At 39.6% G+C, this 116,789-nt stretch overlaps 3 protein-coding genes across 4 annotated transcripts; 2 read left to right on the top strand and 1 right to left on the bottom strand.

Annotated features, from left to right (window-relative positions):
- The first annotated feature begins 7,492 nt into the window (after positions 1-7,492).
- Positions 7,493-9,216, top strand: LOC125103219 (uncharacterized protein C6orf141-like). Its single transcript, XM_047735123.1, has 2 exons — positions 7,493-8,541; positions 8,836-9,216. Exon 1 carries the CDS (start codon positions 7,568-7,570, stop codon positions 8,171-8,173), a length of 606 nt encoding a protein of 201 aa, XP_047591079.1. The 5' UTR covers positions 7,493-7,567; the 3' UTR covers positions 8,174-8,541; positions 8,836-9,216.
- Positions 9,217-17,292: 8,076 nt separating this feature from the next.
- Positions 17,293-44,310, bottom strand: LOC125101603 (cytochrome P450 2K6-like). The gene is given in 10 exon segments (XM_047731993.1): positions 17,293-17,483; positions 21,730-21,868; positions 24,140-24,231; positions 24,234-24,323; positions 24,702-24,836; positions 25,488-25,668; positions 28,232-28,392; positions 29,894-30,043; positions 34,260-34,422; positions 44,203-44,310. Coding segments are annotated over 10 exon segments (1,410 nt in total).
- A 34,454-nt stretch (positions 44,311-78,764) lies between these two features.
- LOC125102487 (glycine N-acyltransferase-like protein 3) lies at positions 78,765-93,366 on the top strand. Of its 2 annotated transcripts, none has more exons than XM_047733784.1 (6): positions 78,765-78,771; positions 79,843-79,948; positions 84,561-84,668; positions 86,048-86,174; positions 88,734-88,860; positions 92,211-93,366. In XM_047733784.1, the coding sequence occupies exons 2-6, from the start codon at positions 79,871-79,873 to the stop codon at positions 92,623-92,625; spliced, it is 855 nt and encodes a 284-aa protein (XP_047589740.1). In that variant the 5' UTR covers positions 78,765-78,771; positions 79,843-79,870; the 3' UTR covers positions 92,626-93,366. The 2 variants fall into 2 exon arrangements, with proteins under 2 accessions (XP_047589740.1, XP_047589741.1); XM_047733785.1 differs by lacking the exon at positions 78,765-78,771 and adding an exon at positions 78,921-78,939.
- The last annotated feature ends 23,423 nt before the right edge of the window (positions 93,367-116,789 follow it).

Raw genomic sequence — 116,789 nt, 5'->3', positions numbered from 1 at the left:
TAGACGGCTTTGATAATATTGAGGTATGTGCCCTCTATCCCTACACTTTGAAGAGTTTTGATCAGGAAGGGATGCTGTACTTTGTCAAATCCTTTTTCAGCAGCTATTGAGAGTATCATATTGTTCTTGTTCTTTCTTTTATTAATGTGTTGTATCACATTGATTGACTTGAACCAACCTTGAAGCCCTAGAATAAATCCCACTTGGTCGTGGTGAATAATCCTTTTAATGTACTGTTGGATCGAATTGGCTAAGATTTTGGTGAGATTTTTGCATCTCTGTTCAAGGATATTGGTCTGTAATTCTCTTTTTTGATGGGATCCTTGTCTTGTTTTGGGATCAAGGTGATGCTGGCCTCATAAGATAAGTTAAGAAGTTTTCCTCCCATTTCTATTTTTTAGAACAGTTTCAGGAGAATGGGAACTAATTCTTCTTTAAATGTTTGGTACAATTCCCCTGGGAAGCCGTCTGGCCCTGGGCTCTTGTTTGTTGTGAGATTTTTGATGACTGTTTCAATCTCCTTACTGGTTATGGGTCTGTTCGGGTTTTCTATTTCTTCCTGGTTCAGTTGTGGTAGTTCATATGTCCCTAGGAATGCATCCATTTCTTCCAGATTGTCAAATTTGTTGGCGTAGAGTTGCTCATAGGAAGTTCTTATAATTGTTTGTATTTCTTTGGTGTTGGTTGTGATCTCTCCTCTTTCATTCATGATTTTATTTATTTGGGTCCTTTCTCTTTTCTTTTTGATAAGTCTGGCCAGGGGTTTATCAATCTTATTAATTCTTTCAAAGAACCAGCTCCTAGTTTCTTTGATTTGTTGTATTGTTTTTTTGGATTCTATTTCATTGATTTCTGCTCTGATCTTTATGATTTCTCTTCTCCTGCTGGGTTTAGGGTTTCTTTCTTGTTCTTTCTCCAGCTCCTTTAGGTATGGGGTTAGGTTGTGTATTTGAGACCTTTCTTGATTCTTGAGAAAGGCTTGTACCACTATATATTTTCCTCTCAGGACTGTCTTTGCTGTGTCCCACAGATTTTGAACCATTGTGTTTTCATTATCATTTGTTTCCATGAATTTTTTCAATTCTTAATTACCTGATTGACCCATTCATTCTTTAGAAGGATGCTGTTTATTCTCCATGTATTTGGGTTCTTTCCAAATTTCCTCTTGTGATTGAGTTCTAGCTTCAGAGCATTGTGGTCTGAAAACATGCAGGAAATGATCCCAATCTTTTGATACCAGTTGAGATATGATTTATGACCCAGGATGTGATCTATTCTGGAGAATGTTCCTTGTGCACTAGAGAAGAATGTGTACTCTGTTGTTTTGGGATGGAATTTTCTGAATATATCTGTGATGTCCATCTAGTCCAGTCCATCATTTAAGGCCTTTATTTCCTTCTTGATCTTTTGCTTGGATGATCCTTCTGTTTCAGTGAGGGTGGTTGTTAAAGTCCCTTACTATAATTGTATTATTGTCAATGAGATTCTTTGATTTTGTTATTAATTGGTTTATATAGTTGGCTGCTTCCATGTTAAGGGCATAGATATTTAAAATTTTAGATCTTCTTGTTGGTCAGACCCTTTGAGTATGATAGCGTGTCCTTCCTCATCTCTTATTACAGTCTTTGGCTTAAAATCTAATTGATCTGATATAAGGATCGTCACCTCAGCTTTCTTTTGATATCCATTAGCATGGTAAATTATTTTCCACTCCCTTACTTTAAATCTGGAGGTGTCTTTGGGTCTAAAATGAGTGTCTTGTAGACAGCATATTAATGGTTTTTTTTTTTTTTTTTTAAATCCATTCTGATACCCTGTGTCTTTTGATTGGGGCATTTAGCCCATTTACATTCAGGGTAACCATTGAGAGATATGAATTTAGTGCCATTGTATTGCCTGTATGATGAGTGTTACTGTATATTCTCTCTGTTCCTTTCTGATCTACTACTTTAAGGGTCTCTCTTTGCTTAGAGGACCCCTTTCAATATTTCATGTAGAATTGGTTTGGTGTTTGCAAATTCTTTCAGTTTTTGTTTGTTCTGGAAGCTTTTTATCTCTCCTTCTATTTTCAATGATAGCCTAGCTGGATATAGTATTCTTGGCTGCATGTTTTTCTCATTTAGTGCTCTGAATATATCATGCCAGTTCTTTCTGGCCTGCCAGGTCTCTGTGGATAAGTCTGCTGCCAATCTAGTATTTTTACCATTATATGTTATAGACTTCTGTTCCCAGGCTGCTTTCAGCATTTTCTCTTTGTCGCTAAGACTTGTAAATTTTACTATTAGGTGATGGGGTGTGGACCTATTCTTATTGATTTTGAGGGGGATTCTTTGCATATCTTAGATTTTGATGCTTGTTCCCTTTGCCATATTAGGGAAATTCTCTACAATAATTCTCTCCAATATACCTTCTGCTTCCCTCTCTCTTTCTTCTTTCTCTGGAATGCCAATTATTCTAATGTTGTTTTTCTTATGGTGTCACTTATCTCTCGAATTCTCCCCTGGTGTGGTCCACTAGCTGTTTGTCTCTCTTTTGCTCAGCTTCTTTAGTCTCTGTCATTTGGTCTTCTATATCACTAATTCTTTCTTCTGCCTCATTAGTCCTAGCAGTAAGAGCCTCCATTTTTTATTGCACCTCATTAATAGCTTTTTTTAAAATTTCAACTTGGTTAGATTTTAGTTCTTTTGTTTCTCCAGAGAGGGCTTTTATATCTCCAGAGAGGTTTCTCCAATATCTTCCATGCCTTTTTTGAGCCTGGCTAGAACCTTGAGAATCTTTATTCTGAATTCTAGATCTGACATATTACCAATGTCCGTATTGATTAGGTCTCTAGCCTTTGGTACTGCCTCTTGTTCTCTTTTTTGTGGTGAGTTTTCCGCCTTGTCATTTTGTCCAGTTAAGAATACATGAAGGAGCAAATAAAATACCATAAGGGTGGCAAAGACCCCCGGAAAGTGCACTTTAACCAAATCAGAAGAGACCCCAAATGGTGGGGGGTGGAGAAAGGGGATAAAAAGAAGTTCAGAAAAAGAAAATAATAAAAGAAAACAAATAAGGAAAAAATATAAAAAATAAAAAATATTTATATATATATTTGACTGGTGAGGAGAACAGGGTCACCCACTTAATTTTGGGAATATTTTGGTCTCTTAGAAAAAACTACCTCCCAAAATTTTAAAGAATGAAAAACGTATATAAGGGTAAACAGAATGAAGGGATGGAATATGCCTATAAAGATGAAAAAAAAAATTTTTTTTTTGATTTCTAAAAAAGGAGTTGATAAAGTAAGTTGGTTGGGAGAATAAAGAAAAAGAAAGTGGAGAGATTTTTCTTGAGCTGGAGACTAGTACAAGCCCGGAGCTAGATTTAGGGTATATTTTGATCTATTAGAAGAAGTTGTACCCCAAATTTTTTAGAAGAAAAAACCCTCTGTGTATACAAAAAATAAAGTTAGATACAATGAGGGATAAAATATGACTATAATAATGAAGGTTCAAAAAGGATTATTATTATTTTTTTATGAAAGGTATTGTCAAGATAAACTAGTTAAAGAATGTTTTAAAAGGAAAGGGCAAAAGTTAAAAAAAATAGCAGAGGAAAAAAATAAAATTAAAAAAATATTAAATTAACTGCAAGACGAAAGAATCATGGGGAGAAAGCCATGAGTTCCATTCTTTGCTTTCTCCTCCTCTGGAATTCGGCTGTTCTCCTTGGTAAGTGAACTTGGTTTTGGCTGGATTTCTTGTTGATCTTCTGGGGGAAGGGCCTGGTGTAGTGATTCTCAAGTGTCTTTGCCCGAGGCGGAATTGCAATGCCCTTACCAGGGGCCAGGCTAAGTAATCCTCTCGGGTTCGATTTCGGGAGCTTTTGTTCCCTAAATGCTCTCCGTAGAGTTCCGGAGGCCGGGAATGAAAATGGCAGCCTCCCAATTTCCGGCCTAGAGGAGGTGAGAGCTCAGGGCCCCACTCTGCAGTGCGTCCTGAGAGAAAAGCGCTCAATCACTCCCGTCTCCCTGACCTCTGGCCGCACTCTGAGCTCACCCAGCCTGTGCCCGGTTCAAGGTAACCTGGAGCTGAGAGCTCACTCCTCGGCTCTGTCTCTGTAGCCTGTTTCCCCGCTGTAATACCTGCGAGCTCTGCGACACTCAGACATCCCGATCCTTCTGTGACCCCGTGGGACCTTAGGCCACACTATCCCCGCATGGGCTTCACCCTGGTTTAGCCTCTGGAGCGATGTCCCTCAGTGGAGCAGACTTTTAAAAGTCCTGATTTAGTGCTCCGTTGTTCCGCTGCTTGCCGGGAGCCGGCTCCTCCCCCACCCAGTCTACCTTCCCTTCACTTTTCTATGAGCTCTTCTTCTTAACAATATCCTTATGATAAAACCTATTTTCTTTAAATCATTTCAAGTTGGTACACTAGTCTGTTTAGGTTTCTATAACCAAATGCCATGGACTGAGTGGCTCAATGACAGATTTTTATTTTCCCACAGTTCTGGAGGGCAAAAGTCCAAGATTGGGGTGCCAGCAATCTGGACCCTATCTGTCCAGATAGGGTTCTGGCAAGAGTTCCCTTCATGACTTGCAGGTGGCCACTGTCTTGCTGTGTCCTCACATGGGATGTGGGAAGTGGGGGGAGATCTCTGTTCTTAAGAGGCTGGAGTCCTATCAGACCCCACGCTTATGACTTCACTTAACCTTAATTACTTCCAAAAGACCCTATGACACAAACATTAGGGGTTAGGCCTGCCAGTGGAGGGTATACCTTTTAAAGGCCAAGATACTAGAATAATGGAGAGTGATACTATATTATTAGGATTAAAAATTATTTATGAATCTAATAAGCAACATGAGAGGGGCTGGTCCCTGGGAGATTGGGCTATTAATATTAATAACAAGCTTCTTTTGATCTTACTAGGATATAGAGTCAGTCATTCATCACTTTTTAGATCCCAGGTTTAGAAATTGTTTTACTACCTGCCAGTGGCTGGAATTTGCAAATGTTGGAGGCAATTTAGAGAGAAAGTAAACAGGGTAAAAAGGTTCACTTTAGCCTTTTAGGCACTTTAAGATATTAAGCAGAGCAGACACCGCTATCCCAGACACACACTGCCGGTTTTTCTGCTTTATATTCTTTTTAGACTTTATCTCTTTGAAGATTAACTTATTCTGCATTTCCTGTGATAATTCTTTTATGCATCATTAAAAAATTCTTGACAGCTAGAGATTCAGGTGCCACATGATAGGTGAATGTTTCGTTTCTCAGCAAATAGATTTTCCCTGTTCCACATCCCTACTCTAATCCCTCACCCAATCTCCAAAGGCCAAAAAAAAACAAAAAAAAAAAGTAATAAATTTTGTGGTTTACATTACGTTTCTCTCAAAATAAATATACCTCCATTGAAATTCTATCAATATTCCTTCAAGGAAGGAAAATGCAGTGTTATTGTCACTTGAAAGCAGCAAAAAAAAAAAAAAAAAAGGCTTAGAGTTTATCTATGCAGATTTTTGGTGATGCTTCTCTGAATGCTGTTCATGGAGAACTAGCCTCAGAATAACTGGGAGGCTTGCTCAAAATCCATACTCTGACTGCTACCCCCGCTCTACAAGAACAGGCTCTTTCAGAGGAGAGTAAGGTATTCATCCTCAGGGGATATTTGTGTACACTAAAGTTAAGGTATTATATCCTACTTTTGGACAAGAGTTTGAAGAATGAAAACTTCAAGAGTTTTTGTCCCATATTTGTCCCATACTCCCAGAAGTCTCCAACATCTAGAATATTTGTTGACATTTATCACACATTCAGGAATTACTGGTTGAGTAAAGGAACAGAAAAGAACATGAAGTCATAGGGTTAAAGTGGGACCGACTGGAAATAGGAGGAAGCATTTAAGCATGCTAGAATCCTGGCTGCATTGTTCATTGGTGCTTGAACTTGGACAAATACTTAGCCTCCCTGTTCCTCAAAATTCTCAAGGAGATTATAATAATAGTACTACTTGCTTAGTTTGTTGTGAGAAATAAATGAATTTAAATATATAGAGTGCTTAGAACAATGCCAATCTAAAACACTTAAAAATTTTGTCATTTAGCAATAACCAGCTCAAGGTCAGCCAGATCTGACCTAGATTCTCTCACTCCTTCAACACTTTTGTATGTATGTACGTATGTATGTATGTATGTATGCATGTATATACATACATATGACTTGGCAAACATCAGAAGGTCCTCTCTTTCCCAAATATCTCCCCACACTACTTGGTCTTTCATATAGGGGTAGAAATGTCCACCATAGCAGTCATTTTTCTAAAGTAGATATGAAAACAGTGAGCGTTTTCTAGTAAAACAAACACTTGCTACTAAGGATGGAACCCGCAATCCCAAAAAAGGCTCCATTATTTTCCCTTAGCTAGTTTCCCCCATTAACCCCAAAGGTTAGTGTGTCAGTGTGCTCGCCAATGAACAGATTCCAAAAGTCTGCCCAGAGATGCACACTTTTTATTTTTTTCCAGAAATTGAGAGACATAGTTTTTTAACCACTTGGGTTAAAGAGAAAGGGAGTGGAGGAATGAAGGGGTTAAAAAAAAAAAAAAAAGATGTAGGGGCACCTGGGTGGCTCAGTGGGTTAAGCATCTGCCTCTGGCTTCAGTGGGTTAAGCATCTGCCTCTGGCTCAGGTCATGATTTCAGGGTCCTGGGATCCAGCCTTGCATCAGACTTTCTGCTCAGCGGGAAGCCTGCTCCTGCACCCCCACAACCTCCCATCCTGGTCTGCTGCTCTGCCTACTTGTGATCTCTCTGTCAAATAAAGTCTTTTAAAAAAAATAATAAACGACAGAATTTTAAATCCTGGAGACGTTCATTTAGCTATTTGGTTTTCTGTTTCCGTTTGATCCAAAGCACTAAATCCCTTCCTGGAGTAAACATTGATTATAACCAATATGAAGACAGAAGCAACCACTGTCCCACAGGTCCTGGCAAGCCGAAGGAAGAACAAAACAAACCAAAAGCCATTTTCTCAAAAAGTCGGCTCCCTGGCTCTACACTCGCTAATCTTGGCTGCACGATGGGGATGTATTTGGACTGGACATGAAATCTTTTTTACAAGAATTTGATTAAATCAGATAATAAAACAAAACCAGAACACTTCCTTGTTCCTCCACCTGGGAGGCGCGTCCTGGGAAAAGAGCGCACAGAGTCGTGGGCATTTCAGGGGGCGCTGTGCGAGGATGTCTTCTGCGCCTCTGCCCCGAGAAGAACAGACGGTGGAAACTAAACCAGAGCTAAGGCGCAAGAGGGCACACAATGAGCCATACCACAGCAGCAGAGCTGGGGTCAAGGGTGAGAAGGAAAAAGAGGAGGGACTGCGGGAAGGTCAGACTCTTTTGTCTTTAAAAGGCGAGCAAGGCCGGGGCGGAGCAGAATGGGCGGTGCAGGAGGCGGGGTCTGCACGGAGCGGGCGGGCGTGCCTTAAAAAAAAAAAAAAAAAAAAAAAAAAAAAAAAGCCGTGCCGGACCAGGGTCTGAGGAGCTCAGGGGGAGTTTGCTCCGTGAACCGCTTAAAGGATCCACGAATGAATGAGCCTCCTGTCCTGTTGGGGGTCTCTGGGCCCCCCGGGACTGCGAATCTCGCGGACGCTCCGGGCATCCTGGGGCGTGCCGGGTCCTCTTCGCGCAAGCTGGGGCGCGGGGCGGTCCTGGCTCCCGGTGGTGGGAATCCCGCGGTGGCGGGGGCGGCAGCGGAGGTGAGGGCGAGCGGAAGCCCAGGCGGGGCACCGGTCAACCGCCCACCGGCTGAGAACCTGGTCTGTGAGCCCTGGGTCAGAGAGAAAGTGCTCTTCCTTCTGCACCCAGAGAGGTGGTTGGGGACTCAAGGGGACCCTGCGCGGGAAGAAGTGGCCGGTGGGGACGATCTTTTTCAGGCGGCGGGAGACGACTGGGAACCCGACTGCCCGTCTCTCTTTCCGCGAGAAAAGCGAGTTTTGGGCAGCCGTGTAGACGCTCCCTTCAGAGCTCTGCCGCGGGACCCTGCATCCCCACCCAGGTCGGTGCTCGTGCGGATTGTGGACTATCAGGCGACAGAAGAAGTCCTGTGGACCGCATGGAGGAAGGGGCAGATGACCGCACGGACCGAGGAGCACTCCATGAGCGCGATCACTTTTCGCACCAACAGGGAGTGAAGCGCCGGGCTGTGGGCGCCAGGACTCCGGAGAACCTCGGGCTCTCCCGCATGGGGAGAGACGCCCCGAGTCCACCTGCGGGGAGATCACCTCGCGGTCCCCAGGGACTGGATATAAAACAGGAAAGAGGAGCCTGAGGAATGCTGCGGGATGGTGGATGAGAGATAATCCTTAAGAAAATGCTCTTCCCGGAACGCCAGCCTGTAATTAACCGACAGCGAGGACGTTTTAAGAGGCCTGTCAGCGCCGCTGGGAGGCAGATGACACCCCAGACAGAATGAAGAACTGTGAGCAACATAGTACCTCCTTTGTGTCTTAAATACTGTGACGGTCTGGGGACCTAAGTCATCGGAAGAGGGGAAGGAAAGGTATTTTCAAATTGGTAAAATGTGGGCCTGTTGAAATAAAATTCTCACTTTGCAATACAGCTTCACTGATCTCTTTCCCTCCCTCCCCGCTCTTTCGGACCTAAATTAGAAGTGAGGGTTGAAGTCCGCTCTCTGCAGAGAGAGTGGGAGGAGATGGGGAGAGAGGCTTGTTTTAAAGCTGAAAAAGAAAGTAAAAAGGAATGGGAAAATCAAAATAAAGCAGCAAGAAAATCTTTCCTTTTTTAAACTTTTTTCTGATGTGCACATTTTTTTCTTTTTTTCATTAAATGTTAGGGGGAAAGAATACTAGGAGAAGAAGAGGGGGAGAACAGAAGACCTAACTTTGAACGTTAAGTGCCATTTAAAGGGGCTTTAGAACCCCCAAAATATCCAGTCGAATAAAAATGATTTTTATCTGGTTTTTATTTATTTTTACTATTTTAAATTTGGCAGATAAGTGTTATTTAAAGGTAGATAATGTGTAGTTTGCCCTAAAATAATTGTATATCTTATTCCTGTCCATTGTTTCTTATTAATAACATTTGCATTCAAAACTGGATTGAAAATACATCGCTCTTGATGCTGTTGGGGGAAAAAAAGTCTCTTCTGGTGCTACTGAAATGTCTTTTTATTTGTTCCTCTTTTTTATTAAACACCATTTTTATTACCTCTGTAGTACTGTGGTCTGGTTTGGAGATCTGTGAAGAGCAAGCTTTCCCTCTAGAGATGAACTCCTGACTTGAGCAGGCTGGAGGAGTATTTGGTTACTGCAAGAACTAACAAAATAAGTGGGACGCTGGCTTTTGAAGAGTCATCTGTTGAACTGTACCCCCTACCTCACTCATCGCTCTGTGCTCTTTACTTTCAGTTTTGAAATGCCCTCAAATCTATATCCCTGTTTTACAGTGAGCCGACCTAGCTGTCGAGGTCATGTGGCTTAGGTAAGTCACAACGTAGTAATTGCATAGGCTTACTAAGTAGGTAAGAATATGATCTTCTCCCTTCTAAAGGTTTGAGAATGGCCTTCAGGGGAACTTACCTGTAAGGAGTCAAAAGAAGACAGGGCATCCTGGGTTTTCTGACTCATGTTTATGGGAAGTGCTAGAAATACCTTAATGCTCACGAGTCCCACCAGAACTTTTGACTGGAGGACTATAAGACCCACACTTGAGGGAGGAATGCAGCACCTGACCTCATTTGTGTTCAAAGCTATTTGGTGTAGAACAGGTAATATAGGCCCCATAAAGTGAATTATTTTTTCCTGCAACAACTTTTGCCTGGCCCTTGTGTGAGGTTAAACTTCTTGGCAGACAGTTTTCAGGCCTGGCTTGATAAATTTGGTTGTGAGTCATTATATGGCCCCAGGTGACTGAGCATTGAATATGCAGTCAGTAAGAAAAGCCTCCTTAACATGGACCCAAACATCATTGGTTGCCTTCTCTCTGGAGGCTAACCCGGAAGTTCAGCTTCTTGGGTTCAAAACTGTCCCACTGCTTACTGTGACTTTGGGCAAGTGCTTAATCTCTGTGTGCCTCTGTGTCCTTATTCATCAAGTAGGGGTAATATATAGTATTAACCTCATAAGGTTTTTTCCCTAGGATTATGGTAAACGAAAAATACATAAAATAGTACTTCGCATATAATGAATGCTCAAAGTTAGCTGTTACTAGTTCTGTGTTGTAATTGTTTAATTCACTTTCATCCCAAGTAGGCATTAGTCTTTTATTTAATTAAGGAAAACAGCCAAAGGCATACAACACAAGGAATTCTGTACAACCCAAACTGGTGATTTTTGACTCTTTTGTGGATTCCTATAAGAAAAAAACTTCTCTCTAGCTTTTCCCAGCATTTAATGGATCAGTAAATACATCCTTAAATCTCTTAGAAATGACCTCCACGTCTTGTGATTATTTATCGTATGATTCTAAGGCCTAAGGTATACATTGCTTGACAGGGTCTTTGAGGAGGTTTTAAGTCTGCTTAGCTACCCGTGGGCAGTAGGAGTTTTAAATACTTTCTTTAGGTGTCAGGTTTGTTCTCCCTCTGGGATTTTAAATCTGATGCCCTGTTGTCTCAGAAAAACAGAATACAAGGAGTTTTCATTTTATCTCCTTTCTCTCAAAAATGTATTTGTTCAAGTCAGCTTAACTCTTTTTTTTTCCATCTTAACTCTTAGTCCAAATATATTTAGGTTAATTTTATCTCAAGTAAAAATCATTTTTATTATTATTTATTAAAGGTTTTACTTATTTATTTGTCAGAGAGAGGGTGCAGAAGCAGAGGGAGCAGCAGGCAGAGGGAGAAGCAGGTTCCCCACTGAGCAAGGAGCAGGATGTGGGGATGTGGACTCAGTGTCTGGACTTTGGGATCATGGCCTGAGCTGGAGGCAGACGCTTAAAGGACTAAGCCAACCAGGTGTCCCTAAAAGGTATTTTTAAAACACTCCCCAACCTCCTTGTTAACTGCCTGTAACGCACTGAACAGATTTCCTTCAAACCGATGTCTCCCTGGTAGGAAGTAATATGTTGAAGCCCTGTAGAATTTGCTTCACAGGTTTTCGGGATCCAAGGAGAACCTGGTTGTGTGAGGAGGCTGAGGATTCTTTCCCCTTTCACAGTGTCCTGAGAGTGAACCCAAAGTGATACCCCAGTGTTCCCAATATGAATAAATCTCTGAGAATGTCTGGGTCTTTGCTCTTTGGTCTTACCTCCACTTTGTGGAAAAATATGACCATCTAAAACTGCCTTAGGTGGATGAATCATAGCAAGGACTGCCAGAAGCCACGTGGCCACTCAAGGGACCATAAGGTAAATATCACACAACTGCCATTAGGCAAGTGTTGACCTCTCTGAAGACCTTTGTCCACAACCTCCAAGGCCTTTGAGATTCATTACATTTGACTTGCTGTTCTTATTCTTGTTAATACCTGATGTGCTTTTTTGCCTATGAAAAAGGAGAAGGACTAATCTTCCTGTTAAAAGAAAAAGTTGTATTCACTGCAGAAAAGTTTGAGGAAATATTTAGCTAGGAAGAAAGACAATTGGGAGTAAAATAAAAATTCACCCTTGCCCCCAAATCTCTTAATATTTGGTATGTTTCCCGTCTTGTTTTACGTATTTTACTCTATTTTAATGTGTATTTTATTCTATTTTTTATGTGTGTATATATACATTTTCTTGGCATAAGCTATATATAAAATCTGAGTATTATAAACTAAGGTATATGGATACTATTCAGGGGGAACCAGGAGCATGAACATCTCTAAGAATGTTTTTTTTTTAAAAATGTAGAATCTCAGACCCCAGACCAGATCTACTGAATCAGAATTTGCATTCTGACAAGATCTCTGGGTGTTCTCATTAAAGTTTGAGAAGCATTGATATATATATGCTATATTTAGTTCTGTATCCTACTTTGTCACTTACAAAAACTAGAAAGTTTTCATTTCCTCCCTGTTCCCCATTCATTAACAATCTTTAACAAGGCCATGGAAATTATACTTTGTAGAATTCGGAAAGCATTTAGAGATTACAGAAGAGTGAAATCGATACTGATTTCTGAATCAGCAAGGAGATCTCTAAAAATATAATTTTTTCGAGAGAGTCTTAATATTCTAAAGTATCGTAATGAAACACTGATTATTGGAATTCAAATTGTTTCTGAAATGTGTACAGAATTACTGTCTCAGAATGGGAGACAATACTTATTTAAAAACGCCTTGAGGGAAGAAGGGCAGGAAGTCCTGAAAGAAAGCACAGTTGCCACACTTTTGCAGGCTGAGTCAGGACAGCCAGCCTTGTGCACTCTCTGCTAATGAGTGGGGAGGGGGTGGGGAGAAAGGCGGAGCCTGAATGTGAATAAACTGCTTCAGGGGAGAAAACAAAGGCTGTGACTCTTGGACACCCTGACAGGCTTACAGCTCTAGATAGTACTTGGCTCTTTAATTAGGGAGGGCAAATCTTTATAAACTTGCTAGATGAAGAGAAGAGAAGACAACAGTGCAGTTTACTTTGCAAAGAGGAAGAAATCACAATCAGTTCTTATTCACTGTGCTGCCAATATTAGCCACAAAATGGTAGACTTGGTCAGCTTCAAGGCATGGAATTAACTTTAGATTCAAATTCAGATTCTAAGTGTAAGATAGAATGAATACTTTTCGGGGAAACTGCAACCTTCACAAACTTGGACGGACAGAGGCTCCGGTTTGGTATTGGAAGGGAGTCAGGCAACATCACTTGGCACTTGGTAGGGGAGCAAGGCAGGCAGCGTGGTGAGAAAGCTTGACAGAGACCAAGATGACCTTAAGGCTATCCTCAGCTTGACTTAACAGGACAAGTTTCTTTCTGACTGCTTCCCCTCCCTTTTCTTGCAGTGGTTTCTTTAGAAACATGGAATTGCAAATTCATTCTTTGCCTTATTGACATGTAAATCTTTCAACTTCTTGTCTGTTGCTCATCAAAGGAATGTCTTTCTCAAGGATCTGGGAGCTATCTCTTGGAAATGTAATCAAGAAAGACAGGGTCCCTAACTTCCAGTCTCTGGGAGATGGTAAGAGCCTACCTTAATAAGTATCAATTAACCAATAAGATGGATTAATTGAATTGACCAGCCTCCTCCACAATGTCCTCCAGTACTTTTCCACTAAGCTGCCCTAGTACTTAAAAAGAAACCCACATTTTGTTTCAAGGGCGCTAAGTTCAGTCTCTGTCTCCTATTGCCATAATTGCTTAAATTTATTTATAATAAGTCTTGAATAAATTCTTCCTTGCCTGTTCAATTCTGTCTGGTAGAATGTTTCTTTCACAGTAGTGAAAAAAGGGAGGGTTCATATCTGCTCTGATGGGAAGCTGATACCATGGAGAAGCTGGCGGTAGGCTAGCAAGAGAAGCTTTTTATGTGATCTACCTAGGCATGGGTATTACCCAGTGGTCACTGAGGCTGTTGGGTGCATAAGCCTAATCTTAAGGCTGGTTTGTTGGACAATGTGCCCCAGACCCCAAACCCTGAGTGTTAAAGCTGATTCAATACCCACTGGATTATCCTTAGTCATATGTCCATCTTCCAAAAAAATTCTTGTGACTTTGAGGTTATTTTGGAGGTTTTTTTGTTTTGCTTTTAATGATTTTTATTTATTATTTTAGAGAGAGAGGGAGAAATGAGCAGGGAGAGGGGCAGAGGGAGAGAATCTCCAGCAGACTCCCTGCAGAGTGCAGAGCTCAAGACCCTGAGATCATGACCTGAGCTGAAAGCAAGAGTCTGTTGCTCAGCCGACTAAGCCACTCAGGAACCGCAACTCTGAGGTAATTTTGAAAGCTGACTAGGTCAGTGGAAATATGGGTATAATTAAATTCCCAAATTCAACTTACATGGGAGAAGGGTTGGAGGGTACAATGGGCATGAAATAATTTTCATGAGAACTTTCCAAGTTCTTTTCTTCTTCCAAGTTCTTCTTCTCCAAGAGAACTTTCAGGGAGGACACCTTTACATAGTCGACTTGGGTAGAGATTGATTGTCTCAGACAGCTGGTCTCCATGTCTCAGAGAAAAGCCATAGCAATGCCTTTGGCCTTCCCATGCCAGCCTCAATATTAATCCAGTTCCCTGGGTTTATAAGGTTCAGGCTACTCAGTCCTTCTTTTTTCTTTTCTTTCTTTCTTTTTTTTTTTTAATTAAAGTATAATTAGCATACAGTATGACATCAGGTTATACAGTCTTTCTATCCCCATATAACTGAGTGGGAAAATGTGCAAAGGTTTAAGTGAAATAAGTCTATGATCAAAATGTTGGAGCGGAAGAAAGGAGATTCTGTGACCTGTATTGAATGGCATGCCAAGAACTAGGCAATGGTCAGGGTTTGTCCCAGGAGCAATACATAAGCCATATGTCATCTTTGGAGATCGTAAAACTGTGATAAAGCTGGACTAAAAGTCTGCTTTTGTCAACAAGTACTCCTTTCTGAAAAAAATCTCTTGTTGATCTAAATACATTTTTTTTTGGTTGATTTAAATTCTTAAAACTTCCTGATTACTGTTCGAATTTTAATAGTAGAGATGTAAGCTTGAAAGTAACATGTTAAAATTTTTCTTTTCCTTTTTTTTAAATGGGGAAGATAATTTTATTATTATTTTTTGAATTTTGGGGTTGGGGGGGGTAGAGGCAGAGGGAGAGTGAGAAAGAGAAACCCAAGCAGGTTTCAAACCCAGTGTGGAGTCCAAAAGGGGACTTGATAGCTCTCACAACACTGAGATCATGACCTGAGCCCGAACGAAGAGTTGGATGCTCAACCAGCTGAGCCACCCAGGCACCCCTATAGGGAAGATAATTTAAAAATCTCTTCCCTGTTTTCCCTCTAATATCTCTCTCACATACATGCGGAATCAACTACATCTGTTCATTTTGAGAATAAATTCCTAAGGGTTCCGAATCTCCTGAACTCACTCAGAGTGCACTTTGTATTTCCAACCTGTGCATATTCTTGCATTTCAAGATTCAGTATAAACATTAATACAGCCGTTACATAGGATTACATACAGCAATTGATTAGAAACATGACATTCAGTTACTTCAATTCTGACATTGTATGTGACATTATATATAAAATTTTAAAAGGAAGTATTAAGTTGAATATTAATTGAATATAAATTAAATTTAAATAAAGCTTAAAATAAGGAAACTATTTTCTGTTTGACAAGTGCAGATTTAGTTCAGACATAAACTGGATTCAGATAACATAGTTAACATTAAATTCACTTTTTCTTCATTATTTTAAAACTAAAGGGTGAATCAAGAAAACAAAACACTACATGGGTGGTATAATTTAGTAGTTGTTTCTGTTGAAGACACTTCAATTTTATTAAAATTTACTTATTAGTTACTTGACAGGTTTTTACATAAATGATTATTATATCAGAGTAACCAAAGGATCAGTTATTTGTTTTACTTTATGATTATTGCCGAACATTCTTGTCTCATACTGGTTTTAAAGATTATCTTCCTTTTAGTGACAGATTCACCATGTATGCCACTGCTGACATGTGGTCATAAAGTCTCAAACATGGGGGACGAAACGGGTTGGAATTAAAATTCAAGATTTCCTGCTCTCTAATCCCATCTGTTTCTGTGTCCCTCAAGAGAGAAAGCAGTCTACCAATTCATGTTGACTTTGGATAGCAAATTCACTGATATGTTATTGAACACCAGTTAGGTACTGAGGGCAACTCAGAAGGTGCAGCTACCTGCATTTGAATGTGATCAAACAATAAATTAAAATTAGCAGGTCCCATTTCTTTGTCACTGACGGTTTTGCCTATTAGATAAACAAAGTCAGGGAAGCTGAGTATCCCCCATCTGACTCATTGTAAAAAGGTTCTGTGGAAAATGCTGCTATGGGAATGACCAGAAAGGACTTTACATTCCTCTCAGGTTGACTAAATTTTACAGGAGCTTCTTCCTGGCTCCAGGCTCCGACTTCATTTTCTTAGGGCATTCAGTTGAGAAAACTTCACTTGTAAATTATTTCTCTGCCCCTCTGACTTGTAAATCTTAACCAACCAACCAACCAAAAAAAACAAAAACAAAAAACAAACAACAAACCCTTAGCAGTTTTATACACCAGGAAGGTCTTTCTCAAGGACACCTGGACCCATCCCTTTGCAATGGGGTCATCAAGGAAGTCAGCTACCCTATCTCCTTGTCTCTGTTGGAAGGGTAGGATCCCAGCTTCAGTGGAGGCTAAGTAGCAAACATCAATGGCCTAATCCTAGAGAAAAACATGTGCCAATTAAGGAGTAACTCAGTGTAGGGGTCACAGGCCTTTGAGCAACCTCTCCACTAACATCTTTTCTAACTCACCACAACATTTAAAAACTCTTCCCCTCACCCCGTGTTCCAGTGGATTTGAGTTCAGATGAAGTTCTGGTGTCTTTCCTTTATGACAATAGCCTCAAAGTCTTGCTTGGTGGATTAATTTTATCCAGTGCCAGTTTTGCTTTGACAGGGATCAGATAAGAGCAGGAGAGAAACACGTTGATGATGTGGAGAAACATTTGACTTCATAAAGGCTGAAGATGCTTTGTGTCTCAGGGGAACTGACAATGATTTTGTTACTCTGCAGCCCATGTGCCTTGCATATGCCCTCGCTGGGACTTTAGGGCATTGGGTGCTGGCAAGTGGGGTCTGCAAATCCCAGTTAAGTGAGGAATGGGAGCACTCACTTGCCGACCTCAGCAAACTGGCAGGACTCATAAGCAATTCTCCGTTGTTAACCACCCTTGTTTGGTGAGTCACAGAATGAAACCGATGTCTTCTATACCTTATGTTTAGTGTGATCCTCACTTAAAAGCTGAATTTTCTTCATTGCAGTTTTGAAGTTGCTCTTGGGCATATTGGGACAAAGCATTCCGTAATCATCCTGCCTGAACCAACTAAAACTACCAATTGGTGATACTTAGATGTCTCATATGCCTTGGAGGAAATGACAGTTTTGGTTGGAAAGAAAGACCGTACAGAAGGAAGTGAAGGTTCTAGTTGTCACATGTTCTGTCTTAAAGAATGACTATACGGAGGCTCTACTGTGTTGATTAGTCCAGGAACCCAGTCTGACCTAACACTAGAACACTTAGCAATGATGCGGCTAACTGTTTAAATAAAGCTGAAGTGCTTGGCAGAATATCACGTCTGGCGAAATGTAGCAAAGGGGAGTTGGTGTGAAGGACCCCATTAAGAACAGGGGCTGCTGCTTGCAATGCAGAGCCTAGGCCCGGGGCAGGGCACATAACTTGTGAGGCACTGGTTGAGTGGTGAAGCCAATGTCTGGGGTTAGGTCCAGGTCCAGATGGGAGACCCCGGGGGGTGGCTGGAAGGTGAACTTCTGCATGAGGCTGGTAAAGAACAGGAAAAGCTCCATCTTGGCCAGTGACTCACCGGCACACATCCGGCGCCCTGGAGAGAGACGCAGTGCAGGGTTATGAGACATAGGAGCACAAAAAACAAACACAATCTGGTCAGAGACAAAAGCTGTCCACGTGTGAGTTCTCCTACTGTAGAATGTGTGGATTAGTGCTGTAGCCTCTTCTGGGCCTCATGGGCTCTGCTGAAGCCCTGGAAAAACAAAATCAAGTATATATGCCCCCCGTAAGTGCCCCCCATGAGGGAAACAAGCAGCTAAACAAACATTAACATTTCAGTGTGAAAAATGTGAGGGTAAAGCCTAGTGTGTCATGAGAACAGATAGTGAAGGTACCCAATGTAATTTGAAGGGTCAGGGAGGCCTCCTGCTTTGTATGAGAGCTTTGTATCTCGGCTCTTGTGCCCAGGGTGAGAAGTCATTCAGCAAAGACGTGGTGGGATGTGGAAGGGTCATGATGTATATCAGGGCTAAAATTATTTGGCTCTGACATGAGCATAGAACATGAGTTATGGAGCCTAAGACCTGAGGCCAGAGTCTACATAGACCCAAGTCTTCATAGACTTGGGTCTACATAGCCTCTGAAGACACATAAAGCATTTTAAGACAAGAGACTTGGTTCGTATTACTTTTTTTTTTCTTTTAAGATTTTATTTATTTATTTGACTGACAGAGATCACAGGTAGGCAGAGAGAGAGGGGGAAGCAGGCTCCCCACTGAGCAGAGAGCCTGATGCGGGGCTCGATCCCAGGACCCTGAGATCATGACCTGAGCCGAAGGCAGTGGCTTTAACCCACTGAGCTACCCAGGCGCCTGGTTCGTATTACTTTTGAAACATGACTTATTGGGGAAAATGTCAAGATATCTGAAAAGTGGAGTCAGTAAAATTGAGGAAGGAAGTCTTCTAGGTAAGTTTTTATGGAACAAGAGGGTCCAGTTTTATTTCCTTTGTTGTTGGTTTATGTAATATGGAAGATAACTCTTAAAGGTACTGAGTCACAAAAGACTTCAAGGTTCTAAAAAATACTGGAATGTAGATATTTTACATCTCAAGGAAAGTAGCACTTTGGTTTAAATGGGACTTCCAGGAGACGATGAACACCATAAAGGATAGTGGGGGGCAGTTTTTCACGATGCCTACTACCAAGGCAGGATTTTTAGGGGTGAAAGGCAATGTATACTACATCTGTCTGTTGGAAAATGTTTATTAAATAAAAGCTAACAATTCAGTCCATCGATGTATGTGCAATGTCAACGAGATACAGGTGTTTAATTTAGCTTGGCTCTGAAACTATTGCTTAGGAAGGGTTCACTGCCCAGTAGGTGAGCCCAACATGAACTAGGTGAATATTATACAGTGTCACAAGCAATGACAGGGTGTTGAGGGAGCCCATGGAAGGAACACCTAATTTAGCTTTTGGGATCAGATCTCCCACTTGCCAAGAACAACATGTATGATTGAGTCGTGTCATCTAATGGATGATAAATAATGCAACTTAGGATGTGAATATCTACCCTATATTTAGGTTTATTCAGTTAAGGTAAGAGTCTAGCTACCCAACAAAACAAAGCATGCATTGTTTTAGTTTACTGTTAAGGATATATAAGTGAAAACATAGCAACTGATCTTGTTGATCTTAAAAAGAAATGCTGTGTGCAAAATTAGTTGAGTGATTGTGATCAAAGATCAAATAAGCTCACCAGAGAGCAAGGTGTCTATCTTAATGCAGTAAGTAAGGATGAATGTGAGGACTTTGCACTCCACATTGGTTTTATGATATTTTTTCTTATTGTGATGATTTTGTGGTTGTTATATTTTAAATACGTTCCCATTTGTCTGTTTATGATAAAACAGAGTATCACTATTCCTAGATTTACTAAAGCAGGAAACACACACACACACACAGTATATCTGGAGATGTTTGGAATTCCTGAGGTATACTTTGCCAAACTTGTTTGAAGATGGGCCACTCTGCAAGAATCTGGACTATTTGCTGCTTGTCTCGGAGTCCAAAGAAGCCTCTAAGCCCTGGTGTGTGAGAAACCAGGAAGGACCTGGAGTTGGTCAGAAAAAAACAGTAATTGTTGTGCATGGAGACAAGGAGGTGTCAAGGGGAACATTGTTTCATCTCTCTAAACATCAGTAAAATCCAAGATTTGATAAATGAGTCTAGGGGAGAAAAACAACATTATGGATGATAGATTAATTACTCCCTCTCTTCACTTGTAAAATGAGGGTTTGGAATTAGATGTAGCTGAAGTGCCCATCAGAGATCATTTTTTATGTTTCCATGGCTTTCTTTTTTCAAAATCTAATGCAAGGAAACATGAGAAAAATTGAATTTATAACACTGTGAATTACATGTGGATTATTCTTCTTTTCCTTTAACTCCAGTTCTGGATGTGATATTATGTTTTTATTTAAAGTAGAAGTCATTAATACATGTACTGTTTTCTCGTATATCATCCTACGTCTGTTTGTGTGTAAAAATTAGAAGAATGCATTGTACTTTGTATCTCTCTGTATCCCTTAGTTTTCAGTAGGTAAGAAAAGTCTATCCTTTGGGTGACCGCTGTTTACCTATCCCTGAATGGATATATGGAGTGAATGCTAACCTATTGTTTGTGTAAGTGGAAAGGCACAAGGTGACAAACTGCTTATGCTGTAGTTTTGCTAAGATTCTTTTCTAGGAATGGAGAATTCATTTCAGGTTCTTAAGAAGCCAGAAAATTATAGAGTAAATTCGTTTAGTTCCCTGGATTCCAAAATGTACTCTAGTGGAAAGCTCTTCTCTCTTCCCTTATCCTAAGCCCCCTCCCTCCCTCCCCTACCCAAGAAATTCTAAGAGTAACACTGGCATTTATACATATTAAAGCAAAGTTTTTCAGGGGTGCGTGGTTGGCTTAGTCAGGCCACCAACGCTTGGTCCTCGGGGAGCTGAGTTCAAACCCTGCAGTGGGCTTCGCACTCTGCATGGAGTCAAATCAATCAATCAGTCAATCAATCAGTCAAGCAAAGCTTTTCTGGTTGGAGTGAAGTGGGCAATCCACTGTCCCCATGCTTAACGTTCTCCTCAAATTCTCAAGGCTCTACCTTAGCCTCAGCTACAAGGAATCTTCAGGGACTCCCTAAGAAAATGCCATTCCAATGCCTAATGTCTTACAGCCAATTTAACGCCTGGGGAGCAAAGGCCCTTTCTACTCTCCCATATTTTGACGTTTAGTGCCACATGGAAAAAAAATACAAAACCTAAGTACAGTTATCAGACAACGCCAAATCTCTCCAGATTTCTCAAACCACCTGTTTCAAAGGCGAGACCTTAACTGCTGAAAAAGGCATGAAACTCAACACACACAAAACAGACAATCATACAAAAAAAAATGGGCAGAAGATATGAACAGACACTTCTCCAATGAAGACATACAAATGGCTATCAGACACATGAAAAAATGTTCATCATCACTAGCCATCAGGGAGATTCAAATTAAAACCACATTGAGATACCACCTTACACCAGTTAGAATGGCCAAAATTAGCAAGATAGGAAACAACATGTGTTGGAGAGGATGTGGAGAGAGGGGAACCCTCTTATACTGTTGGTGGAAATGCAAGTTTGTGCAGCCACGTTGGAGAACAGTGTGGAGATTCCTCAAAAAATTAAAAATAGAGCTTCCCTATGACCCTGCCATTGCACTACTGGGTATTAACCCCAACGATACAGATGTAGTGAAAAGAAGGTCCATCTGTACCCCAATGTTTATAGCAGCAATGGTCACGGTCGCCAAACTGTGGAAAGAACCAAGATGTCCTTCAACAGACGAATGGATAAGGAAGATGTGGTCCATATACACTATTGAGTATTATGCCTCCATCAGAAAGGATGAATACCCAACTTTTGTGTCAACATGGACGGGACTGGAAGACATTATGCTGAGTGAAATAAGTCAAGCAGAGAGAGTCAATTATCATATGGTTTCACTTATTTGTGGGAGCATAACAAATAGCATGGAGGACAAGGGGAGATGGAGAGGAGAAGGGAGTTGAGGGAAATTGGAAGGGGAGGTGAACCATGAGAGACTATGGACTCTGAAAAACAATCTGAGGGTTTTGAAGGGCAGGGAGGTGGGAGGTTGGGGGAACCAGGTGGTGTGTATTGGAGAGGGCACGGATTGCATGGAGCACTGGGTGTGGTGCAAAAACAATCAATACTGTTACGCTGAAAAATTAAAAACAAACAAATAAATAAAAACAAAAACAAAAAACAGAACAAAACAAAACAAAAAAAGAAAAAGGCATGAAAGCATCTTTCTTGACAAACTTTCCAGTGGAAGTCAGGAAATGCTCGGGATTAAATGTGTCTGGCTTTTCCCACTGTGTTTGGTCCCGAAGTACAGAGGTCAGCAAAGTGATGACCTTGGTGCCCTAGAAACAGAAGTGCTATTAATGACAGGGATTATATTCCTTCTTTAAAGATTTTATTTATTTATTTGACAGAGAGAGATCACAAGTAGACAGAGAGGCAAGCAGAGAGAGAGAGAGGGAAGCAGGCTTCTTGCTGAGCAGAGAGCCCGATGCGGGACTCGATCCAAGGACCCTGAGATCATGACCTGAGCCGAAGGCAGCGGCTTAACCCACTGAGCCACCCAGGCGCCCCTATATTCCTTCTTTAAAAAGTGACTCTTGAAAAATGTGTGAAAGTCCCGTTGGTAATTTTTCAGAAGCGGTGTGTTCTGGAAGAATCTGGAAGGAGGGGAAGAGGAGGGGCTTGGGATTGGTGTAGAACATTTACTTACTCAAACACCTTTTCATTCAGTACCTCCTAAAAAACACAAGTTTTGGACTCAGAACCGGAAACATTCTTTACTTAGTCCTATGTTTGCTATGAGATAATGACACATGATTTAACTCTTGCTATATCCCAGTTTCTACATTTATATGAAGGGAATTAAATAACCCTCATGGGGTGGCTGGTGAGCCTCAGACGCAGCAGTATGTAGGACAGACCCTGGTGCAGGCTCAGTGAGGTTTTGCTCTTTTACCTCCAGGGACTGTGACAGGGGACAAGCTAGACTAAACAAGCCCATCAAAGCAAATTCTCAAAAATCAGTTGCCCCCCCGTTCCACAGTTCACCATGTGCTCTTAGACAACCAAGACAATCAAGGAAAGGAATTGTAACTATGATATAGGAAAGAGGACTCTGAAAACTCAAACTAGAATAATGGGAAGAAAAGCCTGCCCCTACATTAAGGACAGTGTTCACTACTTCAATGTAGTTAATCAGAGCCTCATCCTCTAGAAAGCTTCGCAGTACTGTCATTGCGGTTAGCTGTTTCAGTGCATGAATCTGTACAGCTGTTGAGTCACCAAAAGCAAACAACAGCTTTAAAGTGTTTTATTCTATAACTTCCTTTGTTGTTATCTTTTTTTTTAAGATTTTATTTATTTATTTGATAGACACAGCAAGAGAAGGAACCACAAGCAGGGGGAGAGGGAGAGGGAGAAGGAGAAGCAGGCTTCCCGCTGAGCAGGAAGCCTGATTCAGGGCTCTATCCTAGGACCCTGGGATCATGACCTGAGGGGAAGGCAGACGCTTAAGGACTGAGCCACCCAGACACCCTGTTTCTTTCTTTTTTATTTACATGTACTTGGGCATTGTGGATTTTTCCTCCTCAGAACAGCTGTGCTAGATTATTTCCACTGGAGCTCAGTGAAAGCGAGGGACCTAGCTGCCAGAAGCATGGTGGGCATGTGAGACCCCCTGTACCTGCAAAGCTCTGGTAACAGTGCTCTCCCTAGCTTGCAGCCAGATAGAGAACTAGAACCCAAATCCTGCCATTATTATAGTTTCCTTGGGTGGGGGGGGGTCTCTTTTTCTTCTTTTTGATATCGGTTGTATTTGTTTTCATCAGCTACTAATCTGATTAATTCAATCCAACAGTGTGTTTAATGCATGCTGGGGAGAGAAACTCCAAAGATGAATGTTGCCCCCTGTTTGTAGGGTACGCACAGGGTAGCCAGTGATGGTGTGGGGAGGGCAGCCACGTAACCAGTGGTCCCTGCGGATTCACGCAGAGATGGGCCCAGAAGCACTGACCGGACGAAGGTTTAAGGAATAGAATCAGCACTATGGGCATGCTCTGATCCTAGGCCAATTTCTGCCTTCGGTGTACTTCTAGCAAAGATCTATGCATACTTCAGTCTGCCAGGGGGAAGCACAGGAATGCCTCTAGAGGTCTCAAGATTGAGAAGCAGAGGGCCTGGGCATATTTCTGTGTGAGGAGGGACATGAGGCTGGGGGTGATGCTGTCAGGGGCCATGCGTGGGTAAAACCAGCTTGAAGAGGCAGCGCACCTTTCCCGAGATCTGGGCCTCTTACCCACCCACCTCGCTTAAACTCTCTGAACCTCAATTTCCTCAGATAACACATGGAAATAATAATACCTTGTAATACCTTGTGCAGAGTAATTACCACCTATTCTGTGCACACATATGCTGACACACTCAGTTACCTTTCATTGGACGGTAGGGAGGGAGAAGAGGAGGAAAAAGGGAAGGGGGGGAGAGAGAAGCGGGGGAGGACGGGAAGAAAGGCAGGTGAGATCGCCTTCAGTGGTTCATTTCAGTGCTTCTGTGATTTTGAGCAGCTGACATCCTTTCCCTCTCCCCTCATCTCCCCCTTTTAAAACCATTACCTTAGGAATATAGTAATTTTTAAACATCACATCTGTGGTTGTTGCATGAGGTAAGCTTGTGGGCAGGATATTAGCAAATTTCGGTACTTCAGAATGACAGGATCTGTGTATGGCATTTGAGTTCGATGTGCAATTCGAGGCTGGGCTGACCCCACAACTTTGGTGATCTCATCACAGACCTTTTCTGGATAAAATGCACTGATTAGAGGTGGGGGGAGAGATATTGGAACAATCTCTCATTTTTCCTTCCATGTGAAAATCAAACCTATATCCTGAGTTCTGACCCATTTTTTTCCGCACTGTTTGCATTCCTAGAACTCTATTCCTGAGGCCCCTCTGGGGACCTGCATGGAGTGACACCTGCAAAGAGTGACACCTGTAAACCATCTCAGGAAACTTGGAGAGCAAAATCTACTTATGTCCAAAGGAAACTGAAGGTACATGCTGTCCTCAAGGGTATAAATTAAAGGTATCCAGGGTGGCCACAGAATTCTGCTTTTTCCATCCGAAGAGATTTTTGAATCCTTCCTTCAGGCAATGCCCTGAATCTTAAAAGACTTACTCTGGACTTCAGGATATCGCAACATGAGCAGTAGTGCCCAGTGTAGTGTGGAGGCTGTGGTCTGTGTACCAGCCGCAAACAGGTTACTAACGAGTGCCACCAAATTTTCATCACTGAGATAGGCAGTAGATGTATCTTTCTCCTGAAAGGGGTAAAGGAATCATGAGTGATGAAAAAATGTTATACTTGACAATCATAGCAGATAACGTAACATGAATTTAAAAGCAAAGAGCTTGCCATTCTTTCCTCAATAGAGTGAATTTTTAAAAAATTTTTATTTATTTATTTATTTTTATTATGAGGATGTTGTGCAGAATTTTCAAATAAAGCACATCCTGCATGCTAATGATGATAAATAATTCTAACAATGGGAAAAGCTGTTTGCCATTTTGGAAATTAGTTTTTGACTGAGTGATTAGAATGTGCCCAACATTGTTTCTTTAAGAAAAATGGCATTAAATAATCTTTCTTGGGTTAGTCTTGGGTTAGTCAACTGAAACACATTTTCAAGATTACAATAAAAGGAATGCTGTACTAATTCTAAAAGCTAACATTCAAAGTCTTCTATATATCTTGTTGTTTTTTTTTTATTTTTTAAGAGAGTGATGTGAAAAGCAGTGGAAAATATTCGAGAATGGAAAATGTAGTAAATAGCATTCTTGGTAGGGTACAAACCTACCATTACTAACTTAATTGAATCCAATGATTTTTCTTCTTTGCAAGAAATATTTTTCCTCCAGATGCTATTAATTAAACTAAATAATAAACAATACGATAAGGTAATACCATTACATTCCTGCTGTCTGACCAAAAAGGCATCAGTGAAACTTCTTGGATCATTTTTGTCAATGTTATGCTGATGATCTAGGAAGGTCATCCTTATAAAAGCGAATAATTCATCTCTATTCCTGAGTACTGTCTTCTGACTTTTTAGGAGGAACCCCCAAACTGGAAACATATTGAAAAACTGAAGAATAAAAAAACACAAAAGTAAGTTAAATACACATGTCATGCATGCAGTAGTGGGAATGACACCATTATTTCTGGAAGGATTATAGAATAGCACCCCATTTAGACTTCAATTTTATCTCAACTAGCTGGCAGACTGGCCTGGACAACATGATATCCTCACTTAGTGGAGTTAGGTAACTTACAATGGATATTGGTATGGTTTATAGTAAGTTCTATGTACCCAGAGTATTTTGTATATTATGCCAGTAGTAACACATCTACTCAGAGGTTAGGCGAGACATGAAAACAATATTGGCTTTTTGGTTAAGGCTATAAATCTAAATGTTTTTCCTGCAAACTCTTAGGTGATTCCAGATCAAACCATTTTAGTGCTATGTAGCACACTCACCTTACCACTGACGTTTCTTTGTAGGATCGGAATAATTATTTTTGTTATTTAGATCTAGCTTACTGTGTCTAGGGTCCCTAGAGAAGCACCATATAATCTAATATTCCCTAACCCTTAGAAAGTTCAGCAAGAAATTCACTGTTGGCTAAATTTGGTGTGTTTCTCGGTATATTCATGTATGTGAGAGATAAGCTCTTTATATATTTTATCAGATTCTCAAAGGGGTCCCTAACCACCCAAGTGACCTACTAAATACTGAAGATAAAAGGCCACACCTAAAGTTAGACATAGTTGGGCACCTGGGTGGCTCAGTCGGTTGAGTGTCAGACTCTTGGTTTTAGCTCAGGATATGATCTCTAGGTCCTGGGTTCAAGCCCTGCGTCAGGCTCCCTGCTCAGCAAGGAGTCGGCTTGAGATTCCTTCCCCCCCCCACCCCCACTTGCATACTTGCTCGCACTCTCTATATTTCAAATGAGTAAATAAATAAAATTATTTTAAAAATCCTGTTTTAGGGGCACCTGGGTGGCTCAGTGGGTTAAAGCCTCTGCCTTCAGCTCAGGTCATGATCCCAGAGTCCTGGGATCGAGCCCCACATCGGGCTCTCTGCTCCGCAGGGAGCTTGCTTCCTCCTTTCTCTCTCTGCCTGCCTCTCTGCCTACTTGTGATCTCTGTCTGTCAAATAAATAAATAAAAAAAAATCTTAAAAAAAAAAATTCTGTTTTAAGGATTGAGCTATTTATGTACTTATTTTTAATTTATTTAAATTCACTTAATTAACATATAACGTATTATAGGTTTTAAAGGTAGAGGTCAGTGATCCATCATCAGTCTTACATAACACCCAGTGCTCATTACATCACATACCCTCCTTAATGCCCATCACCCGGTTACCCCAACCCCTAACCTCTGTCTCCTCCAGCAACTCTCTGTTTCCTAAGATTAGAATCTCTTATGGTTTGTTTCCCTCTCTGGTTTCATCTTATTTTTCTCTCCCTTCCTCTATGCTCCTCTGTTTTGTTTCTTAAATTCCACATGAGTGAAATCATATGATAATTGCCTTTCTCTAATTGACTTAAAAAAAATAGACATAGTTCCCTGTTCCAGGGTTCCCCCGCACCTATACTTAGAGTAAACCTGTACTTGTAGTAACAGGACCTAAATTATTCCAAAGTGAAATAATATTGTCCGTTGTCAGTTGTGCTACTGAAAAGGGGAACTGGGGCCCCTGGGTGGCTCAGTTTGTTAAGCATCTGCCTTCAGCTCAGGATGATCCCAGGATCCTGGGATTGAGCCCTGCACTGGGCAGGGGAGCCTGTTTCTCCCTCTCCCTCTGCTGCTCCCCCTGCTTGTGCTCTCTCGCTTTTTCTGTCAAATAAATAAATAAAATCTTAAAAAAGAAAGAAAGAAAGTAAGTAAGAAAAGAAAGAGAGAAAATGGGAACTATATGACAAGGCACTTAGTCCCTACATTCTAGAAGATAGCAACTTTATTGCTCACAAATATAAAAAATTGGTATGTAGCACTGTTTTGAACTTAAATGATGCAGAATAAATATTAACATTTTATTTAGTATTGTTTTTACTACTTGATAGTTTTCCTTTGTTTAAATTCCCTCTTCTAAGTGAATTCTACTGAGTTTTCCTTATTCATTCATGGCTTATCCCACAGTTGATGCATAACCAGTGGTTTGGGTAAAAGTTGAATGGCCAAAATTGTGAAAATTTACTGAAGTCACAAACTGAACTATATATTGGTGTGATTCACAATCCATACATCATAAAACATTTGATGCAGTAATTTTTTTTTAAAGATTTTTGTTTATTTACGAGAGAGAGAGAGAGAGATCATGAGCAGGGGGGGAAAGGTAAAGAGAGAAGCAGACTCCCCGCTGAGCAAGGACTCCATCCCAGGACTCTGGGATCATGACCTGAGCCCAAGGCAGATGCATAATTGACTGAGCCACTCAGGCAAGCTGATGCAATAATTTGTGATGGGAGAATTATCAGATGTGTTAATCAAACAGGCTTGTCACATCTCTGTACTCAGTATGTTCCAGAAAGTGTACATTTTTGAAATGGTAAGTCTCTGACAAACACTTTTTCATGGTCTCTTGAACAACCTAATGTGCGTTAGAAGAAGTTAAGATGATTGAATGGGAAGATATAGTTACTGCAATCCTAGGACGTCCAACGAGCTTAACAATTTCAACAATCAAGGTTGAGAGTCTCAGGAATTGGGTGTCTTGGTAATCAAACCGTCTTCCAAACAACACTGACACAATAACATTAGCAACAGAAGCATTCATTACTGTTTTGACCTCAAAGGGCTTTCCTACAAGAGAATTCATTAATCAGATTAGGAATACTCACATAAACAGTATTAAACCAGTTCTGGAACGATGGGGACAGACTATCCACTAAAGATTTCATAGAGGAGCAAGATTATTGGTGACCATGACTATTAAGGAAAGGTGAGACTAGATGAACCTTGAAAAATATCCAGAATTTGGTTAAATGATTGCCAGAAGGCAAACTAAAAGTATAGGTGTCAAAGAAAATCTACATTTGGCTCAGTTAAAGAAATTAAAATGTGCCAGGTTAGGGCCATTTCAGTGTGCGTATGTATGTGTGTAGCAAGTGTTAACGCATAACATCTGAGAAAATATCAACCTAGAAGGCTACCATCAAGTGCATAAATTTAAAAGAGGATATCTAGATGATTAAATTGATTCTACTTAAAAGACCCTCATCTAGAGCCTCTTATTTTAGCCTCTTCTGTTACTGGGACCTGTTTTCCTCAGCATCATTGAAAACTATTTAGATCATTAAACAGACATTAGTGGATGTACACTTATTTTTGGCAACCAGAATGCTAAGATTTACTTTTAACATGAGCACCTACCTTAATGTGGAGGCTGAAGGCTTGGGGGAATTTCTGTAGGGAATATATTTCCTTTTTAGCATATAAATGTAAGGGTGTTTCAGATACTGTGTACACAAATACTAGAGAAATTAATGTTTGTTAGGAGCTTAACACTGCAGAGGGAAAAGATATTTTCCTCTAAGTACTTTTCTCCAAACTGCTGATGGGCTCTCTCTCTGTGTACAGCGATGGCTAACTTAGCACATGGGTCCCCGAGCTTTCTGTTTCTTGTCTGTATTCATCTCAGGTTTGCCTGCCTTTGACCATTTCTCTTCATGTTGCTACCTGCATGAAGATAATAGTCACATGGACATTTTTTAGTTAGGAATGAGCTCAATTTATTAAGGAAAATAGAAATTAAAATATTAGATATATAAAATATTAAAATAATATGGAATTAACTGTATATCATTTAGGAGATCAGAAATACACCTGTTACTGAAGAACTGTTCCAGATGAAAGGAAGCAAAAGAGACATGACAAGTGAACGTGATGCATGGGTCAGGATTTTCTTTTGCTATTCAGGACATTAATGGGACAATGGCAAAATCCGGCCAAATAAGTTTAGGCGTTTACTGAGTCAATACTAATTTCCTGAGTTTCGACAATCGTACCTTTGGAATGTGAGAGAATGTGTTAGTTTATTTCAAGGGAACTCATTGAAGTGTTTAGGAATAAAGAGAGAGCATGTCTCCAAAGCACTTTCAAATAGTTTAGAAAAAGAGAGCAAGAAAGAAGGCAAACGTAAAATGCTGACATTTGGGAAATCTTACAGAAGAGCATGATTTGGGGAATTATTTGTAAATTCTTAGAATTTTCCTACAAGACTGAAATTATGTCTACGTAATAAAATATAGCATTTGGCTTCTTCCTCATGAAAGTAAGACGTGGTTTAATTCATCCTACGGACCTCTGTGAGACTCAAAGCTGTGTATGAGATTCTGGCATTCCTCTATGATCCTGTCTTCTATGAGCCGCTTGCCCATTCCAAAGTTCCGTAAGGTGGTCAGGCTGAATCTTCTCATAGTTTTCCAAGTTTCACCATGAGAGAAGACAATTCCTTATAATGAGTAAAGTGTTTGAAAATTATTTCTGCAAGGTTTTTAATATTTAATTTGCAAGGACAAGTAAAAATTTAAGAGAGGCTTTATTCTCCCTGTTGAAAGTAAGAGGCTTCTCTTTTACTCAGAGCATTTACTTTAGAAGACTTGTATTTTTCCAGTTTTTAAATCGTATATAGATAATCATATCAAACACATATGACGTATATCACATATAAGTCCTTCTGAAAATATGAATATTTTTGTGACCTAGCAATGGCTTTCTTGGCCACTGGGGGCCATCTGTTTTAGAATATAAACATCGAGGAAGAGAGTGCCCCTTTCTCCCAGTTTCTGTGTGAGGGTAGGAGCCTCACTTTGGTGGGTTCCTTGCTCCAAATTGCAATCATAAAGGTATGAGGACTTTATTATTCTTCTGTATACAGACAATTAACACAGATGGTCACCCTGATTACTGGGTGTATCTAGGATGAACTATGGGTGACAAATGGTGCTGTCAAGCCCTCTTAGTTATTGAGGACTAGTTATTGTTTTCCCTGAGAACCTTTTTGTATTGGGTTGAGTCTGCTTCGTTGTATAACAGAGTGAGATTTGTTTTTGTCTTTGCAATTTCTTAGTGGATTGTCTGTGATACACATCCCATCTTGGTTTGATGCTTATTCAACAATAAAATTGTTTTCTTTTTCTATTACGTTTGTGGAGAGGAGGATTTCTGGGTTGGGAGAAGATTTCGGTTTTAATTCTACTTCTCTGACAAATTCGTTAAACAAATCCTGAGTCTCTATTATATGTTTACATCATGCTAGGTGTGTGGTTAAGGGACTGATGAACATTAGAAAACAAAGTCTTTTTTGCTAAGGAAAAATGTGGACTACAGACACAAGACTCACCCAAGTAAAAAGTTAGGAGTAAATAATTACCAAGAGGTGTAGCCAAGCTTCCACATTGGTTCTCTACATACTAATTTCTAGTCACACGTGTTGCTGTAGCACAGAGTAGGTGTGTGATAAATATTTATTAACTACAACAGCTTTGTGAATTTGTGCATGGCTAAAGGAAATAATAAACAAATTCTTAGAAGAGTTGGGATATACGCTAACTTACAGAAAAATAAGGAGAGAGAGGATTGCCAAAGTGGCCCATATTTTTCCACGGTCAGTTTGTGGTGACGGTGGCATTACTCCTTGTGTTTCAGTCCCTAGCTCTGGCCCTTCCTCCACTGGCATTTTTCTCATTTTTCTGTGGAGGTTCCAGAGACAGGGGAGGTCTTTCTGAGTTGGAAATAGGAATAGTTTCCTAAAATAAGAAATCAGAATAAACTAAGGCAACCTAGGTGTTGGAAATGGGGCAGTGCCATCCCTGCCAGTGTCAGCATGAAACCCAAAACACGAAGAGAGATCTCTCCTGTGCATCTGTTGCCACTTCATGGGAGGATAAGCCTTCCTTTGAAAGGACACTGGCAAAGGTTAGATTCTGCTCACGTTCAGTTCTTAAATTAATAGAATGTCATTCTGTCTGTGGATACTGTGGTGCATAAAACTCTTTTGTAACAAATATATGACTCTTCAAACTATCTCATGTTAATATTTAAAGATTTACATTTGAGAACACAGTAGTAGAACATGAAAGGCCCACAGATTTCCCTGTATCTTTCAGGACATAGTGATAGTCCAGCCATGTCATTGTGGAGAACATCAATTTAGCAATATAAGGAATGGAAGTTTATTTATTTATTTACTTTCTTACTTATTTATTTGTCATTTTTTGAAGATTTTATTTATTTATTTGACAGAGATGAGAGAGCACAAGCAAGGGGAGCAGCAGAGGGAGAAGCAGGCTCCCCACTGACCAGAGAACCTGATGCAGGAATCAATCCCAGGACCGTGGGATCAGGAGCTGAGCCAAAGCCAGATGCTTAACCAACTGAGCCACTAGGTGTTCCTAGAACTTCTAAAAACTGGCACCCGGGGCGCCTGGGTGGTTCAGTCAGTTAAGTGTCTCTGCCTTCATCTCAGGTCATGATCTCAGGGTCCTGGGATTGGGCCCTGCATTGGGTTCTCGGCTCGCTCAGCAAGAAATCTGTTTCTCCCTTATCCCTCTGCCACTAGCTCTTTCCCTACTTGTGCTTGCTCTCCCTCTCTCTCAAATAAGTAAAATCTTAAAAACAAACAAACAAACAAACAAACAAACAAAACACAACCTGGCACCAAAGTTTAAAATATATGTAAGTTACATGGCAAAATATTAAGATGATGTAATACCCCAAAATGGTCTAATGCTAAAGAAAATATTAAATTTTTCCTCTATTTATACAAAATTGGTTTAAAGAATGTTTTTACCCATTTGGGTAGATTACTAGACAGGGTGTGGGGTGGAGAACGAATCATTTTCTCTTTGAACAAAAAGTAATTTTCCTATGACCAGTTAAGTCACTTAAAAAGAAAGACTACTTGATTCTTAAAATGATTTGCTGAGGAAAACACTGTTAGATTTGATATTGATATAAATTAAAACGATTTTGTGTATAATCATAGCATCAGTGAGTAATATGCAAAGTCTTATGAAAAAAAGCAGAGATGCCAGAGGGAAGAGACAAAACGTGCCCCTGATTTCTAGAAGGAATAGAAGAAGATAGAGGCCAGGTGCTAAAGACCAGGGACTGAATGATCTGTTGTTCTTCAATGCTGATTTTATGAGATGTTAGTAAGAATTCTAAGATAAAGAAATGTAGGGGCACCTGGGTGGCTCAGTGGGTTAAAGCCTCTGCCTTCGGCTCAGGTCATGATCCCAGGGTCTTGGAATCGAGCCCCACATCAGGCTCTCTGCTTGGCAGGGAGCCTGCTTCCTCCTCTCTCTCTCTGCCTGCTTCTCTGCCTACTTGTGATCTCTATCAAATAAATAAATAAAATCTTAAAAAAAAAATGTCTCAAGGACTGTTGTAAATGTGTGTGCGTGTGTGTGTGTGTGTGTGTAGTTCAATAGAATATTACTCAGGCATATAAAAGAGTGATATCTTGCCCTTTGCAACAATATGGATGGAACTAGAGGGTATCATGTTAAGTGAAATTAGTCAGAGAAAGACAACTACCATAGGATTTCACTCATAAGTGGAATTTAAGAAACAATACAGATGAACATATGGAGGGTGGGGAAGAGAGAGGGAAACAAGTCATAAGAGACTCTTAACAGTAGAGGACAAACTGAGGGTTGATGAAAAGAGGTTGGGGGGAACCTAAATGGGAGATGGATATCAAGGAGATGCTTGTAATGAGCACTCATGTTGTAGGTAAGTGATGAATCACTGATTTCTACTCCTGAAACCAATATTACACTGTATGTTAACTAATTAGATTTCATGTAAAAAGAAAAAAAAAAAAAGAAATGTTGCAAGGACTTATAAGTGTGAAGACTGAATTAAATAAAAGTATGTAGACTTTGGTGTTTTTCTCAGAGGTTTTAACATACCATAAGGCACTCCAGGAGTTCAAAGAGAGGCCTTCATTATGTAGTTTTCTCAAATTCACTTCACTGACACTGGTTTTTGCATAGAACATCTATTAATATCTCAAAGAACAAGATGTTGGAGAAGGATAGTGTGAGAAATACTTTTTCAAAACGCTGTTGAAGCATTAAAATGGCTTAGTAGTATTGACTAGATACCAATATCAGTTTACTAAAAATAATGTCAAGATGAAACCATTCCCATTTTTAGAGTTATTAAATGAGCATTAAAGGGCTATTGTAATAACTTAAAGACTTTTAGTCTTTTAGTGGACTGACATAACAGTGTAACATCTGGATTTCCTCAAGGCATTTATCTAAGACACACAAAAGCAAGATACAACAACTTTATCTAGCTGAAAATATGGTCCAATATTATTTATAACACTATTGCTATTGTATTTTTTGATGGATCAGTTGCAATCATTAGACTGTGACCTCTTAAGCTGATGGCCTCTGTTCTCTTTGTATTTCCCTAATGCTGACTATACTTTCCACATAGTTTCTGGCTAATAATTATTTGTTTAATAGAATTATAATGTTCAATGAGAATAAAACCATAAACATAAATTTTCCCCTCAGTAAATTCTATTTGTGTGATGTATATTGATGAAGGGAAAATTAAATCATGAAAGGAATTATTAAAGTTAATATGGTGCAATTGATTTAATAATTTTAACTATAAGGATATAACTTAAGCTTAGAGCTTATTACCTTTTCCTTCAAAAAGTCTTTCAAATATAGGCACTTGAGATCGTTCCCCAAATTGATCACCGTAATTGACCAGGGCATCTTTCACTGTCTCATATCCAGAGAGTACCACCACCTTCTTTGGACCCATTTGGATGCTGTAAATGGAGCCATATTTCTGGCAGAGCTTGGGTGTATTAAAAAAAAAAAAAAAAGAAGCAACTAAAACATGGTACTGTAATAAAAAATGAACTAGATCTCGATCTTTGAAAATTTAATTCTGACCAATTAATCAGTTTTATATTCTTGTGAAATGACAATACTTGACTAGTTCACTAAAGATACTCCTTGGTTGCTCTACCTGTTTAAGCCATGATTATTATGATCATCCACTGATTGTCCTTATGCTCCATTTTGTTTGGGATTTCCAGTAGCAGGGCTCAGACATTATGGAATTCACTCCTAGTTTCCCTCTATTATATTTTTGTCTGGTCTCAGAAAATGCCCACCGTGGGCTCTAGGAAGGCAAAGCACTTCCTTACCAACACACTTGACTACCTGACCACCATATTCACGCCCTATTCTTTGTGGGATGCTGTAACCATAGTAGGTCCAAGTTAGTTCTGCACTACTATGTGACATTTCATACTATAAAGAAAACATTCAATTTTCTTTGATAATTAAAAATAACAAGAGTGATCATTTATTGCTTCCTAACTATATTGACAGTATCTCTTTTAATGCACATTGTAAACCAAAAAAGTAGATGTTATCATCATTTCCATCATATAGGCAAGGTACAGTGGCCTCAAGAAATAGTAAATAACAATGCTCAAAAAGCATACACATGGAGCCTTGTCATCTGCAGAGCTTGTGGTTTTTACCCAACTAAGGTTTAGGTAAAAATGAGAAATGGACTCTAATATTTCTTTCTTTAGGAAACTTGACTTTGGAAAATAACATTATAATTGCAACACTCGTGCACTATTGGTGGGAACATAAATTGGTGCAGTCACTATGGAAAACAGTATGGAAGTTACTTAAACAATTAAAAATAGAAATACCATATGATTCAGTAATTTCACTGCTGGGTATTTGCCCCAAGGCAATGAAACATTAGTTTGAAGGTATATGCACCCCTCTGTTTATTGCAGCATTATACAACAGCCAAGATATAGAAGCAACCCAAGCATCCATCAATGGACAAATGACAATGGACAAATGAATAAGGAAGATATGATATACACACGCACGCACACACACACACACACACAGGCACTCACATGCTTACAGAGTACTATTACTCAGCCATAAAAAAGAATGAATTCTTGCTATTTGCAATTACATGGATGGACCAAGAAGGTATTATGTTAGGTGAAATAAATTAGAAAGAGGAAGACAAATACCATACAATTTTACTTATACGTGGTATTTAGAAAAACAAAACAAATGAGCAAAAGGGGAAAAAAAGAGAGAGAGACAAACCAAGAAACAGATTCTTAATTATGGAGAACAAACGGATGGTTAACAGGGGGAAAGTAGCTGAGGGATAGGTGGACAGAAAACGGGGATTAAGAGGTATAAACTTCCAGTTATAAACAATCAAAGAGATGAAAAGTATAGCATAGGAAATACAGTCTATGATATTTTAATAATGTTATTTGGTGACAGGTGGTGACTACAAAAACCTTGAATTTAAAGAATAACATTCAGAGAGGAGTCAAGATGGCGGAGAAGTAGCAGGCTGAGACTACTTCAGTAGCGGGAGATCAGCTAGATAGCTTATCTAAAGATTGCAAACACCTACAAATCCAATAGGAGATTGAAGAGAAGAAGAACAGCAATTCTAGAAACAGAAAATCAACCACTTTCTGCAAGGTAGGACTGGCGGAGAAGTGAATCCAAAGTGACGGGAAGATAGACTGCGGGGGGAGAGGCCGGCTCCCGGCAAGCGGCGGAGCAACAGAGCACAAAATCAGGACTTTTAAAAGACTGTTCCGTTGAGGGACATAGCTCCAGAGGCTTAACCAGGGTGAAGCACATGTGGGGTCAGCGTGGCCTCAGGTCCCGCAGGGTCACAGAAGGATCGGGGGTGTCTGAGTGTCACAGAGCTTACAGGTATTACAACGGGGAAGCTGGATACAGAGACAGAGCCGAGGAGTAAGCACTAAGCTCGGGGTTACCTTGAACCAGTCACAGGCTTGGTCAGCTCAGAGCGCAGCTGGAGGCCAGGGTGATGGGAGTAATTGGGCGCTGTTCTCTGAGGGCGCACTGAGGAGTGAGGCCCCGGGCTCTTGGCTCCTCCGGGCCGGAGACTGGGAGGCCGCCATCTTCATTCCCGTCCTCCGGAACTCTATGGAAAGCGCTCAGGGAACAAAAGCTCCCACAAGCGAACCTGAGCAGATTACTCAGCCGGGCCCCGGGTAAGGGCGGTGCAACTCCGCCTGGGGCAAAGACGCTTGAGAATCACTACAGCAGGCCCCTCCCCCAGAAGAGCAACAAGAAATCCAGCCAGGACCAAGTTCACCTACGAAGGAGTGCAGTTTTAATACCAAGGAGAGCAGCAGAATTCCAGAGGAGGAGAAAGCAAAGCCGGAGCTCATGGCTTTCTCCCTATGATTCTTGAGCCTTGCAGTTAATTTTTTTTTCTTTTTCAATTTTTTTCTCTTCTTCTGCTAAATTTTTTTAAACTTTTACCCTTTTCTTTTTTAACGTTTTTTAACTAGTTTATCTAATATATTTTTTCCTGTTTATATTTTTTCTTTATTCATTTTCTTCTTTTAATTGTTTAATTTTTTTTTTTTGTCTTTCTGAACCTCTTTTTAATCCCCTTTCTCCCCCCTCATGACTTGGGATCTCTTCTGATTTGGATAAAGCATATTTTCCTGGGGTTGTTGCCATCCTTCTAGTATTTTACTCACTCCTTCATATACTCTTATCTGGACAAAATGACAAGGCGGAAAAATTCACCACAAAAAAAAGAACAAGAGGCAGTACCAAAGGCTAGGGACCTAATCAATACAGACATTGGTAATCTGTCAGATCTAGAGTTCAGAATGACGATTCTCAAGGTTCTAGCCAGGCTCGAAAAAGGCATGGAAGATATTAGAGAAACCCTCTCGGGAGATTTAAAGCCCTTTCTGGAGAAATAAAAGAACTAAAATCTAACCAAGTTGAAATCAAAAAAGCTATTAATGAGGTGCAATCAAAAATGGAGGCTCTCACTGCTAGGATAAATGAGGCAGAAGAAAGAATTAGTGATATAGAAGACCAAATGACAGAGAATAAAGAAGCTGAACAAAAGAGGGACAAACAGCTACTGGACAATGAGGGGAGAATTCGAGAGATAAGTGACACCATGAGACGAAACATTAGAATAATTGGGATTCCAGAAGAAGAGGAAACAGAGAGGGGAGCAGAAGGTATATTGGAGAGAATTATTGGAGAGAATTTCCCCAATATGGCAAAGGGAACAAGCATCAAAATCCAGGAAGTTCAGAGAACCCCCCTCAAAATCAATAAGAATAGGTCCACACCCCGTCACCTAATAGTAAAATTTACAAGTCTTAGTGACAAAGAGAAAATCCTGAAAGCAGCCCGGGAAAAGAAGTCTGTAACATACAATGGTAAAAATATTAGATTGGCAGCAGACTTATCCACAGAGACCTGGCAGGCCAGAAAGAACTGGCATGATATATTCAGAGCACTAAACGAGAAAAACATGCAGCCAAGAATACTATATCCAGCTAGACTATCATTGAAAATAGAAGGAGAGATTAAAAGCTTCCAGGACAAACAAAAACTGAAAGAATTTGCAAACACCAAACCAGCTCTACAGGAAATATTGAAAGGGGTCCTCTAAGCAAAGAGAGACCCTAAAAGTAGTAGATCAGAAAGGAACAGAGACAATATACAATAACAGTCACCTTACAGGCAATACAATGGCACTAAATTCATATCTCTCAATAGTTACCCTGAATGTTAATGGGCTAAATGCCCCAATCAAAAGACACAGGGTATCAGAATGGATAAAAAAAACAAAACCCATCTATATGTTGCCTACAAGAAACTCATTTTAAACCCGAAGACACCTCCAGGTTTAAAGTGAGGGGGTGGAAAAGAATTTACCATGCTAATGGACATCAGAAGAAAGCAGGAGTGGCAATCCTTATATCAGATCAATTAGATTTTAAGCCAAAGACTATAACAAGAGATGAGGAAGGACACTATATCATACTCAAAGGATCTGTCCAACAAGAAGATCTAACAATTTTAAATATCTATGGCCCTAACGTGGGAGCAGCCAACTATATAAACCAATTAATAACAAAATCAAAGAAACACATCAACAGTAATACAATAATAGTAGGGGACTTTAACACTCCCCTCACTGAAATGGACAGATCATCCAAGCAAAAGATCAACAAGGAAATCAAGGCCTTAAATGACACACAGGACCAGATGGACATCACAGATATATTCAGAACATTTCATCCCAAAACAACAGAATACACATTCTTCTCTAGTGCACATGGAACATTCTCCAGAATAGCTCACATCCTCGTTCCTAAATCAGGTCTCAACCATTATCAAAAGATTGGAATCATTCCCTGCATATTTTCAGACCACAACGCTCTGAAGCTAGAACTCAATCACAAGAGGAAATTTGGAAAGAACCCAAATACATGGAGACTAAACAGCATCCTTCTAAAGAATGAATGAGTCAACCAGGAAATTAAAGAAGAATTGAAAAAATTCATGGAAACAAATGATAATGAAAACACAACGGTTCAAAATCTGTGGGACACAACAAAGGCAGTCCTGAGAGGAAAATATATAGCAGTACAAGCCTTTCTCAAGAAACAAGAAAGGTCTCAGGTACACAACCTAACCCTACACCTAAAGGAGCTGGAGAAAGAACAAGAAAGAAACCCTAAACCCAGCAGGAGAAGACAAATCATAAAGATCAGAGCAGAAATCAATGAAATAGAAACCAAAAAACCAATAGAACAAATCAACGAAACTAGGAGCTGGTTCTTTGAAAGAATTAATAAGATTGATAAAACCCTGGCCAGACTTATCAAAAAGAAAAGAGAGGGGCGCCTGGGTGGCTTAGTGGTTAAAGCCTCTGCCTTCAGCTCAGGTCATGATCTCAGGGTCCTGGGATCGAGTCCCACATCGGGCTCTCTGCTCAGCAGGGAGCCTGCCTCCTCCTCCTCTCTCACTCTCTGCGTGCCTCTCTGCCTACTCATGATCTGTCTGTCAAATAAAAAAAAAAAAAAGAAAAGAGAAAGGACCCAAATAAATAAAATCATGAATGAAAGAGGAGAGATCACAACTAACACCAAAGAAGTACAGACAATTATAAGAACATACTATGAGCAACTCTACGCCAACAAATTTGACAATCTGGAAGAAATGGATGCATTCCTAGAGACATATAAACTACCACAACTGAACCAGGAAGAAATAGAAAGCCTGAACAGACCCATAACAAGTAAAGAGATTGAAACAGTCATCACAAATCTCCAAACAAACAAAAGCCCAGGGCCAGACGGCTTCCCGGGGGAATTCTACCAAACATTTAAAGAAGAACTAATTCCTATTCTCCTGAAACTGTTCCAAAAAATAGAAATGGAAGGAAAACTTCCAAACTCATTTTATGAGGCCAGCATCACCTTGATCCCAAAACCAGACAAGGATCCCATCAAAAAAGAGAACTACAGACCAATATCCTTGATGAACACAGATGCAAAAATTCTCACCAAAATACTAGCCAATAGGATTCAACAGTACATTAAAAGGATTATTCACCACGACCAAGTGGGATTTATTCCAGGCCTGCAAGGCTGGTTCAACATCCGCAAATCAATCAATGTGATACAACACATTAATAAAAGAAAGAACAAGAACCATATGATACTCTCCATAGATGCTGAAAAAGCATTTGACAAAGTACAGCATCCCTTCCTGACCAAAACTCTTCAAAGTGTAGGGATAGACGGCACATACCTCAATATTATCAAAGCCATCTATGAAAAACCCACCGCAAATATCATTCTCAATGGAGAAAAACTGAAAGCTTTTCCGCTAAGGTCAGGAACACGGCAGGGATGTCCTTTATCACCACTGCTATTCAACATAGTACTAGAAGTCCTAGCCTCAGCAATCAGACAACAAAAGGAAATTAAAGGCATCCATATCGGCAAAGAAGAAGTCAAACTCTCACTCTTCGCAGATGATATGATACTATATGTGGAAAACCCAAAAGACTCCACTCCAAAACTGCTAGAACTTGTACAGGAATTCAGTAAAGTGTCAGGATATAAAATCAATGCACAGAAATCCGTTGCATTTCTCTACACCAACAACAAGACAGAAGAAAGAGAAATTAAGGAATCCATCCCATTTACAATTGCACCCAAAACCATAAGATACCTAGGAATAAACCTAACCAAAGAGACTAAGAATCTATACACAGAAAACTATAAAGTACTCATGAAAGAAATTGAGGAAGACACAAAGAAATGGAAAAATGTTCCATGCTCTTGGATTGGAAGAATAAATATAGTGAAAATGTCTATGCTACCTAAAGCAATCTACACATTTAATGCAATTCCTATCAAAGTACCATCCATTTTTTTCAAAGAAATGGAACAAATAATCCCAAAATTTATATGGAACCAGAAAAGACCTCGAATAGCCAAAGGAATATTGAAAAAGAAAGCCAAAGTTGGTGGCATCACAATTCCGGACTTCAAGCTCTATTACAAAGCTGTCATCATCAAGACAGCATGGTACTGGCACAAAAACAGACACATAGATCAATGGAACAGAATAGAGAGCCCAGAAATAGACCCTCAACTCTATGGTCAACTAATCTTCGACAAAGCAGGAAAGAATGTCCAATGGAAAAAAGACAGCCTCTTCAATAAATGGTGTTGGGAAAATTGGACAACCACATGCAGAAAAATGAAATTGGATCATTTCCTTACACCACACACTCAAAGTGGATGAAGGACCTCAATGTGAGAAAGGAATCCATCAAAATCCTTGAGGAGAACAGAGGCAGCAACCTCTTCGACCTCAGCCGCAGCAACATCTTCCTAGGAACATCGCCAAAGGCAAGGGAAGCAAGGGCAAAAATGAACTATTGGGATTTTATCAAGATCAAAAGCTTTTGCACAGCAAAGGAAACAGTTAACAAAACCAAAAGACAACTGATAGAATGGGAGAAGATATTTGCAAACGACATATCAGATAGAGGGCTAGTGTCCAAAATCTATAAAGAACTTAGCAAACTCAACACCCAAAGAACAAATAATCCAATCAAGAAATGGGCAGAGGACATGAACAGACATTTCTTCAAAGAAGACATCCAGATGGCCAACAGACACATGAAAAAGTGCTCCATATCACTCAGCATCAGGGAAATACAAATCAAAACCACAATGAGATATCACCTCACACCAGTCAGAATGGCTAAAATTAACAAGTCAGGAAATGACAGATGCTGGCGAGGATGCGGAGAAAGGGGAACCCTCCTACACTGTTGTGGGAATGCAAGTTGGTGCAACCACTCTGGAAAACAGCATGGAGGTTCCTCAAAATGTTGAAAATAGAACTACCCTATGACCCAGCAATTGCACTGCTGGGTATTTATCCTAAAGATACAAACGTAGTGATCCGAAGGGGCACGTGCACCCGAATGTTTATAGCAGCAATGTCTACAATAGCCAAACTATGGAAAGAACCTAGATGTCCATCAACAGACGAATGGATAAAGAAGATGTGGTATATATACACAATGGAATACTATGCAGCCATCAAAAGAAATGAAATCTTGCCATTTGCAACGACGTGGATGGAACTAGAGGGTATCATGCTTAGCAGAATAAGTCAATCAGAGAAAGACAACTATCATATGATCTCCCTGATATGAGGGAGAGAAGATGCAACATGGGGCGGGGGTTAAGGGGTAGGAGAAGAGTAAATGAAACAAGATGGGATTGGGAGGGAGACAAACCATAAGTGACTCTTAATCTCACAAAACAAACTGAGGGTTGATGGTTGGAGGAGGGTTGGGAGAGGGGGATGGGGTTATGGACATTGGGGAGGGTATGTGCTATGGTGAGTGGTGTGAAATGTGTAAACCTGGTGATTCACAGACCTGTACCCCTGGGGATAAAAATATATTATATGTTTAAAAAAAATAATAAAATTTAAATTAAAAAAAAAGAATAACATTCAGATTGTAAAAGCATTCAATAATTTAGGAAGATAATAGAATTTAACTTAATGTTACAGGTAAGTAAAAATTAAAATAGGAATTTGAGTCTGTGACGACAGCTTCTCAGTTGTGAACCACAACATATACATTGGATAAAATGGCAGGTTTCAGAAAAGGAACAAAAATTACCAAGGTATATTTTGAGAAAAAAATGTAGACATAGGCACAGAAGAAGTGATGAAAAGACATTTCATAGGTGAAATTAACACAGAACAGCAGGACAGAAGTAAAAATGATAAAAAATGAAGATCTAAATAGTAAAGAGATTAGGCTGGTTAATATGTAAGCAAAAAAAACCAGGAATGTTAGGAAACAAATAGGGTTGGGCAAATGGAATTAGATGAAAGACTTTGTTGAGAGATCTTGCACTCCTGAGGAATCGACCCGTCATATGACCATTGAGTATAGGAGAAAGCCGTAAAGTAGCATAAAAAGTTCAGAAAATGAAAGTTACTAGTAAAAGTTAATTGCTCTGAGTCACATATCTGTGGAATTGAGATAAAAATATCATCCCTATTTTCCTTTGAGGGTGGTTGTAAGGAATAAGTGAAATCCTAGCATTCCCTTGTAAAATAAGATTACAATACGAATATTAGATGATGGTGATGATGATGATTGTGTTGTCCACAGAGGCAAAGTAATGGTTTTCTCTTCAGTATATTTCCTGTTATGGTTTTCAAGCTTAGAATTTATGGAATATAGCTGAACTCAATATCAATTATTTGCCCTTTGCACTTAAAAATAGGAATTTATGGCCAAATGCAAATTTTAAATATTATATTTTTGTTCTTCCCTCCCTCCCTTCCTCCCTCCCTCCCTTCCCTCTTTTCTTTTATCTTCTCTTCTTTCTCTTCCTTCCTTCCTTCCCTCCCTTCCTCCCTCCTTCCTTCCTTCCTTCCTTTCTCTCTCTTTCTTTCTTTCCTTGTTTCTTTCCCATCTTTCTTCCTTTCCTTTCTCTTCCTTCTTTTCTCTCTTTTCTTACTCCCTTTCCTTTCCTTTCCTCTCCTCTCGTCTCCTTTCCCTTCCCCTCCCTTCCCCTCCCCTCCCTTCCCTTCCTTTTCTTTCCTTTCTTCCTTCCATCCCTCTATCTTAATTACACAATCAAGAACTGTAAAATATTTGAAGTAGAAATTAGAGAAATTTGTCCAATATTTGGTATAGCCCTGTAACTGTACAGGCAAAGAAATAGACATTAAATTCTTATAGAAATTTACACAGCTAATTAATGACAGACAATTTTGAATCTCAGTTGCTGGGGCCATACTGTAGATTGTGCTTCCACAGACACTCTTTTTAATAACAATTAAAATTTTCTAGAGTAAGACTATGATCATAAACAGTCCCTTTATAGAGAAATATGTAGGACATAGAATATGGATATAGAATATGGAATATGTAGATCAAAGTGGCTGAAATAAAGGATACAGATCATAAATATTTCAGGGTAAAATACCACTTTAAATAATAGAAATATATTTACTAATATTTTTATATATCCAAATTTAAAAGAAACTAAACATAAAATAAAACAGCTCAATTAACTTTGAATCCTATTTAATTACTTCATTATACATATACAAACCAGTCATAAGTGTGTGTGCATGCTAATAAACTCGTGAGGGTAAGAATGAGGGTAGAAAATTCTAAATAAGTATGAAATGAACAATCATTTTTTACCTCCAGCATAGTTTGATATGGCCTCTTCAGATTGAGAATATGCAGATTTCCAATAATTGGCAAAGGTCTGGGTCCTGGAGGAAAATGTTGTTTGGAAGCTTTAGTCATGAAGATTTTAATATTTAAAAGAAAAATGAGAAGCAGGCTCAGAATTGGAACTATGACAGAAGAGTCAAACCCACTCATTATCTTTAAGTAAAAGTAATTGTCAAGTTAATAGAAATGTTTGCAATTGCAACGAGGCAGAATCAGCGGCTTCCAGTGCAAATCAAAAACATGAAGGCATTGCTCATCATATTTGCCCTATCTTCTAGTCAACCATCTATTTTATAATTAAAATGAATTCAGCCCTACACAGTATGCTTGCCTTATTTCAGCTCCTTCCCCTTTCTCTCTTTTCACTTCTCAGCTCAACCTGCTTTATCCAGTAGAGCCTGGAGGAGGGATTTTCTCTTCATGTAAAACAAGGATTTGTCTTGAAATTTAAGAGAAATACGAGATGTTCAACCTTCAGTGTGAAATCTACACTTTCACAATAAAAAGAATTGTATTATTTGCTAGGATACCCTGTGATCTGTGTGTGGTTGGTCAAGTATCAGTGTCACACAAAGAATGTCAAGGCTCTTATACAATAAGTTCTCACCCTTCCACACTCCTAAGAGTTTCATAGGAGTCTCATTGCCAGGGAAAGAGTGTCGGTTTTTAAGTTGATGGCTGTGTGCAGATCCTAGCAGGTGACACATCCTCTTTGAGCCTTAGTTTCATTTTAAACTGAGAGAAATAAATTATTCAATTGTTGCAATGAGTTAGAAATGAACAGATAAATAGCTTCTAACATAGACTTAAAGTTCACTGCCTGGCATTCCTCATTTTTTCCTTTTCTCTCCTGGTAAGCTTTCTCATTTGTTTATGTCTGTATTCCTTTCTGTAATTTTTTTTTAAAATCTTGCTGTCATCAAATTTTCCAACTTTTTGTACTACTGACTCTCTCTCTCTCTTTTTTTTAAAAGATTTTATTTATTTATTTGTTAGAGAGCACAAGCAGGGGGAGCAGCAGGCAGAGAAGCAGGTTCCCCACTGAGCAAGGAACTTCCCATGTAGGACTTGATCCCAGGACCCTGGGATCCTGAGCTGAGCTGAAGGTAGACTCTTAATTGAGGTGTCCCTGTGCTACTGACTTTAACTATGCATCTGGACTATAGCCCATTCTAGTTGATTTGCTCAAGAAAGAAATATTTATCTCCCTTTTGTGTTAGAATGACTGTAAATAACAGCACTCATTTAATAGATTAAATTGACATTTTTTTATATATCACCTTCTTGATAATAATATTCCCTCAAGTTTTCTAGAAGTTGCTATCATGTTCTATATTTACTTTTTAGTTTATCATTTGTTGTCTTCAAGGAATTTAAAATTCTTGAAAACAAAGACTCTATTTTCACCCTGTCTCCCCAGTTGTGGGATCTCCAATGTTTAGAAGGAACAGTGCCTGGCACTAAACAAGCTTAAATTAGTGAATAACTGAAGGTGCAAATAAGTGATTGAAGTCTTCTGAATATTTTATTTCTGGAGAGTCATTCCTAGTAACTTAGAATTTGGGGAACCCAATGGCTGTATGTAACAAAATTCTGTGATTCTGTGATTTTATAGATAAGTAAACTGGGACCAAGAGAGTTCAGGTTTGTATTCAATTCCGATTCAGTAGAGCTGCAATTAGGACTTAAGTCTGGTGCTTCACAACGCTCATTATGCCACATGGCTTGATGCCATGATACTAAATGTTCTGTACACAGCTGAATGACTTCTTTGTCTGGCATGGCTGTGGGGTGCAGAAACACAATCCTAATTAGCCCTGTCTGGCAGGCAGCAATGAAAACCTTCTTGAACCAAGTCTTGAACTTGGGAATAATCTAAAAGGGGCAGCCATAGGCACAAAAGAATGAGCAGTATTTCTTTGTGCAGAAAGTAAGTGTTAGTTTCAGAGCCATCTTCCCAATGGCATCCACATTTAACTGTGTTACTGTCAAATAGGGTCCTTTTCTAAAACAAAGAGCAGAGGGAGAGACAAAGAGTCCAATCAGACCCAACAGGGTGTGTCAGGAATTAAAATCACTTGTAGAGGATCATTTCAAATTGCTATATAATAACAGGCAATACGGTATATAATCATAGATCCCAGTGATGTTATTATATCCCAATATTTCAAATGAGGAAATTGAAGCTTTAAGAAGTGACCAGGGGTACCAGGGTGGCTCAGTTGGTTGAGTGTCCAACTCTTGGTTTCAGCTCAGGTCCTGCTATCAGGGTTGTGAGATCCAGCCCTGCCTCAGGCTCCATGTTCAGAGGAGAATCTGCTTGAAATTCTCCCTCTCCCTCTCCCTCTGCTCCTCCTCCTGTTTGTGCTCTCTCTCTCTCTCTCAAATAAATACGTACATCTTAAAAAAAAAAAGTGATGCAATCCGTCCATGGTTCTATAGTTGATAAGTGAGAGAATTCAAGTTTTCCTGATTCCAAAGCTCTTATTTCAGGAGAAAGTGTACAGGTTATTAACATGCTTTTATATTGATGGGGAATGAAGAGTCTTCCCTCAGGGAAGATAATTTTGATAACCCACAATATGATTGTTTATTATTATTATTACTGAGTGTTCACTATGTACTCCAATATAATCTATGGTATTTAACTTCTGGACCTAAGGAGGGTCTGAAGCATGTTATACTGCTCTTGATGTGTAATGTATGGCATAATGAAAAAAAGTGACCTTTGACACCCACCAGATATAAATTTGAATTCAGATTCTGCTTTTTATTTTGTTGCCTGTGGCAAGCTACTTAAATTCCGTGATTCAATAGGAATGGTTATTCATCTAGAGGATTTATCGAAGTTAAAATAAATATATGAAAACAGTATGATTTATTGACCATTTATCTGCCTTTATTAATGATTGGGCATATTTTCTATATTTACAGGGCACTGGATTACAGGGCACCCAAATTTCTACTTAAAATTTGAGGGCAATCTAACCCCCCAAATTTGTTCCATTCTGGTGGTTTGTTAATGAAAATTATGTAAATAGTTGATTCTTTATAAAATGTACTATTGTTATTAATCTGCACACTTACCTCTCTCACTGCACCCAAGATAATAGCCATGATCCTCTTACTATTTCACTTAGGAAGTCACTTCTGTGAACCATCTATAGGACAGAATGTCAAACTTTTCCAAGATTATTTCTTGGGAATCAAATAAAATGAGAATATGGACTATCCAGTAATCTGTAAGTATAGAAATATATAATAGTTTATTCATGAAGATGGCCACCTGGTCAATGAATTAGGACCCTTGAATATATTTCTTTAGTTCTGATAAAATCCCTAGATGAACAAAGTATAGTCTCATATCCTCTCCTGCCCGAGGGGAGGCATCTCAAGGTGTACAGTCAACAGCCTAAAGATTGTTGTCGGAAACAAATACTGGTAAAGCCTGAAAACTGGTAAATTTTCGCCAGACTATCTGTAATTACAGTCAGGAATTATCATCTAATTTCTCAGCTTAAAATGTGAACCCAAGATGCAAAAACTTCCAGATAAAGGCCATCAGAGTAGAACTTAAGGTTTTTAATCAAATCAATCAATCTAAATCAAAATGATTTTGCACTAATGATTTGCAAAATGATTTAAGTGATTTTGGAATGGACAAGGCATAAAGATACCAAAAACATTGTTTCAGTGCCTCAGAGTTGGGCTAGGCAGAAGGGCTCTTCCTCAGGAAGAGAGTCTCCCTGAGAGTCCCAGAGTGTGAAGGGGTGAAATGGGTCAGGGAGGGGCAACATTTAGCTGACAACTGCATAATGACTTGAAAGAAATGCCTCCAAAGGCAAGGAAAGAGAAAAAGAAAGAAAAAAAAAAAGGAAGAAAATTAGAAAGAACTAAAGGAAAGAAAGAAATAATATTTTAAGGGCGATGAGAGCAGGGAATGATGGGATAGTAGCTCAGAATATTCTACCTGAAGTGAGTGCATTCTCAGGAGGGGTTGTGTGCTGGCTCAAGCTGGAGGCAGACCAATGTTGAGGGGCCTACAGGTAGGAGAGAAGCTTAATGAAGTTTGGCTAACAAACATTTTGTTCTGATGGATCAGTGGGATGAGTAGTTCAGGTTATAATTTAATGAGGCAAAAAGGGGAATTTGGAAGGTCTGTGTCTGGTTTTGTCATAGGTAAACAAGGGGATTTTTGTGAGTCTTTTCTAGTCTAATGGGGAAGGTTTTTGTTTGTTTACTTGTTTGTTTGTTGTTGTTGTTCTTCAGTAAGCTCTTTTGCTTTCTGGAGCATAATGGGTGAGGATCCTTTAACATTGGCTATTTCCAGAGCACAGGGATTGAATAAAATTCCACATTGTCAGTTCCTTGTTATCTAATGTTTGGCATGTTATTGAAAAACTTAAAAACCAGAAAAAAGAATTAGTGAAGATCCACACGTATGCATCTATTTCCCAAACTTCTGTTGTAAGGCCAAGATCATTTTGACGGGGCGGGGAGCAGTGTCTGCAGATTGAAATTTCCTATTTCCTGGCATAAACTACACAAAAAGTTCATTGTCTAAGATATTCAACTTCAGGTTCATTCAATAAGATAAAGAATCTTGATAAGCAATCTAAATAAGAGTCTTTCTAGATTTTTGTGTTGTCTACTTTCTAGTCCTATTGTCTTATTTATACTTAATGCAAAGTCTGTTTTTGTTGTCATTGTTTTAGCAACTTGTCTTTATAGTCTTTCTGATATGTCCAACCCAAAAATGAAGACTTTCACTAATTGCGCTTATAAAAACATCAATGAGCATTGAATTTTAGAAAGGTTCCATAGACAAGTTACTAAAATTGCATCATTCAAAGAAGTGTTAGGTAAACTGAAAAGCTACAGTTGTTTGAGGTCTGGACTTTGCTCTCAGCTTCTGGAAAGTAATCTCTAAGCCCTTGGAATTTCCTGCCTGATAGAAGTGTATTTGTTTACTTGGGGGTGTTGGGTCACCTAGATAGTCTATGCTAATAATGACTTACTGGGTGGTCTTGGGCCATGTGGTAACAGCTCAATCTCTGGAAGGGTAGAGACTAAGATAAACCATGTGGGTGGTCAATCATGTCTACCTGACCAAGCTCAAATAAAAACTCTGGAAACCAAGGCTTGGTGATCTTCCTGCTTGGCATTACTTCATTTTGCCACCCAATATTGCTAACAGTCCAGTTCACTTGACTCCCCTGGGAGAAGTCAGCTAGAAGCTTATGTCTGGAATTTCCTGGACTTTTCATATGGTATTCTTTTCTAGCCTTTGAATCTTTCTGCTTTGAATCTCTACTCTTTTGCTATAGTAAACAGCAACCATGAGGATAAGTGCTTTTTCTGGAATTCTAATTCTTTTTAACAAATTATTGAACCTGAGGGTATTCTTGAGGACTCCCAGACTTTGTATTTTTTAATAAATTCAATGTAGAAATTACCACTCGCATTTAGTACACTTAAACATGAATGAGTCTCTAACTGGTTGTTATAGAAAGGCTTCATGTTGGCAAGTTGCTAAAATCAGATCATTCAAACAATTATGAAGTAAGCTGGTAACATATACTTGATTGGAAAATATAATTACAGTAATAGACTAGACAGCTTGTTTAATTCCATGAGTTGAGTAAAATAGATGTCAGTAAAAGAGAACTTCTACTATATATTAAGAAAATGATGAGAAAGCTATTGTACCTGATTTCACTCACTTCAGAGACATGAACTTTTAGCCAATCATTATGTGTGATATAATTATATCTGAAAGGGATCTTTTTGGGAAAATTTTGAAGATATCAAAAGGATTTGATGAGAATGATGGAATCTACAAACTATAATGTGAAATATTTACAATTTACCTAACATACTTATGGCCAATAAATTCAAAATGGTGTATTGTGAGATATGATGTAAATTCTCATTTCTAGCCCAATAAAGAATTGGTGCTTCTAGAGAATAGTATTGAACTGAACTAGATTCTTCTTCGATCAGATCCTAGAGATACTTCTGTAGCTCCTAATTGTGTCATCTTACCCAATTCATGTTTTGCTTTAAGGTACCTGACCTTATGATTTTTTATTTTCCCTCATGAATTTATTCAAAGAAAAAGTGGAGAGGTGTTCATCAATTGGCTTATATATATTTTTGCCTGCCTCTGTAATGAACTGAGTGCTGGCAACCTGTTTCCTTGGTGAAGATTGGGAGTGAAAACATCAAAGTGCAGCTCAGTGCTTATGTGGTCTGGACTCTGTTCCCCTGCACTCCCTCCCTAACAGCATTTTCTCTGTAAGAGGAATGTGTTTCATGTCATCAATGTTGGTAGTAAAATTCATTTTGGACTAAAAAGTCACTTTAAGTTTGAAATCAAGGATAAAATAAAATGTCCTTAATGTATCACAGGCTAAACATCTACCACACATTGAAACAGCAACTTATAAAGTGATATTTTTCAATCACTTCATGCTCTATTTTGCTTCATTTTAGAAATTTTGGAGAATGACTGGCAATTTAACCTAGCTCAATATAGATGTAATCCCTGGCTCCTTCTATAAGATTAAAAGGCTTTTCGGAAATGGAATTGAGTTGGGGTGCTTGGATGGCTCAGTCTCTTAACCATTTGCCTTTGGCTCAAGTCATGATCCCAGGGTCCTGGGATCAAACACCAGATTGGGTTCCCTGCTCAGCAGGGCGCCTGCTTCTCTCTCTTCTATTCTTCCGCCTCTGCTTGTGCACTCTTACTATCTCTCAAATGAGTAAATAAAATCTTTTTTAAAAATGGGATAAAGCTAATCCCGTTATGCAAGTTCAGAAGACCTGCATTATTGTAGGGTGATAGATCACTGTTTTTTATTCCTCTGACAAAAAAAAAAAAGACTCTTGTTCTTCCTCTTCCCCTTTCCATTTCTTCTTCTAATGAAAAACTCAGTTCTACCACTAAAGGTAGGACTGAAAACAAGGTAGTCCTTCCCACGTGGTGGTGAGGGTGACTCTGTGGCTTAGACCAGCACATGTTGTTGGAGCCAGAACAATGTAAGTGTATTGCTCATGGTGGAGAATCAGAGCCAGGAAGAGTGAAGACAGTGACCACATGGAAAAAGGTTGTCCTAAGGGAAGGAGGGGCAAGATAGCATCTATGGTGATAAAGTGTGGTGGTGAGGAGATCACCTGTCTCAAGGATGAGGCAGTGGTAGTGATGAAAGATGGGTTATGTACTGGGACTTGATGAATTAAGTGCCCATATCAAGGATAAAAGAGATAGGTTTATCGCTGGGGCTCCCAAAATAGAAGATAAGAAAATTAGAATGAATCCTGGAGTGTTGGACTGGAATTAGAGACATTTGTGTGAATTTATAGTTTTGAATAGAGTCAGTGCTGCTAGAATATGACATCACGTTCCTAAAAACTATTATGTCATACAAAATCAGACAATGAAAAGGACAGGGCTTATGAAAGAAATGAGGTTGGAGCAAATACTTCATCAGTGACACATTAAAAACAAAGTTTGGAACACAGTAAAAATGATAGCACAGTTAACATGTTTAATGGGTAAGAAATACATAAATCCTATGGTACTTTATATTGAAAAGGACCAGAAATTTGCTTGTAGACGTAGGAGTCAAAAAGACCGCAGTTTCGGAGTCATTGTGAAGCGGTGGAAAGGAGAGTTACTTGAAATCAGAAAGTAAGTTGTAACACCAGATGAGATGGTTATGGAGAATGGCACATCAAGTGAGTTGAAGTAGATGGTAGATGTTGGATGTCTCTGTGTGTGTGTGTGTGTCTTCCATAAGACAAGGCTTGGAACAAATGGATGTAGTTTTCTGTGTTCATCTGTTTCTCTCAGAGGAAATCATGCCTAAGCAAACATGAAATTGCACTATGCTCAAATTCTGTCTTCATATTTCAGTTGTATTGGAACAAAATCAATGGTAAAGTAGAACTCATTGTATATACATATGATAAAGAAGAACTCATTGTATATACATATACATAGATAGGTATTGAAATATTTATAAATGCAAATGCACACATTGATTACACACACTTTTAACTTATATGATATTCTCTATCTGCAACCACTGAGAGAGCCTTGGAAAGGTAACATCCCAACAGCAATGAGCACACTTAGATCTCAGAATCTAAATACACATCTTCCTCAACTTATACTGGGATTGCATCCCAATAATCCCATTATAAATTGAAAATGTTATAAGTAAAAAAATGTATGCAATACACCCAACTTACTTAGCCTAGCCTCCTTACATGTGCTCAAAACATATTCGTCTACAGTAGGGGACAAGCATCTAACACAAAACCTATTTATAATAAAGGGTGGAATATCTCATGCAATTTGTTGAATTCTGTATTGAAAGTGAAAAACAGAATGTCTGCGTGGGGACAGAATGGTTGTAGGTGTCCTGGCTGTTCCCCCTCGTGATCCCATGCCTGACAAGAAGCTGTGCTGCCACTACCCAGCATCAGGAGAGTTGATGGTACTGCCCACACTAGCCCCTGAAAGATCGTAGTTCTGAATTCAAAGTATGGTTTCTACTGAATGTGTAGGACTTTTGTGCCATAGCAAAACTGAAGAATTGTAAGCCAAGCTATCATACTTCAGGGACTGTCTGTACCACTCAAAGGAACCAAGACTTGAAGAAAAGAGGGATTCCAAAGCTGGAACAAGGCAAGTACAAGATAAGCATGTGTCAGAAAAGACATAGGAACCAGTCTGAATAGTGTCCCACTGGCCAAATCTGGGACAATTTTGTCCTTACGATGAATCATGATTATGATGTGAAGAGTTGAATAAAATTAGAATTCATGAGTTTCTACTGATTTAAATTAGTAAATAAAAAATTAGAAGATGGAGGAAGAGTGAAACATTTATATAGGGACATGGGACATTTCACGTTGCTTTCCCATAAAACAATATTAATTACAAAAGTAAGAACAAGGAACTTTATTTTTTTAGAGATTTTGTATATTTACTTGTCAGAAAGAGAGAGAGAGCTCAAGCACACAAACTGGGGAAGCAGCTAGAAGAGGGAGGAGCAGGCTCCCTGCTGAGCAAGGATCCCAATGTGAGACTGGATCCCAGGATCCTGGATCCTGGAATCATGACTTGAGCCAAAGGCAGACACTTAACCAACTGAGCTACCCAGGTGTCCCAGAACAAGGAACTTTAAAGTGGAGAAACAGGCACCTCCTTCATCAATGATCAAAATGATCATTAGTAATGGAGAAAGTTCAAACATAAATTCTACCTGGTTGGATCCAAGGAGAAGCATGTAGGTTCCCTTTTGTGATATTGCTTTGAGTTTTAGAACTTGAATCTAAGCATTAGGTCATAAGGGCAGGGTCCTAATCTGATAGGATTGGTGGCTTTAAAGAACAGAAAGATACCTCCTTCTCCTTCTCACTCTCCCTGTACTTCTCTCCTCTCTCCCTCTACTCACACCCAGGAAAGACCCAGTGAGGACACAAAAAGAAGGCAGCCATCTACAAGCCAGGAACCAAACAGAATGACATTTTGATCTTGGACTTTCCTGCCTCTGGAAGTGTGAGGAAAATGAACTTCTGCTGTTTTAGCTCTCCAGCGTGTTTTGGTATCGCATGGTATAGCAGCTTAAGATGACCACTGGTTTTGATGGTTATGTTTGGGTTGAGAGAGTATTTGTTTATTGGAACTATATACTGAAATATTCAGGGATAATGAAACCAGAAAATTACATGATTCCAGAAAAGACAGTTTTGTGGGCTGTACTGCTTTTTCTGAAAGCTTGAGGTTGTTTCAAAATAAAATTATTTCAAAGAGGTGTTGAGCAAAATATTCAGTATTTTGTGAGGACTTCTGGCCCTACTTTAATAGGACAATAGAATAAAATATTCAGGAAGCTGACAGTTGGATTTATGTTGATGAAAAAATGGACAAAAATATCAGCCAAAGTTTTTTAGAATAAATCTTGCCTTTTTTTTTAAATGTATTGACCTGCATATCCAACAAACTTTGGAGTAGATCAGAACTTTAATTACTGACAGAAAAAGGACAGTACCTGAGACTTTTCCCTCCAGAATTAACTGTGTGAGTGCTGGGTATTGTGCCAGCTGTTCCCATACATTAAGCAAGATGCAGCTCTTTGCCTAGTTCATTGCTTTGGAGCAGGAATGTGGAAACTTGACCCTGGGAACAAATCAGACACTTGTTTGGGTTTTGTTTGTTTTTACAGAGCAATATTGTTCTGTTCATCATGTGCAGAAAAGGGAACTTCTCAAGAATGAATGTTTTCAAGGTAAGTACCTGATAATTCCTTGCAACCAGAAAAGTTACTTCCACTTCATTCATCATTTTATCTAATTCATCTATGGAAATCTGGAAATGGAAAAAATTTGAAGGATTATAAATTCTGGTATTTTTAGTTGATAGTTTTTTGTTTTGTTTTGTTTTGTTTTTTAAAGAAAGCTCCATGCCCAGTGTGGAGCCCAATGTGGGGTTTGAGCTCACAATCCTGAGATCAAGACCTGAACTGAGGTCAGGAGGCAAATGCTTAACCTACTGAACAACCCAGGTGCCCCTGGTAGAAATGGGTTCTTAGGAGAAATATATATGAATTCTAAATGCTGGGGGTTAAAACATCCCCACAGGAATCATGATTCAGGCAGCAGTGGCAGAATGTTCACATCTAAGACCCACTTCCCTAGGTCTGATGGAATCAAGCTGCTGGTTATGTGGTGCCAAGATCTCTCTCCCTCACTCTTTTCACTAATACTTGAAATTCCACCAAGAGACATCCATTTCTCTGTGCTTTTATAACTTAATCTTTAGAAGAAGCATTTGGAGTTGGTTTTAAAAAATCAATATTTGAAATTACAATTTCTAAGCTTGAACCCCAGTCCTTTAGTCAGAATCTCAGCTTCTTCAGTGATAATATCTAACTCAGAGGGCCATGGCAAGGGTGAATTTGGACAATTTATGGAAAGCTCCTAGTTGATATAAATACTTAAAAAATTAAAGAATATTAAGATGATTTAACTTTCTTCTAATTTTTCTTAAGGGTCAAAATGTTATCCTTCATCCTCAAAAATAACTTCACAAAGTAGGTATTATCGCTTTTTATAGGTGAATAAAGAGATTCAGAGAGATAAAGTTCCTTTTCTAAAAACCACACAAATAGTAAAAGACTAAGCAGGAATTAAATTCAAGGCCTGGCATATTAATGGGCGACCCCCCCAAAAAAAGAAGGACTTTAAGAGTGGACCTGGCATATCTATACTTGTTATCAGATGAGGTCTAGGAAGTGTCTATGTCTGACTGACAAGGACAAGATGTGCTTGTTGGAGCTGCTATCATTTAGGTTGGATAAAATTGGGGTAGATATTTTTTGGAGAGATTTTTGATGAATACCAATTGAAATAAGGCCAGGATAAAAGCTAAGGTCATTAGTTAGAAAAGACTGGATTTTGTTCCCCCCAAATGCACAGAACATAGGTCTAGAGCTAGACAGGACAGAAGTACAGATTAGAGAGATCTGACATTCATGAATTTTGTTAACTCCTCTCACTTGCTACTCTCCTTTGCTGACCTATCCAACCAATCCATATCCACATAAATATGCATGCACAGCAACAATGTCTATCTTCAAAAAGAAGAAGGGAAAGTGGATGGAGGAGTCATTTAATCTTTCTTTTCATGAGCAGTTGGTTTCTAGGTGAAAGGATGTTAGCTTTATTTTCAATAGGGTTGTTTTGTTTTTATTATTATTTAAAGATTTATTGATTTATTTGAGAGAGAGAGCTGGGGGAGGGGCAGAGGGAGAGAAACTCAAGTAGACTTCATGCTGAGTGTGGAGCCCAACTTGAGGCTCCATCGCATGACCCTGAGATCATGACCTGAGCTGAAACCAAGAGCCAGATGCTTAACCAACTGAGCCACCCAGGCACCCTTATAGTTGAGTTTTAAATCACTCTTTGCCTAACTGTATATATATATTTTTTTCTGTCAAGTTTTCCTTTAATTTTATTTAGGTTCTCCTCTCTTCTTATCTATGACACTCTATGTATGCTACCATTCTCGCACCCCCCCACTTTTTTAAAGTAAGCTTCACATCTAATGTGGATCTTGAACTCATGACCTTGAGGTAAAGTGTCACATGTTATACTCACTGAGCCAGATAGGCACCATTCATCCTATATTTCTAATCAAATTACAAGGCTGAGCTGAGCAGTAACTGGGCCTGCTGTTTAACTGGAGGATGGAAGACCGTGGATTCAAAGAAGGAGAGAAAAGCTGATAGAGAAGTTCCCTCTTCTGTGTCTGATGAGAATTTGGAGGCAGGTGGCAGAGACCGAAGGAGGAGAGGTTTGAGAACTATTGGTTTGCAGAGGTTTGTGAATCCCCAGGGAATGGTAATTTATCTTCTCTGCTGAGCATTCCTGAGGTGAGGTGGGTCTCCCTTGTCCCCCATGAGCTGCAGGCATGTTAGCAGACACATTGAGTTCTTTCTGGTCCTGGCTCTAGAAGAACACCAAGCACGGTCTGCTGAAAAGACCGAGGAACAGAGAGGCTTTGTTCGAGCTCTCTTTAGGGGAGTTATATTTTCACACTCTGGCAAATCTCTGACATACTTTGCCAGATTGCTGTGCCTGCCTTCATTATCCAGATTACTGCCACCCAAGGCACCTCAGCAACTGGAATATAACCCCCAGAGAAAAGACATACTAAGTCAACAACCAACCAAAAGGGTGCCAGAACCCAGAAGGAAGAGACTCAAAAACACCCAAGATAAGTGGCTTCTAACAACATAAAGCTATTGCAAAAGCCCTCCCCTAGATCAGCAGAGCTCTCCTACCTTATACATTGTGTCACGGCTTTTTATGGCTGAGTCACTGCTAATGTTAGCTACTGGTAATAAAAGAATATAATAGCTCTTGAGAATATGAGGACAGAAAAAAGATGGCAGCAGACACTGTTCAAAACACAACAAAACAAAACAAAATAAAAATGGTTCTAAAAAAGTAAACATAATTTTATTATTATAATATTATAATTATAATATTATATTAATTATTAATAGTTCTTAATAATTATTACATTATATTCATATTATAATTATGATAATATTTTTAAATTATTCCTAAGATTGCTACAGCTATGTAAAACCCTTAATGTCCCTCCCAAAAAGCTGAAAGATTTAACTAACGTGTCAAATCTACTGAAAATGGAAAGAGCACAGCACAGAGCTAATGAAGAAGGTCTGGCATTATTGCAGGTATGCAATTTGAACAGGGAGTCCATAATTAGAGAGTTAGGAGAAAGAGGAAGAGAATAAGAAATTTTTTTAACTATCATGATATTCTCTGAATAATAAATACTAGATCTTAGAACAGGGTTTTCATTAAATTCTTCTTTTATACTAATTGTCATTATCGTATGGCTAACATGTAACGAGGGTTTAATGTGTTCTAGGCACTGCTCTAGGCACTTGTAGCTATATCCCTTAATTCTCAAAACAACTTCAAGAGGTGTGTGCTGTATGATCTCTTTATACAAATGTGAAAAAGAGACCTATTTTTAGCTAAACCTTAGACAAACTGCTTAAAGTTATGATGCACACCTTGGTCCAACTGCAGATTCTGATTCTCAGTCATTATCTTGCAGAAGATAATGGCAGATAACATTAGGTATTATGACTAACTTCAGGCTTTTAGTTAGTGGATACTTGAACAGTTAAGAGAAACAAACGTACCGGGCTTATTAAGTAGGTATTAAGACTAAAGTTGATTAGACCATATATCCCTTAGCCATTTCAAAGTAGTGTGTAGAAGATGGTCCTTAGGTCTTTGTTAGCAATTTAGAAATGCAGGATTGATAGTAGTTTATGCAAAGAATGCATCCCCAGGGATTTCTAATAATTCAAAAATCACAATTTATTCCAGTTTTTGCATATGATTGAGAATAACATTGGGTGCATTAGACTCTGAGCAACAAATTTACATATATTATAAATTAATTACATATATTATAACTTATGTATATTATGGATTAATAAATTGCATATTTTATAAATAGAAACTCACTTTCTTCCTAGTGTGAGGTTATATTGAATTTTTATTCCTGTTACTACTTTTCAAGAGTATATTTTCAGCGCTGACACTAGTTCCACCATGTAATGAACAGTTGGATATCACTGACATAGGTTTTTTTTAAATTTCAGCTTTATTGGCTAAAATTATAAGATATTCGAAGTGTACATTGTACTGATTTGATATATGTACACATTGTGAAGGATTCCCTCATCTGGTAAATTAACACATCCTTCACCTCACATTATTTATTTTTTATTTTGTGTGTGTTAAGAACATTTAAGTTCTCTCTCAGCAAATTTTAAATATACAGTACAGTATTACCAGTTATAATCACCTTGTTTTTCACATTAGATCACACACCTCCTTCATCTTATAGCTGAAAATTTATATTTTTACTAACCTCTCCCTATTTTCTCCCCTCCCCAGCCCCTGGTTACCATGTTCTTACTCTTTTTTTGTGAATTTGACTTTTTTTAAGGGTGATTTTAAAGGTTTTGAAGTGTGATCATGGCAGTTATCTTAATATTTAATACTTGAGTAAGTCACTTGAAAGTGGTCAGAGATAGTAAATGATAGTGTGATCTTCTGTAATAATGAGGGGCATTTGTTTTCTAGCAAAAAGCATAAATCTAGTTAAATGAAAAAAAATTTCTATCCTCAACACTTCTTACACCAAATGTGTGGATTTTCCACATATAAATCAGGTGTTGCCATTACCCGTTCCTCATGTTCAGTGATTTGCTAGCCTCCCAAGGTGTTCCACTAACCTGAAAGCTCTCTGAATCCAGTGTTTAGAATTTTTATGAAAGCTTCATCATGCAGGCAGAATTGATTATTGACTAAATCTCCCCTTCCCAAGAGACCAAGGAGTGGGGCTGAAAGTTCCAACCCTGTAATCAGTTGGTTGCTTGCTCTGGCAACCAGCCTTCATCCTCTCTGAATCATTCATTAGCATAAACTCTCAGGTAAGGTTGAAAGAGGCTTATTATGAATAGCAAAGGATACCACTGTGTCACCCCAATCACTCAACAGATTACAAGGATTTTAGAAGCTCTCTGCCAGAAACCAGGGATGAAAACCAAATACATATTTCTGATATCACAGCATTACAACAGTCTATGGTTTGCTTGCTTGATGGCCAGTTACTCAGTGGAAGCACTATTTGCATTTTGGGCACAAGTGTTCTTCACTGGCCTAACAGAATCTTTGAACTAGGAGTTTTTAAGTCTTGTCTGTATCCATCAGTTTTCTGTTATGTGCCTTACTTACAACCACTACCTTTTCCCACAGTAGCCTAGAGCTGTTCTTTGTGGTGACTTCAAAAACCTGTATAAGCTAATAACAGAAGTTGTATTCATTGAGCTCTCTCATTCGGTGATGGTGCTACAGAAAAGGCAGTCGTGAGCACTGTCTCTGAGACTGAGAAGATGGTATAGGAACTGCGAGGGCTTAGGTGTTTGATCTATATGGACCTCCGCATAAGAACAGAGCCATAGGATTTCACAACTGGAGTTAGCTTAGGAATATATAAAATAAGGACAAAAAAATAGCAATCCACAGATAATAAAAGCATGCTAAAAGCGTGTGTTCACAAAACAGATGAACACTAACCTAATCCTTCAGCAAACTGAAAGAAATTCAGAAAAACAGTAGAGGGTATGGAAAAAATCATAAATCGGCATTAGACATACTAAAAACTGAAGCCACAGAATTGAGGAAAAAATTACAAGTAAAAGAAAAAGCTTTTCAGATATGCAGACTACATTAGAAGAATTAAAGCAAATGTAACAAATAAATGCTTAAAATAAATAAAAATAAATAGTAAAGGAGAAAATTTTAAGAATCAAAAAGAAGAAATGTGGGTGCTCTTTCTGCATAAATGATGGATAGGATCCAATCCCCACAAGCCTAGGTCTATATTACCTACCTGAAGGAGTACTCACACATGGTGGCAGGTGCCATTTTACTACACCTGAGAAATTGTTATTCCCCTATCTATACTTTAAGGTAGACCCCCCCCCCAAATTGGCTTCACCACCTATAGGAAGGAATGGCAAAACAGGGCTGGTAAACTAATGTCTACCCAGGCGGCTTCCATATCCCCAAGTTCCCTCATCATGTCCCTCTAAAAGGTGGCCTTTACTAACCTCTTCTTGTGGCTATGCCAGATGGGACAATTCTGTTATTCCATCATGCCAACTTTCAACGAGTCAAAAGAAGTCAACTACTCAGGGAGATTTAATAGGTCATAACTGGTACCCCTCATGTCCCATGGGTAGGAAACGAGGGGACAAAAAAGAAAAAAAAGATTAGGGCAAGGGTCAGTCTCTAGAGGTAGGGCCAAGCCTGGGTAAGCACAACTACTCCCAGCACCTCGCAGAATTGACAGGGGCCTTGGTCGTCAGTCACATCAACAGCCCAGGCCATCAGATCAGGAAAGGTCTTCCTGATCTATTATAAGGAAAAGACTTAAGGGATGCCTTTTCATCTCTTCCTATAGATGGGCAACTGTAATTCCCTGACCAACACTAGTACTCCTTTAAGATGCATCATGAATATCTGGAAACATTTTGACCCGCAAACCTCGAAGAAAAGGCAATTTACTTTCTTTGTTCCAAGACATGGCCACAATATAAACTTGAGGAGGAGACATGGCCACCTAAGAGAAGAATCAATTATAATACTTTTTTACAATTAGATTTGTAAAATATAATACTATTTTACAATTAGACTTGTTTTGCAAACGTGAGGGAAAATGGAGAGAAGTACCCTATGTACAATGTTTCTGGCCCTTAAAGGAAAATAAGGACCTGTGCCAGCAGTGTAGGATTGATTCCAGCTTCCTGACTGCTCTCTCCTGTGGCCAGCCACTGTAGGGATGCGGAGGGGACAAAGGACTACCACACCCACACCAAAGGTAGATAGGCAAATGGCACTCTCGCAGAGAATCATCCACCCCTAGTCTCTCCTTCCCTATGGCCTCAAGGTGTTTGTTGGGGTCTTAGGTCAGTTCCCTCTACCTAGAACTTGTACTGGTGCTCGGGGGCACCATGTACCTGGAGAAGGACCAAGGGAAGGGGATGCTGCTATGGCTAGGGTATAGGAGCCCTTTTCATTGCAAGACTTGAGACAAAGGGGGACCTTGGAAAATTTTCCAATAACCCACACAAATATATTGAAGCCTTCCAAAATCTCACGTTTGAATTAACATGGAAGGATGTAGTGCTCTCGTTAAATCAAACTCTCTTCAAGGCAGAGAAATGTGGGTTCCTGGCCACCACCTAGAAATATGGGGACAAACAGCAACTTCATTACCAGGGCATGGGTGAGCCCTTTGGTGGCTTCCAGTTCCCAAATGGAGCCCACACTCTCCTTGCCCAATATCCCAATTGGAACCTAATGATCCCCTGAAAAACTGGTACCAAGTTCACTTCCAGGCTTGCATCCTTGAGGGATTAAGAAGGTCAAAGATTAATTAAGCCTCTGAATTATGCCAAGTTGCCTACCGTCACCCAAATTCAAGAGGAAAACCCAACAGCCTTCTTAGGTTGAGAGAGGTTCTCATTAAATATGGCTACCTCCCCCAGTTCTCCCAAGGGAGAGATCATTCTCAAAGACAAATCTCTGAACCAGTCAGCCCCAGATACTCGATAAAAGTTGGTTGTTGGACCAGAGGGGACCCTAGAAGGGCACTTATGAGCTGCTAATTAGATCTTTTACAATCAGGCCCAAAAGGAGAGTAAGGAATAAGAAAAGGGAATAAGAAAGAAGTCCAAGACCCTAGTTCCAACCTATATATGCTTACCAACTTGGCCCCTCAAGGCTCTGCTACTAAATGCCACTGAAGCGTCCACCCACAGCACTGGAAGTGAGAATGTCCTCAAAGGCAAAAATCAAAGCCCTGCAACTCCGTCCTACATGTGAAGGGGGACACTGGGAATCTGAATGCCCTTGGGAATCTCAATCTGCAAGGGCTCAGACAACCAGCACCCCCAACAGGGACTGGTGGGGCCCAGGGTTCTTCACGGTGACTCCCCAAGAACAGCTTACCAATGGAAACCGAGAGCCTCAGGTAATCCTGGAAATAGAAAGCCAGTCAATTTCCTTCTTGATACTACTTTCCACTCCAGGCCAACTGTCTAACCACAGCATTGTTGTTAAGGATGTCACTGGACAGCCCATAACCAGATTTTTTTCACACCCATTGGGATGCACTTGGGGAGATCCAATTTTCTCTTGCACCTTCTTAATAATGCCTGAGAGCCCCACACATATCTCTGTAGAGATATTATGTCCAGTCTGTGAACTCTCATACTGATACCTACTGGATTGTGTCTGTATATATATATTTTGGTACAGAAGTGTATAGATGCCAGATTTATTAATTTTTATTAACATATAATGTATTATTAGCCCCAGTGGTACAGGTCTGTGAATCGCCAGGTTTACACACTTCACAGCACTCACCATAGCACATAGCCTCCCCAATGTCCATACCCCAACCACCTTCTCCCTACCCCCCTTCCCCCAGCAAATCTGTTTGTTTTGTGAGATTAAGAGTCTCTTATGGCTTGTCTCTGTCCTGATCCCCTCTTGTTTCATTTTTTCCTTCCCTACCCCCTAGGCCCCCCACATGTCCTCTCAAATTCTTCTATCAGGAAGAACATATGATAATTGTCTTTCTCTGATTGACTTATTTCACTCAGTGTAATACCCTCTAGTTCTATCCATGCCATTTCAAATGGAAAGATTTCATTTCTTTTGATGGCTGCATAGTATCCCACTGTATATATATACCACTTCTGCTTTATCCATTCGTCTCCTGATGGACATCTAGGTTCTTTCCATAGTTTGGCTATTGTGACATTGCTGCTATAAACATTTGGGTGCACGTGCCCCGTCGGATCACTGCATGTGTATCTTTAAGGTAAATAATCAGTAGTGAGATTGCTGGGTCGTAGGGTAGTTCTATTTTCAACTTTTGGAGGAACTTCCATGCTCTTTTCCAGAGTGGTTGCACCAGGATGCATTCCCACCAATAGTGTAGGAAGGTTCCCCTTTCTCTGAATCCTCGCCAGCATCTGTCGTTTCCTGACTTGTTAATTTTAGCCATTCTGACTGGTGTGAGGTGGTATCTCATTGTGGTTTTGATATGGATTTCCCTGATGCCAAGTGATGTTGAACACTTTTTCATGTGTCTATTAGCCATCTGGATGTCTTCTTTGTAGAAATGTCTGTTATGTCCTCTGCCCATTTCTTGATTGGATTACTTGTACTTTCGTGTTGAGTTTGATAAGTTCTTTATAGGTTTTGGATACTAGCCCTTTATCTGATATGTCATTTGCAAATATCTTCTCTCATTCCGTCAGTTGTCTTTTGGTTTTGTTGGCTATTTCCTTTGCTGTGCAAAAACTTTTGATCTTGATGAAGTCCCAATAGTTCATTTTTGCCTTTGCCGATGTTTCTAGGAAGAAGTTGCTGCGGCTGAGGTAAAAGAAGTTGCTGCCTGTGTTCTCCTCAAAGATTTCAATGGATTCCTTTCTCACATTGATGTCTTTCATCCATTTTGAGTGTCTTTTCGTGTGTGGTGTAAGGAAATGGTCCAGTTTCGTTTTTCTGCATGTGGCTGTCCAATTTTCGCAACACCATTTATTGACAAGACTTTTTTCCATTGGACATTCTTTCCTGATTTGTCGAAGATTAGTTGACCATAGAGTTGGAGGTCTATTTCTGGGCTTCTGTTCCATTGATCTATGTGTCTGTTTTTGTGCCAGACCATACTGTCTTGATGATGACAGTTTTGTAATAGAGCTCGAAGTCTGGAATTGTGATGTCACCAACTTTGGCTTTCTTTTTCAATATTTCTCTGGCTATTTGAGGTCTTTTCTGGTTCCATATAAATTTTAGGATTATTTGTTCCATTTCTTTGAAATAATGGGTGGGATTTTGATAGGGATTGCATTAAACATGTAGATTGCTTTAGGTAGCATAGACATTTTCACAACATTTGTTCTTCCAAACCATAATCATGGAACATTTTTCCATTTCTTTGTGTCCTGATCAATTTCTTTCATGAGTACTTTATAGTTACCTGAGTACAGATTCTTTGCCTCTTTGGTTAGGTTTAATCCGGCGTATCTTATGGGTTTTGGTGCAATTGTATATGGGATTGACTTCTAAATTTCTCTTTCTTTTGTCCTGTTGGTGTATAGAAATGCAAATGATTTCTGTGCATTGATTTTATATCCTGACACTTTACTGAATTCCTGTACAAGTTATAGCAGATTTGGAGTGGAATCTTTTGGGTTTCACACATAAAGTATCATATCATCTGCAAGAGTTATAGTTTGACTTCTTCTTTGTTGATTTGGAAGCCTTTAATTTCTTTTCATTGTCTGATTGCTGAGACTAGGACTTCTAGTACTATGTTTGAAAAGCAGTGCGATAATGAACATCCTTGCCATGTTCCTGACCTCAGCGGAAAAAGTCTCGTTTTTTCTTTATTGAGAATGATATTTGCTGTGGGTTTTTCCTAGATGGCTTTGATGACATTGAGGTACGTATCCTCTATCCTTACACTTTGAAGAGTTTTGATCAAGAAAGGATGCTGTACTTTGTCAAATGCTTTTCAACATCTATTGAGAGTATCATATGGTTCTTATTCTTTCTTTTATTAATGTATTGTATCACACTGATTGATTTGCAGATGTTGAACCAATCTTGCAGCCCTGGAATAAATCCCACTTAGTCATAGTGAATAATCCTTCTAATGTACTCTTCTATCCTATTGGCAGGTACTTTGGTGAGAATTTTCCATCTGTGTTCATTAAGGATATTGGTCTGTTATTCTTTTTTTTGATTGGGTGTTTGTCTGGTTTTGGGATCAAGGTAATGTTGGCCTCATTAAATGTGTTTGGAAATTTTCCTTCTATTACTATTTTTTGGGAAAATTTCAGGAGAATAGGAATTAATTCTTCTTTAAATGCTTGGTAGAATTCCCCTGGGAAGCTGTCTGGCCCTGGGCTCTTGTTTGTTGTTAGATTTTTGATGACTGCTTCAATCTCCTTACTGGTTATAGGTCTGTTCAGGTTTTCTATTTCTCCCTGGTTCAGTTGTAGTAGTTTATATGTCTTTAAGAATGCATCCATTTCTTCCAGATTGTCAAATTTGCTGGAGTATAGTTGCTCATAGTATGTTGTTATAATTGTATTTCTTTGGTATTTGTTGTGATCTCTCCTCTTTCATTCATGATTTTATTTATTTGGGCCCTTTCTTTTTTCTTTTTGATAAGTTTGGCCAGGAGTTTATCAATCTTATTAATTCTTTCAAGAACAGGTCCTAATTTCATTGATGTGTTCTATTGTTTTTGTTTGTTTGTTTGATTTTTGTATCTATTTCATTGATTTCTGCTCTGATCTTTATGATTTCTCTTCTCCTGCTGGGTTTAGGCTTTCTTTGTTGTTCTTTCTCCAGCTCCTTAGGTGTGGGGTTAGGTTGTGTATTTGAGACCTTTCTTGTTTCTTAAGAAAGGTTTGTATCACTATATATATTCCTCTCAGGACTGTCTTTGCTGTGTCCCACATATTTTTAACAGCTGTGTTTTCATTACCATGTGTTTCCATGAATTTTTTTCAATTCTTCTTTAATTTACTGATTGACCCATTCATTCTTTAGAAGGATGCACTTTAGCCTCCATGTATTTGGGTTCTTTCCAAATTCCCTCTTGTGATTGAGTTCTAGCTTTGAGCATTGTGGTCTGAAAACCTGCAGGGAATGATCCCAATCTTTTGATACCAGTTGAGATCTGATTTATGACCCAGGATGTGATCTATTCTGGAGAATGTTCCATGTGCATTAGAGAAGAATGTGTACTCTGTTGCTTTGGGATAGAATGTTCTGAATATATCTGTGATGTCCATCTAGTCCAGTGCATTATTTAAGTCCTTTATTTCCTTCTTGATCTTTTGCTTAGATGATCTGTCCATTTCAGTGAGGGGGGGTGTTAAAGTCACCTGCTATCATTGTATTATTGTCAATGTGTTTCTTTGATTTTGTTATTAATTGGTTTATATAGTTGGCTGCTCCCATGGTAGGGGCATAGATACTTAAAATTGTTAGATCTTCTTGCTGGTCCGACCCTTTGAGTATGATAGAGTGTCCTTCCTCAACATTTATTATAGTCTTTGGCTTAAAATCTAATTGATCTGATATAAGGATTGTCACCTCAGCTTTCTTTTGATATCCATTAGCATGGTAAATTGTTTTCCACTCCCTTACTTTAAATCTGGAGGTGTCTTTTGGTCTAAAATGAGTTTCTTGTAGACAGCATACTGATTTTTTTTTTTAATCCATTCTGATACCTTGTGTCTTTTGATTGGGGCATTTAGCCCATTTACATTCAGGGTAACTATTGAGAGAAATGAATTTAGTGCTATTATATTGCCTGTAAGGTGACTCTTACTGTATATTGTCTCTGTTCTTTTCTGGTCTACTACTTTTAGGCTCTCTCTTCGCTTAGAGGACCCCTTTCAATATTTCCTGTAGGGCTGGTTTGGTGTTTACAAATTCTTTCAGTTTTTGTTTGTCCTGGAAGCTTTTTATCTCCTATTTTCAATGATAGCCTAGCTGGATATAGTATTCTTGGCTGGATGTTTTTCTCATTCCATGCTCTGAATATATCCTGCCAGTTCTTTCTGGCCTGCCAGGTCTCTGTGGATAAATCTGCTGCCAATCTAATATTTTTTTACCATTGTATGGTACAGACTTCTTGTCCTGGGCTGCTTTCAGGATTTTATTTTTGTCACTAAGACTTTTAAGTTTTTGTGTTAGATCACGATGTGTGGACCTATTATTATTGATTTTGAGGGGGGTTCTATGTGCCTCCTGGATTTTGATGCTTGTTCCCTTTGCCATATTTGGAAATTCTCTACAATAATTCATTCCAATATAACTTCTGCATCCCTCTCTCTTTCTTCTTCTTCTGGAATCCCAATTATTCTAATGTGTTTCATCTTATGGTATCACTTATCTCTCGAATTCTCCCTTCATGGTCCAGTAGTTATTTGTCTCTCTTTTGCTCAGCTGCTTTATTCTCCATCATTCGGTCTTCTGTATCACTAATTCTCTCTTCTGTCTCATTTATCCTAGCAGTAAGAGACTCCATTTTTTATTGTACCTCATTAATAGCTTTTTTGATTTCAGCTTTGTTGCTTTGTTAGATTTTAGTTCTTTTATTTCTCCAGAGAGGGCTTTTTTTTTTCCTCCAGGTAGCATTTCTCTAATATCTTCCACGCCTTTTTCAAGCCCAGCTAGAACCTTGAGATTTATCATTCTGAACTCTAGATCTGACACATTACCAATGTCCGTATTAATTAGGTCCCCAGCCTTTGGTACTGCTTCTTGTTCTTTTTTTTTTTTTTTTTTTTTTGTGGTGAATTTTTCTGCCTTGTTATTTTATCTAGATAAGAGTATATGAACAAGAGAATAAAATACTAAAAGGGTGGCAAAGTCTCCAGAAAAATGTGACTTAACCAAATCAGAAGAGACTCCCAAATCGTGGGAGAAGGGGCTAAAAAGAAGTTCAAAAAAAATTTTTTAAATATATACATATATTAGACTGGTGAATAGAACAGAGCCACCCACTTGATTTTGGGTGTATTTTGGTCTCTTAGAAGAAAATACCTCCAAAATTTTATAGAAAGAAATATGTGTGTGTGTCTGTATGCGATGAAGGGATGGAATATGACTATAAAGATGAAAATTGTAAAAAAAATTATAAAAAGGGAGTTGATATGATAAGTTGGTTGGGAAAAGAAAGAAAAAGAAAATGGAGAGAATTTGTTCAGGCTGGAGACTAGAACAAAGCCCTGTGCTAGATTTAGGGTATATTTTGATTTATTAGAAGAAGTTGTACCCCAAAAATTTTTAGAAGAAAAAACCCTGTATGTATACAAAATGTAAAGTTAGATACAATGAAGGATAAAATATGACTATAATAATGAAGATTCAAAAAGATTTTTTTAAAGAAAGGTATTGTTAAGATAAACTAGTTAAAAGACGTTAAAAAGAGGAAAGAGTAAAAGTTAACAAAGTTAGAAAAAGAAAAAAAAATAAAATTAATTAACTTTGCAAGACTAAAGTATCATGGGGGAAAGCCAAAAATTCCATGCTTTGCTTTCCCCTCCTTTGGAATTCTGCTGTTCTTGATCAGTGAGCTAGTTCTTCACTGGATGTTCTTGCTGATCTTCTGGGGGAGGGGCCTGTTGTTGTGATTCTCAAATGTCTTTCCTCGAGGCAGAATTGCTCTGCCCTTGCCAGGGGCCAGGCTAAGTAATCTTAGCTTTCAGGACCTTTTGTTCCCTGAAGGCTCTCTCTCAGGAACTTTCATTCCCTGAAGGCTTTCCATAGAGCTCTGGAGGACTGGAATGAAAACGGTGGCCTCCCAATTTTCAGCTCAGAGGAGCCAAGAGAGCTTGGGGCTGCACTCCTCAATGTGCCCTTGGAGAAAAGCCCTCAATCATTCTGTCTCCCTCGTCTCTGGAGTGCTCAGAGCTCACCTGGCCTATGACTGAGCATTTCTGTCTCTGGCACATAGTCCTGTTTGGAGTCTCCAAACCCAGGAGATTCCTGCTGCTCTGCTCTTCCAGGGGGGTTTCCCCAGATCTGACACTTGTGGGGTCTCTGCTCAAAGAGCAAGTGGCCTAACGGTGCCACGGATCACAGTATAAGTTAACTCCTGAGCAGAGAGCTCACTCCTCAGCTCCGTCTCTGTAGCCAACTTCCCCGCTCTAATACCAATGAGCTCTGCTACACTCAGACCCCCCGATCCTTCTGTGACCCTATGGGACCTGAGACCATGCTGTCCCCACGAGGGCTCCACCCCCGCTTAGCTTCTGAAGTGATGTCCTCCATGGAGCAGATTTCCGAAAGTTCCAATTTTGTGCTCTGCTGCTCAGCCACTTGCTGGGAGCCGGCCCCTCCCCCAACGGTCTATCTTCCCCTCACTTCGGATTCACTTCTGCACACGTCCTATCTTTCAGAAAGTGGTTGATTTTCTGTTTCTAGAATTGCTGCTCTTCTTCTCTTCGATCTCCTGTTGGATTTGTAGGTGTTTGGAATGGTTTGATAACTATCTAACTGATCTCCTGCTGCCTGATGTCATCTCAGCCTGCTGTTCCTCCACCATCTTGACTCCTCCCCCTAGAGGCTGATTTTTATCCTCAGGTCTGGGCAACTCAGGGAGAAGTGGGCTTGGTCTTAACTGCAGTGTCTGGCCACATACACCTTAAAGACCTCATAACTTTCCCTTGTTGGAAACAATACCCTCTAAAACCAGAAGCAAGGGATGGCCTAATAAAAATCATAAATAATCTAAAGCAGCAGAGGCTCTTAAAACAATGCAACAGCCCATGTAACACCCCAATTTGGGGAGTAAAGACACCTTATGAGGAGGCACTGGGTGGCTCAGTTGGTTGAGTGTCTGCTTTAGGTTTGGGTCATAATCCCAGAGTCCTGGGATGTAGTCCTGCATCAGGGTCCCCCCTCAGTGGGAAGTCTGCTTCTCCCTCTGTCCCTCCCCAACTCATGCGCACATGCGCACTCTCTCTCTCTCTCTCTCAAATAAATAAAATCTTTAAACAAAAAGAAAGAAAGAGAGAGAGAGAGAAAGAGAGAAAGGAAGAGTGAGAGAGAAACCTAGTGGGAAATGGACATGATTATAAGACCTCGGCATTATCAATGAGGCTGTGGACACAATTCATATTGTGTTTATAAACCTTCATGCCCTACTGGCTCAAATCCCCTTAAACAGCTGTAGACTTAAAAGACGCCTTCTATTGCATTTCTCTTCATTCAAATCTCATTTCCTGTTTGCATTCAAGGACCCCACTAATCCGACCACCCAACTAACATAGACAGTTTTACCCCAGGGGTTCCAAGATAGTCCCCATTTATTTGGATAAGCCTGTCCCAAGATCTCTCAGATTTTTCAGCTGAAATCTGCATCCTACTATAGTATGTAGACAATCTCCCCTCATGTGTCTCCTTTGAGCAAAGCATTCAAACTGGCACCCAAAAACTTCTCAACTTCCTGGATAGAAGAGGATATAAGGTTTCTCAGTGCAAGGCACAATTATGCAAGACATTTGTCAAGTATGTGGCCGTGGTCCTCACAGAGGAGACAAGGAGACTGTAGAAGATAGGGTTTGGCCTATTACCTCCTACCATCCCCCTAATATTAAAACAAGTAAAGGGGTTTGGGGGCATAACTGGGTGCTGTCACTTGTGGATACCAGGGTATGGAGAAATAACACACCCTCTTTATCAGTTGATGAAGGACACTCAGATGGCCAGTTCCCACCTATTAAGGTGAACTCAAGTCAGAAAAAGCTTTTAAAAACCTCAGAGGGGTCTTGCTCAGTGCCACAGCTTTCTTTCTGGGAGAGCTAACAATACATATGTGACAAAAAGAAAGGGAATGGCATTGGGTGTCCTAATCCAGGCAATGGTGGCAGCACCAGAGGCTACCAAATTAACTTTGGAACAGGATCTTACCATACACAACCCCCATAATATTCAAGGTCTCCTGTCAACCAATGGCAGTCACTGGCTCAGACATCTGCCTCCTGTGGTACCAGCCACTACTGGAGGGTCCAGTCATGCAAATAAAAACCAACCAATTTCTACTGGGAACCCTTAGACAGATCTCTGGGGATTGAACCCTGACTGCTGTTTTTCAACAGCACCCCTGACCAGCAAGAAACAGTTAGAAGGGTCATCACTCCCGTTCCCTGACGGCAGTTTGTCACTTCTTCAGATGGGGGAATGTTAGGAGTTAGACAAATAGGCAGTCTGGGCCAGGGTCCGCAGCAAGAAAACATGGAATCAGGGCAGTTAAGACAAAACAGTGCTAATACCCTGTTTTGCACCTTAGATAAGACTACACTAGGATTTTATTTTTCAGCCTTTTCAGAAATAACTTCTGTAAAACGTCCAAAATGAAACAATTAACCACAAAGCATTTGTCCCTATCAAAATCTGGGGCACTTAAGGCATAAATCCCCACATCAGCCCCAAAAGACCATTAGCATATAGTGACCAAAGTCCTGATATAGCACGCCTGAGGACACCCTGTTTGCTTAAGATATTTCTGGGAAAGAGCTCTTAAAACCCCCTGGGCTTACTCCAAGGTCAGTCCCCTTGGAGGTCCCCTCCCTCTTTGGGAGTTTTGTACTATAGCTCAAGAAACTCTGCTTTGCTGCCCACCATTCTTTGTCTGGTGTGCCTCTTCTTTCTTCGAAGCGGCATGACCAAGAACTGTGGGCATTAAAAGAAGAAGAAATTCTGAAACTATAATAAGTATATATATGTGAATAAATTACCACTTAAATATATTAAAAATCTTTTCTAGACACTATAGTATTTTGTCTGATTTGCTTTTATTTGTAAAATAAAATATCTGCAATTTCTAATTATTTTTCTTTGTAGCCTAGAGTATCTTGTCAGTTAGGGTAGAAGGTACCACAATTCTGTTGATACCCTCCAGGCAGAAACCGCCAAGACCTCAGCTTTAGTTAAACAAATTCAGTGTATTGCTCATCACAGTGAGGGAGATAACGTTTAGTTAGGGTAGAAGGTACCACAATTCTGTTGATACCCTCCAGGCAGAAACCACCAAGACCTCAGCCTTAGTGAAACAAATTCAGTGTAATGCTCATCACAGTGAGGGAGACCACATTTTCATGTGGAACCCTGGGGAGCTTAGTAAAAGAATCAAAAGCAATATCCTCTTAGGAAATAATAGTTGAGTTGAACATCAGTGGGTTTTAGAGGAAAAGTCTTCAAGAAAGGAAACCTGTAGTGCAGCATTTGAAGAAATATGTTTGTGTCCTTTGGACCTGCTATATGCCAGGCAAAGCCACTAAAAGAGAATACAAAATCTCCATAAAACCCCTCACTTGGAAACTTAGAACTTCTTGTTTTTAGAGTGATGAATAGAGCCCCAACTCACTGATTTTTTATCATTAATCATGATGTTTATTACAGCTTTCACTGGGGAAGGAGAAGTTAGATCAAAGTCTGTTGATTCTCTCAGAACATCCACTCAACAGTGACTGTTCAGCTGGGATTCTTACTCACCACTTCTGCTGAGTGATATTTTTCACCATGCACAGACTGGTTAAATAACCCTCTTATAGGTTTTAAAGTTATGTGATCTGATTTTGAAGGATCTATGGTATCTTCTGGTAGATAGCAGGCAATCCAAAACGTACACGATATTTTATTTAAAGACTAAATTTGGGTGCGCCCTTTGTGAAGAATTTAAGAATTAATTACAGATCCAGATACAATTAAAATTCAACTGCACGCGATCCCAGTCATTCAGATGGCAGTCCTCCTTTGTAGTGTCTTCACTTACCTAAGCTCTCACACGCATAAGTCATGACAACAGTACATCTCCTCTCCACAACTCCTGTCACAGACTTTCAAGTGTAAAACACACATATTTTGGGATGGAAGACATACAATAAAAATACACAGTGTCAGAGAAGGAAGGTAAATTGTGATTTGGGAGACAAATGGGTATCCTGTACAGATATGTAGCAGAGCTTCGTACACTGTCAGTTGTTTAAAATTCTCAGTTTTTAGGAACCCTTCCATTTTCCCCAACTTTAAGTTGGGCTTATGTTTAACAAACAGGTTTTGCTTAAATATTAGACACCTGAACTGGAACCTAAAATTAAGGGATATACCTTCCTTTATTTGGTTGGATAGAATTTCCTGACATTCTCAACCCAAACTAAATGCAGGTGCGCCTGTCAAACTTAGTATGTAAGTCATTCAGGTTGGCTTAGTTGCCAAACACAAGTCTTCTAAATCCTCTCATGTTTCATTCATTGTCAACAAACACTCAGCTTTGAGGAGGGGAGAGGAAAGAAGGAAAGCAAGAGCATAGAAAAATTCAGATTTCCCATTTGGACTTTATCATGTATAAAGTAACTAAGCCATTTTTTTTTATTCCCACTAGCATTGCTTAAGGGTTGCTGCCACTGAATGTATTTTGCTACCTTATAAAAGCAGAGATCTTATATTTTATTTATTTACAAGAATGGTCTTTCAGGCCAGTGTTATGTTTTCATTGATTAACGTTAATAACATATTTTAAGTGCTTGTTGTGTTCTGATGAACACTTCAGTGCCCCAAAGAATCTTCAGCTCTTGAAACTTGAATGACTATAATTAATTACATACCTTGACAAAGATTTCAGTTAGTGAGTCTGTTGTTGGTAACAGTTCAGCCAGAGGAATTACAAATCTTTACCTTCTAATTCTATAACACATGCGATTTCATGAAATTCAGACAGCGTCTGCTGTCTGCTTGGTGCCTAGCTGAGAGTCCGCTTCGAGATTCTCTCCTTATACTGCCCCTCCTCTCACTCGCTCTAATTCTCTCTCTCTCTCTCAAATAAATAAATAAATTTTTAAATAGTTATCAATATACCCAGATCAAAAAAGACAGTCTGCCTTTCACATCCAGTAATTGTCATCTAATACAATTTCTCTAGTCACTTTAATCTCTAGTCACAGCTACCCATTGTGTTACTTAACAAGCATCTTCAAGTACAGAATGCCCCAGGGACACCTGGGTGACTCATTTTGTGAAACATCTGACTCTTGATTTCAGCTCAGATCATAATCTCAGGGTCATGAGTTCAAGCCCAGGTTGGGGCTCTCCATTCAGCAGGGTGTCTGCTTGAGATTCTCTCCCACTCCATCTCCCTCTGCCCTTCTCCCCCATTCTCTCTCTCTCTTTCCCTCCCTCTCTCTCTATCTCTCAAAATAAATGAATAAATCTTTAAAAAGAAAAAAAAAAAAGAACACCTGGGTGCCTCAGTTGGTTAAGTGCCTGCTTTTGGCTAAGGTCATGATCCCAGGGGCTTGGGATAGAGTCCCTCATCAGGCTTCCTGCTCAGTGGGAAACCTGTTTCTCCCTCTGCCTGCCGCTCCCCCTGCTTGTTCTCTCTCTCTCTCTCTCTCTGTCTCTCTGACAAATAAATACAATAAATCTTTAAAAAAAAAAAGAATGCCCTGACTTTCCCTATCATTTCATATTGACTTTACAAAACATAAAGATAAATAGTAGTATCCTCGTATCCTCCCATGTGACCACTTTCAAATTGAAGCACTCTACACATGCTATTGAAATATTCATACTGTTAATTATTCCAAAGCTCAGGTATTGCGTTGTGGGCCAAGATGCCCATACAATTGTTTACATGTCACTTGAAATTGCAGCCATTTGAGGAAAGCAAGTAAACTCTTTTCACTTAAAAGAATAGGGCAAGAGAATTAAAATTATCAAAAACACTCTCAATTCCACAAGTGTATGCTTTAGAGATTATCCCTTTGTCAGCTTTGGAAGTTTAGAGTAGCAAAATCATTTCTTCAAAATAGATGAAAATATAGGGGCACCCAGGTGACTCCATCTGTTATGCGTCTTCTGTTGGCTCAGGTGATGATCTCAGGGTCCTGGGATCAAGTCCCAAGTCTGGCTCCCTGCTCAGTGGGAAGTCTGCTTCTCCCTCTGCCTCTGCCCCCTGCTCATGCACTTTCCGTGTGTCTTGCCCTCTCTTTCAAGTAAATAAATAAAATCTTTTAAAAAATATATGAAAATATATTAGAGGTCAGAACCTCTTTGTCATTTTCTATTGTACCCCATTCACCTGGGTCTCACTCCTTTTTATTTTTTCATGAGATCTTAGCAGACAGTGGGTTTGGGGTCCAGAAAATGTCCATCTTTAAATCAAGATTAGTATTCACTGCTTTTTACACTGTAAGTCTAAATCTGAGAGAAAGGAAGGGGTGGGGTGAAATTATTCATGCTGTATGCATGGGGCTTTTCACCTGACACCATAAACTCCTCCCTATTAACAGGTGTGCGTACTTTTTTGTTTTTTTTCTCTCCCTTTTCTTTCCACTAAGGACTAATTGGGGAAGTAGGCTTGAAGAATAAACTCACCATTTATGAAGAAGGAACCACTGACCTGATAGAAACTGAACTCTCAACAGCAGGTAAGCATTCCTTCATTAAAATAATAAATTTCAAATCATTAATTAAAATTGCAAGAAGAAATAGAAGAAATAGGGAGGAGAGATGAATTTCAGCATTATATAGGAAGGATAAATCATAATTAGGTTTATGGGGAAAGATGTTTGCTTTTTGTTTTTGTTTTCTATTTCAAATTTTGATTTGAAGAAAATAAGCATTACAAAATATAAAATCATTTGCACTGATGGGGCACAACTAGAGAAACAGATAAGAGAGGCATCTCTGAACGGAAAGTCTATCATCTGAAAAGTAATTACAAGCATCAGATCACAATAGCTTTAAAAAAATTCCCTGTCTCACTAACAGATGTTCCCTCCCTCACAGATGTCACTGTAAGTGCTATGTTACCTTATAAAAGCAGAGACCTTATATTTTATTTATTTATAAGAAAGGCCTTTCAGGCCAGTGTTATGCTTTCATTGATTAATGTTGATAACATATTTTAAGTGCTTGTTGTGTGCTGATGAACACTTCAGTGCCCCAAAGAATCTTTAGCTCTTAAAACTTGAATGACTATAATTAATTACATTCCTTGACAAAGATTTCAGTTAGTGAGTCTGTTGTTGGTAACAGTTCAGCCAGAGGAATTACAAATCTTTACCTTCCAATTCTAGAACACATGTGAATTATGGGGAATTTATAATTTATTGGTGAGATTATGATACTCTGATCTTGTAGCTCTCAGAATTAATGGTTGTCATTATGACTTTCTCATATAAATCAAAAATCTGAAAAATATAATTTCTGCATCCATGTGAATTTCTTCATTCTGCTCTGTGCCCTTAAAGCTATCGTTGTACTTCGTAAGAGAAAGGTCCTCAGGAAATTCATCACTGTTTACTGAAAGAACATTGTCCACTGATGTTCATTAATTATAGTGTCTTCCTTCTGTGAACACATGGGAGAAATGTCTCTCTGATTTTAATGTCACCAATAGTTGTCACCCAGCAAATTTTGTGAATAGAAAAGTACATTGAAGCCAGATCAAGGAGGGTTTTGATTATTTAGAAGTTAGAGAATTTCATTTAGAGATAATACAAGTGAAAAGCAAATGCTATGATAAAGAGCATAAGAATAATTTTTTTAAAGATTTATTTATTTTAGAGAGAGAGAATGAGAGTGAGCGAGAGAGCATGAGGAGGGGCAGAGGCAGAGAGAGAGGGGGAGAGGAGTCCTCAAGCAGGTTCCCAACGGAGCACAGAGCCTGATGTGGGGCTGGATCCCAGGACCCTGAGATCCCGACCTGAGCCAAAATCAAGAGCTGACGCCCAACCCTCAGAGCCACCTGGGTGCCCCAAGAGTGTGAGAATAATTTTATGGACAAACTGAATCACGTTACTAATCATGTTTGTTTCTCTTACGTTGGCTGCCAGGAAGCTTACAGTACAAAATGTGCTCTCACCTGCTGCAAATCCCCTGCTTCTCATTGTTGGTGGTGGTTTTGTTCAGCAAGGTCACAGGGATCACCATCTGTAGGGAAAACGTAAGATTAGGTTCCTGCAAGCCTCTGGTCATAATGTTTTTATCAGAAGATCAACACAAAACCTTTTTTAAAAAAAATACTTTTAAAGATTTTATTAATTTCTTCGATCGAGAGAGCACACACAGAAGCAGGGGAGGGATGGATGCAGAGGGAGAAGCAGATTCCCCACTGAGCAAGGAACTTGATGTGGGTCTTGATCCCAGGCCCCGCTATCATGAGCTGAGCCAAAGGCAGCTGCTTAACCTGCAGAGCCACCCATGAATCCCAACACATAAACCTTTTTTATGTGTATTTCTGTTTAAAGACACATTATTTAACACTTGCTGATTTTTTATTATCATTGAACTCCCAGTCAAGAGCATTATAACCCAGAATTGAAGGAAGTTTGTGTAACACATGTATCTTCTCAGTAAGACCCATCACAGTCTTTTTGCCATAGGAACACTAGACAGCTCTTAAGTACTATGCTTGGGACAACTTTTATTTTTTAAGATTTTATTTATTTGACAGAGAGAGATCACAAGTAGGCAGAGAGGCAAGCAGAGAGAGAGAGAGAGAGAGAGGGAGGAGGAAGCAGGCTCCCTGCCTAGCAGAGAGTGAGATGTGGGACTCAATCCCAGGACCCTGAGATCATGACCTGAGCTGAAGGTAGATGCCTAACCCACTGAGCCACCCAGGCAGCCCAGGACAACTTTTTTTAAGAAGATTTTCTTTACTTGTTTGACAGAGAGAGAGAGAGACAATGAGAGAGGGAATACAAGCAGGGGGAGCAGGAGAGGGAAAAGCAGGCTGCCCACAGACCAGGGAACCTGATGCAGGGCTCCATCTCAGGACTCTGGGATCATGACCTGAGCCAAAGCCATATGTTTAATGACTGAGCCACCCAGGTGCTTCTTGGGACCATTTTAAACAGTGAAATTACCAGCAGAAAGCTAACACTGCAAAAGAATGTGGCAGGAATACATCATATAAAGGGCTTGTTTAGAGTATAAGAGCTGGAAAGAGAGGTCAGCTTCTGCAGCATCCGCTGACAATATTGGCTTTGGAGACTCAAATATGTCCACAAATGACTGCAAAATGCCATCACTATGGCTTTGGAGGGTTCCAGGTGAATCTTAGCAAGTAAGTGAATTCACAAATATGGAATCCACAAATAAAAAGGATCAACTCTATATGTAGAACTATAGTCCATATGCTTTGTCTGCTGGCCTCACTCTTGACCCCATATTATGTTTACACCTCTGTTTTCCCCTTGCCTGAATTTTAATTTAAACTTAATTTTTCATCATCTATTTTACCTACACTTCTAAGTGGTTTCAGGAACTCTGAGGAACAAACCAGGCAATAAAGCAAGTCGCCAACAAGTTCTTAGAATTCCTACCGTTTGTGCTAGCTACTTTGCTATGTATCAAGACATAAAAACATCTCTAGGCATCAAATGTAATAAGAGATACATGATTAGTTTCTCTATGAAATAATTCTATCTTATTTTCTCAAATATTGTATTAGAATAAATTCATGTATTTAACATGAGGATCTGCTAAGAAGTTAATATTTTATTTAGAGATAGCATGAGGGAGTGAAATGTCAAGCAGATACAAGTGTGAAAAGATGACGCCTACATCTCTCTTTCCTCTGCTCAACCTGAACCCTGGAAACTCAATCATTGCAAAGCTTCTCCTATCAGCCGAGACTACTAGTACTAGGGTCCAGGAAGCTGATTTTCTGGTGCTGCCCCTAGTATCTTTTCGGAGTCCCGGAGAGAATTACAAACACCTCGGGTGTCGCACTCAGCAAACTGCAGCCACAGGACTTGATCACAGGAAATATGCTTCGTAGTTCAGACTCAGGTAAACAATATGATGGAGTTGCATGGTGGATTTTAAATCATAATCATAAGATACTTGAGTATCTTACAGTCACACAGAGGTGCCAGATATTGAAATCAAGTAGTAGCGCCCTCTATCTGGGGAATATGCTGTACAGGAAAAAATTCACTGCAGTCTCAGAAACACCAGGTTCTCATGTCTAGTTGAGACATTTTTGCCATCCTAGTGCCTGTTTGTTGAGAGTAAATGGATAAACTCTACTGCATCGAATATACAGAAAAACGTTTGTTTAATTCAGTCGAGACTTGATTGGAATGTTGTGTGTGTGGGGGAGTTTTCTTAGGGACAAAAAGCAGGGAATAGGAAGTCCCCAAATCTAGAAAAAAATAACTGCCTCCGAATGGCTGAATTGCATGCGTTATATTAAGTCCCTTTTTCGTTCCTTAATTTTGTCTAACTAAAACTGAGTCTCAGCCTTTGCTCCCATCTGGTTCTTTATCTTCAACCTAGGTATTTCTCGGCAAGTGGCTTCCCGTAAGCACCTGATGCCTGACCCACTCACATCTTCCATCTTTGCCCCACATTGTAAAAAGAAGTTTCCCTGCTTACCCTAAGACTCTTACCCTGAGCTTCCTCTTAATTCAGCAAACACTTAGAATGCCCTTTTCTTCTGTGCCAGGCCCTGTAGGTGCTGGAATACAATAGAGCACAAAGCAGATACGGGCCCTATCCTTCTTATACCTCCCAGTCAACTTGAGACAGACTCAATGAAAACACAAACAGATGTGAAATTACAACTGTTTTTTGTCTCAAAGGAAGAGCTGAACAAACAGTGAGTGTGTATCATAGGAAGACTTAGCCCAGCATGGATACTCACCTCTTTCCCGGATTAGGTCATTAACATTCTCTACTTCCACGTGCTCTCTGCTTTACCTGCCCCAGTGCCTCTCATCTTCCCTCTTCTTCCCTCATCAGAGGGAGCAATGGCATTCCGAATTGTACCCAGTGAAAACAGGGCTTCAAGGATATTCCTCGGGAGATTCAGACGTTAACAAGGAAAAACTGAACTCATCCCTTCTGCTTTCTCATTAGGTGTGGAATTGCTAGAGTTCTGGAGAAGATGCTGGTGCTCAACTGTTCTACCAAATTACTGATCCTGGAAAAAATGTTGAAGAGTTACTTCCCCGAATCACTCAAGGTATTCTACGATTAAGAGTTCTCTTTTATTTCTTTATTTTATTTATTGTGAGATAAGGTCAGACTTGTGGCTGTTTCCCAGTTTTTCTGATGTCAGGACTTTCCTACTAAACCTATTGAACAGGCAGTTTCCCACTCGTCTCCTGCTAGGGACTGATTCCATGCAGCATAGATAGGGCTGTGATAATTCTTTTTTTGACAGTCACTCTAGATGACCTCTAGGAAAATTTAGGTGGTGCTGGACTAGATTATTTCTAGGTAAACTCAAGTTTTAAACTTTCCTTAATGGCAGAAGAGTATGGATTAAGTAGCATTGTTCATGAGAACATGACCTAGGTTCACGACGGAGCTGAGGTCCAGGAGTCATAAAATTTTTTTGACTATTTCAACATCTTTATTTATTTATTTATTTTAATGGCTTTGTCGGTCATAAAGCCTCTGTTGGTGTCTTCCCAAAGTCCGTGAGGACCTGCTGATAACTCAGAGCTTCTGTGGAAGAAGACATTAATCACAGATTATAAATAAATATGAGATTTAAAATATGTTAAGCACTTGAAGAAAAAAATTCAAAGTGCAAAGACATTGTCTTTGGGGGTTGCAATTCTTGACCAAGGAGCTAGCCCTACAATATGGATCTTCAAATGTAAGTGGCAGGGGTATAACTCAGTGGTAAGAGCATTTGACTGCAAATGGGACGGCTGCTAATAACCCAGAAGAGACATAATGAATCATAATTTCTAAAGACAGAGACCAGAGACCTCTGTATTGGGCACATACCCTCGATAATCCTTATTTACACTAAACTTTAACAGAAGTTATCTAGACACTGCACTGGGGTGATTAAATCTAGTCATCTTGCCTTATGGATCATGCTTAAACTATGTGTGGTAGGGAAAATCTGAGTGATAATTTGGGAGCATATGGCTAAAGGAGTACCAAATGGACAGTCCGACTCAAAATGTCCCATTTTGAATGTGGACACTCTGGAGAATAAATGTTTGACCCACTCTTTTGCCAAAGAGAAATAAAAAGGTTTTGGTGACCTTCACATCTAAGATCATATAATCTAAGATCACATCTAAGATCATCTAAGGTCATCTAAGATCATATAATCATCAAGACAAATGATGGGCTCTTACATTATAAATAGTATGTGGGTAGTACTTTGGCATACAAATAATTTCAATTTATTTTATCCTTTCAACAACTTTGTAAGAAGACTATTAACCCATTTTAGAAATGAATAAGTTAGAGTCCAAAAAAGGCTAAAGCAAGTGAAAAATCAGTTGAATCCTGGTTCTTTTGATTTCATGGCTACTGCTTCTCTTATAACAACTTAACTACCAGATACCCAGGTGAGGATGTTGACTTTTCCTTTTTCTGTTTTTTTTTTTTTATACCTCGAATACTGCTTGGCATGGGGCTTTGCCCATATAATTACTCAATAAACTGTTGTTGGTTGGTTGCTAGCAGTGTTATGAAATAATTACTTATTAACCCTCACCTGTTCAAATCTTATTTTCAAGGACCTCTGAATTCAGATTAGTTGAGTTGATCAGAATAGTGGGTATCATTTTTTTAACATACCTTTTATGCTGTCTCATTTGAACTTTATAAAACCCATTAATTCCTCCGTAATATTAATAACACTGAATAAGCAGGTAATTACATTATACTTTTACAGATGATATTACTAAATCCCTTCCCCGTATCTAAGTGCTAGAGCTCGGATTTAAATCCAAGTTCTCAGATTCCAAACTGCATGGTTGTGGTTTTCTATTGTTTTTCGTTGTTGGTTTTTGGTTTTATTTATTTATTTTTTTGAATGCTTCTCATAACACCGCTTGAAGTAAGAGTTAAAGAAATGAAACACGTAGGCACAAATTAATGCCTTCCTCATATCATCTTCTTGTTAATAGCTGCTTTGCTTGGCACTCCCGATTTCTCATTTTCTGTACACAGAGTCTCTTTACCTTTGAATCTTTTTATCTTTCTTCAGTTATTGGATTGTTATATAGCGTCTGTCTTGGGTTCTCTGACCATAATTTCAAAATACCTCTTCAGTTATGCTCTGCCCTTTTGAGAATCAAAATGATAAAGAAAAAATTGTTTTTGGGGCACCTGGGTGGCTTAGTGGGTTAAAGCCTCTGCCTTTGGCTCTGGTCATGATCCCGGGTCCTGGGATCGAGCCCCACGTCGGGCTCTCTGCTTGGCAGGGAGCCTGCTTCCTCCTCTCTCTCTGCCTGCCTCTCTGCCTGCTTGTGATCTCTGTCTGTCAAATAACTAAATAAATAAAATCTTAAAAAAAAAAAAACTTAAAAAAAATTGTTTTTTTGTTCCATGCTTCCTCCATTTTTTTGGAGGCTATGGCTATATATTTTATAATCTTTTTTTTTTTAAGTTTTTATTTAAATTCCAGTTAGTTAACATATAGTATAATATTAGTTTCAGGTGTACAATTTAGTGATTCAATGCTTCCATACATGACCCAGTGCTCATAACAACAAGTGAACTCCTTCTTAACCCCCATCACCTATTTCATCCATCCCCCCTCCTACCTCACCTTAGTATTTCAGTGATTAAATATCCTTCCAAATTTCCTTCACAAATTCCAACTGCTCATTCTTCCAGCATCCTTACTTCCCCTAGCTACTTCCCATCTCCTCTCAACACGCACCCTTTTAATAAATAGGTGTTAAAAGAATTTGTTTCATTGTCTTCAACCAATGCCAACTTTTTCAGTTGGTTGCAAAACTCTTAGAAACAAGTCATTTTTTTTCCTTTCACAATCTGAATATCAGAAAAAAATTTATTCCTTTTAACCTTCTCAACATTGCAATCATATTTAAGTCCATTTTTAATAATGATGTATGGTTTCTTCATGGGAAAAAAACACTTTAATAAATTTATGACTATGTATGTATAAGATCAGCATCCCCAAAATTTAACAATTAAACAGAGCAAGCATGACCCTTCCAGGTTGATTTAGTTCTCGGATTTTCACTAAGTGTGATCCATGTCACACATTAGTATTAGCCAGACCAAATTAGGAAAGATACATTCTATAAGAAGATTTGAGTGAAGTCCCAGATTGGAAAAGAGAGAAGAGAGTTGAATAATGTTCTAGGTATTGAGGTGCATGATTTGAATCATGATGTGATATAAGAAGTAAAATGTAGTTTCTAATGCCCCTATAATTTAAATTGGTTTTCACTGAAGTATAACACGTACTAGAAGGAGCACATAACATAATTATGCAGCTCAATGAATTTTCATAGAGCAAATACTTGTATAACTTACGCTCCAATCAAGAAAGAACATTACTTCAGACACGATTTCTCCCCAGCCCCCCAGTGCTCTTTTCCAAACATTATCTTTCCCAGCTCTCCAAAAGGAACCAGTATCCTGACTTCTAAAACCATAATGTCGTTTTGTCTTTTCTGAATATAATGTAAATTGAATCACATAGTATGTCTTTTTGTATCTACCTTCTTTTGATTACCATTAAGTTTCTGTTTTGTAATATATACTATGAATGTGCCACAATTTATTCATTTTTTCCCACTGCTGATGGACACTTAGATTGTTTTCAGTTTCTATCTATGATGAAAGTGCTGCTAAGAACACTAGCCTGTAACTCACTCTCCTCGTTACCACCATAACTTCTTCTCTATAAGAACCCCTGGCATATGAAGGTTGTTTTATAGGGCAGGCATCTTTGATTCTAAGTGGAGAAAAGAAATATGAAAGGGCACAGGTCAGAATTCTAATACTCAGTATTGTTTAGTCAACAACCAGATGATCCACTATGTCAGACTCCATGTACGTAGCAATGAATAATACATAGTCATGACCCTCAGGTCAGGGAATGCTTAGAGAGACTTCCTCCATCAAATCTGAAAGGCAGGGGACTTTTTTGGGGAGGGGAGTTACCCTCAGTGATGTTTAATTGTAACTCAGGGTTGAAGGAGTAGTTACATTAAGCAGGTTATTTTTGGAGAGCATAATCAGCTTTAAAAGCAGCTGAGCATCAAAATTATCTGTGGAATTGTAAAAGATATTATGAGCCCTAAATCCATACATCAGATGCTGATTCCTTCTGTAAGTATTTATTATTGACCCATGTGCCATCTAGTCAGCCTGTTGTTTTGGTATCTCTCATTGCTGTACAGTAAAAACCTATGTTTGGGGAGAGTTTTCCTAGTTTTTTTTTTTTCTACCAGTTTTCATGTATAATAATGAAATAAAAAGAGAAAAGTTTGTACGTGTGCATGTTGTATATATGTGCTTTTTTTTTTTAAGATTTTATTTATTTATTTGACAGACAGAGATCACAAGTAGGCAGAGAGGCAGGCAGAGAGAGAGGTGGAGGCAGGCTCCCTGTGGAGCAGAGAGCCTGATGCGGGGCTCGATCCCAGGACCCTGGGATCATGACCTGAGCTGAAGGCAGAGGCTTAACCCACTGAGCCATCCAGGCGCCGCTATATGTGCTTTTATATAATTTCCCTTCTCATGGCCACAACTATATAGTATAAGAAGAGGTGAGAACAGTAATATGCAACTCAAAGAGTTAGTAATATGACTGGCTTGTCTCTCTGGATTCTCTGGCTCAGGTTTATGGAGCAGTGATGAACATGAATCGTGGGAATCCCTTTCAGAAGGAGGTGGTGGTGGATTCGTGGCCAGACTTCAAAGCTGTTATCACCCGACGACAGAAAGAGGTACAGATTGGAAAGGACAGAGAAACAAAACAAAACAAAACAAACACCCCCTGAAAACCCAAGAGTTGGCATCAACTGGAAAGAAAAGATTGGGTAAAAGGGATATTATAACCATTACAGTCATATATATTAGCTTAATAAGGTACATATTTCACCATTAGATTTTTTTAAAGATTTTATTTATTTGCGTGAGAGAGAGAGCACAAGGAGGGAGGGACAGAGGGAGAAGCAGACTCCCAGCTGAACAGGGAGCCCAGCACAGATCAGGATCCCAGGACCCCGATATCATGACCTGAGCCTAAGGCAGAGGTTTAACCGCTGAGCCATCCAGGTGCCCCTCACCATTAGCTTCTAATTTGACTGGTTTTGGAGTTGCAGACATGGAAAACTGCTAGCTTAAATGTGTTCAATAAAGTGTTTCTTTAGTGTTTCACAATCTCTAGAACCATGAAGCATACGTACTTATGCATACTTGTTTTTCCTCTGGTTTGATGTTTTCCTGTGACCAACAACTTTGGTAATGTGGGTAAATACATAGGGAGACTGAAAAAGATGACATCTGCCCCATTTTGCAAGGACAAAGAGCTCACGTCATCGAATGACCACATTAGGAAAGTTCTGAGAGTTCTATTTAAATCTTGTAGGTGGCTCCATTAAGTTATACCCTTTCCATTTTTTTTTTTAAGATTTTATTTACTGGGACGCCTGGGTGGCTCAGTTGGTTAAGCGGCTGCCTTCGGTTCAGGTCATGATCCCAGCGTCCTGGGAGCGAGTCCCGCATTGGGCTCCTTGCTCAGCAGGGAGCCTGCCTCTCCCTCTGCCTCTGCTGCCTCTCTGCCTGCCTGTGCTCTCTCGCTCTCTGACAAATAAATAAATAAATAAATAAATAAAATCTCTAAAGATATTATTTACTTATTTGACAGAGAGAGACACAGCAAGAGAGGGAAACAAGTGGGCCGGGGGCAGGGTGTGGGAGAGGCAGAAGCAGGCTTCTTGTTGACCAGGGAGCCCGATGTGGGGCTCAATCCCAGGACTCTGGGATCATGACCTGAGCCAAAGGCAGAGGCTTAATGATTGAGCCACCCAGGTGCCCCCTTTCCATTTTTATAAATAAATAAAATCCTAGAAAAAGATGGAATAAGGATCTTAAAACTTTCCAAATACCAGAAGAATAATCAAGCAAAAGTATATCAAGCAAAATATCTGTTCCTTCCCTCACCAGAGTGTATTAGCCACATTCCTATCTAGCCATTGTTTACAGGTGGCTGATTTTGGCAGTGGGAATGATCTAAATATGCTGTCCATGTACTTAATTTATCTAGGATTTGAGATACCTAGAGGACATATTTATGTTTTTACAATTATGTCTTCTGTCCCAGGCTGAGACAGATAACCTCGACCATTATTCTAATGCCTATGCTGTGTTCTACAAGGATGTCAGGGCTTACCATCGCCTGTTGGCAGAACATGATGTTATCAACTGGGATCAAGTTTTTCAAATACAAGGTGAGATCAAGCACAGACACTAGGCAGTCTTCTTTTTCTCATTTTTGTCATATACATCAGATAGATATGATATCTGTTTCACATATATGATAATTTATATACTTAAGTGCACAAATTTATAGATATACATTTTATATAGTTACAACTTTTGTACTACAGTTTCCTAAGAATACTTGTTTTACTCCTAAAAAGGCTTGGCCTTTGGGGTAAGTAGGTACCATTTAAATTGGGCTGCTTTCAAGTGACATTTTCCCCACACTGTTACTGTAATATCACAGCATATTTTTCTTTATTCCTTTAATCATTTCCTGTTCCAATCTTTTAAAGTGACTCAAACTTCAGTGTAAGCCAATAGGGAAGGCTTTCCTTCTTTCTGAAGCAGCTGAATCTGGAAAGAGATAATTAACTGATTTGCATTGGATATCCTGGCATGATTTAGTAAGATAAGAGTATATCTGAGATCCAAGGAGATAATTACATGGTTATCAATGCTAATGGAAGAACTTTTGGCCAAGACAGACCTACATGAAGAGTTTCTAATACTGTGCATGGATAATTTCAGCTTCAGTGGGTTACTTTTCCAACTTCTTGTGCTGACTGGGGAGATGATACAGTCAATGAAGTTCTTGTGTTTAATTGTTGCATTGAAAGTGAGTTCCTTGATCATTGGACAGGAAGGCACAGTCCCCCAGGTCAGAAATACAAAGTCTGGTAATTTTCTTCAGCAGAAAACAGCTAAAGCCCTCTCACAAAGAAGAAGTTCCTGTCTACTTGCAAAGGATGACTAAGGCATATAATTACCTAAAGACTTGGGGTGTTTTATAACATCCCTTTGGAAATGCTCTCAAAGGTGTTATAGTGGAAGTTCTGAACTGTCTCTCACTTTTACAGATTTACCCCAGTTACGCTGGTGAGATGTGAGACAGGGTTCTACCACTCACTTAGCCGAACTAGCAAAATTTTCTTGCCATTATTACTCGAGTGTGGAATTAAGTAGATCTCTTCCTTGGTATGAAAAATCACGGCAATGATTGGACAGTCTGTGGTGCCAGAGGACCCACTCTCCTCAAAGCACCTGCAGCCACCATTAGGATAACATCCTTGTAATTGCCAGTATTGTTTTTTCCCTAGCCGGCCAAGCTGTTAGTCATGAGTCAGTCTTAATCATTTACATTGACACATCATCCTCCCTGAAGTTAGGTGGGGACAGATGTGAGTTAATAGCATCTAAAATAGTGGTAAAGGCCCCTCTTTTAGCATGTAACCAGTGTAGGCATTATCTTTGACTTCTGATGTGGGCTCTCACCTATAGGCTTTGGTGGTAAGAACTATAATTTCCTTGGAATATAGAATAGCTTTTAAGAAGTAATCAGTATCTTTATTCATTTTAACCAAAGCACCTAAATGCTCTTCCCATAACATCCCCAAATCATGAATGACTCCAAAGCCAACTACTACCATAGAAAAGGCTGGTCTCTCATCTTGCACCCCAGAGTTACTGGTGGGGCTGCCTGGAAAGCCTACAAAAATTAGGCAATGGAGGGATGCCTGGGTGGCTCAGTCAGCTAATGTGGGATTCTAGCCACAACTTCTGTAATTTCTAATAGTGTTAACTTGAAGAAACTACTTGGTTTTTCTTAGACTTAACTCCCTGAGAAAGTAGCCAGTGCTCGGATTTCAGACTCTATTCAACATGATCTCCTATTCGTGTATTCATGTATTCTTCAATAGGAAATGACTTACTGGAAGGAGGAAACAAGCTTTTAGATATGGATGGAAGTGGGAAAGTCAATTTCCAGAGGATTCAATTAATCAGAACCCCTAGAAAGGATAGAGCTTATGGGATTTTGGAGAAGCAGAGCAAGTCAGTTCTAAGTAAACAGAAGCTAACATGCCATGTGACGAGCTCTATCAGAGACCGTACCATTCTTGGGTCTCATGCTGGTGCAGTGCCCAGCACAGTGTTTTACATACAAGTACTGAATGAAGATTTATAGATAACATCGTATAGCTGCGATCAATGAGTAGGATCCAAGTGAATCAAGTTTAGGAGAAATCTCACCAATGCTAAATTTATACCTTGATGTTTCTGTAATGGGCATCTAGGCAAGAGGCTAGAAGACTCTTTAAGTCAGAATGCCTTGCCAAATAAATGTGAGTTCTCTTATGCTTCTAGCTGTAGAGTAGATTGTAGACTTTGAGAGCTATACAATTTCTCTTACCTTGAGGAGTTTAGGATTAGTCTGACAAGTCAGAAGTCAGGAAAGTCCCCCAAGCAATTCCAGATTCCTAAGGGATATTCCCATCAGAAGTGTTCATGATCATGGAAGTGGAAGTGGAAGATCATGATTGTGAGAAACAACAGGATGGGGATCTGGAAATCCCATACAACGTTTGAGAATCAGGTCAGGAGTAGCTGCAATAATTCATACATAGCTCGACATTGGTCAGGATGATACAAGGTGGCAAACTGGCGGCATGGTACAAACTACTGCGACAAATTTCCTTCCTGTGTTTTCAGATAAAATACCGTTTTTCATTATGTCTTTCCATATACAGGGCTGCAGAGTGAGTTACATGATGTTTCCAAAGCTGTTGCCAACTCAAAGCAGTTAGGTGTAAAGTTAACTTCCTTCAAGGCTGTTCAAAGTTTTCCTCATCCACTTCTGCCGGACACCAGTTCTCTGTACGTAGACCAAGTTTCTGCATGTGGGGTGGGACTTCCTATACAGAAGTACAAAGAGGAGTACCTGAAACATTTAGTATTATTAAGGGATATTTGGGTACCTTGGAGTAAGGCCACAGAATCTAGATACCTCTGTGTGTATATGAGTCCGTGGGTCTGTGTGTGTGTGTATTTTTTTTTTTTTTCTGCTGTGCTTGACTGCTCCTAATTTCTTGCAAAATCAAATCCGTGTCTTTGTGCATAGTAATAAATGAACTCAGGAGTCCTGTATTTTCACAGGAAAATCATTCCTTGGTATGCTCCTCCTGCAAATAATTCAAAATAACCTCTCTTTGAGCCAAAAAATGCTTAGTGTTTTTTCATGTTTCAGGGAAGTGGGTAAATGACTGATTTTATAGAGAGCTCTTATTTGCGGGACACTGAATATTTTAAATACATTACCTCTTGAATCCTTTCCACTACCCCACAAAGTACTGTATAATTACCTTTTTGAACAAAGTTGAAGTAACATATAGGAGTAAATTGTAGAGCTAAGAAATAATTCCTAATTCTGACTCAAGAATCCAATCTTCAGAAGACTTGTTAGTGTAACCTGCATTCTTCTTAACGGGAGAGCCCCTGCTCTGACATTTGCTAGTGACCTTCCTTTCTGCTTAATCTTTCTGAGCCTTGATCAATTTCTTTCTTTTGGGGAAATTAACCTAAATATCTTCCTTCCATATATTTTGTAAACAAATGAAACATGATATTTGAAAAGTACCTACCTCAATGAATGTTAACTTTTCTTCTAGGGAATATGTTGAAGGAATTTTTGAGCAAAACAAGACTAAAGCTAAAGAAGAATGGGCACTATAAGTCACATAAAGCAACTGGACTTTATTTTTATTTCATTTTATTTTTTTCAGTTATTAAAATTTTCAAGGACACACAAAGGCTGAGTGAGAGACTAGAATAAGGAAAATCTCATCAATATATGGCTAATCTTGTTTCATCCATACTCCTATCTACTAACTACTTTGAAGGAAATATCCCAGACATTATGCTATTATTCTTAAATATCTTAACATATATTTCTAAAAGATAAGGATTCTTAAAAAAAAAAAAAACAACACTATACTAATATCACTCCTGTACAGAGGTTTCCAGGACCACCCACAAGCTCATTGATTGGCTAGAAGATCCTACAGAACTCAGAAGAGACAGGCTACAAAGCAAAATCAGCAGAGGAAAAAGGTGCATTGGCAAAATCCAGAGAAAACCAGTCGCAAGCTTCCCAGAACCCTCCCCAATGGAGTCACATAGGACACGCTTAATTTCCCTAGCAATAACTTGTGACAACACGTATAGGATTTTTTTTATTGGAGGCATACTTTGCCTAGCACATAACGATTTTCTAGACTCCCAGAGGGAGAGCAGGTGTTCCGCATAAACCACACTGATTGCACAAACAGGTAGGCACGGTAAGTGCCAACTCCTGTCAGTTCTGGGAACAGCAGGACCCCTGCAGAAATCCAAACTGCCAGCTGCCATCCAAGGCCCAAGCTGGCAAGCAGGCTTCCCTAAAGATAGAGGCCTCAAGCTTGCTGCATCAACTCTGTGCTGTTTTAAAATTTGGTTAACAGTATTTCCTTAAACCAGTTAGTAATTACATTTTCCAAATTAGCATAATATTTTAGCAGTTTAATTTGAATAAGCACCTAAATAAAGTTCATACATTGCAATTGGTTAATATCTCTCTTACATACAGGTTCCCCTTTCATATTTTTTATTTCTTCCATTACTTTTTGTTGAAGAAACCAGGCTATGTGTTTCCCCATCTTACTGTCACATCCCTGAGATGCTATTATAAATTCTTTTCTAGCCCCAGTCTGGTCTTTTAAAATTAGGTCTTGCTGTAAATTGCTCCCTTCTGCATAGGAAGATATTGTCTTTAACACCTAAGTCAGTACCCAAATTTGTATACTCTATTTTGAATATGCTGCCCTTCAGATATAAGGTCATAGTCACTAACTACTCCTGAAACAGTGTCTTAGCAATGTTTTTATTTGCAGTGACATTTCTTTCTCTTTCTTTCTTTCTTTTTTTTTTTTTGGAAGATTTTATTTACTTATTTGACAGAGAGAGAGATCACAAGTAGGCAGAGAGGGGAAAGCAGGCTCCCCACTGAGCAGAGAACCTGATGCCACCCAGTTGCCCCTGAAGTGACATTTCTGCGTGAGGCTTCTTTGCCTCAGGATTTTCAGCCTTTGTTCATTTTCAAAAATAAGAAATTCTATCAAGACCATGATTGCTTGTATTTTTTTTTAACCCTCCTTAGTGGTTAGATTATTGTCCCAGTGCCAGAACCCACAGTATGCCTAGAATGTCAGCTAATTGTGGAACCACTAATAAAAAGAAAACACAAAGTGTACTTTATAAAGATTGTAGCAAGAATAACATTAGCTGTTATGGGGGATGGTCTTATGATACTGATAACTTGAAGAATGAAAGCAAATTCTGAAGCAAAATCAGCACCATAGGCTTTCAACTAAGTAATCCATCTCAGTTCTTAGAAATTGCAACAATTCCTATCCTTGCCTTTATCTCAATACCATGAGCTCTTAGACCTTTTTCCAGACCTTTTAGGGGAAGGTCTAGAAGGACTGGCATTTCTTTTATTTAAAATTTTTTTTAAGATTTTATTTATTTATTTGATAGAGAAAGATCACAAGTAGGCAGAGAGGCAGGCAGAGAGAGAGGAGGAAGCAGGCTCCCTGCTGAGCAGAGAGCCCGATGCGGGACTTGATCCCAGGACTCTGAGATCATGACCTGAGCCGAAGGCAGAGGTTTTAACCCACTGAGCCACCAAGGTGCCCAGGACTGGCATTTCTTGAGCATCTATAAATGCCTAGAATGTTAAGCAATCTATACTTTTTTCCTGGCTATGGATGCATAAAGATACAGTTCTAGCCTAATACTTTTTTTTTTTTTAACCAAGGAAAATATTAGGCGCCCAAGAATGTGGACTTGTTCAAGGCTTCGGAGAGGGTGTCAACAAGTCTGAAAACTGTTTTACAGAAAAATGAAATACTTGCCCTAATCTATATGAAGGTGAAAAGAAATGGGCATAAAATGAGAAGGAAAGTCTTCAATTTCATATAATGAGGATTTTCTCCTGCCAGAAATGAAACCCTGAAAGATGTTCATAAGTGGGAACTGATAGATAGATTCCAATTTATTGAAAATATTTTGGTGTTGGCTAAATACACCTCTGGAATTGTTCTTAGTTTGAATCGGTGCAAGAAGAAAAGTAGCTGGTTGTAGTCCTAGGACCCCGCTTTCACATTTCTTCTCATGTTGTTTCCTTCTAGAAAGGGCTCTGCCCCACGACTAACTTACCTGAGTGTTGCTGATGCTGATCTACTCAACAGGACTTGGTCTAGGGGCGGCAACGAACAGTGTCACCGGTATATCACAAAACTCATCTCTTGCTTCCCCAGTGTATGTGTCCGGGATGACAAGGGAAACCTGGTCTCTTGGTCTCTTACAGACCAGTTTTCCACCATGTGCCATGGCTATACCCTGCCAGAGCATCGAAGGAAAGGTTACAGCAAGCTGGTGTTCCTTACACTGGCCAGGAAGATGCAAAGCCGGGGATTCCCCTGTCAGGGCAACGTCCTAGATGACAATACAGCATCCATAAGCCTCCTGAAGAATCTCGGGGCTGAGTTCTTGCCCTGTCGCTTTCATAGGCTTATTCTCACCCCTGCAGCTTTCTCTGGCTAAGTTTACCTCTAGCCCATTGGAACTCCAGGAATTTCTTCCTTTTCTTGAACATACGTACACTCTGTAGCTGGCAAAGAAGGGAATGTTCCAACTGGAATCAGAAGAATTGAAAGGGGCCTGGAGAAGACACGCAGCACCAGCCTGAGAAGCCTGCCTTCTCCCTGCGTCAGGGTTCTACAGGAAATATCCAGGGGCCAGAGACAGCAATGGCTGAGAGGAGGATAATTATCTTACTTTGGGATGCACCACAGGAAAAAGGTTCTAAAGCCATCAGTTCTCAGCCCAGTTATAGAAATGACTGCATGAGAACAGTGACTTAACACAGGAGCATGTGGCTACGGCTTCCTTATTGCTGCCTGGGTTTCTGCTCTGGGTTGTCACAGCCACACCAGCTCCCCACTACCGTAAATAACACACCCCCAGCCTGCTGCAATGTCTCTCTAAACTCTTCCTACCACTTCTGATCCAGCTTCTCTGTAGAATACCCTGCTTTTTCCCCTTTAGTGACTGGTTTTCCACTTCTGCTTACAACTCAAGCCTATCGCCTTCCCTGGGGAATGTTCCAGTGCAGTGGTTCTCACATTTTCAAGCACTTCTGAATCACCTGGAGGGCAGATTGCAACACAGACCGCGGAGCCTCTTTCCCCACAACCCCTGATTCAGTAAGTCTGCAGTAGGGCCTGAGAATTGGCATTTCTAAAAAGTACCTAGTGCTCAGTGGTCATGGATGGAGGAAAGAAGATACAGGCATTTTTTATATATATATATATATATATATTTTTTTTTTTTTTAATTTATTTGACAGATCACAAGTAGGCAGAGAGGCAGGCAGAGAGAGACAGGAGGAGGAGGCAGGCTCCCTGCCGAGCAGAGAGCCCAATGCGGGGCTCGATCGCAGGACCCTGAGATCATGACCTGAGCCGAAGGCAGAGGCTTTAACCACTGAGCCACCCAGGTGCCCCGATAAAGGCATTTTAAATGCTAGAAACAGATGGTGTCAGCATAGGACTGGACCTTACCTATCACCTATTCCAGCTCCTTGTCTATAATCTGCTTTCTCATAAGAATCTAAAGTACATCTATAGGTGTGAATGTGGGTATGCAGATGCACACATATATGTACTCTCATAGATTCACTAATACATATATACATTTCTTTCATATTTTATACATGCATATGTATAAACTCAGAATTCTGATATGATAATAAACTTTAACTCATTGCATATGAAAAATTGAAGGCTCGGGGAAAATAAATGACATTTTAAAGATAATACAATCAGTGTTAGACATCGAGCCAGTATGCTGTCATTTTGATTTCAATCTATTTTTTTGGTTACTAAATCCTGTACCTTTTCTGTAAAGGAAATTAAATGCCTAAATAATTAAATAAATATTTTCATCAGCCTTTTATCCTGAGTTTTTTTTTTTTAATTTGGGTTTCGATTTCTTTTGTGTATATATATCTTTCAATGATTGCAAAGGAAGAAATATGCATCACCAGCTAACTGTGTCCTTGCATTTACAATAAAAGCAGGCACAGACTGAATGGTCTGTGAATCCCAACTACAAAGATAAAGGAAGATCCAACTTTAGGTGTTTATTCTGAGAGAAGTAAACAAACTGACTGAGAGAATCATTTTAATAAAAAAACAAGATTCCTTGGGAGTGAATATATGCCTGGGTCATCCTGACTATTGGTTACCTGGAAACTTATGCTTGGTTTCAGAGGGAAGAACACCAAGTAATTGGAGTCCATAGAGCTCTTGGGAAAATCTTGGGAAGCTCTTGGTCTACTTTCTGCCCCAGGGATGCTCGTTATCTTTAGTGTTGATTAAACATGATTATTCCTGCCTGGTAATGGCAATAATATTATAGCCTTAGTTTATTCTTAATAATAACGTGCCTCTAGTTTATCTAATGATCAACTATGTGCTGATCATTGTGCTGAAGAGTAGATATAGATATAACTTCATCCTTGTGAAAGATAGGAATTATCTTATCATGGGAATTCTGGCTGGGAGATGTCACGACTCATCAAAGCTCATGCAGGCTCGAAGTGGCCACATCACGGTCAGAACCAGGTTTTGTCAGATTCTGAAGCCAGTATCATTGCTCATTATGTAACCGGCCTCTGAAGCAGCTTGAAACTCTTCGGGGGTGACTCCCCTTATCTCATTGCTTTCTGGGTTTTTCAACAGCTCCACCCCCACTCCACAGTGGGCTGCACGTTTTGGAAGTGAGTTTTTCCCTATCAAACTTCACTACAACTTTATTCATCTATTTTTTACCTTTTCTTCCAGATAACCATGTTGGATATAATTGTTCAACTTTCAACCTTCTTTCCTACCCTTTCAAGGACGACACACAGCAATTTCTGGAGAAAGGAGAGAAAGGCAAGGAGAAAAGAGCGACTCAAACCATTGTCTTCAATGGTTTGTATTTTTGGAAGCAGAGAATTCATTTGCTTGGAAATTAGTCAAGAGGCAATTGCAATAGTCCATGCAAGAGATGATCCAAGTTTAGCCTGGGTTTGAATGCTGGTAATGAAGTAACCATGACCAGAGGTAATAAGGAGGAAAAGTTGTCAGGATTTCATGCCCGCCAAGGATACTGGAAGAGAGGTGTCGACAGTAACTCCCAGGGGTCTATGTTGTGAAACCTGTGGCTGGTGGTATTTTTCCACTGAGATAAGAGATACTGAAACAGCACCAGGTATGGTGCAATTGGGAGAAGAAGGAATTGTTTGTTCAGTTTGGGAATGTTGAGTTTTGAGACCTATTACATGATGGGCTCAAGTCGAATTTCTGAGTCTCAGGGAAACTGTCTGTGCGAGAGGTTTACATTCAGAAGTCATGGGGACATAAATGGTAACAGAAGCCATGTATTTGGCTGGAACTTCCTTGAGGACATCGATGATTTAAGGTTGAGTGAAGGGGAAGGTGCTGGAATGGGAGGAGGAGTATAGGAAGGACTATAGGAAGACAGGAGATAGGAGGAAAGCCAGAAGATGATGTCATGAAACAGAAAGGAGAAAATATCAAAACAGGGATGGTCAGTGGTGTCAAATTACACTGGGAGGCCAAGAATATGTAAGGAATGAAAACCTTACATTGCACTATCAAATAGTTTAAATACATGTACCAAAAAGAAGCCAGAAACAAGAATGTATGCTGTACAGGTCTGTTTATATGAAGTTCAAAATGAGGCAAAACTCATCTATAGCCTTAGAAATCAGAAAGCACTTACACTTTGGGATAGTAACTAGAAAAGGAAGGAAGTGGCTTCTAGTTTCTGGTAATATTCTGATTCGTGGCCTGGGTAGGTTATATAAGTATGTTTACTTTGGGAAAGCTCAGCAAGCTATAGGATTATAATTTATGCGCTCTTCTGTATGGATATTACACGGCAATATGAAATATCCATGAAACAGATACAAGCCTGGCATCCGGGCGGGGGAGGGGGAAGCATATTCCCTTGACCCAAGAACTGCCCTTTATATATATATATATATATATGTATATATATATATATATATATATTTGACAGACAGAGATCACAAGTAGGCAGAGAGACAGGCAGAGAGAGAGGGGGAAGTAGGCTCCCCACCGAGCAGAGAGCCCGATGCGGGGCTCCATCCCAGGACCCTGAGATCGCGACCTGAGCCAAAGGCAGAGGCTTAACGCACTGAACCACTCAGAAGCCCCCAAAACTCCACTTTTATAAAAATACATCTTCCTGGTACAATAGCAAATATACAGAGATTTCTATAAAAGGATTTCATTACACATTGTTCATAAAGATTAAAAAATAAACTAAGTATTTAAGTAATTCACTGATTTAATACACGGCAACCATTCAGTGAAACTCTACAGAATACCAGGAACCTGCTTGCTGATATGGAAAAGAAACACGTGATAATACCATATGCAACACAATGCAAAGCAACTGCAGGGAAGTCTGTAGCATCTATTTCAAATTCAACTGTGAAGAGAGTAAGCATATAGGTAAACAGTTTTGAAGGCGGCTTTCACTGGGAAGAGAGGAGTCTTTGGTAAATGGCAGCAAAGATTTCATGGTGTGCCCATGACTACACCCGATGATGAAAGGAGTCAGCATGGGTTATATGCTCAGCTCCCCTGAGACGGGTACTTGTCTTGTTTTGCAAGTGTCTTTGAATTTCTGCAAGAATGAATATTCACTCTGCCTAAGTGTGGGAAATGTAGAAGGACAACTGAGAATTCAACCTGCTCAGATTTTGGGAGCAAGATAAAACAGTACAATTTGGGGAGGATATTACACATCTCTAAAACAGAATCTCATTTAATATTACAAGTTTTGATACTATTCATCTTACATTTTTAATCACTCATTTCTGTTGGGTGATTTGAGTTTTGAGCAAGAACATGAAGTAACTAGGAATTAAATTTCCTTAAGTTGTCTGTGACAAAACTTAAAGTGTTGTATCCATTGCCTCTATCCTCAGTAAACACTAGGAACAGGGAAAAGAAATAAAACTGAATGTAAGGAAAAAAAAAAAAAAACTGAATGTAAGATGGACCAGCATAGCACTAACTACAACGATGATTCCTTTCTTCCAGGCTGGCATGTTTGCATTAAAATTATGTCAGTAGGGAAAATGAATATGTAGAAATATTAAATACAGATGAAATGGTTTGCTATTTCAGTACTGCTAGAATTAACAGCATTGTTCCCTTGTCCCAAGTTTCTAATAGCCCATGTTTCTCTATCTTTCATAGAAACCTTAGCTCCAACTATAAAACCCAGTTGCTGAATCCCCTTTGCTTTATTATCACCGTGGCCCTTACTATACCTGAAGAAGAAGAGAAAAGAGGGAAAATGATAGCTCTCAGACACTCCTCTTTTTATCACCTCCTCGTCCCTCGGGGAGCTGGAAACATGTATGTCACCAGACTTGTTACAATGTCGTTTTACTTCTCAAGTGAACTTTTTCTTTTTCAATTAAATAGATTTTTTTTTCTTTTTTTCACTTCTTATTCCTGCCCTTGCGTGGGGGAAAAAAATCACAAAAAAGGAATAGCTAACATCTGGGTATTCCTTTTACTGACTCATGTTCAGCTTTCTCTTTTGCTAACAGACTGACATTTTTCCAAGGCAAAATATACTCTAGGTTTTAAACACTGTTAAGAAGCCTTGCTTGTACTAGAATAGGAATATTAGATGTTGGGTTAGCACCATGCAGTGATTTCAGAGAACACTAGATGTCAGAGTTTAGTCCTCAATGATTTCCCAAAGAGCAAGCCCTTGAATTCTTGCAGTTGTTTCATTGGAATTTTTGCTGCAGGGGCACCTGGGTGGCTCACTTGATTGACCATCTGCCTTCATGACCCCAGTATCATGACCCCATGTATCCTGGAATCATGATCCCAGGGTCCTGGAATTGAGCCCCACTTTGGACTCCTGTTCAGTGAGGAGACTGCTTATCCCTCTCCCTCTACCTGCCACTCCCCTTGCTTGTGCTCTCTCTATGTCAAATAAATATAATCTTAATTTTTTTTTTCTGCATTTTGCTCTGTCCTCTCACCAGTTTCCCTGGGACAGAAAAGTTTATTCTAGGGCTTATGTGGAAAATAAATACATAAGAATAATAGTACAAATCCTGAAAAAAATAAAGAGTAAAAGGGGAGATTAACCCCACCAATATTAAAACATACAAAATGATTACATAATTTATACTATAGTAATAGTACATAATTATGCAGAACAACAGGACAGAAAAAAAATTAAAGGTCCAGAAATAACCATAAGTATCCAGGAATGTTTAAAACTAGATAAAAAATGGCTTTTCAAATCACTGAGATAAAGATGGAATTTTAAATAAATGGCAATTTGTTTAAAGGAACAACTGGATAACAATTTGAAAAGAAGTAAAATAAAACTGGATTCATACTTCACACCTTAGACCAGAATAAATTTCAAACTGATCTGAAATAAATACATAAATAAATAAGTAGACTTTTTAAAAGAAAAGTGATACAAATACTAGAAAACATGGTTTAGTTTCCTTTTCACCTGGATGTGAGAAAAATCTTACGAAATTTAGAAACTCCAGATTCAGAAGTAATGCAAGAAAAATTGATAAGTTTGATAAATAATCAAACACAAATGAAGAGAAACTATTCACAATTTATACCACACAAGGGGGAAAGAATGAGAAAAGTAGTATATATCAACACAGACCTCTGCTTATTTTGCAAACAGAAACACAGGAAAATTAAACCAAGAACTAAATTTTTTTAAGTAACCTCTAAGTAATGGAGATAGAAGTGAGGATAAGACTTCCCTGAATATATCCCACTTACATAATTTTGCTTTTTAAATAATGTATGAATTTGGGATGTAAAAAATATTTAGCTCATAGAAAGAGAGATCAAATATGATAAAATATTAGTGAATCTGTAAGGGCCTATTGATCCAGAGTGGCCCCACCTCGGGTGAACAGCCATTTTGTTGTTTATGCAGTAAAACTTAAATTGACCTTGCCCCCTCCCTCCAGGAACTTACTTAAAAGCAAGTCTGGGAAACCAGTCCCAGGTAACAAAGCCCAAGTACAAGAGCATGTCAGGTCAGGTGGAGATAATAGCCAAAATGAAGGGATGAGTCAGGTCAGGTGGAGACATCCAATCAGTGGGGGCGCATACTGTCCCCCTAGCTACCAAGGGGTGTGGGCCCCACCTTTTGGGCACCTTTTTGGTGCCAGCTCTGACCAAGGTGATAGGGTAGTTCAAATAGCTACTATGGGGTGAATTGTAATTCAATTGGCCACCCATGTGGGACCTAGCATGACTGTGCAGCTTTCTCTGTGTGTTACAATCTCATTGGCCACCTGTGTGTGGCCAGGCCCAACCACATGGCCTTTGCTCTATAAAAGTTATCTGTAAGGTAGGGAGGGGTCGCCTCTTTGGAAGAGATGGCCCTGACTGGTCAGTTTGATTCCCAGTGCTTGGCATGAAATAAAGCTTCACTTGACCTTTGCTTTGTATCAGTTTGCTCCTTTGATTAAGGACCCAACATTGGAGGCTCATCTGGGATCAAATGATGAGAACTGAGCCAGCATCATAATTTCTGGGAAAAGCCTCTGGAGGTAAGATCTCCATATTTTATTCTGTGAGATCCGGTCTGTCTGTCTGGTTGTGGAGCTCCAGGGTATGGCCCACCAGGGAGAAGCTGGATGCAGCCATGCTCCCCAGGGCTAGAGTGGATGCGGGGATGCCCCATCCCTCTTCTGGTAGATCATCTAGGGTTTCAAGTCCCCCTAGGCGGTCAGAGGACCGAGAAAATCCCCACCAGCAGTTGGTTGCAGGAGACCGAGAAAATGTCCACTGGCCGCTGGGGGTTGTCTTTATCTTGTCTTTTTGTTGCCTGTTGTGTTGCTTGCCTCTAGGGGGCCGAGAAAACCCCCACCACGGGCAGGCTCTGGGTGAGGGCCGCTGGGTCTGCAGTTGTTTTTGTCTTGACTTTTTGTTGTCTGTTGTGTTGCTTGTCCCTAGGGGACTGAGAAAAATCCCCACTGGCAAGTGTCTCTAGGGGGCCAAGAAAACCCCCACCAGCGGCAGGCTCTGGTGAGGGCCGCTGGATCTGCGGTAGTTTTTGTCTTGTCTTTTTGTTGTCTGTTGTGTTGTTTGTTGTATTTGAAGCAATGAGGCAAGCAGAGAGTAACGGGACTCTGACTTTCATCTCTCCGTTCCTCCTAATAGATGTGGGGCTTCTCCCTTGTCATTTCTTGTGTTAATAGCTGGCTATAACTGGAGCCAACTGTGGTTAGTCTAACTTGAGACAGAGACTTTAAGGAATATTCCCAAGCAGCTGCTGAAACTCCCTTTGCTTGGGGGGTGTTCCTTGCCCTCTCTGGCCCGACGTGGACTGCCTAGCCCCTTCCCCTTGCTGGCGGGAAAGCATGGCGTCTGCTTCTCTCTTGGAGCTGATGAACTCTAGAACTGGGAACCCTTTCTCTGTCTTCTGGTGGCACTTTGTTCTTCACTGTTGGGAAACAAGAAGAGCCACCCCGGGACCTAACACCTCCCACTCCATAACTACCCACCCAGGTCTCAGGTAAACATTCGAAGTGGAGTGGGCCCAGGTGGAACGTAAATCAGTATTTGAACTAAGTTTGTTGGGTTAATTAGGATGAACATGTTTTTTGAGTTAACAGCAGTAAATGTGAAACTTCAAAGTTTACTTAAGATCAAATAAGCTTGTGTTATTTATGTTAAAATCTGTGTTAAAATCTGTTGAAATCTGTTAGCAAAAAGATGACTAAAACTGATGGTTAATTGTCTGTCTCAAAGTTTTAATGGGTAATTGTTAAAGTAGCTTTCAAATCTTTGGTAACTGAAACTTTAAACCAAATGGGATAAAATACTAGAGCACTGGTTGCTGGAACTAGGTTTGTGCTTTTGAAACCTGTTGGTAAACATGTTTTGTGCTTAACTAATTCATAAATTTGCCTTCTAAGAATTCTGTTGCAACAGTTCAAAATTGGTTAATACTTAGTCTTCACTAGAGATTGAGATGTTTCTAAGAAAATGTAAATGGTTTTCTCTTTACCCACCCACAATTGTAAATGAGATCTCTTTGACTCATAAGGCTTTTCCTTGATATGCTAAGTTACTCAGGGAGTACTGCTAAACCAATGATAAACCTTGGGTTACATTTGGGTAAATGCTGTAACTACTCTAGAGGTTCTATACATTTCCTAAAGTTTAATGTTTTGATAGGGTCATCACTTGATATTTAACCAAATCTATTCTGAGTTTTTGTCATTTGTAATTGTTTTAATCCTCTTGTAAGATGAATTCCGCCTTAAAGGAAATTCATATGGGAGACATTCAGGACAAATACAGGTCTTTGATATGTTAAAATCCTGGAACTGAAATGGGTAAGAATTTACAGAAGGAAAAGCAGCATTCGGACTATACCAGAATTAGTAACTTGGGACAAGATGAACTGAAATATTGTAATGTTGTGTCTCTTAATGTTTTGTCTTATTTTAAACAATTACTGATTCTGTAATGTTTGCTCCTCTAGACTAGGGAAACTTTTTCATAAGTTATCTGTAACTTACAGAGATGTAAAAGTATTCATTTATAAACAAATCAAGGCATTCAACTTTTCTCTCTATCTGAACCCTCTGAAACCAAAGGTCTCAGTAAGTATTCTTTCTTCCTTGGCCATCAGTCATTTGCATAAGTTCAATAAGAATCTGTTCTCCTTGTAACAGGACACCATTGGAAACACTGGTTATCTTACCAAGGCTTTGACTGGAATGTCATATTTGAAAAAGACTCAGATATGACCAGACAGCTTAAAGGAGCCAAGGCTGACTTTATAAAACCTGGAGCCGTAAAGCTCTTTGGAACGGTTGGCCTGGTACCTTGCTTACAGAGTTCCCAGCAGCCTCACAGGTGAGTAAAGGATATTACTTCCTGGTAGGCGCAGGAGCCTCATGAAATGTTGGGTACCACAGGAAGAGGAATTTGCCCAAATCGACAGTTATTACAGGCAAGTCTGATGGCAACTACGTGACTTGGCTTCTGGCCCAGAGAGGCTACTAAAAGTTCAACCTAGAGATTCCTTATAAGAAGTTCCAGCAAAGCAGATTCTAAAAGATCTATATGATCACTTAATGTTCTTGCTGAGCTTATGTAAATAATTAGGCCAAGTTTGTTAAAACTGGATTTGTTTTTCAAATAAATTAGTCCTGATTTGGCTATCTCTGGAAATGAAGGTTATTTTAGAGAGAAAAATTAGTTTTAATAACACACCTTTATGGATGTTAAATTCTAGATTTGGTTTTCTTTAAATGTTTTTTTACCTAAGCTAGACAACTTGAGGAAAACATTAGAGGAAGATTTAAAATATTTACAAAAATGGGTTAAACTAGACTATGAAGGGGATTGGGTTAAGACTAGAACAGGAAAGTTAATTCTTCCTCAAAGATATGTTAGTTTTTGTGCATACCTTTTCAGGCTGGGTAGAGGCTTTTTCTGCCAAACATGAGATGACAGGAGTGGTAGCCAAAAAGCTACTAGAGGTTTGGGTTACCTCTTGCGATCGGGTCAGACAATGGCCCTGCCTTGTGAGTTCAGTCTCACAGGCATTGGCCAAAGCCATGGACACTACTTGGAGGCTACATTGTGCCTACTGGCCCCAGAGTTCTGGGCAAGTAGAGAGAATGAACCACACTCTCAAAGAGACCTTGGCAGAGCTAATTCTGGAGACTGGCAGTGGATAGGTGGATCTCCTTCCTATCGCCCTCCTTGGGGCATGATGTACACACTGCTTAATAATGTTCGGGAGACACCCCCCCACATACACTCTGCCCTTGGCTACAAGAGGTTGCCCTAGCAGAAATGACTGAATCAGTCTGTACTCCAGTCACTGCAGGCATTACAGTCTGTCTTAGAAAGAACCCATGCAGGGATCCAAACTGCCTACACTGAGATGGAAACGGAGGTGGAGCCACATCCTTACCAACCCAGGGACGTGATCTAGATATGCTGCCGCCAAGTGGGAGGCTTGGAGCCTCACTGGAAGGGACCGTTTGCTGTCATCCTGACCACCCCCACGGCGGTGGAAGTTGAGGGTGTTGGGGCCTGGATTTGTGCAGGTTATGTCAAATGAGCCAAGGATGAGGATGCCCCCCAGAGATGGATGCCACTGCTAGTGGACCCAGACGATCATGGACAAAAGCTAAGACTCAAAACAATGAGTTCATTGAGTTCACTGCTGCTCCTATTGTTAAAGTATAGGCAGGAAATATAGACAATTGCAAAAGAGAGGAGGGTTTGACATACTATTTCTAGAAAAAGGGGTGTTCTGCATTGCCCTAGAAGAAAATGCTGTTTCTGGGTAAATCACACTGGAGTCATTAAAAACAGGATGGCAGCCATGAAAAGAGACTAGAAGAGTCAAGGATTTGACTAATCTCCAAAGAAAAGGGGGGGAATGTAAGGGCCTATTGATCCAGAGCGGCCCAACCCTGGTTGAACAGACATTTTGTTGTTTATGCAGTAAAACCTAAATTGACCCTGCCCCCCCCAGAAGAACTTACTTAAAAGCAAGTCCGGGAAACCAGTCCCAGGTAACAAAGCCCAAATACAAGGGCAGGTCAGGTCAGGTGGAGATAACAGCCCAAATGCAGGGATGAGTCGGGTCATGTGGAGACATCCAATCAGTGGGGGCGCATACTGTCTCCCTAGCTACCAAGGGGTGTGGGCACCTTTTGGGCACCAGTTCTGACCAAGGTAATAGGCTAGTGCAAATAGCTATTATGGGGTGAATTGTAATTCAATTGGCCACCCGTATGGGACCTAGCATGACTGTGCAGCTTTCTCTGTGTGTTACAATCTCATTGGCCACCTGTGTGTGGCCAGGCCCAACCACATGGCCTTTGCCCTATAAAAGTTAGTCTGTAAGTCAGGGAGGGGTCGCCTCTTTGGAAGAGATGGCCCTGACTGGTCAGTTTGATTCCCAATGCTTGGCACGAAATAAAGCTTTGCTTGACCTTCACTTTGTATCAGTCTCACTCCTTTGATTATGGACCCAACAAATCAAGAAGAGGGTACAGCAGATGTTTATTATATTCTTTCAACTTATTGTGGTAGAATCAAAACTACTGGTAAGAAGTGGGAGATTTGCAGGCTGCTCCAACTGTACGAGTGATAAACAAAAGTCACCACAAATTTAAATCCAAATTTCACCTTTTTAAAAGATTTTATTGATTATATATAATATTTTAATGTAAAATATTACAATGAAGATATTATGTTATCCTCATTTTTACTTGACTAAGGGCTTCTTCCTTACCTTCTCATTGGTAAATCCATGACTAGTAATTATTAAGAAATATTGAATTTGCAATGTTTTATTCTACTCAAAAGCTTTAAACCCAGACATAGGTGACGATTTAGGTCATCAGTCGATGATGGGACTCTGAAAGGCAAATAATGTGGAAGTAGAAACAAAGAGTCCTCAAGGAGGAAAGAAAGAGGAAGCAGGGCTTCAAAGGCTTCAAAGGCAAAAAAAAAAAAAAAAAAAAAAAAAAAAAAGATACATATGATAGAAATAGAAAACTAGTTAATTCAACAATGGTGTCAGGCACTATCCTGGTATTGGGGATAGGGCAGTAATAGTTGCATTGCAGGGAACAAAATAAAGGAAAATCCCTAGTGGCATTAATTCTAGGGGAAATGGAATTTACTGTGTGGTAGGCACTGTTCCAGGGACTTTACATATGTTAATTCAATCCCAACAACAATCCTAGGGACTTGGTGCTATTCTTACCCCACTTTTTGGGGAAGTAAAGGAAGGCAAAAAAAGGGTATGTTGCTAAAGTCCCACAGCTAATACATGGCAGGGTCAAAGGAGGTAACTCCACCACTCACACTCCTCTGCAACACATTAGAAAGTAAGGAAGGAGCTGCATAAAAGCAAAAACAAACAAAAAAACAAAAACAAAAAAGGGGGAGAAAGTGCAGAGAACAGGTAGAAGTGACACAAAGCATTGTCAGAGGAAAGGATAGCTATCAGGAGTATTAAACTGAAAGAGAGCTGGGCCCTGGTTTGCACAGTCAGTTGAGGCTGGTTTCAGCTCAGGTCATGATCGCAGGGTCCTGAGATCCAGCCCTCGTCAGACTCCATGCTCATTGTGGAATCTGCTTGCAGCTCTCTCTCCCTCTCTTGCTGTGTCCTCTAAAATAAACAAACTGCACACTCTCTAAAATAAACAAACCCTTAAAAATAAACAAGTAAAATTGAATTTAAAGAACTGAAGGAGGGCTAAATTCCATGCCCTTAATGAATATTTAGAATTGAAAATAAGAACTTAAGACTGTCCTTAACACAAGAGCTGAGGAAAAGGGCAGAGTAGAACTAGGTGGTGGGTGTATTAATGACCAACTCAACCTACTTTACCACTTTACCCAAGCCTTGCCCTTGAGAAGTGAATTATGAAGTATGTGTAACAGAAAAAGAGAGATTATTACTAACAGTTACTTTGAGTTCGTTGAACATTCCAGATCAACTTGTTTGCAGACTTGCTAAGCAAGATTTGGTATTTTCTACCCACTCATTGCTTTGTTGATATAATGTAGCATATTATAACAGCTAGATATTTGGGAAATGAATTCTTTCTGGATGCAAAATATTGAGGATTTCACCATAGCTGTCATACCCTTACCAAGGGTATGATAAGATTACATGTACAAGATCACATGTACATTAATTAATGTAATATAATGAGAAGAAAAATTGCCTTGCCCCCCTGAAAAGTTTTTATTATAACTTAATCAAGATTGGGTGTTAAGATCATGACCTTTAATTTACTAACCCAAGTGATTATTTTATTTGAAATAATTCATAAATATTAATTCACCCACATTGAGTCCAAGATTAAATTATCTCTGGAAAACACTACAGGTTGGTGTTGAACAGGCCAACTTTTGTTTATGCTCAGGATGGTTATACAGCAAAGAACATGGGTTCTTCATTATCATCATTAAATGCTGACTCAATCACAAATGATTCAATTTCCTGTTTAATAAATCACTTAGTCATACTCAATGAGAGGGCTCAGTGTTCTATCTTGATCTTTGACAGGAGAGAATGACGATGAATATACTTTAAAACTGTGGGTGATGCAGGCAGCTGACATGGAATTGCAATTTCAAAATCTCTTGTAAGCAGCCAGAGCTCAGAGCTACATGAATCAGCCCTTGCAGTTAACTGACAAGCCTGGCATGCTTCATCTTTTAGCTCCAAATTTCAAAGTACCTGGCCAACATCATTTAGGGGTCACCACCACTCTATGGAATAAAAAGGTAATATGCATAAATGTTTCATTTAAGTATATGTATAATAAAATTTTTAAATATATATTTTAAATATATATTTTAAAAATTTTATTATGTATATATTAAATATGCATATATATTAAATATATACATATATATTTAAAAGTTAGTCTCTGGGTTCCATATTAAGTAAACATAAGCCTCTCTTTCTTCTTCCAGGAAACCAAATATTGATCACTCAAAACTTAAAACCTTATCTCATTTTTAAAAGTTTGCCTCAGTTTGCATTTTATCTCAGACCTCTGGACTAAGCTGCCTGATACTCACAGAATTGCCACATTCTCACTCTTCCTCTTCCCCACTCTGCCCACCTTTCATTCATAACTACTAACATTTACTCCTCTAGTCCAGGATGATGAGTCTGGTTCTCATTCCCTAGCTCTAGCCTTTGACTTTTCCATATTTCCCTGAGGACCTCATTAAGAACTTTGCTTTAGATTCCCAGTTCTAAAAACAAAATTGAACTTTAAAAATATTAAGTTAAAAATACTTTCCAGACTTAAATCTGATATCTGAAACCATACAAATCCTAGAAGAGAGCACAGGCAGTAATTTTTCTGACACTGGCCATAGTAACATTTTTCTAGATATGTATCCCAAGGCAAGGGAGACAAAAGCAAAAATAAACTATTGGGATTACATCAAAATAAAAAGCTTTTGCACAGTGAAGGCAACAATCAACAAAAATCAAGGATAGCCTATTGAGGGACGCCTGGGTGGCTCAGTGGGTTAAGCCTCTGCCTTCAGCTCAGGTCATGGTCTCAGGGTCCTGGGATCAAACCCCACATCGGGCTCTCTGCTCAGCAGGGAGCCTGCTTCCTCCTCTCTCTCTCTGCCTCCCTCTCTGCCTACTTGTGATCTCTCTATCAAATAAATAAATAAAATCTTTAAAAAAAAAAGGATAGCCTATTGAATGGGAGAAGATATGGGCAAATGACTTAAGTGATAAAGGGGTTAGTATCCAAAATATATAAAGAAATTATATGACTCAATGTAAAAAAAATAATAATAATTAAAAATGGGCAGAAGACATGAGCAGCCATTTCTCCAAAGAAGACATACAGATGGCCAACAGACACGCAAAATGATGTTCAAGATCATTAGTCATCAGGGAAATGCAACTCAAAGCCACAATGATATACCACCTCACGCCTGTCAGAATAGCTAAAATCAACAACACAAGAAACAGTGTTGAAAAAAGAACACTTGTGCACCATTGGTGGGAATGCAAATTGGTCCAGTCACAGTGAAAGACAGTTTGGAGGTTCCTCAAAAAATGAAAAATAAAAATACCATATGGGGGAGGAGTCAAGATGGCGGAGAAGTAGCAGGCTGAGACTATTTCGGGTAGCGGGAGATCAGCTAAATAGCTTATCTAAAGATTGCAAACACCTACAAATCCAACGGGAGATTGAAGAGAAGAAGAACAGCAATTCCAGAAACAGAAAATCAACCACTTTCTGCAAGGTAGGACTGGCGGAGAAGTGAATCCAAAGCGACGGGAAGATAGACCGCGGAGGGAGGGGCCGGCTCCCGGCGAGCGGCGGAGCAACGTAGCACGAAATCGGGACTTTTAAAAGTCTGTTCCGCTGAGGGACATCGCTCCAGAGGCTTAACCGGGGTGAAGCACACGCGGGGTCAGTGCGGCCTCAGGTCCCTCAGGGTCGCAGAAGGATCGGGGGTGTCTGAGTGTCGCAGAGCTTACCGGTATTAGAACGGGGAAGCCGGCTGCAGAGACAGAGCCGAGGAGTGACTCTCAGCTCGGGGTTGCCTTGAACCGGTCGCAGGCTCGGTCAGCTCGGAGCGTGGCCGAAGGCCAGGGTGGCGGGAGTCATTGGGCGCTGTTCTCTGAGGGCGCACTGAGGAGTGGGGCCCCGGGCTCTCGGCTCCTACGGGCCGGAGACCGGGAGGCCGCCATCTTTATTCCCGTCCTCCGGAACTCTACGGAAAACGCTCAGGGAACAAAAGCTCCCAAAAGCAAACCCGAGCGGATTACTCAGCGCGGCCCCGGGTAAGGGAGGTGCAACTCCGCCTGGGGCAAAGACGCTTGAGAATCACTACAACAGGCCCCTCCCCCAGAAGATCAACGGGAAACCCAGCCAGGACCAAGTTCACCTACCAAGGAGAGCGGCGGAATTCCAGAGGAGAAGAAAGCAAAGCACGGAACTCATGGCTTTCTCCCCATGATTTTTTAGCCTTGCAGTTAATTTAATTTTTTTTTCTTTTTCAATTTTTTTTTCTTTTTCTCTTCTTCTGCTGAATTTTTTTAACTTTTACCATTTTCTTTTTTTAAAGTTTTTTAAATAGTTTATCTAATATATATATTCTTTTCCTCTTTTTATATTTTTTCTTTATTGGCTTTCTTTTTTTTAATAGTTTCTTTTTTTTTTTTCTTTCTTTCTGAACCCCTTTTTATCCCCTTTCTCCCCCCTCACAATTCGGGATCTCTTCTGATTTGGATAAAGCATATTTTCCTGGGGTTGTTGCCACCCTTTTAGTATTTTACTTGCTCCTTCATAAACTCTTATCTGGACAAAATGACAAGGTGGAAAAATTCACAACAAAAAAAAGAACAAGAGGCAGTACCAAAGGCTAGGGACCTAATCAATACAGACATTGGTAATATGTCAGATATAGAGTTCAGAATGATGATTCTCAAGGTTCTAGCCGGGCTTGAAAAAGGCATGGAAGATATTAAAACAACCCTCTCGGGAGATATAAAAGCCCTTTCTGGAGAAATAAAAGAACTAAAATCTAACCAAGTTGAAATCAAAAAAGCTATTAATGAGGTGCAATAAAAAATGGAGGCTCTCACTGCTAGGATAAATGAGGCAGAAGAAAGAATTAGCGATATAGAAGACCAAATGACAGAGAATAAAGAAGCTGAGCAAAAGAGGGACAAACAGCTACTGGACAACGAGGGGAGAATTCGAGAGATAAGTGACACCATAAGACGAAACAACATTAGAATAATTGGGATTCCAGAAGAAGAGGAAACAGAGAGGGGAGCAGAAGGTATATTGGAGAGAATTATTGGAGAGAATTTCCCCAATATGGCAAAGGGAACAAGCATCAAAATCCAGGAGGTTCAGAGAACCCCCCTCAAAATCAATAAGAATAGGTCCACACCCCGTCACCTAATAATAAAATTGACAAGTCTTAGTGACAAAGAAAAGATTCTGAAAGCAGCCCGGGAAAAGAAGTCTGTAACGTACGATGGTAAAAATATTAGATTGGCAGCAGACTTATCCACAGAGACCTGGCAGGCCAGAAAGAGCTGGCATGATATATTCAGAGTACTAAATGAGAAAAACATGCAGCCAAGAATACTATATCCAGCTAGGCTATCATTGAAAATAGAAGGAGAGATTAAAAGCTTCCAGGACAAACAAAAACTGAAAGAATTTGCAAATACCAAACCAGCTCTACAGGAAATATAGAAAGGGGTCCTCTAAGCAAAGAGAGACCCTCAAAGTAGTAGATCAGAAAGAAACAGAGACAATATACAATAACAGTCACCTTACAGGCAATACAATGGCACTAAATTCATATCTCTCAATACTTACCCTGAATGTTAATGGGCTAAATGCCCCAATCAAAAGACACAGGGTATCAGAATGGATAAAAAAACAAAACCCATCTATATGTTGCCTACAAGAAACTCATCTTAAACCCGAAGACACCTCCAGGTTTAAAGTGAGGGGGTGGAAAAGAATTTACCATGCTAATGGACATCAGAAGAAAGCAGGAGTGGCAATCCTTATATCAGATCAATTAGATTTTAAGCCAAAGACTATAATAAGAGATGAGGAAGGACACTCTATCATACTCAAAGGAACTGTCCAACAAGAAGATCTAACAATTTTAAATATCTATGGCCCTAACGTGGGAGCAGCCAACTATATAAACCAGTTAATAACAAAATCAAAGAAACACATCGATAAGAATACAATAATAGTAGGGGATTTTAACACTCCCCTCACTGAAATGGACAGATCATCCAAGCAAAAGATCAACAAGGAAATCAAGGCCTTAAATGACACACAGGACCAGATGGGCATCACAGATATATTCAGAACATTTCATCCCAAAGCAACAGAATACACATTCTTCTCTAGTGCACATGGAACATTCTCCAGAATAGATCACATTCTTGGTCCTAAATCAAGTCTCAACCAGTATCAAAAGATTGGGATCATTCCCTGCATATTTTCAGACCACAATGCTCTAAAGCTAGAACTCAATCGCAAGAGGAAATTTGGAAAGAACCCAAATACATGGAGACTAAACAGCATCCTTCTAAAGAATGAATGGGTCAACCAGGAAATTAAAGAAGAATTGAAAAAATTTATGGAAACAAATGATAATGAAAACACAACGGTTCAGAATTTGTGGGACACAACAAAGGCAGTCCTGAGAGGAAAATATATAGCGGTACAAGCCTTTCTCAAGAAACAAGAAAGGTCTCAGGTACACAACCTAACCCTACACCTAAAGGAGCTGGAGAAAGAACAAGAAAGAAACCCTAAACCCAGCAGGAGAAGAGAAATCATAAAGATCAGAGCAGAAATCAATGAAATAGAAACCAAAAAAACAATAGAACAAATCAACGAAACTAGGAGCTGGTTCTTTGAAAGAATTAATAAGATTGATAAACCCCTGGCCAGACTTATCAAAAAGAAAAGAGAAAGGACACAAATAAATAAAATCATGAATGAAAGAGGAGAGATCACAACGAACACCAAAGAAATACAGACAATTATAAGAACATACTATGAGCAACTCTACGCCAACAAATTTGACAATCTGGAAGAAATGGATGCATTCCTAGAGACATATAAACTACCGCAACTGAACCAGGAAGAAATAGAAAGCCTGAACAGACCCATAACCAGTAAGGAGATTGAAACAGTCATCAAAAATCTCCAAACAAACAAAAGCCCAGGGCCAGACGGCTTCCCGGGGGAATTCTACCAAACATTTAAAGAAGAACTAACTCCTATTCTCCTGAAACTGTTCCAAAAAATAGAAATAGAAGGAAAACTTTCAACCTCATTTTATGAGGCCAGCATCACCTTGATCCCAAAACCAGACAAGGATCCCAAAAAAAAAGAGAACTACAGACCAATATCCTTGATGAACACAGATGCAAAAATTCTCGCCAAAATACTAGCCAATAGGATTCAACAGTACGTTAAAAGGATTATTCACCACGACCAAGTGGGATTTATTCCAGGGCTGCAAGGTTGGTTCAACATCTGCAAATCAATCAATGTGATACAACACATTAATAAAAGAAAGAACAAGAACCATATGATACTCTCCATAGATGCTGAAAAAGCATTTGACAAAGTACAGCATCCCTTCCTGATCAAAACTCTTCAAAGTGTAGGGATAGACGGCACATACCTCAATATTATCAAAGCCATCTATGAAAAACCCACCGCAAATATCATTCTCAATGGAGAAAAACTAAAAGCTTTTCCGCTAAGGTCAGGAACACGGCAGGGATGTCCGTCATCACCACTGCTATTCAACATAGTACTAGAAGTCCTAGCCTCAGCAATCAGACAACAAAAGGAAATTAAAGGCATCCAAATCGGCAAAGAAGAAGTCAAACTATCACTCTTCACAGATGATATGATACTCTATGTGGAAAACCCAAAAGACTCCACTCCAAAACTGCTAGAACTTGTACAGGAATTCAGTAAAGTGTCAGGATATAAAATCAATGCACAGAAATCAGTTGCATTTCTCTACACCAACAACAAGACAGAAGAAAGAGAAATTAAGGAGTCCATCCCATTTACAATTGCACCCAAAACTATAAGATACCTAGGAATAAACCTAACCAAAGAGACTAAGAATCTATACTCAGAAAACTATAAAGTACTCATGAAAGAAATTGAGGAAGACACAAAGAAATGGAAAAATGTTCCATGCTCCTGGATTGGAAGAATAAATATAGTGAAAATGTCTATGCTACCTAAAGCAATCTACACATTTAATGCAATTCCTATCAAAGTACCATCCATTTTTTTCAAAGAAATGGAACAAATAATCCTAAAATTTATATGGAACCAGAAAAGACCTCGAATAGCCAAAGGAATATTGAAAAAGAAAGCCAAAGTTGGTGGCATCACAATTCCGGACTTCAAGCTCTATTACAAAGCTGTCATCATCAAGACAGCATGGTACTGGCACAAAAACAGACACATAGATCAATGGAACAGAATAGAGAGCCCAGAAATGGACCCTCAACTCTATGGTCAACTCATCTTTGACAAAGCAGGAAAGAATGTCCAATGGAACAAAGACAGCCTCTTCAATAAATGGTGTTGGGAAAATTGGGCAGCCACATGCAGAAAAATGAAATTGGATCATTTCCTTACACCACACACGAAAATAGACTCAAAATGGATGAAGGATCTCAATGTGAGAAAGGAATCCATCAAAATCCTCGAGGAGAACACAGGCAGCAACCTCTTCGACCTCAGCCGCAGCAACATCTTCCTAGGAATATCACCAAAGGCAAGGGAAGCAAGGGCAAAAATGAACTTTTGGGATTTTATCAAGATCAAAAGCTTTTGCACAGCAAAGGAAACAGTGAACAAAACCAAAAGACAACTGACAGAATGGGAGAAGATATTTGCAAATGACATATCAGATAAAGGGCTAGTGTCCAAAATCTATAAAGAACTTAGCAAACTCAACACCCAAAGAACAAATAATCCAATCAAGAAATGGGCAGAGGACATGAACAGACATTTCTTCAAAGAAGACATCCAGATGGCCAACAGACACATGAAAAAGTGCTCCATATCACTCGGCATCAGGGAAATACAAATCAAAACCACCATGAGATATCACCTCACACCAGTCAGAATGGCTAAAATTAACAAGTCAGGAAATGACAGATGCTGGTGAGGATGCGGAGAAAGGGGAACCCTCCTACACTGTTGGTGGGAATGCAAGCTGGTGCAACCACTCTGGAAAACAGCATGGCGGTTCCTCAAAATGTTGAAAATAGAACTACCCTATGACTCAGCAATTGCACTGCTGGGTATTTACCCTAAAGATACAAACGTAGTGATCCGAAGGGGCACATGCACCCGAATGTTTATAGCAGCAATGTCTACAATAGCCAAACTATGGAAAGAACCTAGATGTCCATCTACAGACGAATGGATAAAGAAGATGTGGTATATATACAGAATGGAATACTATGCAGCCATCAAAAGAAATGAAATCTTGCCATTTGCGACGACGTGGATGGAACTAGAGGGTATCCTGCTAAGCGAAATAAGTCAATCGTAGAAAGGCAACTATCATATGATCTCCCTGATATGAGGGAGAGGAGATGCAACATCGGGGGTTGAGGGGGTAGGACAAGAGTAAATGAAACAAGATGGGATTGGGAGGGAGACAAACCATAAGTGACTCTTAATCTCACAAAACAGAGGGTTGATGGGGGGAGGGGGTTGGGAGAGGGGGTGGGGTTATGGATATTGGGGAGGGTATGTGCTATGGTGAGTGTTGTGAAGTGTGTAAACCTGGCGATTCGTAGACCTGTACCCCTGGGGATAAAAATATATGTTTATAAAGCTGTAAAAAAAAAAAAAAAGAAAGAAAGAAAGGATGAATACCCAAGTTTTGTAGCAACATGGACGGGACTGGAAGAGATTATGCTGAGTGAAATAAGTCAAGCAGAGAGAGTCAATTATCATATGGTTTCACTTATTTGTGGAGCATAACAAATAGCATGGAGAACAAGGGGAGATGGAGAGGAGAAGGGAGTTGAGGGAAATTGGAAGGGGAGGTGAACCATGAGAGACTATGGACTCTGAAAAACGATCTGAGAATTTTGAAGGGGTGGGGGGTGGGAGGTTGGGGGCACCAGGTGGTGGGTATTGTGGAGGGCACAGATTGCATGGAGCACTGGGTGTGGTGCAAAAATAATGAATACTGTTATGCTGAAAAAATAAAAATTAAAGCTCAAAAAAAAAATAAAAGAAAATACCATATGACTCGGTAATTCCATTGTTGGGTATTTACCCAAAGAATATAAAAACACTAATTAGAAAAGACATATGCACCCCCTATGTCTATCACATCATTATTTACAATAGCCAAATGATGGAAGCAGCCCAAGTATCCATGCATAGATGAGTGGATGAAGATGTGGTATGTATAGGTGATGGAATACTACTCAGCCACAAAAAAGAATGAGATCTTGCCATTTGCAATAACATGGATGGAGCTAGAGGATATAATGCTAAGTGAAATAAGTCAGAGAAAAACAAATACTTCATGATTTCACTCATATGTAGAATTTAAGAAACAAAACAAGAGAACAAAGAGAAAAGAGCTAAACCAAGAAACAGACTCTTAATTGTAGAGCACAAACTGATGGTTACCAGAAGGAGGTGGGTCGGGGATGGGTGAAAAAGGTGAAGGGGAAAAAAGAGTGTATTTATCTTGATGGACACGATGAATGTATAGAATTGTTGAGTCACTATATCGTATACTGGGAAGTAATACACTATATGTTAACTATACTGGAATTAAAAATTTTAAAATGTATTTTTCAGGCTTCATAGCTTTCAAAATGTTACCAGAAGAATCCTTTCAGTTGATCTCCACAGCAGCCTTGGGAAGCAAGTGGGACAGACATTACTTATGCCTTCAGATGAGAATATAGGATTGGAGACATTGGGAGACTCACCCAAATGAACATGACCTGCCAAAGTCTGCTGACTCAGTCCAGTATGGTCTTTGTACAGTCTAAGTTCTCCAGAGCATGAAAACCTTAGCTTCATATGATTGAAGTGTCTTTTAAAAGGCTGATAGTTTTCAAGATCCAGGCTGGATTTTATTATATAGAATGACCTCGCATTATTCTCAAACCTATGCTTTGTGTTCATTTGAGCAGTATGATTGTTCCTTCTTTATGTTTTCACTCAGCTATATACAGTGATAGGCTAGGTAAGATGATGAAGATCATTTATGCCATTCCTAAGAGTCTATTTTTGTAGGGATTAGAGAGGAAGAGACAGAAAGAAAAAAAAGTGGCACCTGCAACATTTGGTTAAATATTATATATGTGGAGTCAGGGTAGCTTCTGAAGGAAAATGAAGGTAATAGAATCACTAGTCTTACTAATCTTTGAAATAAAGAACAGAGAGAAAGAGGGCAGATTTAAGAGAGTAAATGAGGAGTTCAATTTTAGGTACTTGGGAACCATGGAACATTCAGAAGGTGTGTCGAATAGAAAACTGAAGAGAAACATATTTCACTAGGTTAGACTGTGGTAAGAAACAAATCCCAACTTTGTTCTTTTTTTAATAACAAAAGTCTGTTTCTTGCTTAGTGTTGGGTCCCCCAATAATGGGTCCGTGATTATGAGCGAGACTGATACAAAGAGAAGGTCAAGCAAAGCTTTAGTTCACGCCAAGCATCAAGAATCAAACCAACTGTCAAACAGACCAGTCAGGGCTACCCCTTACAGAGAGGACGACCCCTCTCTGTTTCACAGACTAACTTTTATAGAGCAAAGGCCTTGTGGTTGGGCCTGGCCACGCACAGGTGGCCAATGAAGTTGTAACACACAGAGAAAACTGCACAGTCATGCTAGGTGACCAATTGAATTACAATTTACTCTAGTAGACATTTGAACTAGCCTATTACCTTGGTCAGACTTGGTGCCCAAAAGGTGCCCAAAGGGTGGGGCCCATACTCCTTGGTAGCTAGGAGACAGTATACACCCCCACTGATTGAATGTCTCCACCTAACCTGACCCACCCTTATATTTGGACTTTGTTACCTGGGACTGGTTTCCAGGACTTGTTTTCAAGTAAGTTCCCCTGCGGGGGGCAAAGTCAATTTAAGTTTTACAACAAAATGGCAGTTCAACCGGGGTGGGGCCGCTCTGGCTGAATAGGCCCTTACAATTAGAATATGTATCAACTGCAGCTCTGTTCCATTTGTTGTCCTCAATCTCTGATCACAGCTGAGATAGCAGCATTACCCAGAGCCAACCTTGCAATGACTCTTCAAGTTTTTAGCAGATGCATCTGATGACACATCAGTTTATATCCTATAAGCTGAAGCAACTCATGGCCAAAGTCAGCATCAGTGGGGTTGAGAAGTGTATTCCCATAGAGGGAGCATTGTGAGTCTTATGGTAAACAAGCCAGGAAATATGGTCCTCTTTCAGGAAAATGAATTAAATAATTTAAGACAATAATACAATTTACCACAAGTACAGAA

The sequence above is a fragment of the Lutra lutra genome, chromosome 6 (assembly GCF_902655055.1).
Source record: "Lutra lutra chromosome 6, mLutLut1.2, whole genome shotgun sequence".
Classification (NCBI taxonomy): Eukaryota; Metazoa; Chordata; class Mammalia; order Carnivora; family Mustelidae; genus Lutra; species Lutra lutra.
The sequence above is the reverse complement of the archived record's forward strand: the minus strand, read 5'-3'. Positions and strand labels throughout refer to the sequence as shown.

Bases quoted from the DNA above. Each gene is read 5' to 3' on its own strand.
- LOC125103219 (XM_047735123.1), top strand. From the start codon at position 7,568: ATGAATGAGCCTCCTGTCCTGTTGGGGGTCTCTGGGCCCCCCGGGACT.
- LOC125102487 (XM_047733784.1), top strand. From the start codon at position 79,871: ATGCTGGTGCTCAACTGTTCTACCAAATTACTGATCCTGGAAAAAATG. The intron at 79,949-84,560 runs GTATTCTACGAT...TCTCTGGCTCAG, and splicing joins ACTTCCCCGAATCACTCAAG to GTTTATGGAGCAGTGATGAA. The intron at 84,669-86,047 runs GTACAGATTGGA...CTTCTGTCCCAG, and splicing joins TCACCCGACGACAGAAAGAG to GCTGAGACAGATAACCTCGA.